Below are 141,743 nucleotides of genomic sequence, written 5' to 3' on the forward strand. Positions count from 1 at the left end.
AACACAGAAAGTGCAGCCTGGAGTGCTGGGGGGGGGGGGGGGGCTGTCCAGCCTCAACCAATCATAGCTCCTCTCACACTTAACTGCCATATGCTGTTGGTTGGACACACCTCCCTCAGCACTCCAGGCTGCACTTCCTGTGTTTGGGCTTCAGTCCTGAGTCTGTGTATGAGTTGGGGGAAAATGTGCTCTTGAGTTCAAATAAAACATAGAAAACTTCATTTTTTTTAATCAACATATATTAGAAATGTTTTTTTATTTACCAAAAGGAGAGAAAAAGCAGCAATTAGTTTTACTTAACTCAGTGGCTCCTGTGAAAGATCCAACAATCAGAGTGGACAAACTCCTGTATTCTATAAGTTCAAGCACTGGTTTGCGCTCTAGTAGCGCCTCCCTACAGTATAATGTGGTGCTGCACTGCTCTTTACCTGTGCTGGGACTAACATCTACTTTGGGAACCAGGTGAGGGCAGCTACATTGTGTATCTCTGACACACTGTGCATACTTGCCTTCTTGCAGCTATTTATGAATTTTAGATGTAAGGACTTGCTTTATCTACATTACCTATCTTTATTTTTTCTTATTTTGGGTTGACATTTGTGAGATTTTGGAACATATTACTAGCTTTCCATAGAGTTATGGTCTCAAGATGCAGTGTTTGTCCTGAAATCAATTCATATTGTATCTAGAGGGATCACTGTAGTCTTTCCTGCAACTGTATATTTTTAAAGGAGTACTCTGTTGGAAATAATTTTTTTTTAAATCAACTGGTGCCAGAAAGTTAAATAGATTTGTAAATGACTTTTATTAAAAAATATTTGTCCTTCCAGTACTTATTAGTAGCTGTATCCTACAGAGGAAATTCTTTTCTTTAATTTCTTTTTTTGTCTTGTCCACAGTGCTCTCTGCTGACACCTGATGCCGTATCAGGAACTGTCCAGAGCAGGAGAAAATCCCCAGAGCAAACCTACACTACTCTGGACAGATCCTGACAGAGAAAGAGGTATCAGAAGAGAGCACTGTGGACAACACACAAAAAAAAAAAAAAAAAAAAAAATTCCTCTGAAGCATACAGCTGCTAATAAGTACTGGAAGGATTAAGATTTTTAAATAGAAATAATTTACAAATCTGTTTGACTTTCTGGCACCAGTTCATTTAAAAGAAAAAAAAATTTTCCACGGGAGTACCCCTTTAATTATAAGGGAATATATTGTCATTGTGAAGGATCTTTATTCCCTGAAGAGTTCACAGTGTTCCTTATCTTACAATAAACATAACAATTATGTAGTAAATTCTGATGTGGTTGTGTCACATCTGCAAAATGTATAGTTACGAATTCTGAGAATTCAAATAGAGAAAACAGACATGGTCGCACATCCACAACATGCACAATGATCTAAGGCTTCTCAGCAACATTAATAAACCTAACAGGTCTTTAGTGTACTTTATGATCATGAAGTGCAAGCCCACAAGCCACATCACGGCCACCTGTAAGTAGTGGGTCCCTAACATCCCTAGCATAAAATGGCGTAGCACTGGGCGGCGACTACCACCGCCGCAACACCAGTGCCCACAGGGGGAACGACACACTGGTAGAGCAGCCCTAATGCCACTCAAACCAGTCCCAGGGCTGCGCCTCACCACAGACACGGTGCCGCGGCAGCAATGGACGCCGCACAGCACCACACCAGTGTGAACAAGGTGTAAAAGGTCACTTACCATGTGCTCCCAGTCAGAGACTGGGAGGCTGCAAGAAAGAAAGGGGCCCTATGTAGCTTCCTGCTAATTTATATATGCCTGGGCTGAGGGGGAGGGGTAGAGTGCTGACCAAGTAAAAAACAAACATAATTTGCTGGCAGATGCCAGAATAAAGGTTATCTTGTCACTAATAATTTTTATGATTACTTTCTATATTCTATTTTAGACTTACATTTACAGATGTTATTGGCACTATATGGCCAAGCTTCCTTTTTATATTCAACCACACCCACTGCAGGCAGATGCATAAAATCAAGCACACAGTCATATAGTCTCCATAGACTAACATTGGTTTGTGGCTTTGTCAGAGGGGGGAAAACACATGTTGGGGTACATGAAGGGTGGGAGTGTCAGCACCTACATGGCTGGTATTTTTTTTGTTTATTATTGTCTCTGTGAAGCGTTTAGGGCGGCTATTGTTCATCTATATCGCACTTTCTTTCCTTTTATGCAGGAGTTTTGCCCTGTTCTGATGTACTTTGTGCAACTGATGCATTAGACCACCCTAGAATTTTATTCTTTTTCTTGCCCTTGTTTATTTGTCTTTCTTCCTGTGTGAATATACCATGGTGTCCATACTGCTTTTTAAAAAAAGATTTAGCATTTGATATTGTGTTGTTGTCTTCCATCTTTGATATTGATCTATTTGTTAGGCCCAGCAGCTAGTTCCCCTATTTGTTAGGCCCAGCAGCTAGTTCCCCTATTTGTTAGGCCCAGCAGCTTGTTTCCAATGCATTAGAACATAATACGTCCTTATGCATACATTATTTCCATAAGAAATCTAAGCTTGGCAATGAATGTTGAACCCTGTACCTGGATGGGGAAGTAGCACGAAAAAGAGTGACAATGAAATTTGCTTTCACAATAACAGAAACCTGACAAATAATGGATAGATGGCATCTTAAGACAGTAAGTACCACATTGGATGTCACTGAGCTTATCTGTATGGCCTTGTCTACTGCTATTTCATATACAATAAAGACTGTAAAACACAGATAAATCCACTAGTTTAAATCTGTTTTCTGTATATGATGGTAAGAGTTGCAGACACAAGGAACATTCTTAACTCAAATGTTCTTTTCTTGTAGTCCGAAGGCAGCAAAAACAAGGGGGTAAGTACATAGTTAGTCCTATTTGACAAAACACAGATAAGTAGCGATAATAAACAATTGTATTAATTGATCTTATTACCCCCCCCCCCCCCCCCATATAAAGGGAGACAGCAACAGAGACATTCGGGGAGATTTATCAAATCCTGTGTTGAGAAAAAGTAGTACAGTTTCCCATAGCAACTTTTTATTTTTTCAAAAGGCCTCTAAAAAATGAAAAACAATTTGGTTGCTATGGGCAACTGCTCCACTTTTATTATGGTGGGATACTGTGCTGCCTTCAGACTACAGGAAAATAAAATTTTAGGTAAGAATTTTCCTCTTCCTGGATGTTCTCAGGCAGCACAAGCAAAGGGATTTGAGTATCAGTATTTAATGGGTAGGAAAATAAGAGAGGCTTCTAGCACCATCCTTCATAAGGGTACATTCACATCGCGGATTACCTGCAGAATTTCCGCAGCGTATTTGCTGTGGACAATCCGCAGCGTATTTTGCTACCATTGACTTCAATGGCTCAGCAGAAAATCCGTAATAGAGGCAGATTTTCCTTCATTCCCATTGAATTCAATGGTAGCAAAATCCACAGCGGATTTTACACAACTAATACGCTGCAGAAATTCCGCAGGAAATCCGACCATGTGAATGTACCCTAAGGGTCTATTTACACGGCAGAATTTCAGCTTGAGGAATTCCGCCTCAAATTAAAGCCCACAGACTTCTATGGGATTCCGCACTCCCTTTCACACTTCTGTCAATTATCAGAGAAAATAAATGAAAATAATCAAATGTGTTTACTCATGTAATTGTTAAAACTTTTAATGTATTATGTACATTATCTTATACTGTTAATTAAGCAACAAGTCGTATATATTATGGCCTTTCGTACAGCCTATTATATGCAAGGAAAGTCTTTAAAACAGCAAATATGGCATATGTTTTATTCTATGTACAATACATTTGTTATAAATATAATACATCATCCTCTATTGAAAAGCATACTTTTATCATACTGAGGCAATTTTTAATTGGTAAAGTTACACAATAAAGTGAATCATGACTTTGACGATGTTATGGTTGTGTAAAATAGTGCATTCTTTACTGAGATGAGTCAAGTTGTTACAAATAGGAAGCAAAATAAACATTATCATTTTGCTTTTAGTCTACACACGTGTCTTAAAAATAATGAAACACCCCTAAAACAAATCTAACTACATCTGGGAAAAAGAACAGCCATGAAGACCAAAAGTGCAAATGACAGCAACACCTTACATGAATGGGCTTCTAGACAGGAGGGATTCTTCGGAAACACGTTTAACCCAAAACAGGAACATTTCGATTGACTATGAGAAAATATTTTTTTTTTTATTTCTTGGTAAAATTAACTGAATTTTATTTACAGAGCAGGTAGGTGAATCAGTCAGTTCCAAATGTCTTGCATAAGGGAATATTAATAGTCGAACAGTCTAAATGTTTCCTACTGGAATCTCTCAGAGCGTCATAAGAATAGGAAGGTGTTAAACACTCCAGACATCTGGTAAGACAATTTCTTTCATCCATTGCTCATGGGATGGGAGTGAAGCAGTCACATGTTACTGATGACTATCAGTGCTGGCATGGCGCTCTGCTGACTGGTCTCGAATAGCGTGACTTGGTCAGCCAGTTTAGCAAACACTCGTGGAGTCCCAAGATTATAGATTCCCGTGTGGACAAAACAAGCGTTCAGTTTCAGGCTAAATACTTCGTGGCTTTTCAGCTGGAGTTTGTACTGAGTCTGCCCCAGCCAAGTAAAAGAGCCATGGATTTCTAAAGCTTCAGGACTAAACAGATAAAAGAAAGAAAACTGTTTAATACATGACCTCCCAGGGGCGCTGTAGCTTCTGCAATATGGGCTACACAACCAAAGCTGGAACTTACAGAATCCTGTTTAATAATCTTAAAGGGGTACTCTGGTGAAAACCTTTTTTCTTTTAAATCAACTGGTGGCAGAAAGTTAAACATATTTGTTAATTACTTCTATTAAAAAAATCTTAATCCTTCCAGTACTTAATAGCTGCTGAATGCTACAGAGGAAATTCCTTTCTTTTTGGAACACTGATGACATCACGAGCACAGTGCTCTCTGCTGACATCTCTGTCCATTTTAGCAACCATGCATAGCAGATGTATGCTAAGGGCAGCATGGTGGCTCAGTGGTTAGCACTGCTGCCTTGCAGTGCAGGGTACTTGGGTTCAAATCCCACTAAAGACAATAATAAATAAAGCGTTATTATTATTATAATAATATCAGCAGAGAGAACTGTGCTCGTGATGTCATCAGAGAGCAATCCAAAAAGAAAAGAATAAGCTAAGTATAAAATGACTGTGCAGCCATACGGATAGGTCAGCTCTTTAAATAAGCACTGTCATTTGAACAAACTTTGCATAGATCAATACAAGCGAATATAAGAAACTTAAAGGGGCATTCTACTGGAATTGTTTTTCTTTTTTAATCAACTGGTGCCAGAAAGTTAAACAGATTTGTAAATGACTTCTATTTAAAAATATTAATCCTTCCAGTACTTATCAGCTGCTGTATACTACAGAGGAAGTTTTTTCTTTTTGAATCTCCTTTCAGTCTGACCACAGTGCTCTCTGCTGACACCTCTGTCCATTTTAGGAACTGTCCAGAATAGGAGCAAATCCCCATAGAAAACCTATCCTGCTCTGGACAGTTCCTAAAATGGAGAGAAGTGTCAGCAGAGAGCACTGTGGTCAGACAGAAAGGAAATTCAAAAAGAAAAGTTCTTATGGAACATACAGCAGCTGATAAGTACTAAAAGGATTAAGATTTTTTATATAGTAGTAATTTACAAATCTTTAGTCCTGTATCAGTGATTGGCTGAGAGGGTTGTCACTCCTGCTCATCTCTAAAGGTGGAGGCCGGAGCACTCAGGGGACTTGTGAGAAGAGCGGCGAGAGCCAGGCCCTGTAGAGGAAATTGCAGAGGTCCCAGTCATCAAGCTCCACACAACCAGACATTTAACCCCTATTCTGTTGCTACGGTATTTTCCCTGGACAAGGGCCCATTTCTAAAATTGAAAAGGAATGGAAGAGTGCTCCATAGCGTAAAACCAACAATGTATAGATTAGAGATGGGCGAAGTTACTGTGATTCGATTCGTCACAAACTTCTCGGCTCGGCAGTTGCTGACTTTAGCCTGCATAAATTAGTTCAGCTTTCAGGGGCTCCGGTGGGCTGGAAAAGGTGGATACAGTCTTATGAGAGAGTCTCCTAGGACTGTATCCACCTTTTCCATCCCACTGGAGCACCTGAAAGCTGAACTGATTCTAAAGTCAGCAACCGCCGAGCCGAGAAGTTCGTGACGAATTGAATCACTGTAACTTTGCTCATCTCTAGTATAGATCAATGGTAACTTTTAAGAACTCTTAACAAAGGCTGTTGTGTGAGCTCACACACAACAATGGTCAGCATGACCCGGTCTACAGCCTTCCCAATCATATGAGCAATACCAGGTGAAGACTTCCAAGAGGCGATGGGTTTCAGTGGCGCTGACAAGGGATGGACACGTCAGGTGAGTGGGAAAGGCTTATTTTAAAAAATGCAACACGTTTCACCGTGCTTGCGCGGTTTCATCAGGCATCAGATGCCTGATGAAACCATGCAAGCTCTGTGAAATGCGTTGCATTTATTTATTTTTAAATAAACCTTTTCCACTCATCTGACGTGTCCATCCCTTGTCAGCGCCACTGAAACCCATCGCCTCTTGGAAGTCTTCACCTGGCATTTCTAAAATCAGGACCGGTGTCACTTTATATGGTAATAACTTTGTGATGTCTCAACGTACCCAAGTGATTCTGGGACTTTTTTTGTGACACTAAAGCTATCAAGTTACATTTTCCACAAACAAACGTAAATTCTCTGCCTCACAAATTAATTTACAGTTTACAATGTCTACTTCATGTTGGCCTTTCATTCATGTCCCTTTACTTTTTAGGCTGGGTCCAAAACCAGTAGGGGAACCAACACAGAGAAACTATAATGGAACGATTTTCACCTTTTTGCGGGTTTTGGACCAAATATTGGCTTCTGCTAAAAGTGAAATACTGTGTGTGAACCCTGCCTTAGGATGTTAGAAAACTTAAAAGTTTACATGTTCACATGTGCATATTTTTGCTGCAGATCTGCTGCATATTTTTCTGCCCATTGACTTCAATGGGTAGCAAAATCTGCTGGAGCAGATTTGCAGCAGAATATATGCCCTGAGGGTACGTTCAGACGTACACGATTTGCTGCATATTTTGTGCAGATGATTTTGCTACTCATTGAGGTTATTGGTTATCAAAATCAGCTGCACAAAATATGCAGCAGATCCTGTACATGTGAACATACCCCCCTTACAGTACATTTTCATACAAATGTTCTAAATCAATTTTATTCCGTAACCAATTAATTTCTAAAGTGGATTACACAGGACTGCATGCAAGAGACCCCTTTAAGCCAATAATGTAAAAACTGTACCCCTCAAAGAATTCACAACAGGATTTAGGAACGGTGTTAAAGGGTGAAGTACCCAGGGGTTGTGTTCTCTCTGATCGTGACCATTACAGCAGATTATAAGCTGTAACATACATACATACCCTGTTGTCTTATGTCTTAGATCGATTATTACTTCAACATCTGCCTGAGAACTATTGGAGAGCACAAGAGTAACCGGAACTATACATAGACTGCAAAAAGAAAACAAAAGAAAATTAGTCATACGGGAATGCTGGACATTGCATAATGTTGATACATTTAAGGGGTTATCCAGGAAAAAAACATTTTTATATTTATCAACTGGCTCCAGAGAGTTAAACAGATTTGTAAATTACTTCTATTAAAAAAAAATCTTAATCCTTTCAGTATTTATGAGCTACTGAAGTTAAGGTTGTTCTTTTCTGTCTAAGTGCTCTCTGATGACACGTGTCTCGGGAACCACCCAGTTTAGAAGCAAATCGCCATAGCAAACCTCTTCTAAACTGGGCGGTTCCCGAGACACGTGTCATCAGAGAGCACTTAGATAGAAAAGAACAGATTTTTTAATAGAAGTAATTTACAAATCTGTTTAACTTTCTGGAGCCAGTTGATATATATAAAAAAAAAGTTTTTTCCTGGAATCCCCCTTTAATTTTGACATTTACTTGGATCACAGGTGTCTTCTGCAGTTAAAAGGGGTTGTCTGTCCGGCCAGAGTGTTTGGTTTTTTTTGTTTGTTTTTTTACACAATTGGCCAAAAAGAAAAAAAACTGTACAAAAGGGGCACAAAAATGTTAATAAAAATGTGAGTACAAGTTAAATGGGCACTGTCAGATACAAAAACTTTTGATGTGTAGTCAAGCATGCCAAACCTATAGGTTTTGCAATTGCTTTCATTAGAAAATTCTCAGTATTTCATACAGAAAAAGCCAGTCAAACAACTGCCTCCCCCCCCCCCCTGCCTGCTTGGACACATACTAGTCCTGCTGTGTCCATGCATCATCACCTATGTCATGGACACACTTCCTTGATTGACAGCTGTGAGTGCAGGGCTCATAGCTGGAGGAAAAAACCTCCCACTGTCAGCTTGTGTCCCGCTACTGTCAGTGAGGACAAGCTGGGAGTTGTAGTTTTGCTAATGCTAGGGGAGATGTGAGCAGACAGCATGCTGAGGGAGGGGGTGGAGACCTGCACAGTGAGGCCACGCCCCCTCCCTTTGAGAGGAATTCAGACTAGTGAGCTAAATTAAAAGTGTAATAAAAAAAATAAAGGTGCTAGACACAGAAAAATTAGATGTACATGGTCAGGATTAGGTACTGAGTGATATATTAAAAAAAAAAGTTTTTTGTTGGATCTGATGGGTACGTTTTAAGGTAATAAACACACCATCAAAATAAAGTTTGCAAAAGGTATTCAAAAGCAAATAAAAGGAAAACGTTCAGATTGCAGGGGACTGTTTGGATTGAGATTGTGAGAAGAACAGCACTTCACCACTGTTCTCATGAGCTCTCTGTCATCCAGCAATATTTACAGCAGAATATTAACAATATTTGCAGCAGCTGTGACAGTTTTTCAGCATTTACAGTCACAATGCCTCTTCTCCTGGCACTCAGGCTGTAAATCCCTACTGTCTAGGCATGAATGGCTTGTCGGGTCCCGATGCTGGTTTGTGAGGGACCGGGGCCTGACAGGTTTCTTTTAAAGGCCATAATATTTACATTAATTTCATTATATTTGCTTATAAAATTGTGATTATTAACCCCTTAAGGACTCAGCCCATTTTGGCCTTAAGGACTCAGACAATTTAATTTTTACGTTTTCATTTTTTCCTCCTCGCCTTCTAAAAATCATAACTCTTTTATATTTTCATCCACAGACTAGTATGAGGGCTTGTTTTTTGCGCGACCAGTTGTCCTTTGTAATGACATAACTCATTATATCATAAAATGTATGGCGCAACCAAAAAACACTATTTTTGTGGGGAAATTAAAACAAAAAACGCAATTTTGCAAATTTTGGAAGGTTTCGTTTTCCCGTCGTACAATTTATGGTAAAAATGACATGTGTTCTTTATTCTGAGGGTCAATCCGATTAAAATGATACCCATTATTACATACTTTTATATTATTGTTGCGCTTAAAAAAAATCACAAACTTTTTAACCAAATTAGTACGTTTATAATCCCTTTATTTTGATGACCTATAAGTTTTTTATTTTTCCGTATAAGCGGCGGTATGGGGGCTAATTTTTTGCGCCATGATCTGTACTTTTTTTTGATACCACATTTGCATATAAAAAACTTTTAATACATTTTTTATAATTTTTTTTAATAAAATGTATTAAAAAAGTAGGAATTTTGGACTTTTTTTTTTTCGTTCACGCCGTTAACCGTACGGGATCATTAACATTTTATTTTAATAGTTCGGACATTTACGCACGCGGCGATACCAAATATGTCTATAAAAAAAAATTTGTACGCTTTTTGGGGGTAAAATAGGAAAAAACGGACGTTTTACTTTTTTATTGGGGGAGGGGATTTTTCACTTTTTTTTTTAACTTTTACTTTTACATTTTTTTTTTACACTTGAATAGTCCCCATAGGGGACTATTCATAGCAATACCATGATTGCTAATACTGATCTGTTCTATGTATAGGACATATAACAGATCAGTATTATCGGTCATCTTCTGCTCTGGTCTGCTCGATCACAGACCAGAGCAGGAGACGCCGGGAGCCGCACGGAGGAAGGAGAGGGGACCTCCGTGCGGCGTTATGAATGATCGGATCCCCGCAGCAGTGCTGCGGGCGATCCGATCATTCATTCAAATCGCGCACTGCCGCAGATGCCGGGATCTGTATTGATCCCGGCACCTGAGGGGTTAATGGCGGACGCCCGCGAGATCGCGGGCGTCGGCCATTGCCGGCGGGTCCCTGGCTGCGATCAGTAGCCGGGATCAGCCGCGCATGACACGGGCATCGCTCCGATGCCCGCGGTTATGCTTAGGACGTAAATGTACGTCCTGGTGCGTTAAGTACCACCGCACCAGGACGTACATTTACGTTCTGCGTCCTTAAGGGGTTAAACTAATATGATTATTTTGTGTCCCTGTTTTCTCAAAGTTTATTTTAAACCATGGTAAATACAGTTCTTGCTGCAATGCTTGTTCCCCCTCGTGCAAGGTCTCCTCAAAGAAGTGATTAAAGTGGTACTCCGGTGGAATTTTTTTAAATTTTTTAAATCAACTGGTGCCAAAAAGTTCAACAAATTTGTAAATTACTTTAGTTTAAAAATCTTAATCCTTCCAGTACTCATTAGCTGCTGTATACTACAGAATTTTTTTTTCTCTTTTTGGATTTCTTTTCTGTTTGTCCACAGTGCTCTCTGCTGACACCTCAGTCTATGTCAGGAATTGTCCAGAGCAGTATAGGTTTGCTATGGGGATTTTCTCCTGCTTTGGACAATTCCTGACATGGACAGAGGTGTAAGCAGAAAGCACTGTGGACAGACAGAAAATAAATCCAAAAAGAAAAGAATTCACTCTGTAGTATACAGCAGCTAATGAGTACTGGAAGGATTAAGATATTTTTAATAGAAGTAATTTACAAATCTGTAAAACTTTCTGGCACCAGTTGATTTAAAAAAAAAAAAAAAGTGGAGATTTCTGTGCTTACCATAAAATCTCTTTCTTGGAGGATCAATTGGAGGACACAGAGTCAATGGGTATATGCTGCTGACACTAGTAGGCTGACACTAGGCAGCAAAAGAAAGTCGGCCCCTCCCAGCAGGATATACCCCACCTACAGACTCTGAGCTATCAGTTTAGTCCTAAAGCAGTAGGAGAGGACTGACAGGAAAAGAAAAAACAGCAACCGTCCGAGGAAACCACAGACAAAAATTAACCGAACCAACCCTCAGACAGGCAACCGAACCAAGGACATCAGAACAAATGGGTGGGTGCTGTGTCCCCCAATGGATCCTCTGAGAAAAAGATTTTACGGTAAGCACAAAAATCTACTTTTCTCGTTCGGCTCCATTGGGGGACACAGAGACCGTGGGACGTACCAAAGCAGTCCCCGAAGTGGGAGAAAACTCAAGCAACGCAGGTGGAAGGCTGGGCCTCAGCCGCCTGCAACACCTTGCGACCCAAACCAGCATCAGCAGCCGCAAAGGTATGCACTTGGTAAAATTTGGTAAACATGTGCAAGGACGACCAGGTGGCTGCCTGACAGACTTGCAAGGCCGAAGCCCTGTTGTGGAGAGCCCAGGAGGCCCTGACGGAACGAGTGGAATGAGCCGAGACCCGGAAAGCAGGAGTCTTCCCTTTGCAGTGGTAAGCTTCCGAGATGGCAGAACGTATCCACCGCGAAATGGTCGCCTTCGAAGCAGGAAATCCCTTACGAAGACCCTCCGTAAGCACAAAGAAAGAGTCACACTGGTGAAAGAATGAAGTGACCAAATTAGGTTAAAGGCGGAGACCACCTTAGGCAAAAAGGACGGGACCGGATGGAAGACAACTTTGTCCTGGTGTAAAACCAGGTAGGGGGAATGGCAGGAGAGGGCCCCCAGCTCCAAAACTCTAATGGAAGTGACCGCAATGAGGAAGGCCACCTTCCAGGAAAGGATACAAAGAGAAATGTCCTGGAGAGGTTCGAAGGGAGTACCCTGCAAGGCACTGAGAACCAGATTCAGATCCCATGGGGGGAGTACGGGATCTGTATGGCGGAGCAGCATGAGCAACACCCTGCAGAAAAGTGCGGATGTGAGGGTCGGACGCCAGGGGATGCTGAAAGAGAATGGAGAGAGACGACACCTGACCCTGAAGGGAACTGAGAGCCAAGCGGTGTTCTAGCCCAGACTGTAAAAAAAGAAAGAAGGTGTGGAAGGGCGAACACAACAGGGGAGAAGGAGTGAGATTCACACCACAACAAGTAGGTCCGCCAAGTACGGTGATAAATCTTCGCAGAGGAAAGCTTGTGCGCCTTGATCATTGTGTGGATCACCAGGGGAGAAAACCCCCTGGCCCTCAGAACCGCGGTCTCAACCGCCACGCCGTCAAATGCAGCGACAGTAAATTGGGGTGGCAAAGTGGACCCTGAGAGAGCAGGTCGGGACGAACTGGGAGGCGCAGTGATACGTCGTCCACTAGGCGGAACCCCGAGAATGGCGGGGACGCCCTCGGCTTTAGAGATTCCTCAGGACCCTGGGAAGGAGAGGAAGAGGGGGGAAGAGATAGGGGAGGACAAAGTGCCATCTACGGCTAGGGCCAGAGGATCTCGGGACTTCGCGACGAAGGGAGGAACTTTCTGGTTGTGGCCCGACGTGGAGAGGTCTATGTCCGGAGTGCCCCAGATGTTGCAGATGTCCGTAAACACCTCTGGATGAAGAGACCACTCGCCGGGGTCAGCCGAGGAGCGACTGAGGAAGTCCGCATCCCAATTTTCTACCACCGGAATGTGAATCGCCAAGATGGAGGGAACTCTGAGTTCTGCCCAAAGAAGGATCCTGGATACCTCGGCCATCGCTGCAGGACTGCGAGTGCCGCCCTGGCGATTGACATGCCACAGCCGTGGAGTTGTCCGACTGGACACGAACAGGATGGTCCTGGAGAAGGTGCTCCCAATGGAGGAGGCAAAGAGAAACTGCCCAGGATGTTGATGGGGAGGAGAGCTTCCTGGGAGGACCAATGGCCCTGGACCGTCCAATCCACCAATGGCCCTGGACCGAAGCCACCACAGGAGGGACTGGCAAGTCCTGAGGGGGGGGGAATAATCCTGCGATCGAGGGATAGCGGAGACTTGTCTCCCTGAGACAGAAGAAAAATTTGAAGAGGACAATGAAACTGGGCGAAAGGAACGGCTTCCATGGCTAACCCCATCCGACCCAGGACTTCCATGCAGAACCAAATGGAAACTGGAACCGGACGACGGAGAAGACGAACTCCTGATCACAGAGCACGGCACTTGTCTGGCGGAAGCCGAATCAGGGTGATCGCTGTGTCGAACTGGAGTCCCAACAAGATTAGTGACTGGGTGGGAATCAGATTGGACTTGTCCAGATTGACCACCCAGCCAAAACAGGACAAGGTCTGAAAAGTGAGATGGAGACTCTCTTAATTCAGGGCCCTGGTTGGAGTCTTAACCAGGAGGTCGTCCAGGTAGGGGATCACCGACACACCCCAGGCTTGCAGGATGGTGATCACTGCCATCAGAACCTTGGTGAAGACCCTTGGGGCCGTGGCCAGGCAAAAAGGAAGGGCCACAAACTGAAAATGTCCCTCCGGAACTGCGAAGCAGAGTTAGCTGATGCACCAGAAAATGGGGATGTGGAGGTGAGAAAAGAAAATCCCCTTGATCCATGAATGCCACCACAGAACGGAAAGACTCCATATGGAAATGACGCAGGAGCAGGTGATGATTGAGGAGCTTCAGATCCAGGATCGGGCAGACGGAACCCCCTTTCTTGGGGACGACGAACAGGTTGGAATAGAACCCCAAAAAACGCTGCTTCCTAGGGAGGAACTGGGACGATCACTCCCTGAGCGAGAAGGGTCCGAAGCGCGACCCGAAAAGCTACCGCCAAGGAAGATCCCTTGGAAGGGAAGCAAACTCGATCCGATAGCAGTCGGACTACATCTTGGACCCAAGAGTCCTGCACGTGGGCAGACTAAGTGTCCCAGAACAGGGACAAACGACCTACCACCCGAAAGAAAAGTTCGGGTGGGGACATCCCTTCAGGCGGAGGGAGGCTTACAGGTGCCCGACTTGGCTGCAAAACGTCCGGAACGGTTATCCGATTTCCAGGAGGGATGGGCCTTGAAGGAAGGAGCCTTCATATGCTGCGAAGGCACTGGTCTGTTTGCCTGACCAAAAGACCGAAAAGGCAGAAAGGAGGTTGACTTCCTGCAAGAATCGGTACGGCGAGACTTGTTCTGCGGCAATAAGGAGCTCTTACCTCCAGTAGCCTCGGAGATAATCTCATCCAGGCATTTCCCAAAGAGTTGGGTCCCAGAGAAAGGAAGCTCAGTGAAAGATTTCTTGGAAGCGGCATCAGTGTCCCAGGCCTTGAGCGACATGGAGCGACGAATCGCCACCAAGTTACCTGTTGCACACGCCTTACAACGGGCAGACTGCAGAGTAGCAGAGCACAAATAGTCTCCAGCATTAGAGAGTTGAAGGGCAAGGTCCGCCAAATCTTTCGAAGGGGCCCCGGACAAAATGCCCTGGCGGAGCTGGGAAGCCCAGACAGAAAGGGCTTTGGACACCCAAGCAGAAGGGAAGGCAGGAAGCAAAGATGAACCCACCGCTTCAAAGGCGAATTTGGCCAGATTTTCAATCCTCTTGTCCGCCGGGTCCTTAAAGCGTACCCGTCAGATCCAACAAAATTTTTTTTTTGTATTTATCAATCAGCCCCTAATCCTGACCGTGCACATCTAATTTTTATGTGTATAGCACATTTATTTTTTTATTACACTTTTAATTTAGCTCACTAGTAAGAATTCCTCTCAAAGAGAGGGGGCATGGCCTCACTGTGCAGGTCTCCGGCCCCTCCCTCAGTATGCTGTCTGCTCACATCTCCCCTAGCATTAGCAAAACTACAGCTCCCAGCTTGTCCTCATTGACAGTAGCAGGACAGAAGCTGACAGTGGAAGGATTTTTCCTCCTGCTGTGAGCCCTGCGCTCACAGCTGTCCATCAAGGAATTGTGTACATGACATAGGCGATGATGCATGGACACAGCAGGACTAGTATGTGTCCAAGCAGGCAAGGGGGGGGGGGGGGGCATTTGTTTGACTGGCTTTTTCAGTATAAAATATAGAAAATTTTCTAATGAAAGCCAATGCAAAACCTATTGGTTTAGCATGCTTTACAACATATCAAAAGTTTTTGTATCTGACAGTGCCCATTTAAAGGATGCTGCATCCGCCAAAGGTAGAGTAGTCGATTTTAACAAATGGGAAACCGGGTTCGGACATAGGTGTAAGCAAAAAGGATGACAGCAAAAAGAAAAATGGAGCAGTCTTGCCAGTGTTTGTGGTGTGAAGAGCTGGCCTGCGGAGGAAAGAGAAAGAGATAAACCTAAAGAGCAGGGGGGCAGGGCTAGCACCAGCTTAGCCCTCACTGCCCAGAATTGACCCCTGCAGCGCACGCACCGCACTGATAGGAAGATAGTGAATCCCCCCCCCCCCAGTGCGTGCTGAAAACCCATATGACGAGGAGAGAAAGGGGCTGGACCCCAGCCGAAATGCTGGCAGGCGGGGGGTGGGCGGAGCTAAGATCCGCAATTAGGCCACAGCCTCAATTAAGGACTCCCTGTGCCCCAGTCACTTCATCTGAAGAGTGGCTGGAGAGAGGAAAAACTGCCGGCCATGCGCATGCAGCGCAGCCGACAGAGAAACAAACCCCCCCTGGCGCTTGTTTCGCCTCACATGTGGAGGCAGTCGAAGTGAAAGTAAAATGCCAGCCGTGCGCCCATAGCGCAGCCGACGGCAAATTTAGGGCTGTAAAAATGCCCCAGTGAATAAACACCATAACAATGCCCTCTGCACCACTGCTTCTGTCCCCTGGCTTCAGAATGGCCGAGCAGGAACTGTCCCCAGAATGATAAAAAGAAGTGGGCCTTAAACAGGGGGGCTACAGAGGTTGAAAATCCTGAATAAAAAATAGATTCCTAGGAAAAAAAGAGAAGGTAAGGGAGAAGGAAAAGAAAAAGGAAATACTCAAATTGTCCCGGGAAAACTTACCTACTGAAGTCTTCAGCCAGCTATTATACACCTGCATCATGCCGGGCTGAGACAGCGAGATGAGCAGGGTAGGTAGGGGGACCTGGACCCAAAGGTGCAACCCCAGGTGCTGACCGATGGTGAGAAGGGGTTGACAGTGCATAACTCTATGCCTGTGCCCCTTCTTTGCAAATGGGGGAACAGTGAGCACTTTGCTCCTGAGCCCCCACCTAAAAAAAGGGAAATAAAAAGGAGAAAAAATAATTGAAAGAAAATAAGAGGCAAGGCCTGAAGTACTCCAGATCTGTGTCTGCCTCCTACGGACACTAAGCTAAAACTGATAGCTCAGAGTCTGTAGGCAGGTATATCCTGCTGGGCGGGGGCGACTTTCTTTTGTTGCCTAGTGTCAGCCTACTAGTGGCAGCAGCATATACCCACGGTCTCTGTGTCCCCCCAATGGAGCCGAACGAGAATATAAAATATTTACACTTAAAAATATATGGACTGTTGTAAGGCCACTATTGGACTAATGCTTTATGTATTTGTGTTACTTCATCTAAAGTGTGAGGAGGGCGGGAGATCTTGCAAGAAAAAGTTTGCATTGTGCTTTGTTAAAATAGGCACTGTCAGAAAACAGAAATGTTTTTTTTATGTTGTAGATCTTGGCAAAACATTAATCTTTCTAAGATACTTCATACATTAAAAAAAAAAAAAAATAGAAATCATGGCTAATAAAAAAAAAAAAGACCACTAGGGGTCCCCATACCATCCAGAACATAATCCTGTCCGGCTGCAGCAACATCTTTGTCCAAGCTGAAGCACAGGCTGGGACAAAGTCCAGTAAGTGAGGGTGGGACTAGACTCCTCTGTGCTCACTCCTGTCCTGACTATCAGACTCCAGCTTAAAAACATAGATGAGGAGGTTACAGAGCAGCCTGCAGTGATTGAATGAAGAGACCCAGTACAGCACAGCACACTTAGGGAGAAAATGAATTCAAGTGAGGGTAAGCTCAGTGCTTGCCTCAGAAACACCCCTTCCTGAGCAGTGGATATCAGAATGGGTAAATTGTAGAACAGAGGGATTTGTGAACCAAATACAAAAGCTAGACACAAAAAATACATGTTAAGAATCTGCATGACCTAGTAGATAACATATATAAGGATTATTTTTTTTTTTTTTTTGGTGATAAAACAAAATGCTTTAAATGGTGTCATTTTTGGCTGGTGAAACCGCAGTAAAAAAAAGCCTGTAAAAAGTTACCTTTTCTGATGGAATGGGTGATTAAATGATTCGGGGTAGTGAAGGCTTGTCTTTATCAGATTGGAGAGCTGTTCTGATGATGGTCTAACAGGTACAGTCATTTGTTCTGGTCTACTAAATTTAAGAAGAACCATTTCTGGCTGCTCCTTCATTAGAAACAAAAGAGAAGAAAGGTTTTTACTTTGGATTTTTCTATGTCCACAAGCACCATTTACTTTCACACTTTGGAAACAAAAATACTCATAAGGTAAGCGGTACACATGCTAATAGATAAAAATATAGACTAAACAAGAGTATTGAGCTGTGTATGTCTAAATCAAGCACAATGTCACAACATGACAGCTACGAAACACAAAACCTTATTGTAGTTAACAGATAGTGGAATCAATGGATCACCTGCTTTTGTGGAAAAGAAAATGCTTCTGTTCCAATTGTGTGCAGCGTCACGTGATGCTGGCCTTCTAAAATGAGCTGTTTGTTATCTTCTACCACATATGCCTGAAATGAACAATTGACATGTGTTTTTAGCACTGTAGATCTTGATTTTAGCTATTTTTAGTAAAACGTAACTATATGCCAAACAAAAAAATTGCATTTTTGAGCAAAGTTACCCACGTCAACTCTATCTCCCATATCAAACCATTTTTTCCCTTAAAGCATTATGAACTTGGAAAATAAAAATAAAAACTTTACTTGTCATACATTTTGATCGGTCAGGGTCTCAGTGCTAAGACCCCCAATGATTGCTAGTCAGCCCAGTGCCCATTGCAGTAAATGGGATCTATATAATGTAACTGCAATATGACGGATTGGGAGCCGTGTCAGAAAGAGAAGCACAGTGCCACATGCTTCTCCCTGCTATATCTAGCAATCGGTGGGGGTCTCAGCAGCCACTGGCCAACAGCTTTCTCCCTGCCTGAAGGTGGCAGGTTGTGTCACTGAGGCACATACATAGTTGTAATAGCCTCACATGGGCAAAACCAGACCCAAAGGTGGTCAGTGGCCAAACATAACTGCAGCAACATTGTGTGGCCATTGGCGCCTGAATGTGGGGCGTGGTTTTGCCCACATGCAGCAGTTGCTACTTAGTACATGCATTTGCAACATGGCCAACATCCTTTATATGGGGAGAAAGCTATGTGGCAGTTTTGGTATAGACTCGGGAGTGCCAGAGAGTGAAGATAGGAATATGTTAAGTAATCGTACAAGTGGTGTTAAATGCTATGTTTTATTACAGAAAAATGCTTCTCTTTCTCAACTTATCCCTTCCCCTGGCCAATATACTAATCACTCAATTTACTGTTAAATCAGTTTTTACAATCAAAAAAGTTACAGCTGCTGCCCAAAAAAGTCTATGCTTCACCCTACTGCTCAGTTCTCCAGTGCTGCATTTGTGTAACTATACAAGCAAGATATCATAGCAGCATAGTCTACATGCAATGTACTGTACACACATAGCAAAGTCACCTGATATGACAACTGCTTTTTCCGCTGGAAAAAAAAAACCTTGTTTATCTGCAGCCAGAATCCAATGGCATGCCCTAGGATTTCTGACAGAGATTATCATTCTGGTGCGGCAGGTCTTACTATTGGATTTGTATGTGAATTAGCCACAAAAAAAAAAAAAGAGAACCAGTCTATATCCTAACAAGAAGTTAGTGCTGGGCGGTATGACCAAAAATGCATATCACTGTATTTTTGTAAGTTATGGCGGTTGCACGGTATTTAACGGTATACACCTCCCCTGCGCTTTAAATGAATGAGATGTCGGCTGCTGCGCTTTAAATGGTTAAGTTGCCGGCCACTGCGCTTTAAATGGTTAAGTTGCCGGCCTCCTGCGCTTTAAATGAATGAGATGCCGGTGTGAGGTTGCAAAATTCCACCTCACACCGGCCGCGGCGCTGGAAACGATTAAGTTGCGAGCCGGAAGCTGTCACCTCCTCCTGCAAGCGCTAAAAGCCAGGCTTTTAGCGCTTGCAGGGGGAGGTGACAGCTTGCCGCGGCTCGCATCTCATTCATTTAAAGCACCGTGGCTGGCAACTTAACCATTTAAAGCGCAGCGGGCTGCATCTCATTTAAAGCGCCAATGGCTCACAGGAGGGCAGGGAGAACATATGATTATTTCCCCGATGTGGGGATAGCCGCTGCGGCTGATAATTCATTCATTCATTTGAGGGGGGGGGGGAGGGGCCAAACCGGTAATGCAGTATAGGAAAAATTCATATCGTGCAGGAAAAACATACCAGTTTTCGGTATGAACCAGTATACCGCCCAGCACTACAAGAAGTGGGCACAAAATCCACACAAAAAATGTCAATCAGTTGTGGGGCAGAATTCATAAGGATTCTGTGCTGAAATCCAACTAAAATTCTGCTGTGTGAATGGATCTTCACATGTAATTGTCCTTAGTTTATCACTCAGGAGAACACAGGAGTAGCTGGAGACTGAGCCTTCATAGGAGGTCTCTGACAGATCTGATTATGAATGGGATTCTGTAGCTTACCATGAACAGTGAATTAGAAGCTGCAGAAGCCAAATGGTTACAATTTTTGTTTAATAAAAATCCCTACAACAAAAGTTTTTGTCCAAATTACATGCATTTTATTTAAAAAAATGTCTCTAAAAAGGAGTTTTAAGAATACTAACATGGCAGACCTAGGGGTCTTCACTGTGCACCTGTGAAAATCAGTGCAGCTCTAGAGGTCGCCTCTATTCTATATATATATATATAATTTTTTTTATTATATATTCTATGCTTACTTGTCCTGCAGAGATTACATCGCGTATGTCCACATAATAGTAACAGCCAATCACAGGCCTCAGCAGCTGCATGCATTCTATGCCAGTGTTACTATATTACTACTATGCTAACTACAACTGGCTGCTGAGTTCAAGCTCATATGTGTGTTTGACACGTTAGAAACAGTACACTATACTGTTGGGGAACACAGAAGCATTAGTGCTGGATTTAAAAGGTACGAAACAACATTCTGGTGCATGACACAACCACCAGAACTCCAGCCCATTTCATGCTGACTGCTGGAGCCACTAGCTCACTCACCCCTGAGCACCGGAAACAGTCAACAGATCTTCCAGCAGAACATGAGAAGTCTCTAGGCTCAGGACCAACCAGACATACAGCAACACCAGGAGATTAACACTGCTGGGACTACTTTTGTACCAAACCTCAAGAACCTTTCATGCAACCCAGGAGTCCCCATATCACCAAAGATGCTTAACTATCGTTGCTGGTTAACTTTAACTTTAGCAACCATTTTTTTTGCTTCAGTACTACTACAATGAACAATGCCGCTGTCCTCCTATACATACCTATGCTTCTCTATGGTTAGACTACAACAAGTACTATTTAATCTGATCTAGAAGTCATGACTTTTGTGACTTTTTCTAACTTGATAGTAGGATCTAAGCAGTGTACAGCCTCATTTCCATAGTCATCGGACTCCGCTATTCGGAATTCCGTTGGCAATTCCGTCAGAACAACGGAAGTTTAGCAAAGAAAGAAATAGTGCATACACTATTCTCCACTAAACTACCAGATCTCAAACGGTCCCCATTTAAAGTTAACGGGGTCCGTCAGGGACAGAAGACAACAGCAATGTGAACATAGCACTATATGACTAATGTACAATATTTTTAGACACAAGTTTTAGTAAGAAAACATCTTGCTAAAAAGTGCCTACATCTTATATTCCTCCCAACAGTGTAAGACCGCACTAACTGATTCCCTGGGTGAAAGCGCTGATTTAGCATGGTGCCCACTCACAAGTTCACGTGACTCACCTTCCACAACACAATTATATTAAGATTTACTTCACTGCACTTCTGTATCAACCGTACTGCCACATCGGGTGAGGATTTTGCTGATCCACTTGTATGAAGTTGTTTTTTCTTAAACTGCGATAAGCAACTTCGGAAAAAAAAATCTGCACAGGGAGTGGTCGAACTTATTATCTGCAAATTGAAAACACATTAAAGTGAACTTTATAGATATGCTCTGCACTGGGTAATAGAGAGACCCCCCCCCCCCATGGTGTTTAACACTTGCAACACAGCTTTTTCTGCATTCTTCTGTCTGACAGGAAATTCAGCTGTTCCAGGTTTTCATGACTTGCGACCCCCTATTCAGGCTGTTATCAGCAGCATCCCGGGGCCGTGACAATTACCCAGAAAACCCCTGTGCTGCAGAGAGCTCCCTGTGCTCGGCGTTAGCCCCTCCCATCTGATGAATATTCACACTGTCCCCCCTCTGTTCTGCAGTGATTGGCTGATTATATGCCGGCTGATTCAGATCATAGCAGAGTCAGCAAACAGGCTGATTCTCTCCCCTCTCCTTGCTAATGTTTCTACACTGAGAACGGAGGAGAGGGGGGAGGGGAGGGAGCTGTCACACTGAGCACTGGGGAGAGAGGAGTGCAGGGCAGAGGAGGGGGGAGGTGATTGTGCCACTGTAAAGCTATTTCACTGAGAGGAGGAGGGGGAGGGAAGGATTTTACAGTGTAAAACTGCAGCTTCAACTCCAGGGTCCCTCTCTCTGAGCACTGAGATTAGTTTGTTTCCTCGTGGCCACCCTGCTGTATAGGGCTATGATTGGAGCTCAGTGTTATGTGGCCACCCTGCTGCATAGGGCTATGATTGGAGCTCAGTGTTATGTGACCACCCTGTTGTATAGGGCTATGATTGGAGCTCAGTGTTATGTGGCCACCCTGCTGCATAGGGCTATGATTGGAGCTCAGTGTTATGTGACCACCCTGCTGTATAGGGCTATGATTGGAGCTCAGTGTTATGTGGCCACCCTGCTGTATAGGGCTATGATTGGAGCTCAGTGTTATGTGGCCACCCTGCTGTATAGGGATATGATTGGAGCTCAGTGTTATGTGACCACCCTGCTGTATAGGGCTATGATTGGAGCTCAGTGTTATGTGACCACCCTGCTGTATAGGGCTATGATTGGAGCTCAGTGTTATGTGACCACCCTGCTGCATAGGGCTATGATTGGAGCTCAGTGTTATGTGGCCACCCTGCTGTATAGGGCTATGATTGGAGCTCAGTGTTATGTGGCCACCCTGCTGTATAGGGCTATGATTGGAGCTCAGTGTTATGTGGCCACCCTGCTGTATAGGGATATGATTGGAGCTCAGTGTTATGTGGCCACCCTGCTGTATAGGGATATGATTGGAGCTCAGTGTTATGTGACCACCCTGCTGTATAGGGCTATGATTGGAGCTCAGTGTTATGTGACCACCCTGCTGTATAGGGCTATGATTGGAGCTCAGTGTTATGTGACCACCCTGCTGCATAGGGCTATGATTGGAGCTCAGTGTTATGTGGCCACCCTGCTGTATAGGGCTATGATTGGAGCTCAGTGTTATGTGGCCACCCTGCTGTATAGGGATATGATTGGAGCTCAGTGTTATGTGGCCACCCTGCTGTATAGGGATATGATTGGAGCTCAGTGTTATGTGACCACCCTGCTGTATAGGGCTATGATTGGAGCTCAGTGTTATGTGGCCACCCTGCTGTATAGGGCTATGATTGGAGCTCAGTGTTATGTGGCCACCCTGCTGTATAGGGCTATGAATGGAGCTCAGTGTTATGTGACCACCCTGCTGTATAGGGCTATGATTGGAGCTCAGTGTTATGTGACCACCCTGCTGTATAGGGCTATGATTGGAGCTCAGTGTTATGTGACCACCCTGCTGTATAGGGCTATGATTGGAGCTCAGTGTTATGTGACCACCCTGCTGTATAGGGCTATGATTGGAGCTCAGTGTTATGTGGCCACCCTGCTGTATAGGGCTATGATTGGAGCTCAGTGTTACGTGACCACCCTGCTGTATAGGGCTATGATTGGAGCTCAGTGTTATGTGACCACCCTGCTGTATAGGGATATGATTGGAGCTCAGTGTTATGTGGCCACCCTGCTGTATAGGGATATGATTGGAGCTCAGTGTTATGTGGTCACCCTGCTGCATAGGGCTATGATTGGAGCTCAGTGTTATGTGGCCACTCTGCTGTATAGGGCTATGATTGGAGCTCAGTGTTATGTGGCCCCCCTGCTGTATAGGGATATGATTGGAGCTCAGTGTTATGTGACCACCCTGCTGTATAGGGATATGATTGGAGCTCAGTGTTATGTGGCCACCCTGTTGTATAGGGCTATGATTGGAGCTCAGTGTTATGTGGCCACCCTGCTGTATAGGGCTATGATTGGAGCTCAGTGTTATGTGGCCACCCTGCTGTATAGGGCTATGATTGGAGCTCAGTGTTATGTGGCCACCCTGCTGTATAGGGATATGATTGGAGCTCAGTGTTATGTGGCCACCCTGCTGTATAGGGATATGATTGGAGCTCAGTGTTATGTGGTCACCCTGCTGCATAGGGCTATGATTGGAGCTCAGTGTTATGTGGCCACTCTGCTGTATAGGGCTATGATTGGAGCTCAGTGTTATGTGGCCCCCCTGCTGTATAGGGATATGATTGGAGCTCAGTGTTATGTGACCACCCTGCTGTATAGGGATATGATTGGAGCTCAGTGTTATGTGGCCACCCTGTTGTATAGGGCTATGATTGGAGCTCAGTGTTATGTGGCCACCCTGCTGTATAGGGCTATGATTGGAGCTCAGTGTTATGTGGCCACCCTGCTGTAAAGGGACATGATTGGAGCTCAGTGTTATGTGGCCACCCTGCTGTATAGGGCTATGATTGGAGCTCAGTGTTATGTGGCCACCCTGCTGTATAGGGCTATGATTGGAGCTCAGTGTTATGTGACCACCCTGCTGTATAGGGATATGATTGGAGCTCAGTGTTATGTGGCCACCCTGCTGTATAGGGCTATGATTGGAGCTCAGTGTTATGTGGCCACCCTGCTGTATAGGGCTATGATTGGAGCTCAGTGTTACGTGACCACCCTGCTGTATAGGGCTATGATTGGAGCTCAGTGTTACGTGGCCACCCTGCTGTATAGGGATATGATTGGAGCTCAGTGTTATGTGGCCACCCTGCTGTATAGGGCTATGATTGGAGCTCAGTGTTATGTGGTCACCCTGCTGTATAGGGATATGATTGGAGCTCAGTGTTATGTGGTCACCCTGCTGTATAGGGCTATGATTGGAGCTCAGTGTTATGTGGCCCCCCTGCTGTATAGGGATATGATTGGAGCTCAGTGTTATGTGACCACCCTGCTGTATAGGGATATGATTGGAGCTCAGTGTTATGTGGCCACCCTGCTGTATAGGGATATGATTGGAGCTCAGTGTTATGTGGCCACCCTGCTGTATAGGGATATGATTGGAGCTCAGTGTTATGTGACCACCCTGCTGTATAGGGATATGATTGGAGCTCAGTGTTATGTGGTCACCCTGCTGTATAGGGATATGATTGGAGCTCAGTGTTATGTGGCCACCCTGCTGTATAGGGCTATGATTGGAGCTCAGTGTTATGTGGCCACCCTGCTGTATAGGGATATGATTGGAGCTCAGTGTTATGTGACCACCCTGCTGTATAGGGCTATGATTGGAGCTCAGTGTTATGTGGCCACCCTGCTGTATAGGGCTATGATTGGAGCTCAGTGTTATGTGGCCACCCTGCTGTATAGGGATATGATTGGAGCTCAGTGTTATGTGGCCACCCTGCTGTATAGGGATATGATTGGAGCTCAGTGTTATGTGACCACCCTGCTGTATAGGGATATGATTGGAGCTCAGTGTTATGTGGTCACCCTGCTGTATAGGGATATGATTGGAGCTCAGTGTTATGTGGCCACCCTGCTGTATAGGGCTATGATTGGAGCTCAGTGTTATGTGGCCACCCTGCTGTATAGGGATATGATTGGAGCTCAGTGTTATGTGGCCACCCTGCTGTATAGGGCTATGATTGGAGCTCAGTGTTATGTGACCACCCTGCTGTGGAAAAAAAATCACAAACATGTCAGAGAGGTGGTAGGTGAATATACTATGGAATGGCTAGGTATTTTTTTTTCTTTGCTGCATGGGATATCTTCTTTATGACAAAAAAAACAGGGCAGAGAAAATTGTGTTGTTTGGCTATAGTCTGCCATATAATAGTAATAATGCACCAAATAACTACATAAGGTTTTTTTTACATGACATACGTGATGCTGCTTGCTTTCCATTTAAAGTATAGCTAAAAATCTAGATGGAATGGCAGCACTGCACTTGTAGGTGGCAGATGGAAATGTCCTAATTTACATCCTCTGAACCCAACCCCCCCTCCTGGTGATGTCCACCTGTCAAATGCGCACAGCTCAATACAATGTACCAGCACTCTCTTGTAAACAGTCATCCACCTGTGTCAGGGTCACATTTCGTTCGCTAAAACAACCTACCTGTTCACCTCCAAAAACAATGTCGCCAAAAGTGTATTTGTCCCATGACTGTTCAGCACCTAAATATTACAGACAGGTATATTTTTAGCAACAACAAAAAAAATGTGTACATAATATATTGCAGTATATTAGTAAGCAATGCTCATCTTTTAAAGAGGATGAAAATGGCATGTGCTGGAAATATAAAAATATTGAGGTATCCACTGTCTTCTGTCAGTCACCTTCCCAAACCATAAGATTGTAAGTAAACAACTCCCCCCCCCCCAGCCTTGATCTGTTCATGACTTGCGGGACTGCATAATCCTATGGCTAAAGTAATGCCCGGTTTACACAGGGTCTTAGGTTTGGACAAGGATGAAAATGACAGATCGTACAACATTCAGACAAATTGGTATATTTATTTCCAGCAGTTTGCTACCCCAGGTTTAATACCTATCCAGTATAATAAAATGCTGATAAAAAGCAGCTGTATAACAAACTGAGAATATTACATATGTTTTATTAAAATATACTTCACCTAAGGAGGATTGCTTGCACCGAATCACTTTGAAGCACATTTTGGCTCTCTCTCTGCTGGTCAGTTTAGTGTCTATTATGGAACAAATAAATACAGTAAGTTCTCTCAGTTTCAGTAACATTATCTCTTATAATGTCGTGGGACAGTTCCAGCAGATTACTTTACATTGTCTGGAGTATGGACTACACTCATCATAATGAAAATCACCAGTGCATGTTAGTGCCAACAAAAGCAAGGAATGCTAGGAAATATGAGCTCTAAAGCCAGCTCTGGACTATAAGATGTAACGTAGGATCAAGATAAGTAAGGTAGTTACAATAATACTGTACAATCATTTTGTATTAGGGTATGTTCACAAGAAAAAAAATGACCTTTATGGTGTAAAATGGTGTTCACTATAAGTTGAAGGGATATTCCCAACTGGACATTTATCCACAGGACATGCCATAAATCTCTCTTACATGCAGGTTTCGCCTCTAGGACCCACACCAATCTTGAAATCGAAGGCTCCTCCCAGCCTACTTGCAGTTGCTGAAGCAGACTAGATGAAGGGTTGTCTGTTGAAAACCCTCTTATCCTCTATCCACAGGGTTTCAGCGGTCGGACCCCTGCGATCTTCAAAGTGGAATACCGTCTCTCAGCAAAGAGCGTGTGCACAGAAGACACCCGAATGCAGCCCCTAAGATCAACTACTTATCACCTATTTTGTGGATGATGGATAAGACAGTTTTCACCGGACAACACCTTTAACTGAAAACAGCCAAGTCAGCTGTTTTACATCATTTGCATAACTCACATGTAAACAGCAATGCATGGTCAGCTATTATGTATACTTAATTATCAAATTATGGAAAAAGTCAATCCCACACTGCCACGCTGTTTACCCAACTCCCATCAACGTCTATGGAAGTTACATAAACTAATGTGTATGAGTAAGGCTTGCACTACACCAGTAGATTTTACTCAAGTGTCTGTGTTGCACAATACCCAATGTGCCAAAATATGTAAATAAAATCAATATAAAGTGGCAGTTCTACTAGGTTACAGATTATACCTAGAAGGACTGTCACTTTATCTTGGTTTTAGTTACATAAAACCCCTCCAGCTGTTTGGTGCTAGCAAACAAGCTAGAGGGGCCGAAGGGCCTTTGATTTTAAGATAGGTGTGGGTCCCAGAGGTGGCACAAGCATCTATCAGACATTTATGGCATATCCTGTGAATATGGCATACATGTCCAGATGGGAATAGCCCTTAAATTAACAATTCCTCATGGGCAAAATTAGGGGTATGTATGGCTTCAAGTTCTGTGCATGTGACTCTGCTGTGTGCATGGGAACTAATGCAGGGACCCACAACCATCTACATGGGAAGCGGGGGGGACAGTGGCAAAGTAGTACAGGACATCTTGAGTGAGGAAGCAGATAATTTATATTATGTAATTCTGCATATAGTTCCTGAGATGTCACCTTCGTTTAGTTATAATAAGTTGATTTTCCACATATGTAAGACACAAAGGTCAATTAAAAAAATGTAACACACTTTCAAGAAACGTAAGGCATCTCATTTTGTGAAAATTTCTCTTTGAGCCGATAGAATTTGGAGCCTGCCTGAGGACGTTCAGGAAATTTAGACAGCACTAAGTAACACTTTCACTCTCTTCCAACTCTGTCAAATTCTGTCGTCACAAAATAGCGTACCTTTATCAGCCGTGGGATTGACAGACTTCTGCAGCTTCCAATTTCTACTACTGCTGGAAACTTGTACTATATGGAATTCTTTAACACCTGCTTCACTCTAGAATGGGAAAACAATATTAAAAAATTATAGCAACATCAAAAGCCCTATATTTATATAGAAACATGTATACTAAATATTACTCAAGTGTTTTTTTTTATTACATGCAGATTTGAAAAACAGTGCACAACATTTTTTCTATTACTATTATTTTGTATTGATTTATTTTTATAATGATTTCACAATTTTTTGTTTATTGTAATTATAATTTTCTGATGATATATTCTTAGATTATATCATGCTGCTTTTTATAGTCCAGTAAGAAACTTTTCAGTACGCTAGTGTCTTTAGGCAGCCATAACAGCAGATTTAGCTGACTAGTGTTTGAGCTTCTAAACATGAAAAAGCATGACAGATGCTGACCGAAGGCAAATATCTGTAGAAAAGTCCATCTGACAAGCTGCATATTTCATTCGTTGTCGAGTGCAGTCATTGGTATAACTGGAAAGTAGTTCATAACAAATGACAGACCACCTCCGGCGGGTATGTGCTCCCTGTTCTGACCTTGCTAACATTCACTACTTCCGCCCATGCCACAAAACAACACAAAGATCAAACTGTGATGTGATGTATGGAGTCATCATTCAAGATGACAACCTTTTCAGATCAACTATTAGCGACAGGTTAGTCACCATACGGATGTCTAAAATCACTCAAGTATGGTGGGCAGCTTTATTTTTCAACTTGTCTAACCATGCATAGATCCTTTCGAATTTGTGATTTTCATGAATACTGAAAAACTCTTCTATAGCCAGATTACATGGAAAATATCTCACAACCCTACAAATAAAGTATGGGAGGATAGAGTACAATTTTTGGAAATGTCCAGTGACTACTTGAATATATTAAAATGCTCAGGTCACTGACTGCCTAACCAGCCATTGCTGTAGACTATATAAATTATATTTTCCTGTGTACCAATGTTATGTTACAAAAATCTCATTGATTCACTCCTAATAAATATCCGACAAAGCCCTGTGGTTATCGGGACTTCTAATGCCATCCACCCCAAAATCAAAAAGATCTACAATGTTCTATTAAGTTGCATAGTGTTCTAAAGATAGATATTTCCAACATTGGCATGTATGATGTATAAGCGAATGGCAAATCTATATGGAAAATCAATAGTCTCCCAAAAATCCTGAAAATAAGAGCACGTCCATGTCTTGCCATTTTCTCTTCACAGTTAGAAGGAGAAGATTTTGCTCATCTTTATAGACCTAGAATCATTTTTGATAGAGAAGGTTTAAACTCAAAGTATTATACTGTCATGGGACACATAGCATTTTAAAGGCCAATGGTGTCATTTCACAGACCACTGAAAACCACTGGGACCATTTATAAAGGGATTTTATAATATTCAAGCTCAGTATAGTGGGTTTCCAAAAGGTATGGTGGAATTGCTAAGGCAAAGCTATGTGTCATTATATCACAATCTGCTTGGACTGAGGCTAGCAAGTTAAAGGAAAAGAACAATACAATCCAGGTATTCAAATATAAAACAGCAAGTCTATCGCACGGTATATTCAGTTTGCTCCTCAGTTAATGTTCAGCAACATCCATGGTAACTTACAGTGTTCATGTTTTCTACATCCACAAATACAAGCATGTTTCCTCCTTTGCTCTCCTCATCTTCTAGTGCGTTGCTTCTGGAGACAGTGGCCCGGACATTCAAGGACTTGCTGGTACATATAACTGCAGTATGTCTCAACACTCTGTGGCTAAAGAATGAAAATACCTGTGAAGCCTATGCATCAACCAAAAATATAGCAAACAAAATCCTGTGATCTGGATACTGTTGTGCTCTTGACACCACTGACCACTGTTTGATGTTTTATTTATTAATAATACATAAACAGAAACATTTAATAAAAACCAAACAAATAAAAAGAACTGTCAGCCGATTTCTGCTATTGTGTCTTAGAGCAGCCTAAAGCGGTGAGGGGCACAGTAGTCAGTTACCTATGTGTGAAGATGCTGTTTATAGATGCAGCACACTGACCCTGGAGTCCAATGTGATCACAGGCTGCAGCTTCATATCTATTAGGGGAAATGGTGGGGAAAATGTAGTCGATGAAGCAGATTTTAAATTTGCACTGTTTTATTGTGGAATTTAAAACAGAATTTGGTGCAGGAATACTAAATCCTATCAATTGAATTTTAATCACAGATTCTGCCAGAAGAACAGTCATTTCTCTAACGGAATTTGAATCAGCGCTAGGGAATTAGTCTAATTCAAGGTAGAATCAGTGTCAAATTCCTTCCAGATTCCGCCTGACTATCCTAAGTGTGAACCAAACCTTTCTGCGCATAGGAAAAAAGCAGTCTATCAGTGACAGATAGACTGTTGCCGCAGCTCATAGTTACATTGGACTCAGTGGGCTAACATTGTGCTGCAAAAAATAACATGTGCGATCCTCCAAATGCAAAACATAGTCCTATATAAGCAACTGAATCAATTCTCTGTCTGCAACTGAGAGGTATTTACTATTAAAGGGGTTATCTGTGGAGTGACCACCTGCTTGAGCTCTAACCTAAAAATTTGCTTGTGGAGAACCCCTTTAAGGGGAAACTAAACTCATCTCAAAACAAAGCAGATAGTTTATCTAAACTGTAAAGTCCCTTTAATGAACTCCTGCTCACCCAAGTTGTTAGTGCATAGAAAAAACCTACCGCATCCTTGACTGCTTTTCTGTGCTTTCATAGTAGAACAAAAAGTTTATCTCATGGACTCCTTCTTCATCAGGTCCTCGTAGCCAAAGTGGAAGCTGCACTGATGCACCTGGAGCTAACACAGAGTCTGTAAGTGGAATATCTACAACCTCCGGCTGGCTTCCACCACCAAAACCAAAGTCTACTGGAGTAACAGATGAAGTCAACACAGAGCACCCAGAGGTAGAATCCGTAACAACCGTTTTATAGGCGCTGCAGTTCATTGATGCTGCAGGACTTAGTGGTGTCAGTGCTGCTGTATTGCTGCCAAATGTAAAGAATTCCGGTCTCTTGGACACCACTTTGAGTCCTCTCAGTGGGCTTTTGCTAACATTCACAAATTCAACATGAGCTTTTCGGATTTCTCCACATAACAGTCCAGTGGGAAAGTTTATGAAGAACACCTGTGTGAGAGATATAGAAAATGATTAAAGCATTACAGAAGATGTCCAGTGGTAAGAAATGTATCCCCTATCCACAGGACAGGATAAATGTCTGATCGTGGGGGATCCAACTGGTCGACAGTCAGCGTGTCTCCTTCTCTCCCAAAGAGATAAATGGAAGGGGCATGTTTTGACCAGCTGACGTGTGGGGTATGAAATTTGCTCGAGCAGAGCAGAGCCAGAGCCCTGTACGGAAGATCGCAGGGGACCAAAACAGTCGGACCCCCCACAATCAAACATTTATCCCCTACCTCTTACCACTGGACATCTTATTTAACTGGGTTATATGGGTCATTCAAATCAACTTTAGGGGGGGGGGGGGGGGGGGCGGTGTTTTCTGCAGCTGGGAAAGGGAGACTGATGATGGTTGAAGGATAGCTGATGAAGTAAATTAAAGAGATATTCTTTAACCCCTTAAGGACATGCACAGTAAATGTACAGCGCTGCATAGCACCTCTTAGCACACAGCGCCGTACATTTACGGCGCGGCTGTGATATGAGTGCAGCAGATGCGCTCGCTTTATTCCCGGCAGCTGTCAGCAACCGCGGACCCGCTGGTAATGGCGGACATCAGCGATCGCACTGAAGTCTTCCATTAACAGGTCACCGCATCGCCCGCAGTGCGGCACTTATAATGGCTGATCTGATCGCCCGCGGCACTGCCGTGGGGATCAGATCAGCCAAGATGGCGGACGGAGGTCCCCTCACCAGCCTCCGTCCATCTCCCGGGGTCTTCTGCACTGATCTGCCTTCCAGCAGACCAGAGCAGAAGATTGCCGATAATACTGATCTTTGCTATGCCCTATGCATAGCACTGAACAGTATTAGCAATTTAATGATTGCCCTATGGGGACTAAAAAAGTGTAAAATAAATGTAAAAAAAAAATATTTGAAAAATCCCCTCCCTCAATAAAGTTTTTTATCACCTTTTCCAACCATATTAATACATAAAAGCGTAAAAAAAAAAAAAGATAAATCGTAAACATATTTGGTATTGTTGCGTGCGTAAATGTCTGAACTATAAAATATTAAGTTAATGAACCCGTACGGCGAACGGTGCAAACGTAAAAAAAATAAAAAAAAATGTAAATTTCAGCTTTTTTGTCACATCAAACTGAATTTTTTTTTATAACAGCGATCAAAAAAGTCACATAAACGCAAATCTGGTACCAAAACAAACTACAGATCATGGCGCAAAAAATGAGCCCTCACAAATCCCTGAATACGGTAAAATAAAGTTAGAGGTGGTCAAATTAGGGCAATTTTAAACATACTGATTTTGTAAACAAAAAGTTTGAGATTTTTTTTAAAGCAGTACAATAATAGAAAAGTATGTAACCATGGGTATCATTTTAATCGTATTGACCAAGAGAATAAAGTATTTTTTACCGTAAAGTGTACCATGTGAAATCGAAGCCCCTATATTTGCAAAATTATGATTTTTGTTAAAATTTCCTTACACAAAATTTTTTTTGGGGGGTTTACCATACATTATAGGGTAAAATGAGTTATGTCATTACAAAGAACAACTGGTCATGCAGAAAACAAGCCCTCATATGGGTCTGGGAATGGGAATATAAAAGAGTTATGAAATTTAGGAGGTGAGGAGGAAAAAACAAATCCGCAAAAAAGTTAAATTGGCTGCGTCCTTAAGGTGAAAGGGGTTAAGAAAAACTAAACTAAAAAAAAGAAAAGAAAAGAAAACCCTGATGCAGAGCGCACTGGACCTCTGTCTTGTTGATTACCTTTAGCACAAGGCTAAAACACCACAGGAGTGGCTTAGGGACAACTGTATGAACGTCCCCAAGTGGTGCAGCTAGATCCCAACTTAGCATCTCTGGAGAGACCTGAAAATGGCTTCCACTGACAGACCCCATCCAACCTGACAGAGCTGCTTGAGAGGATCAGCAGAGAAAAATGTCAGAATATCCCCAAATCCAGTTGTGCAAACCTTGTGGTATCAACCCAACAAAGAATGTAGGCTGTAATCACTGCCAAAAGCGCTTCAATTTAGTCCAGAGTAAAAGGTCTGAATACTTATGTCACTTCAATATTTTTGTTTTTCTTTTTCAATAATTTAGCAAAGATGTCTAACATTCTTTTTTCATTTTGTCAATATTAGATATTAAGTTACAGGGGTACTCCGGTGGAAAACTTTATTTTTTTTTATAAACTGATGCCAGAAAGTTAAACTGATTTGTTTACTTCTATAAAAAAAAAATCTTAATCCTTAGTTATCCTTAGTTAATCCAGTACTTATTAGGGGCTGTATACTACAGAGGAAATTATTTTCTTTTGGGATTTCTTTTCTGTCACGACCACAGTGCTCTCTGCTGTCACCTCTGTCTATTATAGGAACTGTCCAGAGCAGAATATGTTTGCTATGGGGACTTTCTCCTGCTTTGGACAGTTTCTGACATGGACAGAGGTGTCAGCAGAGAGCACTGTGGTCAGACAGAAAAAAAATCCAAAAAGAAAAGAATTTCCTCTGTAGTATACAGCTGCTAAAAAGTAAAAGGATTAAGATTTTTTTTTAATAGAAGTAGTTTACAAATCTGTTTAACTTTCTGGCATCAGTTTATAAAAAAAATAAAAAAGAAATAAAAAAGAAAAGTTTTCCACCTGAGTACCCCATTAAGAATGATGGAGAAAAACTTTCATTTTTATCAAAAAATTTATAAAATAAAAAATTTGTATAAGGCGGCAACCAAACAAAAAGGTGAAAAAAAGTGACCGGGTCTGGAGACATTTCCAAATGCATTGTATAAGGCTCCTTTCACACTATATGTTGCTCCGTTTTAAAGACCTGTTACAATGTCCCGTTAATTAAACCCTTAAAAATGGCTGTTAAAAAATCCCATTCAAGTTTATGGGATTTTTTTGATAATCAGTTATCACCCATTATAGCCAGTTATGAATAACAGACGTTATTTGTAACGGGAGAAAAATTTGTGCATGTAACGTTTTTTTCTCCCGTCACAAATAACTTTCATTATTCATAACTGGTAGAGATGAGCGAATTGAAGCTGACAAATCCAAATTCGTTACAAATCTCATGAAAAATTTAGATTTGCAACAAATGCGAATATCGCCGCGATTCTATCACGCAAATCGCTTCATTAAACTCCATTTAGTGCGGTCCAGGCTCCAGGGCATCTAATATGACGGATTCACATGCTAGGAAGTGGGGCAAGGAACTCTGGGAAGGCAGGAACAACGGTAGGCGGGATGAACCTGAATCACATGTAGGATGCAGCCTGTCAGCAGCCAGTCACCCCTGTGATGTCACAGCCCTAATAATCGGCAGCCATAGTCCGGCTAGTCACTTCATTCATTACACTGCAGAGAGATAGGACGAACAGCCTGTGTGTGTGTGTGTGTGTGTGTGTGTGTGTTACAGCAGAGAAAAGCGCATTCCAGCAGTGTTTCATCTCCTAGTCACATCAGCGTTCTGATGGACAGAGACTAAGAGAGCAGTGATTTTTTTCACTGAAAAGGATTATGCTTTTTTAAGTGTACTGTAGAGCATTTTTCTGCCCTCATAAGTGCATACCACATACCTACATCTAAGTAGTGTACTATTTTGTACCTGTCAATCTGTCAAAGGCCTAGATACTGTTAAAGTCCAGGCAAAAGTACACACCTGCTGCTGTTCTAGACAAATACTGTTTTAAGCATAGTGAAGCATTTTGTGCTCCCCTCATATACGCACTAAGTATGTCAGGCAGAGAAGTGCCAGGACGTGCACAGAGGAGTGGCAGAGGTCTAAATTCATCAGGCGCAGGCAGAGGTCGCAGCAGACTAGGGGCGAGTGGCAGCAGGAGTCACAGCGAGAGGCTCCCAGTATCAGCTAGTGGTCGTGTCTTGACCAGCAACCCATCTGCTGTCATCAATTGGTTAACACGGTCATCCACTTCCTCACAAGTGACATCTGATACCCCCAGTCAACAGTTGATGGGTTCCTCAGACACAACCCTCAGTTGTCATGGCCCGGGAGCAGTCCCTGTCCTCCCATTGCCTCTGACCTATGCTGTTCCTTCCTCTAAAAAAGTATCTTATGCTGTGGGTTCAGCTCCACTATTCAGTGAGGACGATCTAATAGAGGACAGTCAGCAGCTACTTCCCAGCCAAGAAGTGGAGGAGACATCCACTGCTTCCTCCGCTAGGCGGGCAAGTAGTGATGAGAAGAGTGACATGGGAGGCGGTGTTGCCAGCGTTCAGGGTCCTGAAGAAGACACTGTTGAGGAACCTGAGGAGGACATCAGTGACGTGCAGACATTTGCTGATGATGATGAAGCCGATCGCAATTGAGAGCTGGATACAGAAGGGGCTTCATCATCATCATCATCATCATCATCTGGAGAAGAGGGTTTCAGGTTGCCTTTGAGGCAGCAAGGTGGTAGAATGGTTGGCAGTCAGCATGGTGGCAGAAGTGGAAATTCTGGAGCCAAATGTGCCTGGGGGAGACCACCTGCTTCGCGGCAGCCTACCTTCCTGGGAGGTAGTGGAACAGGGGTTCCTGGAGACGGTGGCAGTAGTAGTCAGTTAGTGCGGTGGGAAAATCAGCTACTCGGCGGTGTGGCAGTTTTTCATCAAGCATCTGGAGGAGGTTCACATAGCCACACGCAAGATATGTCGGCAGAAGCTGAAGCGTGGCCAGGGTCCCAATGTTGGCACCACAACCCTGCGTCAACATATGCTGCTCCACCATAAAGCGGCCTGGGAGAACAGTGGCTCCGATGTAGTGGTCCGGCATGCTGCATCACCCAGTGGTACGCTGCTCCCTCTTTCAGCCAGCCAAGGCTCCACCACCTCAGCCGAAGGGAGCTTTATGTCATACCCTCCCCTTCTGTCACTCCAGATGCTCCTGCTCCTCCTACTTTTTGTCAGATATTCTGCCAACAATCCATCGGCAAAGCCATGTGCAGGAGACAACAGTATGCGCCCACTCATGCACCTTTCAGAGAACTGATGGCTTGTGCCAAGCAGAGGTGGAGAATGCCAAGCCGTCCTTTCTTTGCGAAGAAGGCAGTACCAGCACTGCACAATTTTGTGGAAGAGAAGGTGGGCCAGTCCTTGAGCCAGTTGGTGTGTACCAAAGTGCACAGCAGCGTCGACGTCTGGAGCTGCAACTATGGTCAGGGACAATACATGTCCTTTACGGTCACAGCCACCGCCTCCTCATCCTCCACTGCCATGACAAGTCTCAGTGCCCCTTCAGCATACCATGTGTGCAGGGCACGGAGGTGTCACGCTGTTCTTCACATGGTTTGCCTTGGCGCACAGAGTCACACAGGGGATGAACTGCTTAAAGTCATTTGTAAAGAAATCAGAGCATGGCTTACTCCATGAAAACTGGAAATGGGAACCATGGAGACTGACAACGGGATGGCTGAGCCATGCGCCCTGCATGGCACACGTGTTCAATCTGGTTGTCAAGCGTTTCCTGAAGTTGTTAGTTAGTTCTACTTGCAAGACATCCTAACAATGGGAAGGAAACTTAACATGCACTTCAGCCACTCATACACCGTAAAGCACACCTTCCTTGAGCTGCAGCATCAGAACGGTATCCCCCAACATAGTCTGATTTGCGACATTGCCACGCGTTGGAATTCCACCCTCCATATGTTGGACCGACTGTACGAACAGAGAAACGCCATCACCGATTTCTTGATGATCCAAGAGGATAGGGGTACTCCTTTGTGTAACTTCAATGTCAACCAGTGGCAGCTCATACGTGACACCTGCCGTTTGCTCAGGCCCTTTGATGAAGCCACATTATTAGTAAATCGCCAGGATTACAGGATGAACGACGTCATTCCACTGCTTCATTCCTTACAACATGTGTTGGAAACGATGGCCCGGTCTGGGCAATGGAGACGTGGCGCCTACATCTCATGGCCTCATGAGCCCTGTGGGGTCTGAACTGGAGGAGGAGGAAGAAGGAAGGGGAGGGACAAAGTGGAGCACAATTAAGGTTTTGACAAATGGGCGATTTTTCTAGTAATCTGACAGGAGAGAAGGAGCAGGAGCAGCCAGAGGAGCTAAAGGGTCATGAGGAAGGCGAGAGAGAGGACCCAGACACACAGTGGCAGTGTGCAGTGTAGATGGAGGCAGGTAGTCCCTCCAAGTCACTCGCACAGATGGCACGATGTATGCTCACCTGCTTGCGTAGTGACAGCCGAATTGTCTCCATTCGGCAGCGGGATGACTTCTGGTTCTCCACCTTATTGGACCCTCGCTACCGCCACAAAATAGTTTTTTGAACCAGCAGGTGGTGGCATACCTTGACATACCCATGCCAACACACCTTGAAGATCCGCTGGACTTCTGGGCAGCCAAACTTGATTTGTGGCCGCAACTAGCAGAGTTTGCATTGGAAAAGCTGTCCTGCCTGGCCAGTAGTGTGCCATCAGAGCGGGAGTTTTGTGCGGCGGGGGCCATAGTCACACCAAGGAGAACTTGTCTGTCCACGAAAAATGTGGAGAGACTGACCTTTGTGAACATGAATCAGGCATGGATCAGCCAGGATTTCCACCCACCAATGCCTGATGCATCAGAGTTGGTGCCACACCAACATTTCACAAATATGGATAGTGCCTAACAGATTTAAGGCGCTGCTGCCCAGTTACAAACATTCCTCCGCATCAGAACTTTTTTCACCTACCTTCATCACTGTGTAATGGTATTGCCACCCACCGTACCACTCTATCACCGGGTCACTTTTAGGACTCCTGATGCTGCTGCCACCTCTAGGCTGTCTTATTCAGCCACCATATAGTGGCCATATAGTGCACTCTATCACCGGGTCACTTTTAGGACTCCTGATGCTGCTGCCACCTCTAGGCTGTCTTATTCAGCCACCATATAGACCATATAGTGGCTGCATGGCACAGCCTGCCAACTCCAGGCTGTGCCATGCAGCCACTATATGGTCTCCTCATGCTTCACCACCTCCAGGCTGTGCCATTCAGACACTATATGGTCTCCTCATGTTGCCACAAACTCCAGGCTGTGCCATTCAGACACTATATTTTCTACTCATGCTGCCGCCAACTCCATGCTGTGCCATTCAGCCACTATATGGTCTCCTCATGCTTCAGTCAACTCCAGGCTGTGCCATTCAGACACTATCTAGTCTCCTCATGCTGCCACAAACTCCAGGCTGTGCCATTCAGACACTATATGGTCTCCTCATGCTTCAGCCAACTCCAGACTGTGCCATTCAGCCACTATATGGTTTGCTCATGCTGCCACAAACTCCAGGCTGTGCCATTCAGACACTATATGGTCTCCTCATGCTTCAGCCAACTCCAGGCTGTGCCATTCAGCCACTATATGGTCTCCTCATGCTTCAGCCACCTTCTGGCTGTGCCATTCAGACACTATATGGTCTCTTCATGCTGCCGGCAACTCCAGGCTGTGCCATTCAGCCACTATATGGTCTCCTCATGCTTCAGCCACCTCCAGGCTGTGCCATTCAGACACTATATGGTCTCCTAATGCTGCCAAACTCTAGGCAGTCATTCAGTCACTATATGGTGTCCTCATACGGATGCTACCTCCAGGCTCTGCCATTGTGCTGCCATGTGACTCCTTGTTAAACTTGGTCCTTTGTAACCACACACCAGGGCCCGGGACATTAAAACTGGGGAGTGTAATCTTAAATTTCAATGTAAATTTTAGATTTAAAATTTCAAAAAAAGCGATGGAATCTTTTCAAGACTGAGGCCCTATGGGCATCAACATCATATAGTAGATGTGGAATTACCACAAGAATCCAATGGAATAGGTTGGAGCGATCAGAATGAACCATTAGTGATTAAATGAAACATTTGCAGTTCCACAAAAGAGTAAGACAGGTGGCGGTGAGATGCGAACCGCCAGCTCGATTCTCACCAGAATGGGTACTCAAAAAAATGTAAATAAATGCAAATTAAATAAAATAAAAATGACATTACAAATATCTATTTACTCTTCAATTTTGACGCCATATGGTCTCGCTGCTGCCACATTCAGACGCTCTGCTGCAGTGATTCTGATAGCGATGCCTGTAATCTGCATGTCATACTGAATAACAGTATTATTTCACTAACACAGCATACTCCCTATGCATGTTAGAACAAAGAAAACTGTTCTACACCCCTATTGAGGCTCTCTGTAGGCCAGAAATAGCCGTTTTTAATACAGATTCACTACAAATCAATTCGGACCAAACTAAATTTTTTCTGAAAATTCGGAGAGTCGGCCAAATAGAGTTTTTCAAAAGTTCGCTCATCTCTAATAACGGCTATAACGGGTGATAACGGATAATCAAAAAATCCCATAGACTTGAATGGGATTCTTTAACGGCAGTTTTTAAGGGTTTTCTTAATAGGACATTGTAACGGGTCTTTAAAACGGAGCAACATATAGTGTGAAAGCCTAAAACACCCAGCAAAGACATAATCGTCCCTATGGGAAGCAGGAAACCTTTGACCTCCTGCTTACCTGTAGTATACACAGCACTTATTGAATGCTGTGTATACAGGCAGGGACTGTAATAAACCATGCCTTCTGTCTGGACAGCTGGTGCTGACATCCCGCTCTCCTATCTTGCCATGGCATCATATGTGAAGAAATGTGATTGCCAAGTTAATTTCAGACCATCCGGATGTTTATAGTAAAATATGAAGTGGTAAATAAATAAACACTTGGGCATGTTCTAAAAAATTGGAAGCAAAGTTTACCTCTAGCAAAGGCATTTGTGGGGCGATGATTGGGTCTAACCGGCGGTCAGGTCCATACTGAATAGATGTTTTTTCCTCTTTTGTACCATTAAGTCGAGGGCCTTGAATCTCCAGATCCTGCCGTCCTCTGACAGACATTCCATTAGATATGAATTTCCCTAAAGTACATACATAAAAGTTTAGACCATACACATCAAACACATCAAAATAGTTTTTATACTATTCACTGTTACGCTGTAGTATGAACTTGGCCTGCAAACTGCAATGTGTGGATTTTGCCTACACTATTTTTCAAGTAGTTTTTGCTCCTCCAAACTTAGAAAGTGCAACTGTCATGTAGGATTGACTTGTTAAGCCAATGAATGAATGAATGCTAATACGTTAAAACCAGTATTGCTGGATTAGATTTTTTAAACCCTAATGCACGGTGTGTGCAGCTTAACATGTAAATCCTGCATGATAGTTACACTTTAACTACCAATCTCCCAGGGCTATGACAATGTATGACTATGTTCATACACTGTATTTTGGACATCATTCGGGGACTAAAATGCCCATTTTAAGTAAGAAAATATTCAAAAAATATGGCCATATTTACATATAGGTTTAACCTCTTAAGTTGCCAAGGGCGTACCTGTACACCCTGGTCCCGCAGTTTTAAGTGCCCTCATGAGCTGAACGTGCTTCATACCCCATTGGTGGCAGTTGCTATCAGCAGCCAGGCGGATATTGCCGATTGGCCCGATGTCTGGCATTAACCATTTAGATGCTACGATCAAAGTTTATCACGGCATCTAAATGCGGGATTTAACATTGCTGTTAGGGTCAGTGGGCTGATCAGGACATCCAATCAGCTGGGTGGACGGCAGGAGGGCCCTTACACCAGCCTCCTCACCATCCAATCGGCGCTCTGAGGCTCCAGGAAGCCTCAGAAAGCTAGAGCAGCAGAGCACAAATAACACTGATCAAAAGCATTGAACAGTGTATACAATAGCAAAATTGCTAGTATAGCCCCCTGTGGGGACTAAAAAAGAAATAAAAAAGTGTAAAAAAAATAAAGGTTGAATCACCCCCTTTTCCTATTTTTATTTTTTCTTAATACAATAATGTACACAAAAATAATCAATCATATGTGGTATCTCAGCATGCATAAATTCGATTCGTAACGAACTTCTTGGCTCGGCAGTTGCTGACTTTAGCCTGCATAAATTAGTTCAGCTTTCAGGTGCACCGGTGGGCTGGAGACTCTCTCCTAGGACTGTATCCACCTTTTCCAGCCCACCTGAGTGCACCTGAAAGCTGAACTAATTTATGCAGGCTAAAGTCAGCAACTGCCAAGCCGAGAAGTTCGTGACGAATCGAATCACTGTAACTTCGCTCATCTCTAATTAAAATATAAGGTTAGTTAAACCGCATGGTCGATGTCGTACATGTATAAAAATACCAAAGTACAAAATTGCGCATTTTTGGTCACTTCATATACCATAAAAAATTTTTATAAAAAGTGATCAAAAAGTCCCATCAAAACAAAAATGGTACGGATAAAAACTCCAGATTACGGCACAAAAAAAATTGCCCTCATACAGCCCTGTATGCGGAAAAATAAAAAAGTTATAGGAAAATCTTAAACATACCAATTTTGGTGCATGTAGTAATTTTTGGTAAAATAAAATCTATATAAATTGGGTATTCTTGTAATCATATGGACCTACAGAATAAAGATGTGTAATTTATACAGAAAAGTACACTTCTAAATCCTACAAAAAATACCACCAATATGGTATGCTGCCCATGCAACTGAACATAAATTCTACAAAATAATGGCAGACTAAACAATAGTATGCAAAATCATTGTTACCGGGTTGCATCAATATATTAGGTAAATCCCCCCAGAAAGTCTCTATATTGCACAGTCCCCCATGTAAACAGAATTGGTAGAATAAACACAAGTGCATACACTGTAAACTAATAGGTTAGTAGCCAACACAAGGGATCAAAGTCCTACTCCCAGAGGGCCCATTAGCCTACCATTCCCCCAGCCATTACCTGCAGATGAATATCTCGCCCTAATGCGTTTTGCGTGCGGCTTGATCACAGGGCACGGTGTGATGTGCGGGAGCTCTGCGCTATAAGAGGCATCATTACCTATTACTGCGGGCCTGTACAAGCACTTTCGAGTCCTGAAGATGTGTCCGGCCCCTGCATCATCACGCTCACGCTGTGATGTCCCGGGCAAGATTGATGAGGCAACGCCATGAGGACGCATCCCCATAGAAACCCGGAGCGAATACACGATGCGCACTCGGCGTCTAGAGATCGGAATAGGTAATAGACTATATCAGGGCTGTTCCGCAATGCAGAAACAGCGTATAACAGATACTGGGACATAAGGGAAAATCAATCTCATAATATGCTCTATAAACTGCATCAGAATCAAAACACCTAAATACTAATTCCATATTAACAATAACATTTGTATAATAAATATAATATGGCTTAATAAATAATATTAAAAATACATATGAATGCATAATCATAATAAAGGTGTATATATATATACACCGTATTTATCAGCATATAACACGCACTTTTAAAACTTAAATTTAAGGAAAAAAGCCTGCCTACGTGTTATATGCAGATAAATCTTCTGGTCATTGATTTAAAGCGGCCGCAGCAGCGGCTGCTTGGTAGGTATTAGCAGCACGGCCGCGGCCACTTTAAATCAGTGACCAGCGGCGTCTCCTCCCCGCTCTGGAAAACAGTCACTTGTTTTCTCCCACACTATCTACAGGTACTGGTGGATAGTGCGGGAGACGCTGATTAAAATGAGCCCTATCTTGTCCGGATCTGCCCTACCTTTTAATCAGCGTCTCCCGCACAATCCACCAGTACCTGTGGATAGTGCGGGAGAAAACAAGTGACAGTTTTACTTTTCATTTTTCTTACCTCCCCTCCCTCATCATTCCCCCTTTTCCCTGCTTTTTATAGTTTTTTTTATTTTCCTTACCTGGCTGCGCTTCGGCAGGTCAGGTCAGACGGGGGGGGTCTTGTGGCCTGCGGTCAATGAAGCAGATGAGTGACATCCTCTGCAGGCTTCTCTGCGCAGCATCAGTGATGTCATTTTTCATTTTCTGTAGTCGCCGCCGAAAAGTGACATCCCTGATGCCGCGCAAGGAGCCGGGAGTGGACATCACTCATCTGCTTCACTGACCGCAGCCCGCAAGACAGCCGAAGCGCAGACAGGTAAGGAAAATAAAAAAAACTATGAAAAGCAGGGAAAAGGGAGGGGAAGAATAGCATACAGTGGTCTTCAACCTGCGGACCTCCAGATGTTGCAAAACTACAACTCCCAGCATGCCCGGACAGCAGTTGGCTGTCCGGGCATGCTGGGAGTTGTAGTTTTGCAACATCTGGAGGTCCGCAGGTTGAAGACCACTAATAGGAGGAACATGGGGGGGGATGATGAGACGGGGGGGGGGGGGGATGATGAGACGGGGAAATGATGAGGGGGGAGGAATGATCGGGGGATGATGGCGGGATGATGAGACAGTTTGGGGGGGATGAGGAGACAGTTTGGGGGGGATGAGGAGACAGGGTGGGGGGATGATGAGGGACATGATGAGACAGGGGGAAATGAGGAGGAGGAGGAGGAGGAATGATGACACAGGGTGGGGGATGATGAGACAGGTAGAAATGATGAGAGGGGAATGATGGGGGGCCATGATGAGACAGGGTTGGGGATGATGAGGGGGGAATGATGGGGGGACATGATGAGACAGGGTTGGGGGATGATTAGACGGGGAAATGATGAGGGGGGGAATGATGGGGGACATGATGAGACAGGGTGGGGGATGATGAGATGGGGAAATGAGGGGGGAATGATGGGGGGACATGATGAGACAGGGTGGGGGATGATGAGACAGGGGGAAATGATGGTGGGGGAGGCACTAAATGCTTAATGTCTGTCTGGCTAGTGATGGTCTTTGACAGGGAGAAATGATGAGACATGGGGGATGATGAGACATGGGGGATGATGAGAAATGGGGGGTGGCGATGAGAGGGGTAAATGTGGCACAGGGACTGATACGCCGAGGTGTGTGTGTGTGTGTGTGTGTGTGTGTGTGTATGTATATATATATATATATATATATAAAAATATATATAAATAATATGAGAATAATCATAATCTATTGAGACAGCATCCTGATTTGAAAAAATATGTGATGAAAAAAAAATCATGTATGCATAAATAGTGATATAAGTAAGGATGCTTAATAACAAGCCAAAATAAGATAATTCCATGAAACTTAGTGACTAATGATGCAAGAAGACTAAAACTGAAGGAATAGAAAGTATGATAAAATATGTGAATGTGCTTAAAAAGTGAAATTCATATAGGTGAATACAAGTACTAAACTAAAATAGGATAATGCACAGCTAAGTAGGAGTAAAAAAAAGTCAGTAAATACTGACTTTACATGATATATGGGAAAAACATATGAAAAATAATGAATAAAATTAATGGCGGTAAAAAACTTTTGGTTACATTTTCTCATTTTCTGGAGTGTCACAGCGTGAGTCTGGTGATGCAGGGGCCGTACGAGTCTCCAGGACCCGGAAGTGCTTGTGTGGCGGGCACGCAAGACGTCTGCAGGAGGCGGGTGGGAATTGGTAATTATGCCTCTTATAAATAGCGCAGAGCTCCTGCACATCACACCGTGCCATGTGATCAAGCCACACTCGAAACACGTTAGCGTGGTATATTCATCTGCAGGTAATGGCTGGGGAAATGGTAGGCTAATGGGCCCACTGGGAGTAGGACTTTGATCTCTTGTGGTGGCTACTAACCCATTTGTTCACAGTGTATGCACTTGTGTTTATTCTACCAATTCTGTTTACATGGGGGCCAGTGCAATATAGAGGCCAGTGCAATATAGAGGCAATATATACCTAATATATATTAGGTATATATTTACCTAATATATTGATACAACCCGGTAACAATAATATTTTTTGCACATGCACGTAGTCACCTTATTCCTATGTATGTTTATTTGCTGAGCATGGTACAAGTGGTTGCTCTGTACCATTCCCTATCTGCCATTTTCCTGCAGGACTTCTGTTGTTGCTTTGTGTGTTCTTAATGTTTTATATTGTATGTTCATATGTTAATAAAGATTATGATTTTGCATACTATTGTTTAGTCTGCCATTATATTGTAGGATTTACGTAAAGTAAATTACATTTTTTTTTTCAATTTCACCCCTTGAATTATTATTATTTTTTTTTTATTTGGTTTTGCTGTAAATTTTGTTACAAAATTATTAACGTAATTACAAACTACAATTTGTGGCGCAAAAAATAAGCTCTTATATAGGTCTTTAGGTGCAAAATTGAAAGCGTCATGATTTTTAGAAGGGGAGGAGGAAAAAAATTTAAGTGCAAAAATGGCCTGGACCTCAAGGGTTTAATTCAAAGGCAGGAATTATAACATGCATAATAATAAGTGTTACGCCGAGCGCTCCGGGTCCCCGCTCCTCCCCGGAGCGCTCGCTTCACTCTCCCCGCGGCAGCGCTCCGGTCACGTCCTCTGACCCGGGGCGCTGCGATTCCGCTGCCAGCCGGGATGCGATTCGCGATGCGGGTAGCGCCCGCTCGCGATGCGCACCCCGGCTCCCCTACCTGACTCGCTCTCCGTCTGTTCTGTCCCGGCGCGCGCGGCCCCGCTCCCTAGGGCGCGCGCGCGCCGGGTCTCTGCGATTTAAAGGGCCACTGCGCCGCTGATTGGCGCAGTGGTTCCAATTAGTGTGTTCACCTGTGCACTTCCCTATATCACCTCACTTCCCCTGCACTCCCTTGCCGGATCTTGTTGCCTTAGTGCCAGTGAAAGCGTTCCTTGTGTGTTCCTTGCCTGTGTTTCCAGACCTTCTGCCGTTGCCCCTGACTACGATCCTTGCTGCCTGCCCCGACCTTCTGCTACGTCCGACCTTGCTTCTGTCTACTCCCTTGTACCGCGCCTATCTTCAGCAGCCAGAGAGGTGAGCCGTTGCTAGTGGATACGACCTGGTCACTACCGCCGCAGCAAGACCATCCCGCTTTGCGGCGGGCTCTGGTGAAAACCAGTAGTGGCTTAGAACCGGTCCACTAGCACGGTCCACGCCAATCCCTCTCTGGCACAGAGGATCCACTACCTGCCAGCCGGCATCGTGACAATAAGTGCAGAAACTGCAGTTTCTTGGAACTCTATTTGCCCAGTAACTAGCTTGTTTCATTGGAGCCACTAAATAAAACAAACAGGTAGGGGACATCATTTTACTTTAGTGTTTTATTTCTTTATTTATGTTTTGCATATGTCCAGGCAACAGTTCTAGATAATAGTCTAGGAGTTTTTAATGCTCTGCTTGCTAGGTTCAATGATGATCATACAGCCTTGTGAAATAATACATAACATTCAGTGCCTGTAATAGCACAAGATGGATGAACAAGAAAAAAAAAACGGTGCTAGTAGCGCAATCCACTGCAGAAGCTGTTTCAAGTAGGTATACTTCTTTATTAAGCCGTGCAACACAAGATAGGTTTGTCAGAATTAACATGCCAGAATTAAAATGTACAATGGTCTTACCTGTTGGTACATTATTGGGTGGGGTGACGCCATCAAGGTTGTTAGCACTCTGAATTGTGCTCAGATTATAGACTATACCAAGAATGTGCAACTCCCCAGTTTGCTGCGGAAGTAGCTTTAACCTTGCCTGTAAGAATAAAGTACTATAAATGTTACATTTAACCAGTTTACATGGAATTTCTACCCAAATTATCACACTTATCAATTTGTAAATATGTACAGGCATGGGTTTTAAGTATTTATTGATCTCAATGGAGCAAAAAAATAAAATAATTAACGAAAATCCCCCACATATTCTACTTACAATTTTTGTTTCCTCATTGTTGATTAAAAACTCGCTGATCTCTTCTGTGCCTATTACATCACTAAAACTTTTCCCCTAGGGATATAAAGAATTAAGTTAGATGTTTACACAGACTCTTTTAAAAAGGTATTAAAGGAAAACTGTCATCAGTGTCACAAAACTAACCTGCTGTTACAGGCATGTAGTGCGGGTAACACCAATGACAACCATACTTAAAATTAAGCGATCCGTGCTACCGTTCTCCTGGTATCTTCATCTGCTCCCTCTGTTCGTCCGGCAGGCTTGGGGCACAGGTGGATTTTGGGATGCACCACTGCTGTTTCTGTGCTGGGCCCTGATGCGAGCAGGCATAGGGAAACAGCAGCAGTAATGTCAAGAAGCGCAGCCCATGCCCCAAACCTGCTGGCCAAACGGAGGGAACAAATTAAGCTACCAGGAGAACCGGAGCATAGATCGCGGACACGTAAGTATAGTTGTAATATTTTAAATCCTGCAAGTCGTCCCATCAAGATACATTCTTTATCACTTGAAGGCAACCCAATGATCAACAAGGAGGTAAAGCTCCTGATAGTCCTAGATAACAGTTTATATAAAAAGTATCAGGGGGGACCTGTTACAAGCCAATGTGAAAGCAGCTCCTCATCTTTATTAAACAGTAAGGCTAGGTTCACACTGCCATTGTGCTCCGACCTATTCGTTGTTTTGTTTTTTTGCACAGAACAGATTGGGGGAGGAGCTCAACGGACACTGCATTGACTTGATTGGGGTCCATCGAGGGTCTTGTATTTTACAGGAGTTGAGCAGAGAAAAAAAAATAGGACATGCACTATTATTTTGCTCTGATGGAGCTCCCTTAACCCCTTCCCGCAAATGGACGTTTATGTACGTCCACTGCGGGCTCCCGCTGTATGACGCGCACTCAGCGTGCATCATACCCGGTAGGTCCCGGTTGCTGTCAGTAACCAGGACCCACGGCTAATGCCGGACGTCCGGCATTAACCCTTTAGATGCCATGATCAAAAGTTGATCGCGGTAAATAACATTTCCAGCTAGCTTAGTGGGCTGATCGGGACTGCCGCAGCGAAACCGTGGCATCCGGGAGAGGACGGGGGGAGATGTCTTATCTTTCTCCCTGCCGCCCGATCAGTGCTTCAGGCTTTCAGTCAGCGATGCTAGGCTGAAGCAATGGAGCACCGATAACAGTGATCAATGCTCTCCTATTGAGAAGCATTGATCAGTGTATGCAATCGAAAGATTGCATGTTATAGTCCCCTATGGGGACAAAAAAAAAAAAAAGTGTAAATTAATTTAAATAAAAAAGCAAAATAAACATGCATTAACCCGTTCCCTAATAAAAGTTTAATTAACCCCCCTATTCCAATTTTTCAAATAAAAAATGTAAAAAAAATAAAACCTAACCATAAGGGGTATTGCGTAAGTGTCCGAACTATTAAAATATAATGTTAATTAAACTGGACGGTCAAAGGCACAAGCGTAAAAAAAAATTCCAAAGTCCAGAAATGCGTATTTTTGGTCGCTTCATATACTAGAAAAAAAATGAATAAAACGCGATCAGAAGCAAAACCAGATAAAAAAAAATATTTGTGGGGTTAAATACAACCAAAGAAAACGTAGGTGCACTCACCGCAGAACTGAATCTGTGGCGTCTGGATGTCCGGTAACGGGTAGCCGGGTCACAGCATAGGCGCTGGTATTGTGTGGCGTTCGGAGGCTACGCCGGCAGTTTTGCACGTGAGTGCGTGCTTCTTCCGGCTACTCGTTACCGGACATCCAGACGCCACAGTCCCAGCTCTGTGGTGAGTGCACCTACGTTTTCTTTGGTTGTTGTATTTGAGGCTTCATATCTGTGTACGTGCCCCCCGCAGGAGACTCCTATCGGAGGTCGCCGAGGACCATGCTATACGCATCATTAGGTGATATAGTTCTCTATGTGTGCTCTCCCTACATTTCTATCTTGGAATTTATGGGGTTAAATTGAAAATAAAAATGCCCTCTTCTGACCCCTATATTTTTTTTACTTTTCCGTATAAGGGGCACATCTGAAGTTTTTATTGATACCCTTTTTGTTTTGATCAGACTTTTTGATCACTTTTTATACATTTGATCACTTTTATACAAAAAAGTGACCATAAATACACTATTTTATACTTTGGAATTTTTTTACGTGTATGCTATTGAACGTACGGTTTAATTAAAGGGGTATTCTAGGATTGTTTTTATTTGACTATGCTACAGGGGCTGTAAAGTTAGTGTAGTTCATAATATAGTGTCTGTACCTGTGTGTGACGGTTTTCTCACAATTCTTCTGTGATTTTCACCCCAATATTTATTTTTAACAGCATACAAAATGACTTGTCTCAGATTTTTCCCAGGTTGCAATGCGGCTGAGACCTGACTCACTAGTCAGCTGATGACAGGGAGCCTGTCTGCTTCAATGGGTGGAGCGATCGCTTGGTGGGAGAGAGATCAACCTGCAACTAATGCAACAGCTGTAGGCATTCTGATTGAAAACCACAGGTCTTTTGAATGGATGCAGCTCATTTATGTTTCAATGGGTGGGGTGGTTGATGTGTGGGAGGGAGGAAAATGGAATTATGGGATTTGTAGTCAAAAGAAAACAAACAGGAAATACCAGTTCACAAAAAGCTAGCCACAGTATTATGATAATCTCACAACATAGCCATTTAGCCCCAAGACAAGTGCAGATCCTTCCTAAGCATGCCCATTACCGTCTGGCAGGTACATACTAAAATTCCATTATGGTGGATAACGCATTTAACAATATATTTTTAAAGATCGGACATTTACGCATGCGGAGATACCACATTTTTGTTCACACAGTTTTTTTTTTTTTTTTAATGGGAAAAGGGGGGGGTGATTTGAACTTGTATTAGGGAAGGTATTAAATCACATTTATTAACTTTTCTTTACACTTTTTTTGCAATGTTATAGCCCCCATAGGGAGCTATAACATTGAATACACTGATCTCTTACACTGTTCACTGCCATGCAATAGCACAGCATTGATCAGTTTTATCGCTGCTCGACTGCTCCTGCCTGGATCTCAGGCATAAAGCAGTCATTCGGTGATCGGACAGCAAGGAGGCAGGTAGGGATCCTCCTTGCGTCCTGCAAGCTATTTCACCGCGGCGGTCCCGAACAGCACCACTGAGCGAACCGGCAATTTTTACTTTAGGCAAGTTTGATCGCCGCGTCTAAACGGATAATGCCGGACATCAGCCCGATCTGTGATGTCCGGCATTAGCCGTGAGTCCTGGTTGCTTATAACAACCAGGACCCACCGGGTATGATGTGCGCTCACCTGCTGAGCGCGTGTTATACCTTGGAAACCGCAAATGGACGTGAATGTACATCTATTTGCGGCAAGGGGTTAATTGGTTCCGAGACAACCATGGTAAGTTAAAACTATTTTATGTTAAGTCTAGGGCTGAAACAACTAATCGATAAATCAGCAACTAATCGATTATGAAAATAGTTGTCAACTATTTTCATAATCGAATAATTGGTTGGTTGATTAGTTGGTAAGCCAATTTCTAAAGTTCAAACAGACATAGCAATTATCACTATGTATATATGCAACTGTGGTCCTCATCAGCTTGTTTAGTGAAGAGGGGGCCCAGCACACACGATCTTCTGCTTCCTGCAGCTACCGTCAGTCCCCCGTTTGTCAGGCTGTGTGCTAAAGGCCAAATTCGCAGTTGCAGATAGAAGATGTAGGAGTGGAAGATTGTGTGTGCTGGCCCCCTCTTCACTAAACGGGCTGCTGGGGGCATGTAGGATGGACAAGCAGGAAATGTGCTGCACCTACTATCTGGCCACAGGTAAGAAACATGAAGGGCGGTATAGCCTCGACAAGGAAAAAAAAAAAAAAAAAGAAAGAGAATTATATTTAAAAGAATTATTATACTTCTGTTAATATATGTAATAATAATACTCCTCTCAGCCTATGCAAAGCTCAACATCTATCTGACCCCATAAACCCTCTGTTAACACACAATGCATCCCTTACCTAAAACACACATAATACCTCCAGTTGGATCCCCTCCCCTCATTTAAAGGGTACTCTCCCCCCCCCCCAGTCATCTTTTCCCCTATCCAATGGAGGGGATCCCCAGCAATCTCCATGCAGGCACTTGGCATTCTGAACATATATGTTCAGAACGCTGGATTCTGGCGGCTGTGGTCGTGACTTCACACAACGCCCACGTGGTCAAGACGTGCCTGCACAAAGATCGAGGGGATCCCAGCGACTGGACTCCTGCGATCAAACATCTTATCCCCTATGCTTTGGCTAGGGGATAAGATGTCTAGGGGAGGAGTACCTCTTTAACTTCCTTCCTAAACTAACTCACAAATTATCTTCTTCTCCACTACGGTTATTTTTATCTGATTAGTCGATTAATCGAAACAATAATCAACCAACTACTCGAATAAGAAAATAATTGTTAGTTGTAGCCCTAGTTAAATGGGCAGTGTCATTAAACATGATTTTTTATATTTGATTCCTTATGCCAAATTAATAACTTTTGCAATTGGCTTCCATAAATAAAAAATAAAAAAAATAAAAAAAGTTTTTTTTTGTTTTTCTGCTGTATACTTCTGGCCACCAGGGGTCTCCCCTTCTTGGCCACAACACATTCCATCTGGTGAAAATCTCAGATTTTAGTCTCCTGCTTGTAATGGCAGGAGACCAAACTCAGACAGTGTTTCTAAGCACTGAGCTTGATTGACAGCTTCAAAGAGCCTCACTGACAGCTGCTCAGACTAAATGCTGCACAGACTGAAAGCTACAAAGAGCCTCACTTAAAGATACACAGACTGAAAGCTGCTGCACAGAGCTTGAGGTCTTCTATTCAAAGCACTGGAACTATGGGAGGGCAGAAGTTGTCCCCCAGCAGGCTTCAGTGATGTCATGCCTGCTGGGAAAGTCCCACTCTCTCCTGCTCGGAGATTGCAGTATGTGAGCAAGAATAAAGGTAAGATACAGAGCTTTTTACAGCTCAGAATTTTTTTTTTTAAGGGTGGGAGGAGTGTTAGGAATAGTTAGGGAACATAGCCTGAGGTGCTCTTTAAGTCCATAACTCAATGGAAAATTGGTTCTGGAGCCCCCAAAATGCCAACCTAGATGGAGCAGTGTGTGGGCAAACAATCCATGAAATGTATGGAAGTGCCAGAGACACCCGAGTACAGCACAGGGGCCTCAAATTTGAGGATCGCACGGGGTCCCATCAGTCAGACTCCTCCATGATTAGACACTTTTCCCCTACCCTCTGGATATGTTTTTAAGTGCTGGAATACCCCTTTAGGTAGAACTGCTTCACACAGCTGCAAGAACTACACTAGAAGGCAGCTCATTGGATGCCTGCGAGATGAATAATTGGATGTTGCTGAGGGGGCAGTCCTAAGGGGAGAGCCGAGCATGGAGTTGGGATCAAAGACAATGCAAAGACAAAGTCAGTAACAGAGACTCACTGTGTCTCTATTACAGTGCTTAAGGTGTGCGGCAGAAATAGCCATTTTAGCGATGGCCCCGACATATAGATCCATCATAATTGATGCTTTAAGTTGAAGCCATCGTATGTCAGGGGTAATGTATCTTCAGACTACCTAAGAGGGAACATTTGTAACACCTTTGATAGTAGATCCTTTTCATTGCTGATTGGTTCCTTTAGTTCTTCATCTTGATTTTGATTAAAATCTTTGGGCTGAAATTTCCACAGGAGGGATACGTCTGTCAATAAGAGTGGGACCTTCAGTGGGTTTTTAAAGGACACCTCTACGGTTATTGGTTCTGTGAAAAAAAGGAATAAACTATTAAACCACACTAAAATATAAAGGCAACAGTGGTAAAGTTTTGGGCGTCACTAAAGAACTTAACCTAGGAACTTTACCCTTAATAAGATTTACAAATAGATAGATTGCAGATCCCAATGGCGCAGCTGTACAGTACTGGATCACTGGTTCTGACTAAGCATAGAGAATACAATTGGGGGGGGGGGGGTGATCTTTATCAAAACCTGTGTAGAGGAAGAGTGGTGCAGTTGCCCATGGCAACAAGATTGCTTATTTCATTTTTCACAAGTCTCTTAAAAATGAAAGAAGCAATCGGATTGGTCACCATGGGCAACTGCACCACTCTTCGTCTGCACAGTTTTTGATAAATCTTCCCCTGTATCCTTATAAATGCACACTTTTGTACTAGGCAATTTTGACTACTCCCACACACTAAATGCATTATTAACCAGCTTTCCATGAAACCAAATTTCATGTAAAACCCGTGGATGTTATGATAAAGGGCTTTGAAACATGTAAGCAGTGCATGTCAGGTCTTTATTACAATGGAAAATGCAATAAAGATTTTAAGTTTCCAGTTAAGAAAATGAAATCTCTTTTGTCTCTATCTAAATTACAATTAAAAATATAGCCTCCAATCAAAACACAACACATTTTTACCTTAAAGAGTACCTTTCATTTGGAAAAACTTTTGACATGTCCTAGCAATTAGTGGGAGTTTAAGGGTTCTGGAGAACAAGTGGAGAGACGTTCGCGCTATTGTGCGCTCCTCTCCCTGTTCTGTGTCATGTGATCAAAACATGCTCCACAGACATATACTGTGAGTGTGTCTTGATCACATGACACAGAGCCTGGAGAGAATATGTTCAACATATATTTCTCCAAGTTTGTTCTCATGGTGGCAGAGGTCTAAACACTCAGACCTCCAAATAGTTGTCTAACAAGTGCCAGCCCTGTCAGGGCTCAGACTTGCATCCCTGCAACGCAATCTCAGACTGCTTATTCCTTGTCATGGCAGCTAGGGGACTACTTCTTGTTACAATGTTAGAAACAAAACATGGAATAAAAAGCTATCAAAAATTCCCACCGACCCTAAAATGATCCCAATAAAAACTACAGGTAACCATGCAAAAAACAAACCACATTTACAAGGCAGTTGGCTTAAGAGAAAATTAGCTAAAATCTGCATTTAATTCTGTATTTGTAGTTTGTACTTTACCTTGTACAACAGCAAGAGGAAATTTGGAATTATCTGAATTTTTGCTTAAACAATACTGAGTTGGCTGAAAGGTAACGGGAAGGATGCCTCTATTAACTACTGCTACCACTTGCTCTTCAAGCTCCCGCCACTGTTGAGAAGAGTCGCCATCATACTCTTGGTCAAGACTGACATGGGTCGCTGCTTGTTTCTCACCTTTATTTGCAAAGAGAGAAAAAAAGGTGATGATAAAGTAAGTTCACCGGCAAACTCAACCAAACTACAAAACTAACCTTTCTTCTGTCAAACAACTAAACTTATCCCTTTTTATTAAATGTTTATTCGATTTTTTAATACGCAGTAACATAACTTTGATGATAGGGTTGACAGAGTAGATAAACAAATGTGCGATACATGCAGAGAGGCAGAGAAGTAAAAGGAAAAGAAAAGGGGTTGAGAGGAGGAAGAGAGAAGGGAGGAAGATTCCGACTGGAGTAGTAGAGGAAAATAACAAAGATCACTCAGGATGTACTAGGAATCATCCCATGGGCTTCAAACCAGAGTAAAATGTGGATATGGTGTTATTTAGAAAGGTAAGATAATCCATATTCTGTAATTTTTTTTCTGCAAGCACGATCATGGTAGGAGGGAGGACGAACTTGGCTGCAGTCAATTCACAGAGAAGTAGCTATGAAACATCCTTAATTCTTTATTTTTCATTTATTTATTTTTTTAATACAGAAAGGGTCATGCTAGTCTTCTCTGTATCGTTACAATTTTTTAGTATATGTGCTGCCAAAGCGAGCACTCTTAGCAAGTCCTTTAACAGGGACATTAAGGTATAGCTGTAGAGGATGCATAGAAGGAGTGCTGCCATGGACATCCACAATCTGGGAGCATACCATGTACCAGTAAGGGACAATATTAGCGCATTCCCGTAATGTGCAATAAGGGAACTTCGAGGTGAGCCGGTACTCCTGCAAACATCTGGATAGGCTGGGTTAAATTTATGAAAAAGAGAGGTTTTGGTACAAGTGCGCCGCTTGTCTAAGGGTAAAGTATTTGTCTTGCAATTGGGTAAAACGAAAGAGTTCTCATGTGACCAGATTAAACAGATCATTAAAGGGGTACTCTGGCCCTAAGACATCTTATCCCCTATCCAAAGGATAAGGGATAAGATGTCTGACCGCCGGGGTCCCCCTGCAATCTTGTATTCGGCACCCACCCTCCATCAAGCCCCCTCCCATAAACTTGCATAGCGGGGGCGGGGCATGACATCACACAGGGGGCTGAGTTGTGACGTCACGATACTCCGGCCCCGTGGTCAGCACCCGGCAGTTTATGAGCTGGCAGCGCAGCGTGCAGCTCAAAGAGGTGAGTGCCGAATACAAGATTGCGGGGGTCCCCAGCGGCGGATAGGGGATAAGATGTCTTAGGGCCGGAGTACCCCATTAAAGTGAAACAGTCATGCCCTTAACCAGGGACCTGACCTGACGAGGATACACTGTCTGGGAGGTTAGGTGTGAAAATAAAGAGTGAATGACCATGTAATGGATTGTATGAAGGGAGTTGCTTCTTTTGTGACCTGATACAACGTGAAGCTTTAATGACAAATGTTACTAACCTTCAGCTGGCCGTCTATCATGACCAAAAAAGACGCGGGTCTCGGAACTATTGATATATGGTAACGGTAGCTGAGGAATGGGACTATCTGGAGACTGCTGACACACATTCTGAAGCAAAAGATAGAATATGCGTCATTAATATTAGAATCCAACAAGATATTAACATATAACAGCAACTGAAAAGATATGTTCACATACAGGGGAAGAAAACGGCAATAAAAACACAAAAACACATTGTAAAGCTACAAGCATTTCTTATGCCGTTGTAATTACTGCACAGTCACATGCTCTTTTATTGAGCTTTCATTGGGAAATTTGTTTTTCATATCAGGTTCCTGAGGAAAGTTTTTGCAGAATCAAAAGACAATAACAATCTGTACAATGAAACACAGTACAGTTTCCAATATGGTAGTACAGTTTCCAACAAGTCTGTTCCATGATGGGAGTGGTAGTAGTAGTCCCTCAGCACTGCAGGAGTCTACTGATGTCACCTCTTCTGAGCATGCTCAGAAATAATAACCGATATTATAAACCAGGTGCAAACGGATGACATAAAGGCTCATCCGTTTGCCATAGACTTCAATGTTAAAAATAACGGCCGTTAATTTACCCGTCTCTTGTGAGGGAAGAAAAATGAGTGCATGTGCCGTTTTTTCTTCCGTCACAACTAACGTCCGTTATTCATGACGGGCTATAACTGGTCATAATCAAATAATCAAAATCAATAATCAAAAAATCCCATAGACTTGAACGGAATTTTGTAGCGGACGTTTAACATCTGTTTTTAAAACTTTCTTAGCGGACTATTATAACGGATCTTTTAACGGATTCATTTTATAGTGTGAAAGAGGCTTAACCCCTTAAGGACGCAGCTCATTTTCACCTTAAGGACGGAGCCATTTTTTGCAATTCTGACCACTGTCACTTTATGCATTAATAAATCTGAGATTCACAAATACAATATATCCTCTACTTTATGTTGGCATCATAAAATGGACAAATTTTTACTTTTTGAAAACCTTAGAGGGCTTCAAAGTAGAGCAGCAATTTTCAACATTTTCATGAAAATTGCTAAATCTGAAGGGACAGATGTTACAGAACTACAACTCCCAGCCTGCCTGGGCAGTCTAGGCATGCTGAGAGTTCTAGTTTTGCAACATCTGGACGGCTACCGTTTGGGCACCACTGTAATAGTGCTCTCCAAACTGTGACCATCCAGATGTTGCAAAACTACAACTCCTTTGGCTGTCTGGGCATGCTGGTAGTTGCAGTTTGGCAACCACTAGGAAGGCAGCAGTAAAGATCACTTTACTGCCACCTTCCTTGATGCTCCATGCCGTTGCCTCCCTACCTGCGCCGCTGATTCCACAGATGATTGCCGGTCCCCACCGCATCTTCTTCACAGGTACCGGCTGCCATTTTCTCCCCCCGTTTTGCCAGGGGTAGGCAGGGCGGGGGGTTTCCATGGCAACCCCCCGTTTTCAACAGCCATTGGTCAGTACTCATTGCTGACTAATGGCAGGGGATAGGAGGGGGTGGAACCATTGCAACCTCGCTCCTATCCCTTAGGATGATCGGGGCTGATACTGACAGCTCCGATCATCCCTATTTTCCGGGCGATCGGGTCACCAGAGACCCGTTCAGCCCGGAATAGCAGAAAATCGCATGTCTGAATTGACATGCGATTTCCTGCGATCGCCGACTCAGGACCCCCCCTTGGCGATGTGTCGGGATGCCTTCTGAATGATTTCAGCAGGCATTCCAGTCCGGTCCCCGACCGGCGGGGACTGGAATTCCCACAGACGTATCCATACGCCCTACATCCTGAACAGGTTAAGAGCCGGGGTCCCATTGAGGACATCGTGGGGGATCCAAAGATCAGATCCCCTATAATCAGCTATTTATCCTCATTCTGTGGATACTGGAAAACTCCTTTAAACATGACAACAACAAATCATTATCCCATGATGGGGAGGCACAAGTCCCATACATAGAAAAACAAGTTTGATTTGTATACTATACGTCTACAATATTTTCACTGCTGTTGTGGTCCGGACAACACTATAACAGTTATGTGTGTTTAACTCCCCATAGAGCCTCCCAACTCTGCAGAAGTGATGGCCTATCCTTTGAATATTTTATCAATATTAGATCAATGTCGGTCTAAGTCTCAGCATCCCTGACAACCAGCTGAGTGAAGGAGCCTGCCCCTTAATTATAAATCAGAAAGAATAGCTTCCTATTTTTCGTTGTGGATGCTCTTGGTATTGCAGAACAGTCTCATTCACTTGAAGGGGATAGAGTTGCAGTGAGCTTTAATACCAGATGCAGGCACTACAAAAAGTATGAAGCTCTTCCAGGAAACAAAGGGGAATGTTGAATTAGCTGTCATACCCCCACCTAACTGTACATTATGGACTATTCTAACTTTGCAACTAGAAACTCTTTGAAAAAGGGTATGTGTTTCTATATGTGTATATATATATATATATATATATATATATATATATATATATATACACATATTTATTTTTTGCATTTTTTAATGTTGGAAGGGGGCTAAACTCCAAAGTAAAGCAATCCAAACACAAGAACCACAGGATTTCTTGTACTCACTAAACATTTTTTCTTGTAGCCTTCATTAGGGTACACAGGTATTATGGGTATATGCTGCTGCCACTAAGAAAAAAAAGTTGGCTCCTGCTCAGCCCATATACCCACCCAAAGTTTTCCGAAGAACATCAGAAAAAAAACTCTGAATAGCTTCCAAAGACAGCGTGGAGTGGGCTGTGACCCGAAAGGAAGGAACCTTCCCTTTTCAGCGGTTGGCCTTCGAAATGGCAGATCGGATCCAATGAGAAATGGTTGCCTTATAGGCCAGAAGGCCTTTACGTCATCTTTCCAGGATAACAAAAAGTAGATACATAATAGAAATAAGGGAGAGATAAGCACATTTGGCACACACAACATTCAATATGTGGACAGAACACTTCAGAGGATGGAAGGGGGCAGGGCAGAAAGGACCGAGCACAATGTCCTCATTCAGTTGAAAATAAGAAACAACCTTCTGGGGGGAAAACGGAAAAAGGGTGAAGGACAACCTTGTCCTGGTAAAGAATAAGGAATGAAGAGAGGTAAAAAAAAAAAAGCAGTCAGTTTAGAGACTTGTCGGATTGATAGGATTTGTGATGAGAAATGCCACCTTCCAGGAGATAACCGGAGAAAAATGTCTCAGCACGGAGCACACACTAATAACCAAAAAAGAGGGAATTCAGACCTCAAGGTGTAAACTTCTTACTTATTAAAATGTAACCTTTCAATTATGGAAATGCAGAGAAATAAGATGTAGCGGGTTTAAATTTTAATAAAATATGTGATTTATTAAATAAATATCAATAATATACACTTAGTCTGGTATCTGTGCAGGGCCCTTGCTACAGATCCAGTAAAATTAGTTAAAATAACATTAAAACATGGTACCAATGCCAGTATTTGTAAAAATCATTAGAGCAATTAGTAAAAATCATTAGAGCAATTACATTTTCACTGTATGCCACCTTTGTATTGCGTTTCAGTTATAGATTCTTATAGACACATATGATTAGATCCAATGATGTAGTCTATGCAAAAAATTCCAAATAATAATCCGGTGTGCCAGTGCCACTAAACTAAGCAGAGTTGCGATGTGAGCGCTGGATGATGCGAAAGTTATAGTATACTTGCACACTGTCCGGTTATCGGGATGTGGCCTTTAGCGGAGGGTATGCAATACAGTTTGCCACAGGCTGCACCCGGCCTGTATGTACAGAGTGCCTGTTGCAGATTGTCGCTAGTGGTGTCCTTACAGTGCGCTGGCTCCACGTACTGCAGTGGGATGCTGACTTCTCCTGCTGCTAGGTGGCACGGCACTGTGTACGGCTAGCTGTAACGGAATCCTGGCAGGCAGGAGTGGTGAATGCAGACCTTGTCTGCGGCATCCTCGTTTGGTAGTTGGAATTTGGCAAAACGCTATTTTATTTTAGGAGGTGTAAACATTTTCATGAACCAGTTTATCTTATGTCAAACGAATTATGTTGTGTACTAGTGACTTGTTCCTGTAAATTTTTTTACGTTGGAAAAACAAAAAGAAAATTATGTACACGCAGACGTGAACACCTCTACTCGCTCCAGACCAGCAAGAGCGCCGGATGTTTCATTACACATATGAGAGAATATCATAAGAACAATATCAGCGACCTCAAGTGAATAGAAAGTGTTCCACAAGGAAAGGATCGGCATACCTATTTGCTCCGTAGAGAGGCTTTTTGGATCATGCACTTACAAGCATTGGGCCAGTTAGGGTTAAATGAAAGGAATGACCTCTCCGCTTTCCTTTGAAATCGCATATATATATATATATATATATACACACACACACACATTTACACACAGACCAAAAGTTTTGAAAATTGTAGATTCACACTGAAGGCATCAAAACTATGAATTAACACATGTGGAAATATAGACATAACAAAAAAGTGTGAAACAACTGAAAATATGTCATATTCTAGCTGGAAAGTGTCGCCAAGTGCAGTCACAAAAACCATCAAGAGCTACAAAGAAACTGTCTCACATGTGGACCGCTCCAGGAAAGGAAGACCAAGAGTCACCTCTGCTGCGGAGGATAAGTTCATCTGAGTCACCAGCCTCAGAAATCGCAGGTTAACAGCATCTCAGATTAGAGACCAGGTCAATGCCACACAGAGTTCTAGCAGCAGACACATCTCTAGAACAACTGTTAAGAGGAGACTTTGTGAATCAGGCCTTCATGGTAGAATATCTGCTAGGAAACCACTGCTAAGGACAGGCAACAAGCAGAAGAGACTTGTTTGGGCTAAAGAACACAAGGAATGGACATTAGACCAGTGGAAATCTGTGCTTTGGTCTGATGAGTCCAAATTTGAGATCTTTGGTTCCAACCACCGTGTCTTTGTGCAACGCAGAAAAAGTAAACGGATGGACTCTACATGCCTGGTTCCCACCGTGAAGCATGGAGGAGGAGGTGTGATGTGTGGGGGTGCTTTGCTGGTGACACTGTTGGGGATTTATTCAAAATTGAAGGCATACTGAACCAGCATGGCTACCACAGCATCTTGCAGCGGCATGCTATTCCATCCGGTTTGCGTTTAGTTGGACCATCATTTATTTTTCAACAGGACAATGACCCCAAATACACCTCCAGGCTGTGTAAGGGCTATTTGACCAAGAAGGAGAGTGATGGGGTGCTGCGCCAGATGACTTGGCCACAGTCACCAGACCTGAACCCAATGAAGACAAAAGGGCCAACAAGTGCTAAGCATCTCTGGGAACTCCTTCAAGACTGTTGGAAGACCATTTCAGGTGACTACCTCTTGAAGCTCATCAAGAGAATGCCAAGAGTGTGCAAAGCAGTAATCAAAGCAAAAGGTGGCTACTTTGAAGAACCTAGAATATGACATATTTTCAGTTGTTTCACACTTTTTTTGTTATGTCTATAATTCCACATGTGTTAATTCATAGTTTTGATGCCTTCAGTGTGAATCTACAATTTTGTGAAGGTGTGTCCAAACTTTTGGTCTGTACTATATATATATTTCTTGTAGTTTCGTCTTCTTGACATATGGTAGTGTTTGCTTATGTTTTTAAATCACTAGGTGTATTTATTGGATATTGGTTTTTGTATTATTTTTATACTAATCATTCACCTTTATATAAGCACTAATACCACTACAGATCGGAAGAAGCACCTCTGTGACGTGAAACTAGTCGTCGTCTAGTGGTACCCCCCCGCACCTGAGACCTATGTCACTAGTTCCCCGCTCATCAGACTCCTGTTTGCCTCCTTGGAAGACACTTCAATATTGCTATTTTCCTGGCAAGAATATCGTGGAGTGCGGCTTCCTTACAACTTCCTTTTTGGATTTTTTCATATTTATATTAGTGTGCAGCCACCCAATGCATATTTTTCCTTTAATGGAGCACACACTGATTAGAAGGAGGGCTTCCTGAGAGCAGCCTTGTCATGAAGAAAGAGATGCAGTGCAAAGATCGTCACCTGCATTAGAGTTCTATTGAGCAATATCTGCCAAGTCATCTGGAGAAGCTACAGACACGGTCCCCTGGCAAAGTTTTGTTGCCCAGGCAGAAAGTGCCTGAGTGAGCCATGTAGAGGCAAAGGCTGGAAGCAGAGCAGAACCGGCTGGCACATAGGCAGACTTTGACATAGTCTCATTTCACCTGTCAATAAGGTCCTTAAGGGAGGCAGTGTCCGCCAAGGGAGATCCTCAAGCAATATGGAATAAAGAAATTCATAAACTTTCTTCCAAAACAGAATAATACAGGGGCATTTCCACCAAATGTGTAGTAGAGTTCCAATTTGTTCTCCGCATCTCCAACATAGAGATGGTGTCTGGGGGTACCTGTGTAGGAATAGCAGAGACCCCAAATGGGAGAGGGATCAACAGAGGATGGGGAAAAGGAGGGAGGAGGGGGCTGCTGCACATTTACCCCAATGTCTTTAGCAAGTTGAGGTTGCTCTGGATTGTGCTGGCAGTTGGTGATAAGGGGACAAATATGCACTTTGTTACGCACTCTACCCCTTTGTTGCATGTGGGAGATCAGGGAGACTATGCCATCCCTATCATCCTGGTCACCTGTAAAAGGAAGAAATGGGGCAAACTATACACAACTAGTATACAAAAAGAAAAGACCGGGTGTGGAGAACTCCAGATCTGTGTCTGCTTCCTACTGACACTAAGCTAAAACTGGTGCCAGTGGGTGGGTAAATCCGGTTGAGGAAGAGCCAAACTTTTTTTTCCCTAGTGTCAGCAGCATATACTCATGGTTCCTGTGTCCCCAATGAAGCGACCGAGAAATACAGACTACATTTAGATGTTAACCTAGTTAAATTTGAACAACACCACTGCACACATTTAAAAGATTTGTTATTTGGTACTGTAAAGATTGAATATTAGATTTTTTTGTTCCATTAAAGAAGCCCTAGTAGATCCCCAAGTCAGTTTCTTTTTGCAGAAAGTGATAGTTTTGTATGTTTTGTGTAGCTTTGTTCACTTTTTTTCATGAATGCTTTGTATAGTGAAGATTTACCTTATAAACATAGAGATACTCTCGGAGAAATGTTCCTTGTTGTGACGCTGGTTGTTTGCTGTCATTGATCAATATATGCCTGAAAGCCGATACAGCATTGTCCAGCTGCCGCAAAGTAACAGACTGACGGCCAATAGTAAAGTTAATGTGGTCTTCTGCTAGTGACCAGCCTTTTCCTTTGTACACTTGCATTGCCTGGCAATAACATCTTAGGGCATGTTTTTTCTGGGCATAAGGAATAATACAACAAAACATTAGAAAACATAGAAAAATAAGGTACATGAAAGAAAAGAAGACTTTTCTGCAATGTTGAACAAATGTCTATAAATGCACAATAAGATGCTGTTTCCTGTAATAGACATTACAGCTTGACTTTTGCTAGCCTATTTTAGTAGTCGTCACACTAACCTAGTTATCTAAAACAGAAGTGGCTGAAGAGTCTAGTACATTTTACTGGTTGACTGGTGGGCCACAGACTGGGATGACAGGTGGGCATTTCCCCTTAAAACTATTCCACCTTACATTTTAGCAACCAGATGCTGGGCCATTTTTAACCCATTAATAATGCATTCTATTTTTATTTTATTTTTTTACTCTATGCCTTCTATAAGGCAACATAATTTTGCATCAAAAGAGTTGAGGTCATGCCGAAACCAAAATAAAACTTATGGACGAATTAAAGAACAAATTCCCTAATGATTTGGGTAATTTTTACATTCATTGTGCAGTGCAACTGACCTGTTAACTTTACGGGTCAGTAAAATGACAGTGATATCAAATTTAGTTTATTCTTTAAAATAAATAAATAAATAAATAAGTAAGTAAATAAACACGCATTGCATTATTTTGACACAGTTACATTTATTTTTTTCAAAGCTTCCTGCTTGCTTAAAAATTTAAGGGCTGTCAACATCTCGCAGACTTTTTTCACCAGCCTGTGCTGTAAACAGATTTTATAGATCTAAATGTTGCCACAAAGGTTTACATTCTCTTGAAGCTACCTTGCTCTCAAATTCTGAAACAGACAATATTAGGAAATTGCACATAATGAAATATCTTTGAATATGAGCTTGTGAAAAGTATCATTTGCCCAGTACTAGTAAAGAGAAATGATGCTTTAGAAACTCTTGGATTTGGTTTACAACACATTTCAAAGGTTTGTTCATGTCTTTCATGCACTCACCTGACCTGCTTTACTAAAACGATGGCCTGCCAGTATCATGTGGAAAGCAAACTTCCGCACCATAGGACTCTTCATGTTGATAAAGCAGTGGGCAGCTTGCTCAAGAAGAAGTGCACTCCGGAGATCTGAATCCTGTGCTCAAGATCAAAGGAAGAAATACAAAAGGTTATCATTGCAATTAACTCCTACAATTAATTACATTTCTTAACTCCTTGGTGACATCAGCAACTGCCCATTTACAGGACAATGGATGGTGTCATCCGAAGAAGAGGGACTAAAGTATATTACAAGTCAATAGTACCTTTGGCATTTATAAAGAGGAAGCATGCTTCACACGTCACATTTGTGGGGTGCTGAGGCATTACCATTTTAGTCAGGGGCCTAATGGAGAACCTCAAGTCTGCTATCATTGTACTTCTATTAGGTCCTGACATAATACATTACAATACTGAATCATTGCAGTCCAATATATCAAGTCCAAACTCGTAAAAAAAAAAAAAAGTTTATAACTAAAAGAAATGAAATGACCCATGCAATGACACAATGAAAATCTACAATACTATAGCAAACTATATCCACAAGTGCCTATAATGTACAATTTTTTTGACATGGAAAACTGACCTTGTGTATTTACCATCCATAGTCAGTTTTTATTTAAGAATGAAAACATTAGTTTAGAATAAGGATGGTGCTTTTACTTAGTGACCAGCCTATTTTGGGCTATAACAACAAAATAATTTAACTTCAGCTACATTTCAGGAGCCATAATCTTGTTTTCATGCCAGGGTTTTTGTAATGACACATATGGATGCAGGCATGCTGGAGTAAAACAATGGCACTGTAGGACTAATGATGGTAATTGCGAATGATATGGGCGAACAAAAGAAAAAACCTGGAGTGCTTCTTTAATGAAAACCTGAGAGTGTGCATTGGACCTCAGACTAGGCCAAAAGTTTACCTTCCAACAAGACAATAAAACAACACAGGAGTGGCTTAGGGACTACTCTGTGAATGTCCTTGAGTGGTCCAGCTATAGCCCAGATTTGAACCTAATGGATCTTCACAGGAGAGACTTCAAATTGTCTCCACGACAATCCCTATCTAACATGACAGAGCTTGGGAGGATCTCCAGAGAAAATCCCCAAATCCAGGTGTTTCCCCTGGTAGACACAGACTGGAGGCTGTCATCTCTGACAAAGGTCCTTTAACAAAACACTGAGTAAAGGGTCTGAATACTATTAAGTATAAAACTAATAATAAGTTTACCTTTTTTGATAAATTTGCTAAAACTTCTAACAATAAGCTTTTGCTTTGTCATTTTGGGATGCTGAATACAGAATGATGGATGATAACTGAGAAATGTTAAAGGATCTGTAGACTTTCTGAATGCACTGTATATATTTTCTTTAATTATTGACTACCTTTGCCCAAACATTTTTCTTTAAAAGAACTGATGCCAGAAAGTTAAACAGATTTGTAAATTACTTCTATCAAAAAATCTTTACCCTTCCAGTAGTTTTTAGCAGCTGTATGCTACAGAGGAAATTTTTTTCTTTCTTGAATTTACTTTTTGTCCTCACCACGGTGCTCTCTGCTGACACCTGATGCCTGTATCAGGAACTGTCCAGAGCAGTATAGGTTTGCTATGGGGATCTTCTTCTGCTCTGGACAGTTCCTGATACAGGCATCAGGTGTCAGCAGAGAGCACTGTGGACAAGACAAAAGAAAAAGAATTTCCTTTGTAGCATATAGCTGCTAAAAAGTACTGGAAGGGTAAAGATTTTTTAATAGAAGTAATTTACAAATTTGTTTAACTTTCTGGCACCAGTTGGTTTAAAAAAAAAGTTTTCCACCGGAGTACCCCTTTAAGGTCATTATTGATATAGTAATAGTTTTTTCTAATTTATTCCAGTAAAAAAAAAATGGGGGTCTTCATATGGATATTGGCTGCCACGGAAACCCATAATCACCGGCTGGTAGGAAATTGCCTGTCATTGGACAGCCCACTGCCCCTGGCATGGGACACCTGGTCCGGGTTTAGACTAAAACACTGTTAAATGACAGTGACCTACTCTAAGCCCCCTTAGTGACTAGGGAAAAAAGACATATTGGTGATTACCAAGGGTTTTAATATTAAATTAAATGCAGAATTCAAATACATTAAGCAGTAATAGCTACTGCCAGCACTGACAATTTCAAGGAGAAGTTGCAGTGTGTTTTATAGATCTTTTGCATTAATTGTTTTCATTAACTATGGAAATATTGAGCTCAACTATAAAGGAAATAAATGTACTCACCTCGCTTGTAAGACGGATCAAAAGGCCAGCAGATTCTGAATATTTACCCTGACTTTTTAATATTTCAGCACTCAAGAGGACACACCTTTCTGCCAGAACCATATTCCTAGAGAAAAATAAAATATGAAATTGAAGAAAAGACTGATGGAGAAGCTAGTCATTTTAGCCTGCTCTGTCTCAGCTGAACTGCATAATATACAGGAAATTTTTGACCATTTCGCTTTTTGTTATTTTGCAGCTTAGTGCTAAAATTGAAAGAAGAAGAAGAGAACATTCTGCAACATAAAATGAAAAAGGAGAACGGGTCTGAAAAATTACTGCAAGGCCAATAATTTCACAAGTAATTGTTGCAGCAATAAGATAATTATCTGCAATTAAAATAAATAAATAAATAAATAAATAAAGGCCCTGCAGAGAGACAGTCACTCACTTGCATATATCCCTGTATGTCTGTATAGCAGTGTCCATGTAGTGGGCTGGATACGGCCTGGGAGCACCAGGTTGCAGAAAAGCAGATACCGCAGCCATTTCCTGAAAAGGAAAGTAGCGCACAGTTAAATTAATCTAAAGCACTGAGAAACTTCATTCAACGTAAAGACGGATTGTGAGAATGAATATGTTTCAAGTACCAGAGCAGACCATTAGAAATAATCTCCAGATTTGTTATAATTATTAAAGATCTGAATGACAGACTTCCTAAACGGCTGCGATTTGGCCTTACATAGGCTATCAACATTTAAAGAGTAGCGGTCACAAAATAAAACTTTTAATGTAGTGTTCCTTGGGTAATTAGCAGACACTTTCCCATTCACTTGCTTTTAAAATTATCAGCATAAATATGTTTAAACTGTAATAGAAACAACGGACACTAGGTGGGGTTCTGTTCTGTTCCCTGCCACAATTAATACAGTGATATTGATCTCCTCCCGGCCTGGCAGGAGACCAAACTCAGGAAGTGCTTCTAAGCACTGAGCTTGATTGACAGCTGCACAGAGCCTCACTGAAAGCTACAAAGAGCCTCCCTGAAACCTGCACAGAGCCTCACTGAAAGCTACAAAGTGCCTCACTGAAACATGTATAAAGCCTCACTGAAATCTGCATAGAGCCTCACTGAAAGCTGCATAAAGCCTCACTGGAACATGTATAAAGCCTCACTGAAAGCTGCATAGAGCCTCACTGAAAGCTGCATAGAGCCTCACTGAAACATGCACAGAGCCTCACTGAAACATGCACAGAGCCTCACTGAAACATGCATAGAGCCTCTCTGAAACATGCATAGAGCCTCAAGGAAACATGCACAGAGCTTGAGGTCTATTCAGGAGGGCAGAAGAGGTTCCCCAGAAGGCTTCAGGGATATCATGCCTGCTGGGAAACGCCCACTTTCTCCTGCTGGGAGATTGCACTCCGTGAGAAAGAATACAGGTAGGATATGGAGCTTTTTAAAGCTCTGAATTTTTTTTTTTTAAGGGTAGGAGGGGTATTAGGAGTAGTTAGGGAACATAGCCTGAGTTAGTTTAGAAAAGTTTATTTGGTGACCGGTACTTTTTAAGAAGTGAAGGTCGGATGAAGTGCGGCCACAGCGGTCACGCCCCCTCCATTCATATCTATAGGAGAAGACGTGAAGGCTAGTACATAGCTGTGTTCAGAACGCTGCAGTGCTGGCTCGGAGACTACGGGGGCCGGGGGCCAGGCTCCTCGGGATTAGACACCTTATACCCCATCCTGTTGGATAGGGATAAAATGTTTAGGGGCCTTAAGGACGTAGACAATTTAATTTTTACGTTTCAGTTTTTTCCTCCTTGCCTTCAAAAAATCATAACTCTTTAATATTTTCATCCACAGACTAGTATGAGGGCTTGTTTTTTGCACGACCAGTTGTCCGTTGTAATGCCATCACTCACTTTATCATAAAATGTACGGCGCAACCAAAAAAATACTATTTGTGTGGCGAGATTAAAAAGAAAAGCGCACTTTTTGCTAATTTTGGAAGGTTTTGTTTTCACGCCGTACAATTTCCGGTAAAAATGACATGTGTTCTTTATTCTTTGGGTCAATACGATTAAAATGATGCCCATGATAACATACTTTTCTATTACTGTTGTGCTTAAAAAAAAAAAAACGCAAACTTTTTAACCAAATTAGTATATTTAAAATCCCCCTATTTTGAAGACCTATAACTTATTCATTTTTCCGTATAAGCGGCGGTATGAGGGCTAATTTTTTGCGCCGTGATCTGTACTTTTTATTGATACCATATTTGCTTACCGTATATACTCGAGTATAAGCCGAGTTTTTCAGCACGATTTTTCGTGCTGAAAACACCCCCCTCGGCTTATACTCGAGTGAACTCCCCCACCCGCAGTGGTCTTCAACCTGCGGACTTCCAGAGGTTTCAAAACTACAACTCCCAGCAAGCCAGGGTAGCCATCGGCTGTCCGGGCTTGCTGGGAGTTGTAGTTTTGAAACCTCCGGAGGTCCGCAGGTTGAAGACCACTGCGGCCTTCAACATCATCCAGCCCCCTCTCACCCCCTTTAGTTCTGAGTACTCACCTCCGCTCGGCGCTGGTCCGGTCCTGCAGGGCTGTCCGGTAAGGAGGTGGTCCGGTGAGGAGGTGGTCCGGGCTGCTATCTTCACCGGGGAGGCCTCTTCTAAGCGCTTCGGGCCCGGCCTCAGAATAGTCACGTTGCCTTGACAACGACGCAGATGCGTCGTTGTTAAGGCAACGGCTCTATTCCGGGCCGGAAGCGCGGAGAAGAGGCGCCCCCGGTGAAGATAGCAGCCCGGACCACCTCCTCACCGGACCACCTCCTTACCGGACAGCCCTGCAGGACCGGACCAGCGCCGAGCGGAGGTGAGTACTCAGAACTAAAGGGGGTGAGAGGGGGCTGGATGATGTTGAAGGCCGCAGTGGTCTTCAACCTGCGGACCTCCGGAGGTTTCAAAACTACAACTCCCAGCAAGCCCGGACAGCCGATGGCTGCCCGGGCTTGCTGGGAGTTGTAGTTTTGAAACCTCTGGAGGTCCGCATGTTGAAGGCCGCAGTGGTCTTCAACCTGCGGACCTCCGGAGGTTTCAAAACTACAACTCCCAGCAAGCCCGGACAGCCGATGGCTGCCCGGGCTTGCTGGGAGTTGTAGTTTTGAAACCTCTGGAGGTCCGCAGGTTGAAGACCACTGAGGGCGAATGATGAGAAGAGGATGATGAAGGGGGGGGGGGGTGTGGGGATGATGAAGGGGGGGGGGGGGTGTGGGATGATTACAAGGGGATGATGAAGGGGGGATGTGTGGGATGATAAGGGGATGTGTGGGATGATGACAAGGGGATGATGAAGGGGGGATGTGTGGGATGATGACAAGGGGATGTGTGGGATGATGACAAGGGGATGATGAAGGGGGGATGTGTGGGATGATGACAAGGGGATGATGAAGGGGGGATGTGTGGGATAAGGGGATGTGTGGGATGATGACAAGGGGATGATGAAGGGGGGATGTGTGGGATAAGGGGATGTGTGGGATGATGACAAGGGGATGATGAAGGGGGGATGTGTGGGATGATATGGGGATGTGTGGGATGATGACAAGGGGATGATGAAGGGGGGATGTGTGGGATGATAAGGGGATGTGTGGGATGATGACAAGGGCATGATGAAGTGGGGATGTGTGGGATGATGACAAGGGGATGATGAGGATGTTAATGACGGGTCTGGATGATGACAGGGGGGGATGAGGTATTTCCCACCCTAGGCTTATACTCGAGTCAATAACTTTTCCTGGGATTTTGGGTTGAAATTAGGGGTCTCGGCTTATACTCGGGTCGGCTTATACTCGAGTATATACGGTATATAGAACTTTTAATCAATTTTTTATTTATTTTTTGGGGAATAAAATGTTATAAAAAAGCATCTATTAGGGACTTTGACCCCCATGAGGGTGGTATGAGGGCCCGACGTCCACAGGTGGGGGTTGTGCTTACAGCCCAACAATGTGCAGGACATTTGGCATTTGCCAGAGAACATCAAGATTGGCAAATTCGCCACTGGCACCCTGTGCTCTTCACAGATGAAAGCAGGTTCACACTGAGCACATGTGACAGAGTCTGGAAACACCGTGGAGAACGTTCTGCTGCCTGCAACATCCTCCAGCATGACAGTTTTGGCCGTGGGTCAGTAATTGTGTGTGGTGTCATTTCTTTGGGGGACCGCACTGCTCCATGTGCTTGCCAGAGGTAGCCTGACTGCCATTAGGTACCAAGATGAGATCCTTAGACCCCTTGCAAGACCATATGCTGGTCCTGGGTTTCTCCTAATGCAAAACAATGCTAGACCACATGTGGCTGTAGTGTGTCAGCAGTTCCTGCAAGAGGAAGGCATTGATGCTATGGACTGGTCCACCCGTTCCCCAGACCAGAATCCGGTTGAGCACATCTGGGACATCATGTCTCGCTCAATCCACCAATGCCACGTTGCACCACAGACTGTCCAGGAGTCATCAGCAGCATGCCCAGGCATTGTAGGGAGGTCATTCGGGCACATGGAGGCCACACACACTACTGAGCCTCATTTTGACTTGTTTTAAGGACATTACATCCTAATGGGATCAGCCTGTAGTGTGGTTTTCCACTTTGAATTTGAGTCTGACTCCATATCCAGACCTCCATGGGTTGATACATTTGATTTCCAATGATAATTTTTGTGTGATTTTGTTGTCAGCACGTTCATTCATTCAGATCTAGGATGTGTTATCTTAGTGTTCCCTTTTTTGAGCAGTGTATAATTTCTTGTAATAGTTTGCTGCAATAGAGAGCCTGTCATAAATTGACTATGTACACTTGAAACAGTGAATGAACTCTGTTGGAAGGAGAGGGGGGGGGGGGGGGGAAAAAAAAACCAGAAATATTAACAGAACAATTAGAAGACAACATGTGATGTGATGCCTACCAGTGCCCCTGCAGCATAAAGCATTGCTTGGTCATTGAGAAAGTCCTTTTTTGCAGTGTGATAACAACTGTATGCCAAATCATAATGCTGCACCAAAAAACACAGATCAGCCATTTTCCTAATCTGAAGCTCTGGTGCCTCTGGTGGATACCTAAAACACAGAATAAAAGAAAAAAATATATAAGAAAAATAAGCTTATCGTCTTTAACATCTTTTCTAAAGGGGTACTCCGGTGGAAAACGTTTTTATTTTCAAATCAACTGGTGCCCGAAAGTTAAAGGGGTACTCCGCCTCTAGCATCTTATCCCCTATCCAAACGATAGGGAATAAGATGTCAGATCGCCGGGGTCCCGCTGCTGGGGACCCCCTGGATCTCTGCTACGGCACCCCGCCATCATTACTGCACAGAGCAAACTCGCTCTGTGCGTAATGACGGACAATACAGGGGCCGGAGCATCGTTACCCTCATGGCTCCGCCCCCTCGTGACGTCACTGCCCGCCCCCTTGTGACGTCACTGCCCGCCCCCTCAATACAAGTCTATGTGAGGGGGCGTGGTGGCCATCACGTCCCCTCCCATAGACTTGCATTAAGGGGGCGGGCTGTGACATCACAAGTGGGCGGAGCCGTGATGTCACGATGCTCCGGCCCCTGTATCACCGGTCATTGCGCACAGAGCAAGCCTGCTCTGTACAGTAATGATAGCAGGGTGCCGCAGCGGAGATCCCGGGGGTCCCCAGCAGCGGGACCCCCCCGAGATCTGACATCTTATCCCCTATCCTTTGGATGGGGATAAGATGTCTAGGGGCGGAGTACCCCTTTAAAAAGATCTTTAAATGATCTTTAAACTTGTATAGTTCTTTACTGTCTTACCAGCCTACTCTCTACTGACAACTCTGTCCATGTCAGGGACTGTGGGGAGCAGGAGAGGTTTGCTATGGAGATTTGCTTCTACTCTGGACAGTTCCTGACATGGACAGAGGTGTCAGCAGAGAGCACTGTGGTCAGACAGAAAAGAACAACTCAACTTTCTGTGTAGCATAAAGCAGCTGATAAGTACTGGAAGGATTACGATTTTTTTTTATAGAAGTAATTTACAAATCTAATGTGCAAGGAGAAGGTGAAAAAGTCGGCAGACTCACCAGGGCTTCTTTTTTCAGGGTTGCTTCTTTATTAAATACTCACATACAAAACTTTGTGCGAAAGGGGAGAGAGGATCACATGGAGGGGGGTATTCACTGTCTGGCCAGACAGTGAATACCCCCCTCCATGTGATCCTCTCTCCCCTTTCGCACAAAGTTTTGTATGTGAGTATTTAATAAAGAAGCAACCCTGAAAAAAGAAACCCTGGTGAGTCTGCCGACTTTTTCACCTTCTCCTTGCACATTGTATTTGACTCGTCTTACAAGTCAGAGCACTACCTCAGCTTCGGGGATTACTCCTATTCATCCTAGATCCAGGTCCTTTTCGGTGGTCAGCAGCAGTGCCGGACATTGCTATCTCTGTTTTTTGCTAATTTACAAATCTGTTTATTTTCCTGGAGGCAGTTAATATGGGGAAAAAAAAAATTGTTTTCCACTCGAGTACCCCTTTAATCACAATATGATCACAAGAAATACATATAACCAAATGTCAGTAATAGGTGTTTAGGAGGCTCTCAATATGTAGAATCATGAAGTCCTGTAGGAATTAGCTTATTTCTTATTTCCCCTGGACACATGTTTAGCCTGATTCACTAAAAATGTATAAAGTGACTGTCCGGTCAGGAAATAAAAATGATATGCAAGTCAAAACCTACAGATAACCGGCTTGGGCAGAGCTCTGATCTGTGACATCTTAGCTACAATATCTATAGGAAATCTGAAGTAGTCTAGACACCCCTCCTGTCTCTCCCCTCATGCAGGGAAGAGAGTAGATTTCTATTATAGCATGCAAATTGCTAATCCATTCAGCTGCTTATGGGACTGCTCAAGATCAGTACAATGTACAAGTACAGAGCTCAGTCATCTCCCACAGTACCCTAGAATAAAAATTGAGTGGCAGCGCACACATGCGACTTCTGATTTATTCTGGGAGGGGGCTTGGGACTCTCTAGGGGGAGCCATCGGGGACCTTCCTCAATCACACTCATGCATAGGGGATAAGTGTTAATTGTGGGTCAACCTCATTAAGGTTAACAGTAGCCTACAAATATTATAACATCTAATAACCTTAATTTTAGGATGATACCATAAAATACACTGTGTCTGTAGTAGTTCAACTGCAGCTGTGACATATAGATGTGATTCTATGCTTTCACACAAAGCTCTATATGAATTACGGACTCAGCATGTAGAGTTTAAACCAGTCATGGACAGGGTAACAGTGGGTGAACAGGATCAAAACATTTTCCTAACTGTACAGTGAGGTAAGTGGCCTTGTTTCCTAAGAGCAGTTTAGTTGTAAATATATATCGGACAGGTTATCAATATCAAAGTTCCAGAATTCCCTTTAAGCCTATATGCCCTGAATTGCAAATATATTTTTATTCACATATTTCATGGACAGTATATTATCTTACATATTATATGAAAAAAGGTAGAACTACAACACAGGGAGGACTTACAATAATCCTGAGGTATTCTTTAACTCATTAACGCTTTTCTCTGGTACTTTACCACCAGTAAACCACTTTTTTGTCGCAGAAAGCAATGACCGACTCAGCCCCTTTCTGGATATTAACTAGAATGAGAATAAAAGTATAGAAACAAATTACTTTTTATGAAACAAAACACAATCCTCAAAAGAAACAATTAAAAAGTTTTCAATGTTTTATACCATTTACTGTAGCATATTTCTCTGTTTCTAATTATTTAAAATCAATTCGATTTAGTTTTAAAAAGTGCACTGAGTGGTTAGAAGTATGCACACAATCCTGTATGGGTATGGTCACACGCACTATATACACTGCAGTTATGTGCTGCAGATTTTATGCTTTTTTCATCTACAGTGACCCCCCGACCTACGATGACCCCGACACATATGATGAAATCGACATACGATGACCTCTCAGAGGCCATCGCATGTCGATGTTAGCATCGACATACAATGCTTTTTTATGTCGGGGCCATCGCATTAAGTGCTATCCGGCAGCGCAAAATGCTTAAGCTGCTGCCGGATAGCAGCTTAATGTTCCCCGTGTGGTGCGGTAAGTATTACTTACCCCTACTTACCCCTCCACGATGCTCCGGGTCCAAGCGCTGGTCTTCCGGTGTCTTCTCGGCCCTCTCCGATGACGTCAATACGCTGCTGCACACGTCATCCAATAGGAATGGCGTACGCAGCGGCGTAATGACGTAGCTACGCAGGCCCAGTAAGGCCTTGCGGAAGAAAGCAGAGGACCGGAGAAGACAGCAGAGGACCGGAGAAGACCAGGAGAGGACCGGAGAAGACAGTGGAGGACCGGAGAAGACAGTGGAGGACCGGAGAAGACAGTGGAGGACCGGAGAAGACAGTGGAGGACCGGAGAAGACAGTGGAGGACCGGAGAAGACAGTGGAGGACCGGAGAAGACAGTGGAGGACCGGAGAAGACAGTGGAGGACCGGAGAAGACAGCGGAGGACCGGAGAAGACAGCGGAGGACTGGAGAAGACAGCGGAGAGCCCAGCGGAGGCCCGGGGACACCATCTCGAGCGGCGGGGACAGGTGAGTACAGCTTCCTATACTTTACATTGCACGAATCCCTCAACATACGATGGATTCGACAAACGATGGCTCGTTTGGAACGAATTACCATCGTATGTTGAGGGACCACTGTACTTATATTAATTTTCACAGCATAAATTTTGCAGTGTATACATTATGTATAAACATATCATTAAAAGGGGTATTCCCATTAAATGGCAAGGTCATTAACATTTTTTTTGCTATTGCACTTCTTATGGTAAATAAAAAATATTTCTAATGTACTTTGTTTAAAAAAAAAAAATTTAGTTTTCTATGTTTTATTTGTGTTTAAAAAAGCGCCCCCTAGGTGTATCTGTACTTGTACAGAGCACATTTCCCCCTATCTCTTGCACAGACTTTGGACTCCAGCTGACTTGGCAGAAGTCCAAAATCAGGAATTGCAGTCTAGAGTGCTGAGGGTGGTGTGTGCAGCCTTAGCCAATCAGAGCTCACCTCACACTGGACAGCTCTGGGCTGTGTGTAGCAGAGTGAGGGAGGAAGGTGTGCTGTAAATGTCTGCAATGTGAATACATCTTTAAAATGTGCTTGGTTATTTTAACCACACCAACAGCTAATTGACACATTGTCCCAAATTTACCAATTTGCCTAAGAAAGAAATTGCTTGGTTTTCCCACAACCCCCCAATCACAGCTCAGCTTTCATGTTAACAACCCCGGTGAGACCAAAGCTGAGCTGTGATTGGTTGCTATGAAAAAAAAAACAGACAGTTAATCTCCCAAGGCAGATTGATAAAGCCTAGTCTGTCAAAAGAGGTTCTACCAACAAGCATCACCATCAATACTACTAGCAATGCTGTACGGATCCACAGGAAGTCTTTAGAGTATATATACTGCTCACTCAGCTCTCCGATCAGAAATGAACAGGCACAGATCTAAGTGGAGCTCTCCTGCTCCTTGTTATTGCAACTTGCCTCAGTATCTGGACATCACAGGCAAGAACGTTGTTATTTCTCTAACCTAAAATTGATCAATTTAGTAAATAAGTGGCTAACACATAACAATGAGACAGAATGAATGCACTCCCACCTGATCATTCAGCTGTCTTATTGTCTTTTCTACATGTGGTATAAGTCCTCGGAAGGTGAATTCTTGCACAAATTGCCTAATGCGATCATGGTCAGTAAGCGCCAAACAACTGCCATGGAGCGCTCCCATTGTTGCTTTCTTTGTTTCAGTTATGGTACCTGGTGGTCTTCCATTATCGAGTCCATCAAAACTACCACCAGCATCAGTAAGCTGGTCAAGTGGGTGTGTCTTGAAACTGTTTGACAAAGCCTCTAACAAGAAAGCCAGAAGTAGAAAAATGCAGTGTTACATTCAGCATAAAAATCAGCATAAAAATCTAATTCAAGTTACATTTTCAGACCAGTTATTAACTAGCATTGAGCGCGAATAATCAAAATGGGTATTTTTACTGCCAATATCGCCACTTCACGATTTCACGAATATTTATAATATAGTGATATATATTGTTAATTATGATTTTTTTTTAGCGAATATGCAATTATTCGCAAATATGCAAATATTTGCGAATATCGGCACTTCTAGTCAGAGGACACTGATCCCTCCCTTCTTATAGGTAAGGATATAATTGCGCATGCGCACTATGCGAATTTCATTACTTTTCACATTGAAAAAAAAAAAAAGGGAACGAACATAGCAAATATGCGAATTTCACGAATATAGGACATATATTCGTCCATATATTCGCGAAATATTGCGAATTTGAATATGGCATATGCCGCTCATCACTATTATTAACGCCCTAGTGCCTGCTCACACATTATGGTGTGCATTAAGGGGCATTTTTCTGCAGTGACTGTGTAGAAACAGGCTGGGTAGCCAGCTGTCAGAGAGCATCACTGCCTCTTATTCTCAGCGATCTTTTGATCACCTGAACAATGTAATAAAAAAAAAAATATCCCGGTGACATTTACTGCAAGATATAGAAATCTTCAGCAAACGCCAAAGGGTACTAGAGACATGACTACTTTGCTTATGAAATCTACTGAAATGTAAGCAACATATTGTACAATACAGAAGACCCATGAATCACATTTTATTCTACAATGTAAATCAATCAGGGCAAATAAAAAGAGCTAAATTAAATATAGCACACGCAACCAAACAAAAACTGAGCAAATATTCCAACCTTTGTCATAATTTTCCAGCCCATCAACAGGTACAATATGGTCAGAACTTCTAGTTTGTACAGCAGGATTATAACCATCTTCATAAGAATCCTGGTAGAATAAAGAGAAGCACAGTTAAGGTACTGAAAACAATAGAGGGTGGTTTAGGCTGGGTTCACAGCACGTTTTTGCCATACTGTTTTCAATACGTTTTTCTAAAGAAAACCGTATGGCAAAAAAACGGATGGAACAGTATGGGAAAAAGTAAACCGTATGCATTTTTAAACTGTATACTGATTTAAAAAGTGCATACAGTTTCATCCGTTTTTATAAAAAAAAAAAAGCATACATTCTTGAAAATGTTGTCCATTTTTAATGGGAGGGGGTCTTAAGTGGGGACTTTAGGATGCAAATGCGCATGTGCAAAGTAAAAACCCATATACATTTTCCCATATGTAACCGTATACATGTGCGTTCCCATTGATGTCCATGTTAAATAAAACGTATGCAGTTGCAGTTCGGTTTCAAAACCGGAGACAAAACCATGGTCAACTACGGTTTTGAGTACGGGAGAAAACCGTATTGCAAGCAAACCGGATGCAACCGGATGCACCTGGTTGCATCCGATTTTCACTTGTTTGTCTATGTATATGGTTTTCAATACGGTTCCATATGTTTTCAATAATGAAAACGTATACGGGGAAACGTACTTGAAAAACGTGGTGTGAACCCACCCTAACAAGTATGGCTTAGCAATACGCAATAGGTCATTGTATAGCAACTTCAAGACAAAGAATTTAAAGTCTTACAATGGGTTCACAGTGGTGGAATGGATGAAGAACAAAAAAAAAAGGGTTTCTTAAGGCAAAGATGCATTCACAGCAGTTGCCTGCTCTTTTGCACCCCAAATGGGCGATAGTTTGAAGGAAATTGTGCATTTTAAACATGCTTTTTACCCCTTTCTATTGATAAACTCAATGTAAAAAACTCCACAAAATCACACAGTGTGAACCCAGCTTTATGCATCACAGTAAAGCACCAAGATGATAAGGGCACTCTTACACGTGAAGCTACCACGTGCATTTCTTGACTACAGGCAGTGCCCGGACTTGCAGCTTTAGGGTCTATTCAAGCATACAGACTCATATAATTTGTGAATAGCAAGCTGCTGGGAGCTGGTGAGAGCACCCTAAGAGAGTACCTCCAGAGTTGCTCTCACTCCTGTTCTGCATAGTTTGGTGCGGAGAGAAGAACACGCTGAGTGACCAGATTGCCATGGCAACCATACAGTGCTCATTGAGTTCAATGCCGAGTCCTATTAATTACGAAAGGGCTCATGCACAGAACTCACTGGGCATTCTACAGTTGCCTTAGCAACCTAACTACCAAGCAAAGGTTGTATTTCTCCATGACGAACTTTGCAAAACAGGCTGCTCAATTTCTCCTGCTTTGGTGCAAATGAGAGTGTCAACAGGGGTACTGGGGAGGCAACAGCAAGACAACCCTAAAGAGGTGGCCACAGACAATTACTCTCTCCTTATGCTTCTTGACTGATTCTTCTCTAATTTGGCTTGTGTCCTTTTCACTACTGGGAACATGTGGATGTATCTTTAGTGAAAAGGGCTGAACAGGGACATAGAAGGGCATTAACCCAGCAGCAGGATCAGTATCTGCTTCTTCGTACAAAGAGGAACAGACGGCAAACTGCAAGAACCCTACAAAACAACCTACAGCAGGCTACTGGTGTGCATGTTAGTTATCAAATGGTCAGAAAAAGACTCAATGAGGATGGCATGAGGGCCTAATGTCTAGTGGGACCTGTGCTCACAGCCCAGCACTGTGCAACTCAACTGACATTCAACAGAGAATGTCACAATGAGCCACCATTAACACCGTTCCCTTCACAGATAAGAGAAGGTTCACTGGGCACATCACAGACCTGAGATGCTGTTATGAACATTATGCTGCTTACATCATCCAGCATGACTGGTTTGGTAATGAGTAAAAGATGGTCTTGGGAGTCATATCCTTAGAAGGTCGAACAAACGGCCATTTGATGCCAACTGTATCAGATGGCTGCTCAGTACTGGGATGAAATCCTCAGACTTCCGGTCAAATCTTATGCTGATGTAGTGGGGTTTGGGTTTCCTATGATGAAGGAAAACATTAGATCTCATGTTTAGGTTTTAGTTTTAGGTTTGGTAGAAGATCCCACGGGACACTATATGCCAATATAATCATTGGCATGCCCAGACATTGTTGGGACTGAATACAAGCATGTAAAGGGCAAACACACTCACACAGGGCTTTATATTAGTGAAATTCACTCAGATTAGATTTGCCTGTAATACATTTATTTTTGACTTTTTATTACTTAATGTTTGGTGTGGTTTGGAATCCATTGCTCAATTGGTTTATAATAAGTTTCCACAGACAAGTGAAATGTCATTAAGTTCATCTCAGTAAAGCATTCCAACCTAAACCTTTTATTTATCCAGCCAGCCAGCAGTGTATATTTATAACAATGTTGGCAGTAAAGACAGAACGACAACTGTATATAAGATTTCCTTTTTTAATTATTATCATCATCCCTTACCTGACAGTGAATGATGTTTTTTTGAATGTACTGACTCCAGGGATCAGGGATCTGTTCATCAGCCCCTTTACTGGATGTTCTAGAATTTATTTTGAGTAAGTAGCATCCCTGAGTCCCATAGCGCTGTATCATTTCTTCATAAATTGAATCAGCCCTTAACAAAAACAGACACACCATTAATAACTGTGCTCCATTAACAAGAGACAAAAAGAAAAAATACTTTAGAGAGAAGGCAAAAAAACAACAACACTTGGAGTAATGAAAGTCTTGTAAGCAGCCACAAGAAATGCATTTATCTATTGACTAAGGTGCAAATTACTTCTTACGGCAGTGTTTCCCCACCATGGGTGCCTCCTGCTGTTGCAAAACTAGTTTTGCAACAGCTGGAGGCACCCTGGGTGGGAAACACTGTCCTACGGTAAGGCAAAATAGTAATTCCTAGTGTATTAACTACCTCTGGCTTTTGGGACTTGACCAACTCTATAAAGAGAAGTGTTAAAGGGGTACTCCCGTGGAAAACTTTATTTATTTATTTATTTATTTATTTTTTTAAATCAACTGGTGCCAAAAAGTTGAACCGATTTGTAAATCACTTCTATTAAAAAAATCTTAATCCTTCCAGTACTTTTTAGGGGCTTTATACTAAAGAGAAATCCCAAAAAAATATGCATTTCCTCTGATGTCATGACCACAGTGCTCTCTGCTGACCTCTGCTGTCCATTTTAGGAACTGTCCAGAGCAGCATGTGTTTGCTATGGGGATTATCTCCTACTCTGGACAGTTCCTAAAATGGAAGCAGAGGTCAGCAGAGAGCACTGTGGTCATGATGACATCAGAGGAAATGCATTTCTTTTTTGGATTTCTCTTTAGTATAAAGCCTCTAAAAAGTCGTGGAAGGATCAAGATTTTTTTTTTATAGAAGTGATTTACAAATCTGTTTAACTTTCTGGCACCAGTTGATTTAAAAAAAAAGTTTTCCATGGGAGTACCCCTTTAAGAAATTATATTTTACAAGATTATGTTTACATCAGATTTTGTGAACAGATGCTCCTTCCTGCTCTGTGTAGTGTGAATGTGGGTTCTGTCAAACAACTGACTGGTGGTGGTGCCCCACTGGTCAGATATCAATAAACTATACTGACAATAGACATCGATATAAATGTCCTGGAATAAGCTCCTAACTGGACCCCCAGTGCATTCCAGTTATATTAGGGAACACAATATATTCTGGCTATGAGGTGGTATGAATTAATAATGGAGTGATAAAGGTTAATTTAAAAGTTTATTCTATAATATAAAGCTAATAGGTGTTACTAGGAGCACTTTTACCTGGGGTAAATATAAAGTTCACACAAAGCCCAAACCAGATCTTTCCATTTTAGTTTCTCTCTGTTTCTATACTGTGTGTGAACCCAGCCCTAACACCATGCACCAGCTCCACAATTTACTCACAGTTTTAAGTCTAGGTTCTTTACTTACCTTTTTTCCTCCCCACCACTGACATCATGAAGTAGCACATAATACTTTAAAGTGTTTGGTGTAAACCATTTGGGATAGGCATAGTCATTGCTGTGTTGAATTCGATGTTGCTCTTGTGACAACTTTAAAAACTGTTCCACAGGTTCGGGTTCATGTGAAGAAACAACCAGCATGCCTAAGAAGCTTGTTAAGTCAGTGACTGAAAGATTAAATCCTTGATAGTATCAATAAAAAGTATTTCCTGATAATGATATAAATGATCATCCTAATAAACTGCATTCTGTCAATTTACAAGATGCCAAGTGAAATGCCATCTGAAGGAGAGAGCCTAGCATTGTGCTCTGCTATCATAGTCAGTGGCACATAGGGGCCATAGAAACTTATGTCGTACTGAGGATCTGCTCAGTCTGAAAAAGCCATATCAGAAATCAGTAGATTGCTGATAACACAGTGTAATGGTATACAATAGCACAGCATTATTTAGCGTTAGCAATCTAATGATTGCATGTAAAAGTCCCCCACAAGTTTTTTTTTAATACAAATAGTTTCCCCTAATAAAAATTGAAATCACCCCTTTATCTATATATTTTTTTCAAATAAAACAAAACTTAAAACTATTAAAGTGTACCTCTCATCAACAAAAACTTTTTATATAATGTAGATAATTCCATTATATGTATATTTGTAATATACATTGATTTAAAAATGTGTATATTTTTGGGTGAAAAAAATCTGTCCCTGCAGCTATTGCCTGTGTGTCAGTGAGGAGAACAAATACAGGAAGTGAGAGGAGGACAGGAAGTGAGTGCACGGGGCCCTGCTTGTCCTCAGTTCATCGGGCCCTGCTTGTCCTCAGTGCACGGGGCCCTGCTTGTCCTCAGTTCACAGGGCCCTGCTTGTCCTCAGCGTAAAATTCCCCCATGTGTTTTTTTTTTATACAAATAAAGTTTCCCCTAATAAAAATTAAAATCACCCCTTTTTCAATTTTTTTCAAATAAAACAAACTGAAAACTATTAAAGTGTACCTGTTGTCAACAAAAACTTTTTATATAATATAGATAATACCATTATATGTATATTTGTAATATACATTGCTTAAGTAATGTATTTTAATAATGTGTTTAACCCCTTAAGGACGCAGGACGTAAATGTACGTCCTGGTGAGGTGGTACTTAACGCACCAGGACGTACATTTACGTCCTAAGCATAACCGCGGGCATCGGAGCGATGCCCGTGTCATGCGTGGCTGATCCCGGCTGCTAATCGCAGCCAGGGACCCGGCGGCAATGGCCGACGCCCGCGATCTCGCGGGCGTCCGCCATTAACCCCTCAGGTGCCGGGATCAATACAGATCCCGGCATCTGCGGCAGTTCGCCATTTAAATGAACGATCGGATCGCCCGCAGCGCTGCTGCGGGGATCCGATCATTCATAACGCCGCACGGAGGTCCCCTCTCCTTCCTCCGTGCGGCTCCCGGCGTCTCCTGCTCTGGTCTGTGATCGAGCAGACCAGAGCAGAAGATCACCGATAACACTGATCTGTTCTATGTCCTATACATAGAACAGATCAGTATTAGCAATCATGGTATTGCTATGAATAGTCCCCTATGGGGACTATTCAAGTGTAAAAAAAAAGTAAAAAAATGTAAAAGTAAAAAAAAAGTGAAAAATCCCCTCCCCCAATAAAAAAGTAAAATGTCCATTTTTTCCTATTTTACCCCCAAAAAGCGTAAAAAACATTTTTTATAGACATATTTGGTATCGCCGCGTGCGTAAATGTTCGAACTATTAAAATAAAATGTTAATGATCCCGTACGGTGAACGGCGTGAACGAAAAAAAATAAAAAAAGTCCAAAATTCCTACTTTTTAATACATTATATAAAAAAAAAATTATAAAAAATGTATTAAAAGTTTTTTATATGCAAATGAAAAAAAAGTACAGATCATGGCGCAAAAAATGAGCCCCCATACCGCCACTTATACGGAAAAATAAAAAAGTTAGAGGTCATCAAAATAAAGGGATTAAAAACGTACTAATTTGGTTAAAAAGTTTGTGATTTTTTTTAAGCGCAACAATAATATAAAAGTATATAATAATGGGTATCATTTTAATCGTATTGACCCTCAGAATAAAGAACACATGTCATTTTTACCATAAATTGTACGGCGTGAAAACAAAACCTTCCAAAATTAGCAAAAATGCGTTTTTCGTTTTAATTTCCCCACAAAAATAGTGTTTTTTGGTTGCGCCATACATTTTGTGATATAATGAGTGATGTCATTACAAAGGACAACTGGTCGCGCAAAAAACAAGCCCTCATACTAGTCTGTGGATGAAAATATAAAAGAGTTATGATTTTTAGAAGGCGAGGAGGAAAAAATGAAAACGTAAAAATTAAATTGTCTGAGTCCTTAAGGCCAAAATGGGCTGAGTCCTTAAGGGGTTAAATGTGTGCGTGTTTTTAACTTTTTTTCTTTATTTTTTACATTTTTAGGTAGCACTACTACTCCCAGCATGGAACAGACTAATAGACAGATCGCCCCTGGTGTCACTTGTGATACCCGTTGCAATCCTCCTATATAATGTATAGAAGCTGGTGGCACGGACGCTCTTCTCCGCTATCCTGCACTATGTTCTGCGATGTGAATTCATGACGATTCATATTTCCCGCAGAGAGCTGTGATTGGCCAGATGGTTCCAGCCAATCACCGTTCTCTGCAGGAAATATGAATAGGTATATAGGGCAGTGCAGGGGACCAGAGAAGAGCTGCCCGGCCGCATCTATACATTACACAGGATGATCGCAGCGGGTGTCAGGAGTGACGCTTGCTGTGATCTGTCCCTTACTGCAAGTACTACTGCTCCCAACATGGAGCACACTCTGCTCCATGCTAGGAGCTGTAGTACCTGCATTAATAGACAGATTGCAACAGGTGTCAGAAGTGACCAGATTGCAATAGGTGTCAGAAGTGAACTCTATTAGTACAGGTACTACACCTCCAAGCATGGAGTACAGTGTGCTCCATGTTGGGAGCAGTAGTACTTGCACTAAAGGACAGATCGCAGGTCACTTCTGACACCTGTTGCAATCTGTCTATTAATGCAGGTACTACAGCTCCTAACAGAGTGGTATCCTGAAGGCAGTGAAAAACTGCCACAGGGTACAAATTTGGCTGTTTCAACACACCAGAAAAAACACCAGAAAACTGCCAAGACACAGGAAAAAGCTGTGACAGTTTTTCTAGCTTTTTTTTTTTTTTTTTTTTTTTAGGTGGAAACCTAGCCTAATAGAGACACACACATGCAGGAACAAAAATATACACATTTTTAACCAATGTATTTTACAAATATACGTATAATGGTATTATCTACATTACATAAAAAACGTTTTTGGTAACGACACTTTAAAACATTATGCTAATGATCCCTTACAGTAAATGGTGTAAAAGTAAAAAATATAAAAATCCCAAACTGCAGATATATTGTCACATCACATCCCCAAAAGAATTTAACAAAAATTGATCAAAAGGTCGCATAATTGATATTGATAAAAACTACAGATCACGGGGCAAAAAAAATGCTAGTGAATTTTTTTTTTTTACTTTTTGTAAGAAAATTTGTAGACTTAAAAATGTCCTTTTCTGACCCTCTATAACTTTTTTTTATTTTTCTGCATACAGGGCTGTATGAGGGCTCATTTCTTGCATCATGATTTGTAGTTTTTACCGGTACCATTTTTGCTTTTAAGGAATTTTTTGATCACTTTTTATAATTTTTTTCTGCTATATTAAGTGACTAAAAATGCGCAATTCTGGACTTTGGTATTATTTTTTTTCATTTACGCCATTGACCGTGCGGGTTCTCTGGACAATCATTCCAGATGTCTCAATCTGAAGGGGCTTCATTATATTTCAGCAACCTGGTGATGAACAGTGCTTTTTCCAGCACGATGGTGCATAATGTTACAAGGCAAAAGTAATAACTAAATGGTTGGGGAACTCCAGAGATCCCAATCCCAAACAGTTCTGCCAGTTTTGCTACTTACATAACCAACTTAGCTTGTGGGGATATGCCTTTTGTACAACTCTCATTAAAAAGTATCTCTCACCAAATAAACTTTTCTAAGCTAACTCAGGCTATGTTCCTTAACTGCTCCTAACACTCCTCCCCCCCTTTAAAAAAATTTCAGAGCTTTAAAAAGCTCTGTATCATAACTTTCTTCCTGATCACATAGTGCAATCTCCCAGAAGGAGAGAATTGGCTTTTCTCAGCAGGCATGACATCACTGAAGCCTGCTGGGGGACCACTTCCGCCCTCAAATTGTTGCAGTGCTGTGATGAATAGAAGACCTCAGGCTCTGTGCAGCTTTCAGTGAGGCTATTTGCAGCTGTCAATCAAGCTCAGTGCAGAGAAGCACTTCCTGAGTTTGGTCTCCTGCCAGGCCGGGAGGAGACCAAACTCACTATATTAATTGTGGCAGGGAACAGAACAAAGCCACCTAGTGGGCGTTTTTTCTATTAAATTTGAAACATATTTATGTTGATAATTTTAAAAGCAAGTTAATGGGAAAGTGTCTGCTAATTATTTGGCGACAGGTCTCTTTAAAGTCAATTCAGATGGGGTTTGTTTTTTGTAACATTAAAAGTCAATAGACAACAAGACAAGCAACAAGACCATACCCATAAAAGACAAATTTGTGCAACTTAGGGTAGTCCTCAACAGTGTGATAACAACCAGCATCTACCTCAATGACAGAAAATGGTTTTCATCAAACTAGCAGAGTAAGATTGTTTACAGATAAAGTTAGAAAGGATACATGCCAAGAAGTGGTTTAAGAACTCATGATCTGAGGCTGGCATACACTGGAAAAAACTCTCCCGGTACGACTCAAACCAAGGGGTCGTGGCTGTAAAATAAATAAAATGCATCAGTAAGACACTTCCGTTCAGCTGTACCTGTGGTGAAAGCCAAGGAAAATAGACAGAGCACACAGACTGCTTGAGGGGGTAGGAATAAGTTGGGGAAAAAGTAAAAGATTAGAACTTAAATTACTGCAGATAAACATATAAATGTCTCTGAAACAAAATCAGTTATGTATTAGCTGAAAATAAAGTGATTTAAGAGGTTTGGTAGTCACATAAAAGGAAAATAGTGGATTTTGTTAATTTTTACTACATCAATACCTTTCACACAATCTTAGGCTTTATGCACATAGCTATATATCAGTAGTGTGTTGTGACAGGTGCAGGAGTGCTACTGTGCAAAAACAACACAAAACCATCCCTTGCTGAAACACCAAGGACTCTATTATAAATCAAAGGGGTTCGGAAGGTACAGCCAGTCTGTTGTGCTAAATATTTGCCATTGCATCATCGTCTCCATTTCTAAGAAACACTACAGTGCAATTTATCAGATCTGGAGTCATAACTTCCATATCACAATACCTTTACACAGCATTTTTCAGTATTTTAGGTACCTATAGTGTTAGCACATGGAGTAGAGTTAAAGGGATTATCTGCCAAAAACGTTCTTTTTTTCATAAATATGCCCAGGCTGCCTGCTATAAGTAAATACCCCTGTACTGATGGCCTGGTGCTATCATTTGTCCACATTGCTGCCGAGTTAATCACTGGTTGAGGCAGGACAACTCTGCTACTAGTGGCTGAGCGGCAACGTGTCGTGTTGACCACAGCACCAGGAAATGTATCATTGTGGAGACTGAGCATGGCGGCAACATAGGCTGCAGGGGAGCACAAGAGGCAAGTACATATTTTATTATTTTAGCAGCAGTCTGGGAAGATTTATGAAAAACAAATTGCCAGAAAACCCTTTTAATGGTTTTACTCAATGAACACGATGGCCCATAATTACTGTTAAAAAGTGGCAGAATGTCTTAAGACTACTGTCACATTTACTATGCATTTTTTACACTTTTGTTGTACCCTCTTTCAGACCAAGCAAAAAGGGATGTGAAGGGATGTTGTTTGGGGGGGGGGGAGGGGGGGACTTTAGGTGGGCTAAAATTGTGCCATACTCTAGCTCAAATTTAAGCCAACTTAAACAGTCTTTAATTACTATGATTTATCAAATCACCATGATACACTAGGATAAATCTGAAGCATTTCAAGTATGCTTATGTAAGTTTGTTTGGTTTTAGAATTAGACAGGTTAAAGGGGTACTCCGGTGGAAATCTTTTTTTTTTTTTCAACTGGTGCCAGAAAATTAAACAGATTTATAAATTACTTCTATAAAAAAAAAATCTTAACCCTTCCAGTACTTATTAGCTGCTGAATACTACAGGAGAAATTATTTTATTTTTGGAAAGCAGACTCTCTGCTAACATCATAACCACAGTGCTTTCTGCTGACATCACTGTCCATTTGAGGAACTGTCCAGAGCAGCATATGTTTTCTATGGGGATTTTCTCCTACTCTGGACAGTTCTTAAAATGGAAAGAGGTGTCAGCAGAGAGCACTGTGGTCATGTAGTCAGCAGAGAGCTCTGTGTTCCAAAAAGAAAATAATTTCCTCTTTAGTATTCAGCAGCTAATAAGTACTGGAAGTAATTTACAAATCTGTTTAACTTTCTGGCACCAGTTGATTTAAAAAAAATAAAAAATAAAAAAAAAAAAAAGTTTTTCACCTAAGTACCCCTTTAAATATGGGCCAATATTCACTAATACCGAGGTGTTCTCAAAGTGAGACACAAAAATGACAAAATGTAGTGCAGATGGATATTTAAAAAAATATTTTCATATATAATGGGCCATATATTTATTTATTATTGTTATTTTTTTTTTAAATAAATAAGTAATAAAAAGCCATTGAAAAATTTGACATAAGTCTTTTTTGGTTTAAATTTTTTTAAATTTTCAGTTGGTTTTTTAATAGATATCCTTAAAACAAGTCTAATAGTAACACATTTCTTCTTCTGGCTTGTCTTATAGTCCTTGCTGTTCATCCTTCAGCCTTCCAGTTCTGTAATCTATGGCACAATATGCAAATGTGTTGCACTAGTTATTCAATACTAGAACCACAGAAAAGGAAGTGAATACGGACACTAAAACACAATGCATACAGTCATGGCAGTAAATGTTGGCACCCCTGAAATTTTTTTCAAGAAAATGAAGGATCTCACAGAAAAGGATTGCAGTAACACATGTTTTGCTATACACATGTTTATTCCCTTTGTGTGTATTGCAACTAAACCAAAAAAAGGAGGAAAAAAAGCAAATTAGACATAATGTCACACCAAACTCCAAAAATGGCCTGGAAATTTTTTTTCGCACCCTTTTAAAATTGTGGAAAAATAAGATTGTTTCAAGCATATCATGCTCCTTTAAACTCACCTTGGGCAAATAACAGGTGTGGGCAATATAAAAATCACACCTGAAAGCAGATAAAAAGGAGAGAAGTTCATTTAGTATTTGCATTGTGTGTCTGTGTGTGCCACACTAAGCATGGACAACAGAAAGAGAAGAAAACTAAAATTGTGGAAAAATATCAACTATCTCAAGGTTACAAGTCCATCTCCAGAGATCTAGATTTGCCTTTGCCCATAGTGCGCAACATTATCAAGAAATTTGCAACCCATGGCACTGTAGCTAATCTCCCTGGGCGTGGACGGAAAAGAAAAATTGATGAAAGGTTGCAACGCAGGATAGTCCGGAGGGTGGATAAGCAGCCCCAAACAAGTTCTAAAGATTATTCAAGCTGTCCTGACGGCTCAGGGAGCATCAGTGTCAGTGCGAACTATCAGTCGACATGTAAATGAAATTAAATGCTATGGCGGGAGACCCAGGAGGACCCCACTGCTGACACAGAGACATAAAAAAGCAAGACTACATTTTGCCTAAATGAACTTTAGTAAGCCAAAATTCTTCTGGGAAAATGTCTTGTGGACAGATGAGACCAAGATAGAGCTTTTTGGTAAAGCACATCATTCTACGGTTTACTGAAAACTGAATGAGGCCTACAAAGAGAAGAAAAAACGGCACCTGCAGTGAAATATGGTGGAGGTTCAATTATGTTTTGGGGTTGTTTTGCTGTCTCTGGCACTGGGTGCCTTAAATGTGTGCAAGGCATCATGAAATCTGAGGGTTACCAATGGATTTTGGGTCGCACTGTACAGCCCAGTGTCAGAAAGCTGGGTTTGAGTTCGAGATCTTGGTTCTTCCAGCAGGACAATGACCCCAAACATACCTTAAAAAAACACCCAGAAATGGATGGCAACAAAGCGCTGGAGAATTCTTAAGTGGCCAGCAATGAGTCCAGATCTAAATCCCATTGAACACCTGTGGAGAGATCTTAAAATTGCTGTTGGGAAAAGGCACCCTTCCTATAAGAGAAACCTGAAGCAGATTGCAAAGGAAGAGTGGTCCAACATTCCGGCTGAGAGGTGTAAGAATATTATTGATGGTTATAGGAAGCAACAGATTTCAGTTATTTTTTCCAAAGGGTGTGCAACCAGATATTAAGAGCTACTCATTTTGTCCAGCCCATTTTTGGAGTTTGGTGTGACATTATGCTCAATTTGCTTTTTTTTCCTCCCTTTTTTGGTTTAGTTCCAATACGCACAAAGGGAATAAACATGTGTCTAGTAAAACATGTGTTACTGCAATACTTTTCTGTGAGAAATACTTCACTATCTTGAAAAATTTCAGGGGTGCCAACATTTATGGCCATGATTGTAAGAAACAATAGTCATGTCCAAGTACTTTTTTTTTTTATACACTAAAAACAGGACGATTAGGCAGAAAGGCAAAATTAAGGCATAAATTACAAGGTAACAATTGCTTTTTCATTTATTTCTTCGCAGTGCTTTCTGTTAGTAGATTTACATAGAACAGGTCAGATTACAGTTAACCATCACCAATTACTAGTATTTGATGAAATTAGGTAAAAAACACAGCTAGGTTAAGAGGTCGCTAGATAGTCCTAGCACAATAATAAGGGAAAGGGGACTAAATAATGGATAAGGATTAGGTAGAGGGCAGATCTTTTTCAGTCCTGGTGACAATACTACCTGAATAAAACTTGGACTCGTTCAGTTCCGTCAATGTTTCTTTCCATTTATTGTACCAAGGGACACTAGCTTTAATAGAGCGATCTGAGAGACAGAACATGGCGTTATTGAACTTATGTATACATCAGGACATGTTCTACATAGAATAGACCAGTGACCATGGGGAAGGGTATGCACACAGCGCAGGTAAGTATTTGATCATTTATATACGTAGCAGTAGATTAAACCAGATGACATCTTAAAATGGGTAACAGTGAAGTGAGAAAACACATTTATCTGGAATTTTCTGTTCATCTCAGTACACTAGATAACATTTATAATCTACATTACAATATACGTGTACAAAATTACTCCTGTATTGATGCAGGATTATATGCTATTTTATTTCTGAGCTGTATTCTAATTCTGCAGGCTTCAGACTGATCTCCAAGCACTCTGTGCTAGCTGAAAATCTACATATAGCTTGGAAGGTCATCTGCCATATATGTCAGACAAAGGCCATCGATGTGTAGTGAACAGGGTCCAAAGCTGGCCATACACATACAGTCATCTCTTCCTATACCTCATACACATGATCACTAAGGCTGCTTTCACACTATAAAAATACCTCCGTTATAAACGCCCATTATAGAAACCCTGGAAATCTGCCGTTAAACAGCCGTAAGAAAATCCCATTATAGTCTATGGGATTTTTCCAATAGCCGTTTTAACCCGTTATCGCCCGTTATTATTAACGACCGTTATTTTGTGACGGGCAATAGTAACGGGAGAAATAGTGCATACGGGGGTATTTTTATAGTGTGAAAGCAGCCTAACTTATGTATTCTGAATGAAGTAAGAAGGGGGATATGCCGCTCCAAGAAAACAAAAGGATTGGGCAGACTAAATTGATTTTGCCCAATACTTCTATTTCCTCATAACATGTCGGGGGACAGTCCAGAAGCCTCAACACACAGATTCGGCCGACACGTGTTATGGGTATGGAGGGCTTGGGCTTAGAGGAGTGTCTATAAACTGATCCCAAAAGTAAACAGAATTGTGAATGCAACTCTAGAATAAAACCCAGGATCTGGAGATGAGCAGTCAGTGTATGCAGAAAGAGTATAGATTTAATGAGAGAATTTCCCATAGTCCCTAAATTTATAACATAACCACCACTGTGGTCTTCATTTCTTCCTAGTTACTTAGCAACAGGAATAGATTTCTGTACTGTATAACTATACGATTGGACAGGAGAGAACACCCCCAAAAACTTTTACAGAAAATATTTTTCTCATTTCACTCTTTAAAGGGAAATGTGTTATAAAAACAATAGCAGGCATGAACACAGCAATACCAGAGGAACAGATCACCTAATGTGGTCAAGCTACAAAGGAGAAAGGAAAGCAAATTATAGATATCATTCACTTTTGTACAACTTTCCCAGTCACATAGTTGAATTACCAAGGGGTAGGGAAGGGATGGGCAAAACCCTAGACTTCACTTGACTTATTTGCTGGTCTTAAAAAATTGTGGAGAATTCCAGCCCTTGCAGTAAGATAAAACTTATAACATCCAATGGTAGCAATGTCATCTCTAAATTTGCAGCAAAATGGCACTGATCTCAATGAGGGAGATTTACCAAAACCTGTGCAGAGGAAAAGTGGACCAGTTGCCCATAGCAACCAATCAGCTTGCTTCTTTCATTTTTGACAAGGCCTCTGAGAAAATGAAAGAAGCAATCTGATTGGTTGCTATGGGCAACTGGTCAACATTTCCTATGCACAGGTTTTGATAAATCTCCCCCAATGGGATTCTGCTGTTCTACAGAAGTTTCGTAGCATAAGATCTGAATTACCTTGAAAGAATGAACATTTTCATTATTTCTGCAGAATTCCTCCCGGAAAAGCCCATTGTCTGCAGCATATTCCATGCAAAATTAAATTTTTTTATTCTTACCATCCCCGAGGGATGTTTTTGTCCAGGGATTGTAAGGATACAAAGCTTGTGAGTTACCCCGCCAACCAATAAGTAGTCCCCTGGGCAGGGAGCTATCCTTACCAAGTCCTATCGTTTCGGCCGTAGTGACGCTTTCGGCGTGGTTGACTTAAGGAGCAGAGCAATAACGTGTGCCATCAATTGAGCTGAGGGGGCCTCACTATGGCCGGAGCAACGGGACTTGGTAGGTATAGCTCCCCGTCCAGGGGACTACTTATGGGGTGACAGGGGAGGCTTTATAACTTCATATCCAGGGATGGGGAGGATAAAGATTTTACCATATATAACACCAGGCTTTATATATGGTAAAATTGAATGCTTGGTTCTCTTTAACCCCGATTCTGGGCAGCACGGATTCGTGCTGAATTTCTGTAGTGTGCAGGGGCCTTTGCATAAATACAGATCTGTAAAAATAAAAAATAGAATGTTTCGGCAGATAAGAACCATTTGGCCCATCTAGTCTGCCCAATATTCTGAATACTATCAATAGTCCCTTTAGCGACTACAGACCAGATTTCTGAAAGTAGTTTTCATAAGTTTTCTTCTTTTGCTCTCTGGATAAGACATGGGTCCAATAGGGTGCACGAGTATATCCTGACCATTATACACAGAACCCCCTGTAAAAGCAGCTCTACAGCATGGCCTATATTCCAACTGAAAGAAACAATGGAAACAGCAGCTCTTCATAATGGGAAAGTTTCTCAGAAGTGAACAATCCTTTAATATGCTTAAGCCTTAGTTTCAATATGCACTAGTATAAACCTGCCGACTTACCAAGTCCAAATGGTGCGAAAAAAACACAAAAGTGTTAAGCACAGTATGATGTGATGACTGGGAACAAAGCAACATATAAAAGCAAACCAATAGAAATTCTAATGCTAACGTGCAAGATAACGGGATTCAAAAAAAGTAAACAAGAAAGCAAACAAAAATAGATACCCAATTGCATACATCAGGCAGTAAACGCCCAGGCAGTCCTTTTCCACACATACTTCCACTTTAAGTTTCATGATCAGTGGGTTTTGGGTGCTAAGACTCCTACCAATCACTAGAACAAAGTGGCCAAAGTCCCTTCCTTAGAAAGTCGAGCAAGTGGTATACAGATATAATGAAACATTCTACAGGATTATACAGCCATAAGGCAGATTTTTTATATTGATAATTAAAAGGGGGGGTTCTAGTCATTTTACACAGGATAGGCCATCAATGTCTGATCACTGGGGTGCCAACACCCAGCCAACCAGCTGTTCTACAGAGCCATGGCTCCAGCATATACACAAAGAGTGGGATGAAAGACCTTCATTGTGTAGTGGTGGCGCCAGGTTTCTGCAGCTCAGCTTCCAATCATTTCAATGCGAGCTGAGCGGAAGTAACCAGGCACTACCACTACATAATGAATGGAGCCATCTGCTTCCGATCCCATTCACTACTAACATGCTGAAGCCTGACAGCTGATTGTCAAGGATGCAGAGTGTCTGAACTTAAGGATCAGAAGACATTGATGGCCTATCCTGAGGCTAGGCCAACAATGTAAGATGCCCAGAAAAAAAACTTTAAAACCGATCTCTGATACTGATCTGATATTTTTTTTTTATCAGTTTTAATTTTTTTTTAATTGTAGCTTATATAGTCTATTTTTTGTACAGAATTATGGGTGTTGCCATTTTGCCAGAGCTGCTGGTCAAAATTCTGAGATTTTCTTTATTTGATCAACGTGGACCTTATGAACCTGCAGTCTGGAGACGACGCATTCAGTTCTGTAGAAAAGGGGATGTGAATATAAGCTGGACCTGATCTGTGGTTTTAACAGTACAAATTTGGCATAGTTTAGCTTTTTATAAAAAAAATTCTGGGATGTGACCGATGCAATTATGTATTATTATTTTTTGTATTTTTGCTCATTTACGCCAGTCACTGTGCAGTATCAATAGTGCTATATCGTAATAGTTCAGACAATTCTGCACACAATGGTACCAAATATGTTTGGGTTGTTTGTTTTTTTTTATTTTGGGGGGGGGAAAAGGGAAATTTTAAAAAACATTTTTATTTTTTACACTTCATTATTCCCCAATTGGACTTGATTGCTCATTTAGATCCTTGCTGTCCTGCCAGGGGATTAACAGAGGGACTAGGGGATTTTTTAAATTGAGTTACACAAAGTAAATGTTTTTTTTCCTTTAATAATGCAATATATGAGGAAAAGGGTGTTGTTCATGCAAATAGGCTTGACAGGAGGTGTTCCTCAGGTTGTGAAAAGGTTTTTACGGATTTTCCTCATAGAAAAGAGGTCGGAAACCAGTTTTACAGGGGCTGTGCAGGAGTATAGAATGTATGTTATGAGCTCACACTGTGTAATATACAGGTCACTGTCACATCATAGACAGTTGTGATAAGCCTGTCCAGGTTTCATGCGGTTTTTGGTTTGGACTGTATTCAACTAATAAGTTCTCTTTAATACACACTAATAAGGCTCTGTTCCTGTATGGTTTTGTGAACGCATAACGCATACTGGTCAGGACAGAACATCAGCTTAATGTAGCCATAAGGCTATAATGCACCCAGTCTATGACAAGAGGGTCATTTTGGCATATGCCAGGACTGGTATACATCCATATAGTTTTATTTATTTATTTTGGGGGGGACGTGTAGTCTGCTGTATTTGCAATGGATGTCAATCATCAACATATGTCGCATATGTCTCAGCCTTGCAACATACTTCAGAAGAAAGGAAAAAATGAGGTGTGAACAGAGCTTTAACCCCATAAGGACCAAGCGTTTTTCTGTTTTTTGCACTTTCGTTTTTTCCTCCTTACCTTTTAAAAATCATAACCCTTTCAATTTTGCACCTAAAAATCCATATGATGGCTTATTTTTTGCGCCACCAATTCTACTTTGCAGTGACATCAGTCATTTTACCCACAAATATACGGCGAAATGGAAAAAAATCGTTGTGCGACAAAATGGAAGAAAAAACGCCATTTTGTAAATTTTGGGGGCTTCTGTTTCTACACAGTACATTTTTCATAAAACTTATATAGGTTTGATTTTTTATTACTTCGGGAAAAAAAATCATAACTACATGCAGGAAAATGTATACGTTTAAAATTGTCCCATTCTGACCCCTATAACTTTTTTATTGTTCCATATACGGGGTGGTATGAGGGCTAATTTTTTTGCGCCGTGATCTGAAGTTTTCATCTGTATCATTTTTGTTTTGATCTGAATTTTTGATCGCTCTTTATTAATTTTTTTTATGTTATAAAAAGTGACTAAAAATACGCTATTTTGGACTTTGGAATTGTTTCGCACGTAGGCCATTGACTGTGCAGTTTAATTAACAATATATTTTTATAGTTCGGACATTTACGCACGCGGCAATACCACATATGTTGATTTATTTTTTTTAATTACACAGTTTATTTTTTATGGGAAAAGGGGGGCAATTCAAACTTTTATTAGGGAAGGGGTTAAATGATCTTTATTACCTTTTTTGTTCACTTTTTGTTGTTGCAGTGTTATATCTCCCATAGGGACCTATAACACTGCACACACACTGATCTTTTACATAGCCTTGCATTGATCAGTGTTATCGGCGGTTGATTGCTCAAGCCTGGATTTCAGGCTTGCAGCAATCAATCGCCGTTCGGACGCACAGGAGGCAGGTAAGGCACCCTCCTGCTGCGTCCTAGCTGATCGGGACATTGAGATTTTATCGCAATGTCACGATCAGCCCAACTGAGCTGCCGGGATGCTTTTACTTTCACTTTTAGACGAGGCGATCAACTTTGATCGCCGCATCTAAAGAGTTAATGCCGAACATCTGTAGACACAGCGATGTGTGGCATTAGCCGCGGGTACTGCGATGTTCGGCATTAGCCACAGGTCCTGGCTGCTGATAGCAGCCAGGACCATGCGGGTATGATGCGAGCTCAGTTCCTGAGCTTGCTTCATAACCCTCCCGTGCCGCAGTGACGGGTATACCCGGCGTTCTGTGGCAAGGGGTTATTCCTGCCTAACCTCCTTAGGCTGGGTTCACACCACGTTTTTGCCATACTGTTTTCAATCAGTTTTTCTAAGGAAAACCGTATGGCAAAAAAAACTGTTGGAACTGTATGGGAACAGCAAACCATATGCGTTTTTAAACCGTATACTGTTTTTAAAAGTGCATACGGTTCCGTCCGTTTTTATAAATAAATTTAAAAAAACATAAGTTTTTTAAAATTTTGTCCATTTTTAATGGGAGGGGTGTTGGGTGGGGACTTTAGGATGCAAATGAGCATGTGCAAAGTAAAAACCGTATACTGCGGTTGCAGTACGTTTTTTAAAGCAGAGACAAAATCGGACTAATTTTGTCTTACTTATTTTAACTGTAGACAATATAAGGGAAAACTAGAACTGTCACTACAGCTGGTTGTGCATTTATACATTCTCACTCACTAGCAAGTAACATCTGATACCACAATAGGAAAAAAGGTCAAATATCTCAAGCCAACAGGTATGATGACACAGCATCTAAAGCATGAGGGCGTTTGTAAGATCTAGCTATCTGACCCCCCCCCCCCCCATAGACTTGCATTGAGGCAGTGTGGCGTGATGTCATGATCCCCGCAGCCTGCACCCAGCGTTCAGAACAAAATGTACCGAACGCTGGGGGCGGTGGAGTACCCCTTTAAAGCTATGTATCTGGATGCTGGAAAACATGAGCATCACTTGTCTTTAAAAGGCAGTAGAATTCACAAAATGCAGGTGTCAGAAACTCAAAAGGGTGCAAAACATGAGAATACCACTCGCTGCAAATCTGTGCACCAATATCTGTAAATTGAGTTTGCTGTAGATTCACAACAGAATGCAAGCCTATACTTTATATGGGTGAAATCTGTGGTGTTTCCAGACATGGATTTGGTGCTTCGGCTGTCCAGGCTTGCTAGGAATTGTAGTTTTGCAACAGCTGGAGGCACCCTGGTTGGGAAACACTGCCCTAGACTATGCTCTAGTTTGTCAGTCTGGTAGAATACAGGATAATTTCGGATCCTATTCCAATTTGGAAATATATGGAATCAGCCTATACTGCCTGGCTATTAGTGAACTAACCTAACAAAGGAAAATATCTACATGCCATTAGTAAACCTGACAATTTAGGTGACCAGCTGCATCATGATGCAACATCAGGTATAAAAATGGTTAAATCTCTTTTGTTTTTTGTTTTTTTCTCCCCCAGTAAAGCAATTTAACATATTTGTCTTTCCCTTACAGGAATATCACACTGGTGTTACATCTTTAGTTTTATACTGGGAAGCAGGAATGAAATAGCAATGGAGCAACTCTACAGTAGTTAGATTTAAACTGCTTTGCAAGAGACCAGCAACCCTCCTCTAGGCCTCATGCAAAAAAATCAGATTATGAATGTGTTGTAAAAATGTATAATACAATGCTCACAGAAATCTACGGCCCTTACAGTACATCCCTCTGAATTCATACTGTGATGAGATGACGAAATACACAAACTCTGGGGGAGATGTATCAAAACCTGTGTAGAGGAAAAGTGGTGCAGTTACAGATAGCAGCCAATCAGATTACATCTTCCAGTTGCCCATCTTGCTTTTCCTTTGCACAAGTTTTGATAAATCTCCCCCTCTGTGTGCCACCAAACAAGCTCCATGTACAAAAGACTTAAAGGGGTTATACAGAGAGAAAAAGAGCAAATTTCTTTCAAAAACAGCTCCACGTCTGTCTCCAGGTTGGGTGTGGTTCTGCAGCTCAGTTCCATTGAAGTGAATGAAGCCAAGTTGTAATACAACACAACCTCGAGACAGACATGGAGCTGCTTTTTTTTTTTTTTTTTTTTTTAACAGAAATTAGCTCTGTTTTTTTTAATATTCCTGGATAACCCCTTTAGAGTATGTTCACACTACGGATTGTGAACGGAATCTCCGCTTGCAGAATTCCGCGAGCAGAGATTCCATTATGGCGGCCGCTGGCGAAATACTTCAGCGGTAGGACCGCGCAGCACTGTGCCGTCACCATTGACGACTATGCAGTGTTCGCAGACTTCCACGCAAAGAATGAACATGTTCTTTCTTTGTGCGGAACAATTTCAGCGGCAGAATTGTCCGCCGCTGAAATTCCGCAGTGTGAACTGGTCTTGCGGAAACCCATTCGCACTGATGTTTATGTTCTCAGAGCGTAATTCCGTTTGCGGAATTCTGTGGGAATTACGTAGTGTGAACGTACCCTTAATTGTAATGGTTGCACATACCATTTTGCAGTACCAAAGTCTTCCTCTTCACTGAACAGTGCTGCCCTCTGACAAGTTCTACTATTAGAGTAAAAATTTAGCAATAAACTAATACATCTAGGAAAGAAACCTATTTATTGCTACTCTTACTGGGTTATTCCCAATGACTGTCCAGGGCTGCATGGGCTGCAACCGTTAACCAAAGTTATTTTCAGGATCAGTATTTCCCAGCAGGAAAACCCCACAAAGTGATATCCTAGTGATATGCGATCACATTATTCGGCTGCATTCACACCACGTTTTTGCAATACGGTTCCCGTATACGGTTTTAGTGTAAAAACAGTATGGAACCGCATTGCAAACCGTATGTATAGACATGTAATTGAAAACCGTATTCCAAACGTAGCATCCAGTTGTTTACGTTTTGCATAATTTACGGTTTAATCCGTTTTTTCCCCGCACACAAAACCGTAGTCTAGTACTGTTTTATGTCTGGGTGCAAAAAACTGATAGAAACCGTATAAGATTTAAAAAAAAATAAAAAATGGAAAATGGTGGTCTATGGGAACCATACAGAACGGTATGTGTGTGCGGTTCCATCCGATTTGCACCATAAGGTTTTTGACTTTGCACAGTTTTTTTTTCTTGGAATTTCAATCAAACAAGTGAAACTTTATTCGTAATGGAGTGAAAAGTTAAAAAACGTATATGTTTTTTTCTTAAAAAACGGATGCAACCAGACATCATTTTTCAAACTATATATTTGTACACAGGTTTTGATACAGTTTAGTCCGGTTTTGAGGAATCCGTTTTTCATGAAAAACTTGATACGGGAACTGTATTGCAAAAACGTGGTGTGAATGCAGCCTTAGATGGGTATACCCCAGTAGCCTATGGATAAGGCTTATGTTTGTTCACTCAGGCATTACATAAAACCTAAAGAAAAAAAAAAGCCAAGAAAACTAAAAACAACTTATTATCCAAAGTTAAAGAGGCGGGCTTCTAGAGTAGTTACATGTAAATATGAAGACTATCAGTATCGCTGAATAAAAATGACTGGGATTGTAACCTATTTTTAATAAACTATAGAGTTAATTCAAGACTACAAAGATGAACCTTCCATCACCATAGTTCTGGGTTTTAGCAATAAGTAGATTTTTTTTTATATTGAGGATACAGGCTTTAAATTACACAATAAATATTCCCCCAACACTAGTACAACATGAGGTTACAGAATGAACTCGCCAAAGAAAACTTTTTGGGAGTTTAACCAATGGCTTAAGTACGTAGTGTTTAGGCTTCCGTGGCCTTGTGCACACAGAGAAAAATGTATTTGCTCAAATTCTGTTTAGAAATCCTCTTTCCACTCAATGCTGAAATAAAGAGAAACTGACACTTAAATGGTGTGGAGTTTGGGAGCAGAATTACAAAGTCCTAATGACTTCAATAGGATGTTTCTTCACGGATTTTGCCTCAAGAATTGCCATGTCAATTCTTCGGAAGGAAATCAGAGCATGGTCAGAGCCCATTCTCACCTTAAGGACCAGAACATTTTTTGTACATCTGACCACTGTCACTTTAAGCATTAATAACTCTGGGATGCTTTTACTTTTCATTCTGATTCAGAGATTGTTTTTTGTGTGACATATTCTACTTTATGTTAGTGGCAAATTTTCGTCGATACTTGCATAATTTCTTGGTGAAAAATTTAAAATTTCATGACATATTTAAAAATTTATTTCTCTGCTTGTAAGGAAATTTACTAAGGTTTCTCTACACTTTTATTTATTTATTTATTTTTTACACATGCTCTGATCTGTAGGGTTTTCCTCAGCTGAAATCCACCACATTTTATGTGGAAACCTTAGTAAATATGTTGTTTTTTTGTTAAAATTTCGGAAACATGCCCCTTTTCGGAGACCACGCCTCTTTTTCGGGTTCTCTTAGCAAAATGGAGAGTTAGTCTGGGTTTTTTCAATTCTGGCGCAAATTCTGGCGCAATGAGACAGAATCCGGCGCACAACCCGACAAAACATGTCGGGTTTGCAATAGTAAATGAGGCCCAATATGTCTACTTTATATTTTCATCATAAAGTTGACGTGTTTTTACTTCCAAAATTCAGCAGCAATTTTCCAATTTTTCACAAAATTTTCAAAATTGGAATTTTTCAGGGACCAGTTTTGAGGGGCCTTCATATTAGAAATTAGGGATCGTCCGATTCTCGGTTTGGCCGATATTATCGATCGATATTCAAGATTTTGTACGTTATCGGTATCAGCAATTACCTTGCTGATAATACGATAATGCTCCGCCCCCCCAACCGCACCGCATCGGCCAGAGACCGCCGCCGCTGCCATATTGCCTCCCCCATCCACGGTTTTATAATTACCTGTTCCCGGGGCCCGCGTAATTACTGGCTACTACTGGCTCCTATGGCATCCTGCGTTACAATGTGCGCTGCGCAGTGACGTCCTCAACGCGAAGTCACCGTCAGTGCGCACAGTGACAGCTCAGGACACCGCCGGAGCCAGAAGTAGCGCGGACCCTGGTAATTATAGAACCGGGGATGAGGGGGGGGGGGGGGGAATGGGCAATGGAGCCGCGGCGGAGGGTGCACTAAGGACCAGCAGGGGGAGAGAAGCGTGTGGCGATGGCCATGTGCGTTTACAAAGCCCCCCGTGGTGCCAGAACAGTGGACCCCCCCACATGTGACCCCATTTTGGAAACTACACCCCTCACAGAATTTAATAAGGGGTGCAGTGAGCATTTTCACAGACCACTGTTCCAAAAATCTGTCAGACACCTGTGGGGTGTAAATGCATATTACATTTCGTGAGGGGTGTAGTTTCCAAAATGGGGTCACATGTGGGGGGGGGGTCCACTGTTCTGGCACTATGGGGGCTTTGTAAACGCACATGGCCATCAATTCCAGACATAATCTCTCTCCGAAAGCCCAATGGCACTCCTCTTCTGAGCATTGTAGTTCACCCGCAGAGCATTTTACATCCACATATGGGGTATTTATATACTTTTTTTCCCTATTACCACTTGGCAAAATGAAAAATTTGGGATAACACCAGCATTTTAGTGAAAAAATTTAAATTTTCCATTTACACGTCCAACTTTACAAAAAAATTTCAAACACCTGTGGGGTGTTAAGGCTCACTATACCCCCTTGTTATGTTCCGTGAGGGGTGTAGTTTCCAAAATGGGGTGACGTGGGTGTTTTTCTTTTGCGTTTATGTCAGAACCTCTGTAACTATCAGCCACTCCTGTGCAAATCACCTCAAATGTACATGGTGCCCTCTCACTCCTGAGTCTTGTTGTGCCCCCGCAGAACATTTTACGTCCACATATGGGGTATTTCCGTACTCAGGAGAATTTGCGTTAGAAATTTTGGGGATCTTTTTTAATTTTACCTCTTGTGAAAATGAAAAGTATGGGGCAACACCAGCATGTTAGTGTTGTAATTTTTTTTTTACAATAACATGCTGGAGTAGACCCCAACTTTACCTTTTCATAAGAGGTAAAAGGAGAAAAAGACCCCCAAAATTTGTAAGGCAATTTTTACAGAGTACAGAAATACCCCATATGTGACCCTAAACTGTTGCCTTGAAATATGACAGGGCTCCGAAGTGAGAGAGTGCCATGCACATTTGAGGCTTACATAAGGGATTTGCATAGGGACGGACCCGGATGCCAGAATAAGACCTGCCTCCGATATCAAAATCACCCTACGACAGTGTTTCCCAAACAGGGTGCCTCCAGCTGTTGCAAAACTCCCAGCATGCCTGGACAGTCAATGGCTGTCCGGCAATACTGTGACTTGTTGTTATGCAACAGCTGAAGGCTCTGTTCAGGAAACAGTGCCTCGTGAGACGTTTTTCATTTTTATTTGGGGAAGGGGGGGGGGGGGATTGTGTAGGTGTTTTCCCCTTTATTTTGTGTAGGTGTAGTGCTTTTAGAATACATTCACACGCACACGGGCGGGGGTTTACAACGAGTTTCCCGCTTGGAATTTGAGCTACAGTGGAAAATTTGCTACATCTCAAACTTACAGCGAAAAACTCGCTGTTAACCCCCACCTGTGTGAATGTACCCTGTACATTCACATTGGGGGGGGGGGGGGGGGGGGCAAACCTCCAGCTGTTGAAAAATTACAACTACCAGCATGCCCTTTGGCTGTCCGTGCATGCTGGGGGTTGTAGTTATACAACAGCTGGAGGCACACTGGTTGCAAAACACTGAGTTTGTTACATAACTCAGTGTTTCCCAACCAGTGTGCCTCCAGTTGTTGCAAAACTACAACTCCCAGCAGCATGCCCGGACAGCCAAAGGACATGTTGGGAGTTATAGTTATGCAACAACTGGAGGAGAACAATTTGGAGACCACTGTGTAGTAGTGTCCAAACTGTAGCCCTTCAGATGTTGCAAAACTTCAACTCCAAGCATGCTTAGACTGTCCAGGCATTCTGGGAGTTGTAGTTTTGCAACATCTGGAAGGGCTACAGCTTGGAGACCACTATAGTGGTCTACAAACTGTGGCCCTCCAGATGTTGCACAACTACAACTCCCAGCACACTCTGGCACCCGCCGCCATCTTACCCTCGCTCTGCCCGGACATCTAGGGCCGGGTAGAGTAGGGATTTCAACTTTAAACCCCCCACCCCGCCAACTGCCATTGGTCGGTCAGTCCTAACCAACCAATAGCAGGGGATAGGAGGAGGTGGCACCTCTGATGCCAGCTCTGATCATCCCTTTTTTCCAGGCTTTCGGGTCATCAGAGACCCGATTAGCCTGGAATCGCCGCAAATAGCCGATCGGAACACCAGGGGTGTGCACAGGGTGCCTACTTAATGATTTCAGCAGGCATCCTAGTCTGGTCCCTGCCTGGCGGGGACCGAAATTCCCTCGGGCGTGCAGGTACGCCCTTGGTCCTTAAGTACCAGGGAGCAAGGGAGTAACTGTACGCCCTTAGTCCCCAACAGGTTAATGGAAATCTGCTACCAGGTGGAATCCACCCTAAATTTAACACAGAATACGCTTAAGGGATTCATTGAAATTTGGACTGAATAAAGGGTTTTCTTTTCAAAGTTGCCATGTTTTGGAGAGGTTTATTGTATTCTGTTGTGATATTTTTTAGCTTAAACCAAAGATTGGGTTCAAAAGGTTTAAATCTTTCCATTATAGTTTTATTGTTTCCACTCCTGATTTTGGCTAAAAATACTACCGTATTTATCGGGGTATACCACGCACCGGCCTATAACACGCACCCTCATTTTACCAAGGATATTTGGGTAAAAAAAGTTTCTTACCCAAATATCCTTGGTAAAATGAGGGTGCGTGTGTGTGCATGCGTATACCCCAATACACCCCCAGGAAAGGCAGGGGGAGAGAGGCAGTCGCTGCCCGCTTCTCTCCCCCTGCCTTTCCTGGGGTCTAGAGCCCTGCTGCCGCCGCTTCTCTCCCGCTGGCTATCTGCGCCGCTGCCCGTTCTCTCCCCCTGTCTATCGGTGCCAGCGCCCCATTGCACGCAATGACGAGTGACGTCAGTGCGCCGCGCAGTGCATAGCAACGACGCAGGGGACGCACACCGGAGGCCTGAAGCAGCGCGGACCCGACCCCGGTAACAGGTAATTATACAACCGGGGATGGGGGAGGCAACGGGGCAGCGGCGCCGGCAATGGGTGCCGCTGCCCCTTCTCTCCCCTCGCTATCGGCACCACTGCCCCATTGCCGGCACCGATAGTCAGGCGGAGAGAACGGGCAGCGGCACCGATAGCCAGGGGGAGAGAAGGGCCGGCAGCAGGGCTCTAGACCCCAGGACAGGCAGGGTCAGAGAAGCTGGCAGCGCTGGCGGTCTCTGCACCTGCAAAGCCGCTGCAGTTCATTGATTTAAAGCGCCCACTTTAAATCATTGAACTGCAGCGGCTTATCGGCGTATAACACGCAGGTAGACTTTAGGCTAAAAAATTTTGCCTAAAAAGTGCGTGTTATACGCCGATAAATACGGTATATATGAACACATCCATAGGCTAGTTTCACAATGGGCAGATACCCTGCAGATTTTCCATTTGGATATGAAAGCAGTTTGCTACAACTTCATCCACTTTGCTGGTACTGTACCACCTTGCAGATTTCCTACCTGCACATCCAGATATACCCTGTTTAAACACACCCTTAGTATTCCTAGTAGGGTTCGGTTTTTAACACATTTCTATACATCTGTGGATGTCAATCATATTGAAAAGCAATAAAGCATTATATGAGCAGTAGCCATACAACTTAAATACCTGTTGATTAGTTTAGATGAGAGCTATTCTTAATGGCAGTGTGAAAGAAGCTTAAGACAGGTATGCGGGAAAGCTTTTATTAAGATATCTTACAATAAGATGCTTTTTGTTGCCCATAGCACCCAAACCAGAGCTCGGCTTTAATTTTACCAAAACAATATGAGAAATAAAGCCAAGCTGTAATGGGTTGCTATAGGCAACAAAGATTCTTACTGTTTGATATCATGATAGATCTCCTAGTGTCTCAACCGTCCTTGCAAGTCCTCCTGAGCTTTGATCACAGGTTTACATCACTTGTTGGTGAAACATTTGCACTGACTGGTATCAGTAGAATAGAAGCAGTAAGTGTACAGCACTAGAAAGAGAGGAATGCAGTACATTTTCCATATAGATTGCAAAACAAAGAACAGTATTGTTCTCTAGGAAAAGATGGAAAGGGTTCTGCACTTACCACTGATGTTCAGGTCGTAATCCCCGGCAGTGATCACATTGGGGACTAACCCTTCAGCAGGTTGATTGGAGGCGACAACATCGTTCAGGAGCTTACGGATTGCTGCTTGTAGAGGTGGCTGAGTATTAATGCTGTTAACGGCGATCTTCAGGTTTTTTATCACATGGAGTTGGTTGTTGGGATCCCGCATGTGCACTAGAGAAAAGAGAAGAAAAAAGGTCAGTACAATTCCTATTGCTGATGTTGATAACATCAGGTTAACTGGCCTTCATAGCTGGGAACCCGGCTCCACATACAACTCCATATGTGACAATATCAATGCCCTGGACAGAGACTGGCTACACTGCAGAAAATGGTGTGGGAAAAACACAATTTTTTTTTTTTTTAAACCATATTAAAGAGAAACTGTTTACCTACACTGAGGTATTGAAAGAGCTTTATTTGTCATTCAGTCATCATTACAAGTCATACAATAAATTACAAATCGCACAAAAGCACAATACAATATACAGCACAGGATCCCTAAGCTATACACTGTACCACATGCTACACTAACATTCCGCTCCATCACTCAATATTGGAGAAACAAAGTTGAAAAACAACAATACTTTACAGTCTGTGATCGGGGAGGGGCATGGGAAGAATGGGGGTGGGGGGTGATAACCGGGTCCAACTACTGGGCCAACGTATGGAGAGGTAGGAGAAGCAGAGGGGCATTAATCCTCTTCTTCATCGACATCCGGACGGTCCAAGATGGAATAGTCTCAAGGCCGGCTTTGGACCAGCCTGCGGCAGTCCTGGACGGACATATCCTTCCTGTTGTAAATGAGGCGATTCCTGGCCAGCCATTTAGCGTCCTTAAAACAGTTCATAAGGCGCCAGGCCTCCTGGATGGCCTCCAAGTCGTGAACCCCAGGAAAAAGTCCATCAAGCACTGAATGGTACGATAGGTTGTTCCTGGGTACCGAGTCTCCAAGTTCAGGTTCCAGGGCGCTCCAAAAGACCCTGCGCAAAGGGGCACTGCCAAAAGACATGCATAGATGTTTCCTCCACATAGGGGCACCTGGGGCAGTAACTGGTTTTGCACAGGCCACGGACATGCATGAATGACCTCAGAGATAGTCCCCCCTGAATGGCTATCCACGACAAGTCCTTGTGCCCATTGATTAGCCTTGCAGAGGCTACATCGTCACAAACAATCTCTGCCATGGCCTTAGGGAGCCCTATAACTGACTCCAGCAAGTCCTTAGCTCTGATGAGCTTGTAAACAGTCTTAGGCAAGTCGGGCTTGAGTCCCTCCAGTTGGTGTTCCCCAATGAACCGGACAACATCCCCATAGTACCAAGGAGTGTGCCAGTTTTAAGGGATGGAGCTGTCCCACTTGTCCCAGCCTATCCTCTTCCAGTCGGGCAGGAGAAAGAGGCGGGACATGGACCTTCCCGCAGAGCCTTTCCTTTCAACCAAAGTCCTCTGCACGCTGTCACATACAAAAGAAGCCTGCAGCAGAGTGGGGATATCGGGGACTTGGGACTTAAAGCTCCAACAGAGCAGATCATGTGTCCGTCATTCTCTATAATCAGATTGACAGGAAATGAATGCAGCGGTGACCACATGTGCTTTCATACTCCATTATAATCCAGGAAAGATATTGTAACAGCCAACTGAGTGCTCAAGGCCAATTCAGTATCTTACCATTAGGGATCGACCGATTATCGGTTTGGCCGATATTATCGGCTGACAATCACGATTTTGGGCATTATTGGTATAGGCAATTACCTTGACAATAATGCCCTGCCCCACCGCACCGCCGCTGCCCCATTGCCTCCCCCATCCCCAGTTTTATAATTACCTGTTCCCGGGGCCCGGGGTCCGCGCTACTTCTGGCTCCTGCGCTGTCCTGCGTTACGCTGTGTGCTGCGCAATCACGAGTGACGTCCTCAAAGTGATGTCACTGTCAGTGCGTACAGTAACAGCTCAGGAAGCCGCCGGAGCCAGAAGTAGCACGGACCCCGGGAACAGGTAATTATAAAACCGGGGATGGGGCAGCAGCAGTGGTTAAACTCAGGACCGGAAGTGGGAGAGAAGAGGGCGGCGGCGGTCTCTGGGCAGGGGGGGGTGGTAGTGCGGACCCCGGGAACAGGTAATTATAAAACCGGGGATGGGGGAGGCAATGGGGCAGTGGTTAAACTCACGACAGGCAGGGAGAGAGAAGCAGGTGGCGGCGGCGGAGGTCTCTGGCCCCGATAAAGCCGCTGCAGTTCATTGATTTAAAGCGCCCACTTTAAATCACTGATCTGCAGCGGCTTCTGTAGGGCTGGGTGGGGGGTGGTTGGGGGAGTGGTGAAATAGCCGATAACTTATACCGGAATATCGGTATAAGTTATCGGCTATCGGCCGAAAAGTCCACAGATTATCGGGCCTAAACAAATCAATATCGGTCGATCCCTACTTCCCATACACCTATGTGAAGCATGCTGCAACTCCCACTGACCTAACATTTACCATCTATTTATAGATAGAAGATAAATGTTTACTAATTTTGGTTTACCACTGAACCATTATGGAGGTGCTCTCCCCAAGAGTCACAGTGACTGCCCCCATAGGCTACAAGACACCATTACAAGGCAGCTCCAGCAGCTGTCAATGCATGCTCAGATAAAGCTGAGCCCAGTAAACTTCCCTGAGCATGCAACAGGCTGACTTACAATGACGGATCCCAGCTTACCACAAGGGGTGTGTTATCCCCTAAAGGAAATCTGTCTTCAGTGTCACCTGCACAAACCTGTCGCCACAGCCAGGTAGTGCAGATGACAACCACACTTAACTGATCTTGCTCCATGCTCCCATTATCTTCTTAGGTTGTTTTTGTTCTGTAGCCGACATGGAGCATGGTTGGAGCTTTCTGATGACTCCAGAACAGGGTCCATACTCTTCCTGCTACTCTTCCTGCTACAGGGGTGTAGAAATCCTATTGCCTGATGCCCGGCACATGCAGTTTTGGGCGCCAGCCAGGTGAATTCTTTGGGAATTTAGCCCTCTTCCGGTCAAGCAGGGCTAAATGCCTGAAGACTTCACATATGATGGGGCAATCAGTCTCTCCCCGTCACTAAATTCTAAAGACCGCAGCTGTATGCAGCAGCCTATAAGGAGCCACGCAAGGACATCAGCATCCAGGCGTAGGCGCATGCGATGTTGTCACACATCGCATGCACCTGTCAGAACAGAGAATGCAGTCCAGCAACAGCAGCTACCGCCGGGCCCGCCAAGATGCAGAGTGCACCACGGGACAGAGGACAGGTAATGCATAGCAGGGGATCAGAGAGAAGGGGGAGGGGGGGGGAGTTGGTGAATGAATAAATTAATGAAAGAGTTAATATTGCGCCACAGGAGGTGATAATGGTACAGGGGCATCAGAGGGGGAAATATAATTGCAAAGGAGGCATAAGGGGAGGGGATATAGTGGCACAGGGGGGTTGTGCATTGCCGACACACAATGCTACATGTGCAACTGGTGGTATAGTAAGGAGTCTGTCACCAAACTATGCATATCTAAAAAGGCCATCACCATGAAAAGTTTGGAAAGCTCTGACTTAGGGGGTATAACTGTTTAAATGGGAGCCCTACCTGCCTACCTTATAGGATCATATCTATCCAGGGTCCTGTCTACCTACTGGGGGAGCTCTACCTACTGGGGGTCCTATCTATCTGGGGCTCTGTCTGGGAGCCCTACCTTTCTACCAACTGGGGGGGGGGGGAAGACATATCTATCTGGGACAATATTTACCTACTGGGGGAACCAAACCTGCCTACCAACTGGGGAAACGTATATATCTGGGGCCCTATTTACATACTGGGGAGCCATACCTGACTACTTGATAAAGGGACATACCTACCTGAGGGGGAGACTACCTACTTAATTGGAGGGGACGATTTACTTATCAGGGGCCCTATTCACCTAATGAGGTGACATACTGGTCTGCCTATAAAAGGGGTAGTCCAGTGGTAAAAAACGTATCCCCTATCCTAAGGATAAGGGATAAGTTTCAGATTGCGGGGGGTCCGACCGCTGGGGCCCACACGATCTCTCTGTACAGGGCCCCGGCTCGCGTTTTTACCACCGCACGAAGCGGCGGCCGACACGCCCCCTCAATACAACTCTATGGCAGAGCCGGAGATTGCCGATGTCAGCCGCCGCTTCGTGCGGTGGTCAACACGCCCCCTTCCCGCTTGCTGCCGGGGCACCCAGTGGTCGGACCCCCGCGATCTAAAACTTATCCCCTGTCCTTAGCATAGGGGATACGTTTTTTACCACTGGACTACCCCTTTAAGTTTCTATTAATAATGAACTTATTTACATACTATTTTGGTTGAAATTATTTTGTGTAGCAGGACAAGTGGATTGTCATGAGGGACAAGTAGACAGTGCTCTGTTTTAGTCCCCTGGACAAGTAGTATTTTATTTTTCATACTCACACCCCTGTAAGGTTACCTCCAGCTCTCCCATAGGAGATAAGCGTTAGGGGTTGGAATTCTCCTTTAACCCCTTAAGGACTCAGCTCATTTTGGCCTTAAGGACTCCCTTGTGTGGGAAAATTTATAAGAAAACCGCAATTTAGCAAATTTTGGAAGGTTTCATTTTCACGCTGTACAATTTACGGTAAAATAGACATGGTTTCTTTATTCTGTGGGTCAATATGATTAAAATGATACCACTGATTACATACTTTTCTATTATTGTACCGCTTTAAAGAAAATCGCAAACTTGTAAACCAGATTAGTACGTTTAAAATCCCTTTATTTTGCTGACCTATAACTTTTTCATTTTTCCATGTAAGTGGCGGTATGAGGGCTCACTTTTTGCGCCGTCATCTGTACTTTTTTTTTTCATACCACATTTGCATAAATAAAACTTTTAATACATTTTTTTAAAATAAAATTTTATTAAAAAAAGCAGCAATTTTGGACTTAAATTTTTTTTTACATTTATGCCGTTCACCGTACGGGATCATGAACATTATATTTTAATAGTTGGGATATTTACGCACGCGGCGATACCAAATATGTTTATTGAATTTGTTTATTTATTAATTTCTTTTTACAATTTTTGGGGGTAAAATGGGAAAATGTACATTTTTATTGGGGGGAGGGGATTTTTCTAATTTTTTTCCCCATAGGGAACTATTTATAGCAATCATTTGATTGCTAATACTGTTCAGTGCTATGCATAGAGCATAGCACTGATCAGTGTTATCGGTGATGTTCTGCTCTGGTCTGCTCGATCTCAGTCCAGAGCAGAAGACCTGTGGAAGGCAGCAGAGGCAGGTGAGGGGACCACCACCCACCATTATGGATGATTGGATGTTAGCAGCGCTGCGGCCGATCCGATCATCCATTTAAGTGACCGCACTCCCGCAGATGCCGTGATCTGTATTGATCACGGCATCTGAGGGATTAATGGTGGACATCCTCATGATCGCAGATGTTGCCCATTACCGGCAGGCCCTGGCTGCTGTCGAATGACCTTAGCATCGCTCCGATGCTAGCGGTCATGTACAGGATGTAAATGTACGTCCTGGTGCATTAAGTACCACCGCACCAGGATGTACATTTACATACTGCGTTAAGGGGTTAATGGTTTTAAACAGTAAAAAAAAAAGTCTACTTTTGGTTTTTGATGTTTCAGATGAAGTTTTACATAGTTTTACATATTTTTCATAATGAAATACAATTTTCTATATACTAATATTTCTCTTATTATTGTAAACCTCTGCTTGTAGTCGCTGAATGGAAACCTTTGTTTACTTCAGGCAGCTGAGGATCTGACCTGGTCACATGATCACACAGGCACTCTCTTAGCTACAGTACAGTCATGGTCCCACGCACACTTGTTCTCCAGTTTGCTACCCTATCCGATCTGTGTTATAGAGCCGTGCAGCTTTGTGATCACTTGACCAGGATAAATATTTTCTCACACAGAGTAAACAGTAAAGGGTCCCATTCAACAACAAGTGAAGAATCCGAAAACCATAATGAACTGATCTCAAAAAGTAAAAGAAAATAATACTAATAATTTGAACTATTTTTTATTATACATTGATAAAGATTTACCGGCTAATAAATCGGTAAGCTCAAGCATTGCTTTGGTAGAAGTCCTCAAAAGTCCCCTATATGTAACACACCAGAACCACAGTGATCTAACACGATACGCCAGGGGCCGGCGGCACTTAAATGTAACACAATTCATACATACACAGCAACTAAGTAAAGAAACCACGGCTGGTCCGCTATAACATAACACTACCAACAAGATAGAACCAGATCATGTAAAATGACTTATTAACACATATGCAAAAAATACATATAGGCGAAACGTACGTTGGGGTAGGAGGAGGTAGGTGTGTGGCTGCATGGCAGGAGGACTTTATGGTCTCTCATTCATTTCTCCCTTGGCTATTCTCTGTTTATTGTACCCTTTCTCATTTAGGACATTCTTTGATGTGTCACTGTTACATTATTTGTTACCCATATGTTTATAGACATTTTTCAATAATATCCAGTGACCTCTTCCATGTTTACATTTGTACTTTCTATGGTACACCAGTTATTCCCTGTACTCCATGTAGGGCTACACCACTTGCCTGCTCCCATCTTCTGTGACTGCTATTGTAGTGCCTTATTTTATCCTCTTTTTTATTATTTTTATTGTATGTATTTTTTGCATATGTGTTAATAAAAGTCATTTTACATGATCTGGTTCTATTTTGTTGGTAGTGTTAAATGTAACACACCTGCGGCCTGCAGGCCAAGCATATTGGTAAAGGTTTATCAAAACTTGTCCAGAGGAAACGTTGCCTATAGCAACCAATCAGATCGCTTCTTTTATTTTCAACAAGACCCCTGCAAAATGAAAGACGTGATCTGGTCAGTTGCTATGGGAAACTAGGCAACTTTTCCTTTTCACAGGTTTTGATAAATCTCCCCCATTATGACAGCCTGTGGCACCCAAATAACATCCTAGAGGCCCACAGTGTCCAAATGCTGCAACTAACCAGAAGCTTACAGTGCCCAAACCATACAGCAGAGGCCCACTGTGCCAAGGTTCTGCACACCAGATGCCTGTAGGGCTCAAATACAAGATGACTGGAACAACATGAAAGGGCCCCGCTGTGCCCAAAGACATCATGGCAAAGTACCACCAAGCATATGACAAAGGCCTACTGCACCCAAGTACAACCCAACAGTGACCCCCTGTGCCAAGGAAGCACAACACAACAGTGGCCCACTGCGCCCAAGCACAACACAACACGACAGTGTCCCACTGCGCCCAAGCAACGCATGACATGACAGTGGCCCACTGCGCCCAAGCACAACACGACAGTGTCCCACTGCGCCCAAGCACAACACAACATGACAGTGTCCCACTGCGCCCAAGCACAACACGAGATGAGTGGCCCACTGCGCCCAAGCACAACACGACATGACAGTGTCCCTCTGCGCCCAAGCACAACACAACATGACAGTGTCCCTCTGCGCCCAAACACAACATGACAGTGGTCCACTGCGCCCAAGCACAACACGAGTGTCCCACTGCGCCCAAGCACAACATGACAGTGTCCCACTGCGCCCAAGCACAACACAACAGTGGTCCACTGCGCCCAAGCACAACACGACATGACAGTGTCCCACTGCGCCCAAGCACAACACGACATGACAGTGGCCCACTGCGCCCAAGCACAACACCACATGACAGTGGCCCACTGCGCCCAAGCACAACACCACATGACAGTGGCCCACTGCGCCCAAGCACAACACCACATGACAGTGGCCCACTGCGCCCAAGCACGACATGACAGTGGCCCACTGCGCCCAAGCACGACACGACAGTGTCCCACTGCGCCCAAGCACAACACGACAGTGTCCCACTGCGCCCAAGCACAACACGAGTGTCCCACTGCGCCCAAGCACAACACGAGATGAGTGGCCCACTGCGCCCAAGCACAACACGACATGACAGTGTCCCTCTGCGCCCAAGCACAACACAACATGACAGTGTCCCTCTGCGCCCAAACACAACATGACAGTGGTCCACTGCGCCCAAGCACAACACGAGTGGCCCACTGCGCCCAAGCACAACATGACAGTGGCCCACTGCAGCCCAAGCAACACATGACATGACAGTGTCCCACTGCACCCAAGCACAACGCAACATGACAGTGGTCCACTGCGCCCAAGCACAACACGACATGACAGTGTCCCACTGCGCCCAAGCACAACACGACATGACAGTGGCCCACTGCGCCCAAGCACAACACCACATGACAGTGGCCCACTGCGCCCAAGCACAACACGACAGTGTCCCACTGCGCCCAAGCACAACACAACATGACAGTGTCCCACTGCGCCCAAGCACAACACAAGATGAGTGGCCCACTGCGCCCAAGCACAACACGACATGACAGTGTCCCTCTGCGCCCAAGCACAACACAACATGACAGTGTCCCTCTGCGCACAAACACAACATGACAGTGGTCCACTGCGCCCAAGCACAACACGAGTGGCCCACTGCGCCCAAGCACAACATGACAGTGGCCCACTGCAGCCCAAGCAACACATGACATGACAGTGGTCCACTGCGCCCAAGCACAACACGAGATGAGTGTCCCACTGCACCCAAGCACAACGCAACATGACAGTGGTCCACTGCGCCCAAGCACAACACGACATGACAGTGTCCCACTGCGCCCAAGCACAACACGACATGACAGTGGTCCACTGCGCCCAAGCACAACACGAGATGAGTGTCCCACTGCACCCAAGCACAACGCAACATGACAGTGGTCCACTGCGCCCAAGCACAACACGACATGACAGTGTCCCACTGCGCCCAAGCACAACACGACATGACAGTGGCCCACTGCGCCCAAGCACAACACGACATGACAGTGGCCCACTGCGCCCAAGCACAACGCAACATGACAGTGTCCCACTGCGCCCAAGCACAACACGACATGACAGTGTCCCACTGCGCCCAAGCACAACACGACATGACAGTGGCCCACTGCGCCCAAGCACAACACGACATGACAGTGGCCCACTGCGCCCAAGCACAACACGACATGACAGTGGCCCACTGCGCCCAAGCACAACACGACATGACAGTGGCCCACTGCGCCCAAGCACAACAGGACATGACAGTGGCCCACTGCGCCCAAGCACAACACGACATGACAGTGGCCCACTGCGCCCAAGCACAACACGACATGACAGTGTCCCTCTGCGCCCAAGCACAACACCACATGACAGTGTCCCTCTGCGCCCAAGCACAACACCACATGACAGTGGTCCACTGCGCCCAAGCACAACACCACATGACAGTGGCCCACTGCGCCCAAGCACAACACGACATGACAGTGTCCCACTGCGCCCAAGCACAACACGACATGACAGTGTCCCACTGCGCCCAAGACCAACACGACATGACAGTGTCCCTCTGCGCCCAAGCACAACACGACATGACAGTGGTCCACTGCGCCCAAGCACAACACGACATGACAGTGGCCCACTGCGCCCAAGCACAACACGACAGTGGCCCACTGCGCCCAAGCACAACACGACAGTGGCCCACTGCGCCCAAGCACAACACGACATGACAGTGTACCACTGCGCCCAAGCACAACACGAGATGAGTGGCCCACTGCGCCCAAGCACAACACGACATGACAGTGTCCCACTGCGCCCAAGCACAACACGACATGACAGTGTCCCACTGCGCCCAAGACCAACACGACATGACAGTGTCCCTCTGCGCCCAAGCACAACACAACATGACAGTGGTCCACTGCGCCCAAGCACAACATGACATGACAGTGGCCCACTGCGCCCAAGCACAACACGACAGTGGCCCACTGCGCCCAAGCACAACACGACATGACAGTGGTCCACTGCGCCCAAGCACAACACAACATGACGGTGTTCCACTGCGCCCAAGCACAACATGACAGTTGTCTTTTTTGCCAAACTGGTGTTCCAGTAGAAAAGAGGACCCGCCTTATCAATAACATTGGATCAGCCTGTGCCCAATGCCCTCTTACCCATACCGGGAGCTGTCAAACTCACCCTCACTGCTGAGGCGGCAGAAGGGCCGGACCAGCTCGCAGAAGGACAACTGGTTTTTCCGGGCGAGTCTCTCGGCCTCATCGCTGCACAGGGCCGCCACCTGCGGGATGAACGAGTCCTGGAGGAACTCATGGACGGAGAGCAGGCACTGCGCCATCCCGGGCCCGGCCTCCTCTGCAGACGCGGATCAGGGCGCCGGCCGCTCCGTACACTGGGGACGTGGTGGAGTTTGCCTCCGGTACAGCGCAGCCTGCTCCGCCCTCTCCCGTCAGCCGGTTCCAGCCAGTCACGTGACTTCCGTGCCTGTCACCAGGGCAGTGGAGAGCGCGCTCCCGGGCGGTAGACCCAGCAGCTCAGCCTCGCCACCGCGATAGGCGAGTTCTGCAAGAGCGTGACGTCACAGTACAGGAAGCGGCGCAGCGTGATGGCGTCTTCGTGTTACCAACGGCTGAGAACGTCAGTGTCCGTGCCCAACCGGGCAGGCGGAATGTGTATGTGAATATACAGCGCCGGGTAAAGCGGGTATTACTCCTGGCCTGGCTATGTTTAGGCACACAAGGCAGTGTTTGGTCAGTATGTTTAACCCCTTAAGGACACAGGGTTTTTCCACTTTGTTTTTTTTCTCATCATCACCTAAAAATCAAAAAGTTTTCAATTTTGCACCTACAGACCCATAAGAGGGTTTTTTGTTTTTTTTGCGCCACCAATTGTACTTTATAATGACTTTTATCATTTCACCACAAAATTTACAGCGAAACCTAAAAAAATAATTGTGGGGCAAAAGTGGTAAAAAAAATCCCATTTGGGGGGCTTCCGATTCTACGCAGTGCACTTTTCGGTAAACATGACACCATATCTTTATTCCGTAGGTCCATACGGTTACAAGGATACCTAATTTACATAGGTTTTATTTTATTACTAATTATAACTACATGGATCAGAATTAGTATGTGTAAAAATGACATCTTCTGACCTCTTTTAACTTTTTATTTTTCCATATACAGGGATGTATTTTCTGCGCTGTGTTCTGAAGTTTTTATCGGTGCCATTTATGTTTGGTAAATGGAAGATGCAAGAAAGAAACATAGGGGGGCACTTACGAGTCGGAGTCTCTTGGAAGGTGCAAACTTTAGTTTCTTTAATAGGTGCATAAGAAATCCATAACGCAGGATGGCAGGAATCACAGCGTGGTGCAGTTAGCTGCTTTCTTCAGACTAGCGCCACTCCCGGCGCAAAAGCAGCTAACTGCACCACGCTGTGATTCCTGCGTTATGGATTTCTTATGCACCTATTAAAGAAACTAAAGTTTGCACCTTCCAAGAGACTCCGACTCGTAAGTGCCCCCCTATGTTTCTTTCTTGCATCTTCCATTTACATTGTTATGAAGACTTTATGGGGTTGAGCACACTGTGGAGGTTCGTAGGTGTGCGTTATTAACCCCTTCATGACCCAGCCCATTTTCACCTTCATGACCTGGGCATTTTTTGAAAATCTGACCACTGTCACTTTAAACATTAATAACTCTGGAATGCTTTTACTTATCATTCTGATTCCGAGATTGTTTTTTCGTGACATATTCTACTTTATGTTATCGGTAAAATTTCACTGATATTTGTATCCTTTCTTGGTAAAAAATCTAAAAATTTCATGAAAATTTAGCATTTTTCTAACTTTGAAAGTCTCTGCTTGAAAGGAAAATGGATATTCCAAATAAATTACATATTGATTCACATATACAATATGTCTACTTTGTGTTTGCATTAAAAAATTGACAAGTTTTTACTTTTGGAAGACACCAGAGGGCTTCAAAGTTCCGCAGCAATTTTCCAATTTTTCTCAAGATTTTCAAAATCGTAATTTTTCAGGGCCCAGTTCAGGTTGGAAGTGGATTTTAAGGATCTTCATATTAGAAATACCCCATAAATGACCCCATTATAAAAACTGCACATTCAGTAAGTGTTTTAACCCTTTAGGTGTTTCACAGGAATAGCAGCAAAGTGAAGGAGAAAATTCTAAATCTTCATTTTTTACACTCGCATTTTCTTGTAGACCCAATTTTTGAATTTTTACAAGGGGTAAAAGGAGAGAAATCGCCCTAAAATTTGTAACCCAATTTCTCTTGAGTAAGGAAATACCTCATATGCGTATGTAAAGTGTTCAGCGGGCACAGTAGAGGGCTCAGAAGGGAAGGAGCGACAAGGGGATTTTGGAGAGTGAGTTTTTCTGAAAGGGTTTTTGGGGGGCATGTCCCATTTAGGAAGCCCCTAAGGTGCCAGAACAGTGGACCCCCCCCCCCACATGTGACCCTATTTTGGAAACTATACCCCTCATGGAATTTAATAAGGGGTGCAGTGAGCATTTACACCCCACTGGCGTTTGACAGATATTTGAAACAGTGGACTGTGCAAATCAAAAATTTTATTTTTCATTTTCACAGACCACTGTTCCAAAAATCTGTCATACACCAGTGGGGTGTAAATGCTCACTGCACCCCTTATTACATTCCGTGAGGGTGTAGTTTCCAAAATGGGGTCACATGTGGATATTTATTGTTTTGCGTTTGTCAGAACTGCTGTAACAATCGGCCACCCCTGTGCAAATCGCCTCAAATGTACATGGTGCACTCTCCCTTCTGGGCCTTGTTGTGCGCCACCAGAGCACTTTGCGCCCACATATGAGGTATCTCCGTACTCAGGAGAAATTGCGTTACAAATTTAGAGGGTCTTTTTTCCCTTTTACCTCTTGTGAAAATGAAAAGTATAGGGCAACACCAGCATGTCAGTGTAAAAAAATTTTTTTTTTACACTAACATGCTGGTGTAGACCCCAACTTCACCTTTTCATAAGGGGTTAAAGAAGAAAAAGCCCCCCAAAATTTGTAAGGCAATTTCTCCCGAGTACCGCGATACCCCATATGTGTCCCAAAACTGTTGCCCTGAAATACGACAGGGCTCCAAAGTGAGAGAGCGCCATGCGCATTTGAGGCCTGAATTAGGGATTTGCATAGGGGTGGACATAGGGGTATTCTACGCCAGTGATTCCCAAACAGGGTGCCTCCAGCTGTTGCAAAACTCCCAGCATGCCTGGACAGTCAATGGCTGTCTGGCAATACTGGGAGTTATTATTTTGCAACAGCTGGAGGCTCCGTTTTGGAAACAGTAGCGTACCAGACGTTTTTCATTTTTTTGGGGGAGGGGGGCTGTGTAGGGGTATATGTAGTGTTTTTTACTTTTTATTCTAGGTTAGTGTCAATGTAGTGTAGTGTTTTTAGGGTACAGTCACATGGGCAGAGGTTCACAGCAAGTTTGGAAACTACACCCCTCAGAGAATTTAATAAGGGGTGCAGTGAGTATTTACACCCCACTGGCATTTGACAGATCTTTGGAACAGTGGGCTGAGCAAATGAAAAATTTAATTTTTCATTTTCACGGACCACTGTTCCAAAAATCTGTCAGACACCTGTGGGGTGTAAATGCTCACTGCACCCCTTATTACATTACGTGAGGGGTGTAGTTTCCAAAATGGGGTCACATGTTGGGGGGTCCATTGTTCTGGCACTATGGGGGCTTTGTAAACACACGTGGCCTTCAATTCCGGACACGTTTTCTCTTCAAAATCCTTCTGTTCTGAGCATTGTAGTTCGCACGCCGAGCACTTTACATCCACATTTGGGGTATTTTCTTACTCAGAAGAAATGGGGTTACAAATTTTGGGGGGCTTTTTTTTCCTATTTTCCCTTGTGAAAATGAAAAATTTAGGGTAACACCAGCATTTTAGTGAAAAAAAATAATTTTTTTCATTTTCCCATCCAACTTTAACGAAAAATTTTCAAACACCTGTGGGGTGTTAATGCTCACTATACCCCTTGTTACATTCCGTGAGGGGTGTAGTTTCCAAAATGGGGGTCACATGTCGGTATTAATTTTTTTGCGTTTATGTCAGAACCGCTGTAAAATTAGCCACCCCTGTGCAAATCACCAATTTAGGCTTCAAATGTACATAGTGCGCTCTCACTCCTGAGCCTTGTTGTGCGCCCGCAGATCATTTTACGCCCACATCTGGGGTATTTCCGTACTCGGGAGAAATTGCGTTACAAATTTTGGGGGTCTTTTTTTCCTTTTACCTCTTGTGAAAATAAAAAGTAAAGGGCAACACCAGCACGTTAGTGTAAAAAAAAATTTCCTTTTCATAAGGCGTAAAAGGAGAAAAAGCCCCCCAAAATTTGTAGTGTAATTTCTCCCGGGTACGGAGATACCCCATATGTGGCCCTAAACTGTTTCCTTGAAATACGACAGGGCTCCGAAGTGAGAGAGCGCCATGCGCATTTGAGGACTAAATTAGGGATTGCATAGAGGTGGACATAGGGGTATTCTACGCCAGTGATTCCCCACCAATGGCAGGGATAGGAGGGGTGGCACCTATCTCTTCAGGGGGATTGTGGGTGTCTTAGACACCCGCGATCCCACTTATATTCCGGGTCACCATAGACCCGTAATGACCCGGAATCGCGCAAATCGCAAATGTGAATTCACTTGCGATTTGCGCCGATCGCCGACATGGGAGGGGTCTGATGACCCCCTGGGCATTTGCGCGGGGTGCCTGCTGATAGATATCAGCAGTCACCCCGGTCCGGTCCCTGCCCGGCGAGCGGCGTGGACCGAAATTCCCACGGGCGTACAGGTACACCCCTGGTCCTTAAGTACCAGGGAGCAAAGGCGTACCTGTTTGCCCTTGGTCCTTAAGGGGTTAACCCCTTCATGACCCAGCCCATTTTCACCTTCAGGACCTGGGCATTTTTTGAACATCTGACCACTGTTACTTTAAACATTAATAACTCTGGAATGCTTTTACTTCTCATTCTGATTCCGAGATTGTTTTTTTGTGACATATTCTACTTTATGTTATTGGTAAAATTTCACTGATATTTGCATCCGTTCTTGGTAAAAAATCTAAATATTTCATGAAAATTTTTCATTTTTCTAACTTTGAAACTCTCTGCTTGTAAGGAAAATGGATATTCCAAATAAATTACATATTGATTCACATATACAATATGTCTACTTTATGTTTGCATCAAAAAATTGACAAGTTTTTACTTTTGGAAGACACCAGAGGGCTTCAAAGTTCCGCAGCAATTTTCCAATTTTTCTGAAGATTTTCAAAATCTTACTTTTTCAGGGACCAGTTCAGGTTGGAAGTGGATTTTAAGGGTCTTCATATTAGAAATACCCCATAAATGACCCCATTATAAAAACTGCACATTCAGTAAGTGTTTTAACCCTTTAGGTGTTTCACAGGAATAGCAGCAAAGTGAAGGAGAAAATTCGAAATCTTCATTTTTTACACTCGCATGTTCTTGTAGACCCAATTTTTGAATTTTTACAAGGGGTAAAAGGAGAGAAATCACCCTAAAATTTGTAACCCAATTTCTCTTGAGTAAGGAAATACCTCATATGCGTATGTAAATTGTTCGGCGGGCGCAGTAGAGGGCTCAGAAGGGAAGGAGCGACAATGGGATTTTGGAGAGTGAGTTTTTCTGAAAGGGTTTTTTGGGGGCTTGTCCCATTTAGGAAGCCCCTATGGTGCCAGAACAGTGGACCTCCCCACATGTGATCCCATTTTGGAAACTACACCCCTCATGGAATTTAATAAGGGGTGCAGTGAGCATTTACACCCCACTGGCGTTTGACAGATATTTGAAACAGTGGACTGTGCAAATCAAAAATTGTATTTTTCATTTTCACAGACGACTGTTCCAAAAATCTGTCATACACCAGTGGGGTGTAAATGCTCACTGCACCCCTTATTAAATTCCATGAGGGGTGTAGTTTCCAAAATGGGGTCACATATGGATATTTATTGTGTTGCGTTTATGTCAGAACTGCTGTAACAATCAGCCACCCCTGTGCAAATCACCTCAAATGTACATGGTGCACTCTCCCTTCTGAGCCTTGTTGTGCGCCCCCAGAGCACTTTGCGCCCACATATGGGGTATCTCCGTACTCGGGAGAAATTGCATTACAGATTTTGGGGGTCTTTTTTCCCTTTTACCTCTTGTGAAAATGAAAAGTATAGGGCAACACCAGCATGTCAGTGTAAAATGTTTTATTTTTATACACTAACATGCTGGTGTAGACCCCAACTTCACCTTTTCATAGGGGTTAAAGAAAAAAAGCCCCCCAAAATTTGTAAGGCAATTTCTCCCGAGTACGGAGATACCCCATATGTGTCCCAAAACTGTTGCCCTGAAATACGACAGGGCTCCAAAGTGAGAGAGCGCCATGTGCATTTGAGGCCTAAATTAGGGATTGCATAGGGGTGGACATAGGGGTATTCTATGCCAATGATTCCCAAACAGGGTGCCTCCAGCTGTTGCAAAACTCCCAGCATGCCTGGACAGTCAATGGCTGTCCGGCAATACTGGGAGTTGTTGTTTTGCAACAGCTGGAGGCTCTGTTTTGGAAACAGTAGCGTACCAGACGTTTTTCATTTTTTAGGGGGAGGGGGGCTGTGTAGAGGTATGTGTTTATGTAATGTTTTTTACTTTTTATTTTAGGTTAGTGTAAGTGTAGTGTAGTGTTTTTAGGGTACAGTCACATGGGCAGAGGTTCACATCAAGTTTGCCGCTGGGAGTTTGAGCTGTAGCGCAAAATTTGCGCCATCTCAAACTTGCAGCACTCACTGTAAACCTCCGCCCATGTGAGTGTACCCTGTACATTCACATTGGGGGGAGGGGGCAAACATCCAGCTGTTGCAAACTCCGAGCATGCCCTTTGGCTGTCCGTGCATGCTGGGAGTTGTAGTTTTGCAACAGCTGGAGGCACACTAGTTTGGAAACACTAAGTTAAGTAATAAACTTTCAAATGTTTTGCAACCAAACTTAGTGTTTCCAAACCAGTGTGCCTCCAGCTGTTGCAAAACTACAACTCCCAGCATGCATGGTCTGTCAGTGCATGCTGGGAGTTATAGTTTTGCAACAATTGCAACAGCTGGAGGCACTGAGGTAGGAAACGGACAATGTTTCCCAACTAGTGTGCCTCCAGTTGTTGCAAAACTACAACTCCCAGCATGCCCAGACTGCCCAGGCATGCTGGAAGTTGTAGTTCGGCAATATCTGAAGGATCAGATGTTGCCGAACTACAACTTCCAGCATGCTTGGGCAGTCTGGTATGCTGGGAGTTGTAGTTTTGCAACATCTGGAGGTCCACAGTTTGGAGACCACTGTATAATGGTCTCCAATCTGTGCTCTTCCAGATGTTAGAGAACTACAACTCCCAGCATGCCTGGACAGACTGAGTATGCTGAGATTTGTAGTTTTGCAACATCTGGAAGAGCACAGATTGGAGACCATTATACAGTGGTCTCCAAACTGTGGACCTCCAGATGTTGCAAAACTGCAACTCCCAGCATGCACAGAAAGCCAAAGGCTGTCTGGGTATGCTGGGAGTTGCTGTTTTGAAACTCCCAGAGGCAGCAGTGAGATCGCTTTACGGCGATCTCACTGCTGCCAATGAAGATGCCGCCCTGCTGCTGCAAATTCACTGCCAGAACGCACCACCGCCGCGACCGCCTGGAGGACGCCGCTTACTCCGGGACCGCTCGGGACACCGCATGGCCGGGTAAGTGACGCCGGGGGATGGGTAAGGGACACTTAGCAGAGCGGTGTGTATCCCGATCCCCCTGATCGGCACTTGCACACCGCGCTGCTATCAGCTAGTCCGATTTGACTAGCTGATAGCAGCGATCACTGGCGGGGGGGGGGCATGAAACCCCCCGTGGTCGCATGGTAAGATGGCTGGCTATCAGTGATAGCCACCATCTTACCGGGCGCTGCGGGATGCCGCGAGTAGCGGCAAAAATGTTCATGACGTACCAGGTACGTCATGGGTCGGGAACACCTTCCCACTCATGACGTACAGGTGTGTCATAGGTCGGGAAGGGGTTTAAAGGGGTTATCCAGGGAAAAACTTTTTTTTTTTTTATAGATCAACTGGCTTCAGAAAATTTATCAGATTTGTTAATTACTTCTATTAAAAAATCTTAATCCTTTCAGTACTTATGAGCTGCTGCAGTTGAGTTGTTCTTTTCTGTCTAAGTGCTCTCTGATGACAAACGATTGCACAGTGGTGGATCCAGCTTCTCAGCGAATTACTGTTAAAATCCAAACTTAAATGAAATTGATAAAACATGGAAAATAGATAAAAACAGACTCCGACGCAGTTCAGTCATAGGGCAAGCTCTTAATCATGGCATGGATTAAGTGCTTGCACTAAACCAGAAACGCGTCGGCGTGCCTGTTTTTATCTATTTTGCATGTTTAATCGATTTCATTAAAGTTTGGATTTTAACAGTAATTCGCTGAGAAGCTGGATCCACCACTGTTCAATCGTTTGTCTATACGGGCAGGCGGCCCGCTTCTTCCGAGCTTCTGCGCTACAGAATACAGAGCAAGCCCTCCTATTTTTGGTCCGTGTGGTGAGTGAGCTGAGTTGCATCCTCCATTTTTTTTTATATCTTGCAGCTCTCTGATGACACCTGTCTAGGGAACTGTCCAGAGTAGAAAAAAATCCTCTTCTACTCTGTGCAATTCCTGAGACAAGCAGACGTCAGCAGAGAGCACTGTTGCCAGACAGAAAAGAACACCTCAACTTCAGCAGCTGATAATTATTGGAAGGATTAAAGGGGTACTCCGGTGAAAACATTTTTTCTTTTAAATCAACTGGTGGCAGAAAGTTAAACATATTTGTAAATTACTTCTATTAAAAAAATCTTAATGCATCCTGTACTTATTAGCTGCTGAATACTACAGAGGAAATTCTTTTCTTTTCGGAATGCTCTCTGATGACATCACGAGCACAGTTCTCTCTGCTGACGTTATTATAATAATAAAAATGCTTTATTTATTGTTGTCCTTAGAGGGATTTGAACCCAAGTCCCCAGCAGTGTAAGGCAGCAGTTCTAACTACTGAGCCACCATGCTGCCCTTAGCATACATCTGCTATGCACGGTTGCTAAAATGGACAGAGATGTCAGCAGTGAGCACTGTGCTCATGATGTCATCAGTGTTCCAAAAAGAAAGGAATTTCCTCTAGCATTCAGCAGCTAATAAGTACTGGAAGGATTAAGATTTTTTAATAGAAGTAATTTACAAATATGTTTAACTTTCTGCCACCAGTTGATTTAAAAGAAAAAAGGTTTTCACCGGAGTACCCCTTTAAGATTTTAATAGAAGTAATTTACAAATGTGTTTAACTTTCTGGAGCCAGTTGATATATAAAAAAAAATAAATAAATAAAAAGTGTTTTCCTGGAGTACCCCTTTAAGTCCGCAGCTTCTTGGTGTGTTATGTTTATGTCAATGAGGGTATATTAGAAAATTGCAGGACTTATTATAGTGAATGGCTACCCCGAAACACCAACCCTCAATTCAAGTCTGAGCAGCAGAGTACCCCTTTAACACTCTGTGGTGCAAATTAAAGGGCCCTTATAACACAAGTCTACAGACCCCCAATATCTACAGACCCATATAAGGGCTGCTTGTTGTTGTTTTTGCAGGACCGATTGCACTTTGTAATGACACATTTCATCTTTCCATAACATTTATACTCCAAAACAAAAGAAAAATTATTTGTGAGGTGAAAATGAAAAAAAAAAAGCAATTTTGCTAATTTTTTTTTTTTTTTTACACCATTCACCTTGTGGTCAAATGAATTGTGTTATTTTTAGAATTTTTTTTTTTTTATTGACATTTTCTGACCCCTATGGCCCAGATTTATCAAACTGTGTGACAGAAAAAGGGGAGTGATTTTCGCACAGCAACCAATCACAGCTCAGCTAACAAGCTCTGGTAAAGTGAAAGCTGAGCTGTGATTGGTGGCTGTAAGAAAACCACAAATTTTTTTTCTCACACAGTTTGATAAATCTGGGTCTATAACTTTTTTATTTTGCCATATACCAGGCTGTATGAAGGCTCATTTTTTACGCTGTGATCTGTTGTTTGTATAGGTACCATTTTGGTATTGATCAGACATTTTGATTGCTTTTTACTTTATTTTTCTGGGATATGTTATTTTAAAAAAAAATGCAATTTTGGGGTTTGGTATTTTTTTACATTTATGCCCTTTACCGTACAAGATATATAATGTTATATTTTAATAGAAATATAGATCAGCTCACCCTGAAGCCAACAGGACCGAGCACAGAAAAGGTGCGGACTGCCCCAGTTTAAATGAGCAAAGACAAGGAAATTCCAGCTTGATGTCATATCAAATAGCCTTCTTTATTCAAATGAAGCTACATGGATCACAGCTACAAGGCAGGATGTGACGCGTTTCGGCCAGGTGCTGGCCTTACCTGTGATCCATATAGCTTCACTTAAATAATGATGGCTATTTGATCTGACATCATGCTGGAATTTCCTTGTCTTTACTCGTTATATTTTAATAGCTCCAACTATTACACAATCAGCAATACCAAATATATTTATTTTTATTATGGTTACATGTTTTTTTATATGGGAAAGGGGGGTGGGAGGAGGATATGAACTTATAATAGAAAAAGGTTAATGGGGTTATCCACCACAAGGTGATTTTAGTGTGCAACTGGCAGACAGTATTGGACATGCTTACGAAGGATCTGCACTTGTCTTAGGGCTAAAAGGCTATGTTGTGAGATTACCTTAACACTGTGGCTAGCTTTTTGTGAACTGGTATTTCCTGTCTGTTTTCTTTTTTATACTACAAATCCCATAATTCCATTTTCCTCCCTCACACACATCAGCCACCTCACCCATTGAAACATAAATGAGCTGCATCCATTCAAAAGACCTCTGGTTTTCAATCAGGGTGCCTACAGCTGCTGCATTAGTTGCACATTGATCTTTCTCCCACCAAGCGATCACTCCACTCACTGAAGCAGACAGGGTCCCTGTCATCAGCTGACTAGGGAGTCAGGTCTCTGCCGCATTGCACCCTGGGAAAACAATAATTTTGTATGCTGTTAAAAATAAATATTGGAGTGAAAATCATAGAAGAATTGTGAGAAAACCGTCACACACAGGTACAGACACTATTTTATTAACTACAGCCCCTGTAGCATAGTCAAATAAAAATCCTGGAATACCCCTTAAGGACCCGGGGGTTTTCCGTTTTTGCATTTTCGTTTTTTCCTCCTTACATTTATAAAATCATAACTCTTTCAATTTTGCACCTAAAAATCCATATTATGGCTTATTTTCTGTGCCACATATTATACTTTATAATGACGTCAGTCATTTTACCCAAAAATCTACGGCGAAACGGAAAAAAAATTGTGAGACAAAATTAAAATAAAAACACTATTTTGTAACTTTTGGGGGCTTCCGTTTCTACACAGTACATTTTTCGGTAAAAATGACACCTTCTCTTTATTCCGTAGGTCCATACGATTAAAATGATACCCTACTTACATAGGTTTGATTTTGTCGTACTTCTGGAAAAAATCATAACTACATGCAGGAAAATTTATACATTTAAAATAGTCTTCTAATTTTCTGATCCCTATAACTTTTTTTTATTTTTCCGCATATAGGGCAGTATGAGGGCTCATTTTTTGCACCGTGATCTGAAGTTTTTAGCGGTACCATTTTTGCATTGATAGTACTTCATGATATAAAAAGTGACCAAAAATGCACTATTTTGGACTTTGGAATTTTTTTCCGTGTACGCCATTGACCATGCGGTTTAATTAATGATATATTTTTATAATTTGGACATTTCTGCAAGCGGCGATACCACATATGTTTATTTTTTATTTACACTTTTTTTTATGGGAAAAGGGGGGTGATTCAAACTTTTATTAGGGAAGGTGTTAAATGATCGATCTTCATAGGGAGCTATAACACTGCACACACTGATCTTTTACATTGATCACTGGTTTCTCATAAGAAACCAGTGATCGATGATTCTGCCGCTTGACTGCTCATGCCTGGATCTCAGGCACTCAGCAGTCATTCGGAGATCGGACAGCATGGAGGCAGGTAGAGACCCTCCGGCTGTCATGTAAGCTGTTCAGGATGCCGCGAATTTGCTGCGGCAATCCCGAACAGCTCCCTGAGCTAACCAACATGGTTTTACTTTCACTTTAGAAAGCATTCAACTTTGAATGCTGCGTCTAAAGGGTTAATAGTGCTCGGCACCGCGATCAGTACCAGTATGTCATGGGTCCTTTAGAGGTTTAGAAGGGATCTAATTTTTTATCAGATGCCTCTGCAGAATCGGTAAAACTTGCTTCTCGTACTGCTGTTTTGTCCAATACCACTAGACGTGTACTGTGGTTGAAATCTTGGTCGGGAGACATGACTTCAAAAAGTAAACTCTGCTCCCTTCCTTTCCATGGAAAATTTTTATTTGGTCCAGAGTTGGATACTATTCTGGAAAAAGCAGCAGATAAGAAAAAAGGATTACCCTTAGATAAGGTCCAACCTAACAAAAATCTCCTTTTTGTCTTTTTTCCCAGTCAGACCAATCTTTCAGAGGAGGTAAAGGGAAAACGGGACGTTGGTCTTACAGGAAGGGAGGTAGGGGTAGAAATATCTTTACTAACCCCGGTCAGTCCTCTACCAACCCTAAGCAATGATGCCAGGCCAGTGGGGGCAAGGCTTCCCATTTTGCCCCAGTTTGGGAGTCTCTAATTCCCAATCCCTGGATAATAGAGATAATATCTCAGGGCCTCCGGATCGAGTTGTCATCACCTCCCCCTCCAAGGTATGTTGTTACTCAGCAGAGTCAAAAAATCCAGAAATTGGTTCTCAATGGTGTTCAGGACCTTCTCAGCCTGGGTGCTATCCAGGAGGTTCCTCTCCTTCAGAGGGGCCTAGGTCATTATTCTTCCCTGTTTTTGGTTTCCAAACCAAACGGGAAGTTCCGTACAATTATAAACCTGAAACCCCTGAACAAATTTGTGGTTTACAGAAAATTCAAAATGGAAACTGAAGTCTGCAGTTCAGTTAATAAAGGAGGGGGCGGTGATGGCGACCATCGATATACGCAATGCATATTACCACATTCCCATCCATTCAAATTCCCTAAAATATTTTAGATTTGCCATCTGGTGGGGGTCCAGGGTCCGCCACTTTGTTTGTCTGTCTTCCATTCAGTCTGTCATCTGCGTCTCAAATTTTCACCAAGGTCTTAGCAGAGGTGGTTGCCCTTCTCAGGAAGGAGTCTATTCTAATTATCCCTTATCTAGACAACATACTGATAGTGGCGGACTCAGTTCCTCAATTGGATCTTCATTTACAGAGAACAATTCTTGTTCTCCAGAAGTTGGGTTGGATCCTAAATCTAGACAAATCAGATCTTATTCCCAGTCAGAGGAAAATATTCCTAGGTACCCTTTTGGATTCAAGGATCCAGACCTCTTTTCTTCTGGATTTCAAATGTAGGTATTCCAAATTACTGCAGGTATTAGTCTCCGTATTTCTAAACCTCCATTCTTGTACAATCAGGACAGCAATGTCGACTCTGGGCCATATGACATCATGCATCCAGTCTGTAGCTTGGGCTCAGTTTCACTCCAGGCCTCTACAAAATTGGATCCTAACCATTTGGGACAAGTCTCAGAAGTCTTTTGACAGAAGAGTGATAATTCCCACTCAAGTAAAAATCCATCTAAGATGGTGGACGTTCAAAAAAAAAATTTTGAGAAGGGAGTAAGTTGGTTTCAAACAAACCAGTTACTCATATCAACAGATGCCAGTGCAGGGGGATGGGGTGCTCACTCGGAGACTCAAGTAGTCCAAGGGAAGTGGGATCCTCAGACAGCAAGAAAAACTTCCAACTTCAGAGAGCTACTGACAATATGGATGACACTCCAAGAGTTGGAGGAGATCTGCAGGAATCGCCAAATCCTCATTTACTTGGACAACATGATTGCAGTGGCCTTTATAAGGCATCAGGGAGGTCCAAGGTACACAGCTCTCCAGTCAATTTCGCATCAAATATTTTCTTGGGCAGAAAACAAAGTGCTTTCTATCTCAGAAGTCCATCTCAAAGGGGTCTGGAAATTGGAGGCGGACTTCCTGAGCAGACACATATTAGACCCAGGGGAATGGTCTCTAGCTCAGTGGGCATTCAGAATGATTACGGAGAAGTGGGGGGTTCCTCAAGTAGATCTCTTTGCTACCAGGAGAAATCACAGGTTAGATCTATTCTATTCCCAAAATCCAAAGGACTCTCCGCTAGCAGTAGATGTATTGGCTCAGGATTGGACATTCAGTATGGGATATGCATTTCCTCCCCTGCGTCTAATATCTCGCGTCCTTCAGGAGTTAATGAACTACCATTGCATTCTAATCCTAGTAGCTCCATACTGGCCAAAGAGGAGCTGTTTTTTTCTATTAAAGACTCTTAAGTGTAGAGGATCCCATCTGCCTTCCTCCTCAAGAGGATCTTCTGTCCCAGGATCATTCCTTTCATCGTCAGATCAAAAGCCTCAGCTTGACAGCATGGAAATTGAAAAGTCCATTCTACTGAAGGAAGGTTTCTCTGAAAAGGTAGTAAATACACTTCTATCTAGTCGTAAAGATACTACCTCTAGAATCTATGCTAAAACCTTGAAGAAATTTATCTCTTGGTGTGGGGATTCTTTTTCTATCGGCACTCCGGTGATTCCTAAAATTCTAGACTTCCTTCAGCAGGGATTTGATTTAGGTCTTTCCCCTAGTACCCTTAAAGTACAGGTTTCTGCTCTCTATCGTCTAAAATTGGCTGATAACATGTGGATTTCAAGATTTATTAAAGCGTCCAGCAGACTCAGACCTAAGACTTTAAATATCTGTCCTCAGTAGAATTTAAATACAGTTCTAGCGGCTATTTCTCTGGATCCCTTTGAGCCTCTGGATTCTATTTCTGAAAATGTTTTGACTCTGAAAACTATATATTTAATTGCCATCACTACAGCTAGAAGAGTAGGTGAAATTCAGGCTCTTTCTATCCGAGAGCCTTATTTCAGAATTTTGGATGACATAATCATTTTTAAGCTTGATCCTAACTTCCTCCCTAAAGTTGTCTCTACTTTCCATAGATCACAGAATATTGTGGTTCCATCCTTCTGTTCAGATCCAAAAAATGACTTAGAAAAATCATATTGGGGGGCATTTACTAAGGGGTTTAGTCAGTTTTTTCTGACTATTTTTGGCGCAAAATTGTCGCAATTGCGCCTACCCTATAAATTGTGCGACTTTCCCTAGCAAGAGCTAGAAAGTCAAAAAAAAAATTCCCGCTTAATTTACGCAAGTTTTCAGTTTTTACTTGCAGTGGTCAGGAATTTATTAACTGAGACAGTCGCAGTTGCGCAATAAACTGTCGCAACGGCCATAAAAATTGACTAAATTTACTCCAGCTCCAACATGGAGCAGGAAAAGCTGCTGCCGCCCGGGCTCCGACATACTTTCTCCCCGCTACCCTCACTGCGCTACCGGGACACTGCAGTGATTTATATCCCCCCCTCTCACCTGCCAGCGCCACACAACTCCCATCTGTCTGATGTTGCAAGACTACAAGTCCCAGCATGGCCTTACAGTTAGGACACGCTGGGAGTTGTAGTCTTGTAGCAGCGGGAGCTGAGCGGCGCGGGCGGGAGACAAGGGGGGGGGGGTAGCGGGGAGGCCGTATGAGGAGCCCGGGCGGGAGACAAGGGGGGTAGCGGGGAGACCGTATGAGGAGCCCGGGCGGCTGCACTGTAATGTCAGCCCGGGCTCCTGCCCTGAGAGCCATAGGCTTTGGCTGTCAGGGCATGCTGGGTGTTGTAGTTTTGCAACAGCTGGAGGGCCACAGTTTGCAGACCACTGGTGTGTGGTCTGTAAACTGTAGTCCTCCAGCTGTTGCAAAACTAAACAGCTGAAGGGGACCGGCGAAGAAGTTCACTTACCCTTCCGAGGCTCCAGCGACGATCACTGACGGAGATCGTCGCGCGGCACTGTCGCGCGGCAGTGTCGTGCAGCGCTGGATCCTACGGAAGCCGGTAAGTTGCGCAAGCTTCCCAACCAGGGTGCCTCCAAATGTTGCAAGACTACAACTCCCAGCATGCCTGGACACCCTTTGGCTGTCCGGGCATGCTGGGAGTTGTAGTTTTGCAACAGCTGGAGGCACCCTTGTTGGGAAACACTGGCCTAAAACAGTGTTTCCCAACCAGGGTGCCTCCAGATGTTGCAAGACTACAACTCCCAGCATGCCTGGACAGCCATTGGCTGTCCAGGCATGCTGGGAGTTGTAGTTTTGCAACAGCTGGAGGGCCACAGTTTGCAGACCACTGGTTTGTGGTCTGTAAACTGTAGTCCTCCAGCTGTTGCAAAACTAAACAGCTGAAGGGGACCGGCGAAGAAGTTCACTTACCCTTCCGAGGCTCCAGCGACGATCGCTGACGGAGATCGTCGCGCGGCACTGTCGCGCGGCAGTGTCGTGCAGCGCTGGATCCTACGGAAGCCGGTAAGTTGCGCAAGCTTCCCAACCAGGGTGCCTCCAAATGTTGCAAGACTACAACTCCCAGCATGCCTGGACACCCTTTGGCTGTCCGGGCATGCTGGGAGTTGTAGTTTTGCAACAGCTGGAGGCACCCTTGCTGGGAAACACTGGCCTAAAACAGTGTTTCCCAACCAGGGTGCCTCCAGATGTTGCAAGACTACAACTCCCAGCATGCCTGGACAGCCATTGGCTGTCCGGGCATGCTGGGAGTTGTAGTTTTGCAACAGCTGGAGGCACCCTTGTTGGGAAACACTGTCCTAAAACAGTGTTTCCCAACCAGGGTGCCTCCAGATGTTGCAAGACTACAACTCCCAGCATGCCTGGACAGCCATTGGCTGTCCAGGCATGCTGGGAGTTGTAGTTTTGCAACAGCTGGAGGGCCACAGTTTGCAGACCCCTGGTTTGTGGTCTGTAAACTGTAGTCCTCCAGCTGTTGCAAAACTAAACAGCTGAAGGGGACCGGCGAAGAGGTTCACTTACCTTTCCGAGGCTCCAGCGACGATCGCTGTCGGAGATCGTCGCGCGGCACTGTCGCGCGGCAGTGTCGTGCAGCGCTGGATCCTACGGAAGCCGGTAAGTTGCGCAGGCTTCCCAACCAGGGTGCCTCCAGTTGTTGCAAAACTACAACTCCCAGCATGCCTAGACAGCCTTTGACTGTCCAGGCATGCTGGGACTTGTAGTTTTGCAACATCTGGAGGCACCCTGGTTGGGAAACACTGTTTTAGGCCAGTGTTTCCCAGCCAGGTTGCCTCCAGATGTTGAAAAACTACAACTCCCAGCATGCCTAGACAGCCTTTGACTGTCCAGGCATGCTGGGACTTGTAGTTTTGCAACATCTGGAGGCACCCTGGTTGGGAAACACTGTTTTAGGCCAGTGTTTCCCAGCCAGGTTGCCTCCAGATGTTGCAAAACTACAACTCCCAGCATGCCTAGACAGCCTTTGACTGTCCAGGCATGCTGGGACTTGTAGTTTTGCAACATCTGGAGGCACCCTGGTTGGGAAACACTGTTTTAGGCCAGTGTTTCCCAGCCAGGTTGCCTCCAGATGTTGCAAAACTACAACTCCCAGCATGCCTAGACAGCCTTTGACTGTCCAGGCATGCTGGGGCTTGTAGTTTTGCAACATCTGGAGGCACCCTGGTTGGGAAACACTGGCCTAAAACAGTGTTTCCCAACCAGGGTGCCTCCAGATGTTGCAAAACTACAAGTCCCAGGTTGGGAAACACTGTGCCCGGCCTCCGCCCCACCTTACTGTAAGGGCATGCTGGGAGTTGTAGTCCTGCAGCTGGGGGCAGGGGACAAACTTGTCACATTTATTATCACCTGCTCACACATCTCCTGCACCACACAACTACAACTCCCAGCATGTCCTTACTGTAAGGGCATGCTGGCAGTTGTAGTCGTGCGGGGCGGGAGATGTGTGAGCAGGTGATAATAAATGTACTAACCCATTTTTTTGTTTTCTTCTCATTTCAGATCCGTTTATCCTGTGGACTCCTTAGGATTCGGTGGACTACTTCGATGACCAGCGTTTTTCTTTGTTTGATTTTAATAAAATGGTTAACGAGGGCTTGTGGGGGAGTGTTTTTTGTAATAAATTTTTTTTAAAACCTGTTGTGTTTTTTTCTTACTTTACTAGACAGGCTTAGTAGTGGAAGCTGTCTTATAGACAGAGTCCATTACTAACCTGGGCTTAGCGCTAGCCACAAAAACAGCTAGTGCTAACCCCCTATTATTACCCCGGTACCCAACGCCACAGGGGTGCCGGGAAGAGCCGGTACCAACAGGCCTGGAGCATCAAAAATGGCGCTCCTGGGCCTAGGCGGTAACAGGCTGGCGTTATTTAGGCTGGGGAGGGCCAGTAACAATGGTCCTCGCCCACCCTGGAAACGTCAGGCTCTTACTGTTTGGTTGGTATTTGGCTGAGAATGAAAATAGGGGGGACCCTATGCGTTTTTTTTTTTTTTAAATAAATAAATAATTAAATATATTAAAAAAACGCATAGGGTCCCCCTATTTTTATTCTCAACCAAATACCAACCAAACAGTAACAGCCTGACGTTACCAGGGTGGGCGAGGACCATTGTTACTGGCCCTCCCCAACCTAAATAACGCCAGCCTGTTACCGCCTAGGCCCAGGAGCGCCATTTTTGACGCTCCGGGCCTGTTGGTACCGGCTCTTCCCGGCACCCCTGTGGTGTTGGGTACCGGGGTAATAATTGGGGGTTAGCGCTAGCTGTTTTTGTGGCTAACGCTAAGCCCGGCTTAGTAATGGACTCAGTCTATAAGACAGCTTCCACTACTAAGCCTGTCTAGTAAAGTAAAATAAAAATAAAACACAACAGGTTTTAAAAAAAATTTATTACAAAAAACACTACCCCACAAGCCCTCGTTAACCATTTTATTAACATCAAGCAAAGAAAAACGATGGTCATCGAAGTAGTCCACCGAATCCGAAGGAGTCCACAGGATACACAGATCTGTAGAAGAAGTAACCAAAAAAAAAAAAAGTGTAAGTACATTTAGGGAGAAAAAAACTGTGTTAAAAAAATGTAATAAACACACACACACACACACTAAACGCCGTTTACCACTTCTGAGCCATGACTACAATTTACAGTGATCCCTCAACTTACAATGGCCTCAACATACAATAGTTTCAACAAACAATGGTCTTTTCTGGACCATCGTAAGTTGAAACCAGACTCAACATACAATGCTACAGACAGTCCAGATCTGTAAAACGTGTCAATGGCTGGAAGAACCAACCAATCAAAATGGGCATTCACTGGTAAAACCCCTGTATTACTGAAGTGTATGCACTGACTGGTATTACATGTTCTGTACACTTTACCTGTATCAGGGTTAGCTGCTCTTTTGGACACCAGGTGAGGGCAACTCCATTACTTGTTTGGGACATTGCCTGTACTGTACAGGACCCCTGAAGAAGCTCCTGTCCTCTACATAGACCAGTGTTTGCCAAGCAGGGTGGCCCCATTTTTTGCAAAACTACAACTCCCAGCATGCCCGGACAGCCTTTGGCTGTCCAGGCATGCTGGGAGTTATAGTTTTGCAACAGCTGGAGGCTCCCTGCTTGGGAAACACTGACATAGACAGTGATTTACAGCTCCCAGCAGATCTTTATTACTTTTATATGTAAGGATTTGCTTTATCTATATCAGTTATCTACTTATTTTTCTTTGTCACTTTTTCCTATTTTTGGATGACATTTTGGTGCCTTTAGAACCAATTACCCTGTTTCCATAGAGTTATGGTCTCAACATACAATGGTTTTCCTGGAACCAATTAATATTGTAACTTGAGGGACCACTGTAGTTATTGAATTATTTAGATGTGGTGAAAAAGCTAAAAAAAAAACTCAAAAACAAAAGATCCAGAAGGAAACCTAGCAGCCAAACCTATTCAGACAGCAGGAAAAAGGAACAGACTATTTTTTCTACTACATGAAGTAAATTTCCCACTTTTGCCTATGTGTGCCAAATTTATTAATGCCGTGCAACAATTTAGTAAATTTGTCGCACATAGTCAAAAATGAAGTAGAAAAAAACAGGGTAAAAACCAGACTACATAGTAAAAGATTAGTAAATGCCCCCCATAGTCTTTTGGATGTTAGAAGAGCTGTTCTTATTTACATTAAAAGAACTAGTCAGTGGAGGAAGGATGACAATCTGTTTATTCAGTTTGCTGACCCTAATAGAGGCAAAAAAGCCTCTAGGAGTTCTATAGCCAGATGGATTAAGACCACAATTTCAGAGGCTTATGTGGCCAGAGGTAAGGCCCCTATACAATTGAAGGCCCATTCTACTAGAGCAATTTCCTCATTATGGGCAGAGAGAGCCGGAGCTTCTGTAGAACAAACTTGCAAAGCTGCCACTTGGAAAAACCTCCATAGTTTTTCCAGACATTATAGAGTTCACGTTTTGTCTTCTGAGGATATGGCCTTTGGACGTAAAGTTCTCAGTGCTATAGTCCCTCCCTAAGTAAATTCTTTGGTATTTCTCATGAGTGCTGTCGTGGAGACGTGGGGGGAAATGGTGAATTATACTCACCGATAATTCCTTTTCTGGAAGTCTCCACGACAGCACCCATACAACCCCCCCCCCTCCCCCCCCTCAGCCAAAATCTGAGCCCCTCAAGGCTGAAGAACTGTCCATTACTCAGGGTGAGTAAAGGTAAAAAGTCCCCCCCCCCCCCCCAAATAACGGTGTGTGATTTGCACCAAGCACACACACTACATACTCCACACACACACACACACACACACACAAAAACATATTTTTGGAGGCCTACGTACCGCTCAGGGAGCTCTAGGTAGATGAGTGTCTTATCAGTTTTAAGGGGAGACTCATCTTCCCGCCTGTATATTCCCTTGAAGCGGGTGCGGTATGGCGTGAAACTCTACAAACTTTGTGAGAGTACTTCCGGGTACATGGACAACTTTTATACCAGCATCCCTCTGTTCACATCCCTTGCCGCCAGATCCAAGTCTGCGTAATTTTGTTCAGACACCTATGCCCAAGGGTGAGTCATGTGCCCTTACCCATGAAAACGTGTTGCTGGTCAGGTATAAGGATAAGAGGGATGTCCTTATGCTGACCACAATTCATGGTAACGGCAGCTCACCTGTCCCTGTGCAAGGTACCACAACAACGGTCCTCAAGCCTGATTGTATTCTGGACTACAATCAGTATATGGGGGGAGTTGATCTTTCTGATCAAGTCATACAACGCTGTGCGTAAAACACGGGTATGGTACAAAAAAGTTGCAGTCTACTTGGTACAGGTTGCCATGTACTACTCTTTTGTCCTGTCCCAGTACGCTGGCAACACAGGGACGTTCCTCGAGTTCCAAGAAGTCATCCTAAGGGCCCTGATCTTTGGTGACCAGGAAAGAGCAGGCCGGACTTCCCAAGAAACTGGAAATATAGGTGCCAGGATCGTCCCAGGCAAGCACTTTCCAGGTGAAGTCCCCCACACTGGAAAGAAGGGACGATCTCAGAAAAAATACAGTGTGTCACAAGAGAGGGATATGGAAGGACACCAACAATGTTACACTTGCCCCGATCATCCGGGCCTCTGCATTAAAAACTGCTTCAGGGAGTATCACACTTCCATGCAGTACTTACTTTTCCCTCTTCATGTTAATTTTCCTTAATTTGACCCCAATGTACCAAGTCCAGAGTACATTCCATGTTGTAACCTCATAAACCATTAAATTGGCAAAAAAAAATCTTTCATCAAAAAAAAAAAGACCTCTGGGGGTATTTTTTCCAAAAATGGGTGCCTCAAATGCGCAGCGCTCTCTCTCCACCTGAGCGGGTGCGCATTTGAGGCAACAGGTTAGGGACGGCAAAACACATCACATTCCCAGAATGATGATTCAGAGCATAGGGTTTGGGGTGGGCATATTTTTTAATTTTGGCTATGCTCTGGGTCATCATTCTGGGAACATAACCTGTTTTATTATTTTATGTCCCACTGTACCCCATTTTAGTAATTTACCCCATGTAATGCTCCTTGAGGGGGGGTCCCGCTGTTCTAGCTCCATAGGCAGCTATGTGAAAGCTCAAGGCCCCTGACTGCGCTCCTGCAAGACCTGGTGTGCACCCGCAGAGCTGTTTACGCCCAGATATTTGGTATGTCCTTACTCCAAAGAAATGTATTTACAAATTTACAGTAGCATTTTCTCCTGTTACCACTTGTGAAAATGAAAAATTTGGGGTAACCCCAGCATTTTAGTGTAAAAAATCAAATTTTTCCTTTTCACATCCCAATTTAATAGACATTTATCAAACACCTGTGGGGTGTTAAGGCTCACTGTACCCTTTGTTACGTACCTTGGGGGGTGTAGTTTCCAAAATAGTATGCCATGTGTGTGTTATTTTTTTTATGCTGTTCTGGCACCATAGGGGCTTGCTAAATGCAACATGGCCCCCCATTTCAGCAAAATTTGCAAATGTGACTCCTTGTCTTCTGAGCATTGTAGTGCGCCCGCAGTGCACTTGACGTCCACGCATGGGGTATTTCCATACTCAGAAGAGATGGGGTTACAAATTCTGGGGGGAATTTTCACCTACCTATTTAAAATGTAAAATTTGGGGGAAAACCAGCATTTTAATGAAAAAAATAAAATCATTTACACATCCAACTTTAACGAAAAGTCGTGAAACACCTGTGGGGTGTTAAGGCTCACTGTAACCCTTGTTATGCCATTTGGGGGATTTTTTGCTGTTCTGACACCATAGGAGCTTCCTAAATGCGACATGCCCCCCAAAAACAGTCTGAAATAAGTAGGAATGCATGTCGGGTCGTAACACTGCCCATCTGACATATCCTTTATAGTTTGTTAATGTAGTATCAAGTTAATGAGAGGTACTCCCCCATTATATCTAGAGTTCCCCTTTAACCCCCTTAAGAATGCAGGGTTTTTCTGTTTTTACACTTTCGTTTTTTCCTCATCACCTTCTAAAAATCATAAAGTGCAAAAACGGAAAAACCCTGCATTCTTAAGGGGTTAAAGGGGAACTACTTTAAAACAAATGTTTTCAAATCAACTGGTGCCGGAAAGTTAAACAGATTTGTAAATTGCTTCTATTTCAAAATCTTCCAGTACCTATCAGCTGCTCTATGCTCCAGAGGAAGTTGTGCAGTTCTTTTCTGTCTGACCACAGTGCTCTCTGCTGACACCTCTGTCCGTGTCAGGAAAAGTCCAGATTAGAAGCATATCTCCATAGAAAACCTCTCCTACTCTGGACAGTTCCTGACACGAACAGAGGTGTCAGCAGAGAGCACTGTGGTCAGACAGAAAAGAACTATACATCTTCCTCTGTAGTATACAGCAGCTGATGAGTACTGGAAGGTTTAAGATTTTTAAATAGAAGTAATTTACAAATCTGTTTAACTTTCTGGCACCAGTTGATTTGCAAACGGTTTTTTTCCTCTTTAAGTGACATACAGACCTAGTTAGCCTGGCAGTTAACCCCTTAAGGACCGGGGGGTTTCCGCTTTTGCATTTTCATTTTTTGCTCCTTGCCTTTAAAAGATCATAACTCTTTCAATTTTGCACCTAAAAATCCATATGATTGCTTATTTTTTGCGCCACCAATTCTACTTTGTAATGACGTCAGTCATTTTGCCCAAAAAATCTACGGTGAAACTGAAAAAAAAATCATTGTGCGACAAAATTGAAAAAAAACGCCGTTTTGTAACTTTTGGGGGCTTCCGTTTCTACGTAGTACATTTTTCGGTAAACATGACACCTTATCTTTATTCTGTAGGTCCATATGATTAAAATGATACCCTACTTATATAGGTTTGATTTTGATCTTTATCATTGATCACTGGTTTCTCATAGGAAACCAGTGATCGATGATTCTGCCGCTTGACTGCTCATGCCTGGATCTCAGGCACTGAGCAGTCATTCGGTGATCGGACAGCGAGGAGGCAGGTAGGGACCCTCCCGCTGTCCTGTAAGCTGTTCGGAATGTTGAATAACTTTCCAATAGCATGTTAATGAAAAATATGCTTCTTTCTATTGTATTTTTCCCGATCAGTCCTGTCAGCAAGCATTTCTGACTCATGCTGGAGTCCTAAACACTCAGAGCTGCCAGCCTGCTTTGTTCACAGCCAAACAGGCTGTGAACAAAGCAGGCTGGCAGCTCTGAGTGTTCTCCTTTGTGTTCTCCTCAGCTCGTAGTGTTTAGGACTCCAGCATGAGTCTGAAATGCTTGCTGCCAGGACTCATGCTGGAGTCCTAAACACTACGAGCTGCCAGTCTTCTTTGTTCACAAAGGAGAACACTCAGAGCTGCCAGCCTGCTAGTGGTCATTTCTTCAAAGTGGAAAATTAAATAGAAAGAATCATATTTTTTAATAACATGCAATTGTGAAGTTATTCTGCATACATTAATCTATAATATATCAAAAGTTTTTTTGATGAGCTACCCTTTAAGTCTAATTCTGTAATGCTGATAACTGTGTGTGTGTGTGTGTGTGTGTGTGTGTGTGTGTGTGTATGTATATATATATATATATATATATATATATATATATATATATATATATATATATATATATATATATATATAATATATATCCAAAGTTGAGAAACAGCACTACCAGAAATGCATAAGAGTAGGTGCCAGCAAGCAAAACAGTCTTGGTCCAGGACTCTTAAAATACAAAAGAAAATATTTGCAGCACTCAAAATAAGGTTATGGTGAAAAAAAGTGTAGCTTTATTCATATCCAAAGAAAGCGACGTTTCAGCTGACTCACTCATTCTCAAGCATAGAGTGGCAGAAAGGGCATAGTATAAATAGGGATGACAATCATGTGCATTGATTACAGTAATTAACAAGAATTTACAAAAAAGTGAATAAAAGATGCATGATAATGTAGTACAAAATACAGCATATAGTACAAAGTGCCAGTGCATGTACATATCTGGAGCAATCATATATGCTCAATAGGTGAAAAGTACATTAGTGCATAATATCAAGAGATTACAAGCAAGGCGGGACATGGAGTACACTCACCAATGAAAATCAACTCGCTCGGTAACCTGTTAAGGGACTGGCGTCCCACATGTACCGGCGCCGAACCCAGAAGTCAGCGCTTACACACAGAGCCAATCACATCCTAAGACGTTGTCCGCAGACGTCACAGGTTTGCGCATAGATGAAAGATGGTGGCAGCCATCTTGGATGAGGGAACACGTTCATTTGCTATACAGAGAAACTAAGGGCAAATAGTGCGCGGCCAGACCAGTGTGCCTTGCTGGGTCACCCCAGCAGTCCCAATGCTGTACTAGTACCCGCAGTGTCACCCGTTCACCACGGGACACCCGTGGAAGGCCGGGATCCATGTCACCAACACCCAGGTGGGGCCACATAGCAGTCACCAACCTAGGATCAGGAGTGCAGGGTTGTCTTGTTCGGTTTAAGAGGGACAGTGGCTGTCAAGAGGCAGAAACCGCAATGCACTACAAACTAGAATGTGAACAGTGTCCAAAGAAAAATAGTAAAGATGGATTGGCCCTGTTGTAGGCATATTACCGGAATAGAAATGACAATTATAACAGTACAAGTTTGGTGGTGTAGTTCTTTAGTCCATGTTGTAATCTATAAAAAAAAGTAACAATAATTAGTAAAATAAATGTTCCAAACGTAATACAGACATTTTTAAGACCACAGTTATGTTAATAGGTCAAGAGGCATTAAGCCCATAGGGGCGTAATGTGTTCAGTTCATAGATCCAGCGTAGCTCGCAACGCCTGAGTAAGGCGATGCGATCTCCGCCCCTCTGAGGCATAGGCATGTGATTAATAACCTCTATGGTACGTTGCAGGACCTTAGGAGGTCCTTGGGTCACGTGTTACCCACAAATCTTTGTAATGGTGATTGACATCAGTAATGGACCAATTAGCACTAGTCCAGCCCCTGCCCATATAAGGGAGCTGTAGCCAGTTATCGCTCTCTTGGGTTGCTGCTCTTGTGGATGCCGGACTAGCAGGACGGATCTGCGCAACTTTCAAAGACACGCTAGGCCTGAAAAACCTACTGGCCTCAGCTGAACGAAAACCGTTCTAATCTACCCCCGCTAAAGCTAGCGTAACTACTGGACCGCAACTAATCCCCTAAATCCAATGGAACAGCGCATAATACCTTAAAGGGGTACTCCAGTGAAAACCTTTTTTCTTTTAAATCAACTGGTGGCAGAAAGTGAAACATATTTGTAAATTACTTCTATTTAAAAAATCTTAATCCTTCCTGTACTTATTAGCTGCTGAATACTACAGAGGAAATTCTTTTCTTTTTGGAACACTGATGACATCACAAACACAGTGCTCTCTGCTGACATCTCTGTGCATTTTAGCAACCATGCATAGCAGATGTATGCTAAGGGCAGCATGGTGGCTCAGTGGTTAGCACTGTTGCCTTGCAGTGCTGGGGACTTGGGTTCAAATCCCACTAAGGACAAAAATAAATAAAGCATTATTATTATAATAACGTCAGCAGAGAGAACTGTGGTCGTGATGTCATCAGAGAGCATTCCAAAAAGAAAAGAATTTCCTCTGTAGTATTCAGCAGCTAATAAGTACAGGAAGGATTAAGATTTTTAATAGAAGTAATTTACAAATATGTTT

General features: G+C 43.1%; 1 protein-coding gene across 3 annotated transcripts; it reads right to left on the reverse strand.

Moving 5' to 3' along the window:
- Window positions 1-3,663: 3,663 nt before the first annotated feature.
- TRAPPC8 (trafficking protein particle complex subunit 8) lies at window positions 3,664-115,475 on the reverse strand. Of its 3 annotated transcripts, none has more exons than XM_056521780.1 (30): window positions 115,079-115,475; window positions 104,963-105,157; window positions 90,006-90,089; window positions 85,797-85,886; window positions 80,980-81,154; window positions 79,501-79,654; window positions 76,925-77,015; window positions 75,799-76,049; window positions 73,653-73,768; window positions 71,050-71,200; window positions 66,543-66,643; window positions 66,113-66,218; window positions 63,816-63,947; window positions 62,633-62,857; window positions 55,507-55,615; window positions 53,904-54,098; window positions 52,522-52,682; window positions 46,850-46,924; window positions 46,546-46,672; window positions 39,924-40,081; window positions 30,713-31,155; window positions 29,613-29,760; window positions 27,943-28,039; window positions 26,246-26,317; window positions 25,729-25,787; window positions 21,165-21,335; window positions 17,760-17,861; window positions 17,364-17,503; window positions 7,505-7,594; window positions 3,664-4,685 (listed from the first exon to the last, which is right to left on the reverse strand). In XM_056521780.1, exons 1-30 carry the CDS (start codon window positions 115,233-115,235, stop codon window positions 4,451-4,453), a joined length of 4,410 nt encoding a protein of 1,469 aa, XP_056377755.1. In that variant the 5' UTR covers window positions 115,236-115,475; the 3' UTR covers window positions 3,664-4,450. The 3 variants fall into 3 exon arrangements, with proteins under 3 accessions (XP_056377755.1, XP_056377754.1, XP_056377756.1); XM_056521779.1 differs by having other exon boundaries at window positions 17,364-17,509; window positions 115,079-115,474; XM_056521781.1 differs by lacking the exon at window positions 90,006-90,089 and having other exon boundaries at window positions 17,364-17,509; window positions 115,079-115,473.
- Window positions 115,476-141,743: the final 26,268 nt, after the last annotated feature.

This window comes from Hyla sarda, chromosome 5 (genome assembly GCF_029499605.1).
Source record: "Hyla sarda isolate aHylSar1 chromosome 5, aHylSar1.hap1, whole genome shotgun sequence".
NCBI lineage: Eukaryota > Metazoa > Chordata > Amphibia > Anura > Hylidae > Hyla > Hyla sarda.

Coding starts and splice junctions, on each gene's coding strand:
- TRAPPC8 (XM_056521779.1), bottom strand. CDS start 115,235: ATGGCGCAGTGCCTGCTCTCCGTCCATGAGTTCCTCCAGGACTCGTTC. Junction 54,099..55,506: donor TGATAGACGGCCAGCTGAAG/GTTAGTAACATT, acceptor TTGCAAATAAAG/GTGAGAAACAAGCAGCGACC. Junction 17,510..17,759: donor TTTCTTTTCCACAAAAGCAG/GTGATCCATTGA, acceptor TTTCTAATGAAG/GAGCAGCCAGAAATGGTTCT.